This window comes from Bos indicus x Bos taurus, chromosome 18, assembly GCF_003369695.1.
Source record: "Bos indicus x Bos taurus breed Angus x Brahman F1 hybrid chromosome 18, Bos_hybrid_MaternalHap_v2.0, whole genome shotgun sequence".
Lineage (NCBI taxonomy): Eukaryota > Metazoa > Chordata > Mammalia > Artiodactyla > Bovidae > Bos > Bos indicus x Bos taurus.
In genome coordinates this window covers 6143871-6288049 of record NC_040093.1, presented here as the reverse complement: position 1 = coordinate 6288049, position 144179 = coordinate 6143871, and the positions used below count along the sequence as shown (strand labels likewise).

Below are 144179 nucleotides of genomic sequence, written 5' to 3'. Positions count from 1 at the left end.
AAAAACATACAGAAGATTTCTTCCAATCTTTATAAAATACCTGTATTTAAAAATATGTGAAAAAAAAATATGTGGCCCTCCCTATGGGTAAGTGGTAAAGGATCCACTGGGCAATGCAAGAGATGTGGGTTGTTGCCCTGTCTGAGTTCCCACATGCTGGGGGGCAACTAAGCCCGTGAGTCTCAATTCCTGAGCCAGAGATCTAGAGCCCAGGAAGTGAAACTACTGAAACCAGTGGGCTCTAGAGCCTGGGCTGCAAGACAAGAGAAGCCACCACAATGAGAAGTGTGTGCACTGTACCAGAGAGTGGCCACCACTCGTCAGAACTAGGGAAAAGACACTGAAGCAATAAAGATACAGTATACAAAATAAATATATTTTAAAAATCATAATGTGATTTTTATCATTAATTTTAGGTGTATACTTATTAACAAAATCCAAAATTTATCATTTTATTCCATTAGGAAAATACTGAATCAAGATTAATAAAGTTGGAGAATTCCCTCATGGTCCAGTGGTTAAGATCCCTCACTTCCACTGCAGGGTTTCAGGTTCGATCCCTACTCAGCAAACTAAGACCCTGGAGAATGCATCATGTGGTCAAAAGAGAAAGAAAAAAAACTTGGTAAGCCTGATTTCACAGTTTAAATTAGATGGTGTAATGGAACACTCCCTAGCCCTGACATCTCTTTCTGAACGTTCCATTCCATTCCCAAATACTTAAGTTTTTAGGAGGTGCTCATTTAGTTTTAAATGTACTATAAAAAGTGAGAACTGATTTGCACTCATTGGCCTCTTTTGCAGATTTAACGTGTACTGTACATATTAATACCTGAGGTCCACATACAGCTTCTTTACCCTGGTTGACAGAGCGCAGACAGCACATCAAGATGGGCCCTAAACAGTCCCTGCTGCCCAAAAGCACCGAGACCCCGTCTCGAACCCGTGCGTGAGAAGCCCTGTCCAGGGTGGTGCTCAGGGGAGCCTCCTCACAAGCTCCGCGTCACCGGGTCATGGGGAGACGGGATCTAAGTGGAGACGACAGGCCCTGAAGGAAGGCCCCGGGTGAGTGTGCGTGTACAGGAGTCAGACAGGACACTCGAGAGTCAGACATGATTAGCGATCCTGAGAAGGGCATTTCAGGAAGGCAGTGTGAGAATCCACTGAGACTATGATCCTACCTGAGAAAGAGCCATGCCTGACTCCTATTCTTTCTTCTTCTGGGCCTCTTCGTCCATGAGTCTCCACAGTTCTACCATGAAAGTTGAAAACATGCTGCTTAATGCTTAGAGTCAACACCACCCTTTCTGAGCCCCAACCACACACACAGGGAAGCCCTCACCCTGTGGAACAGACAGTCCTCTGTGGCCACTGTCTAAGGAGGGATTCAGGACAGTCAAGTACCGCAGAGTGACCAACAGGGGCCTTTCCCACACTTTCCTTGGCCACACTCCCCTCCTGCTGAGGCCTCATGCACACAGCAGCAGGGGGCACCTCTGCTGACCCCAGGATCCCATTCAGGTCACACAGCAGGCCCTGGTCCAGCCCCAGTCGCAGCAGAGCGCCCTCCCCTCCCCCAGGGCCTGATCTCAGTCTCAAAAGTAGAGGCTAAGAGCTGTCGTGCACAATGCAGGATCCAGATCAGAATCATCTGTGGCTCTGTGCACATTCCTGGGGCAAGGCCCCACACGAGATCCTCAGGAGCATGTCTGATGGGGGAGAACCGACTAACCAAAGGAGTATGTGTATACACACCATACACCCTGTGAGCATGTGACACATGTGTACACTGTGAAACATTTTTCACAATCCATGAACCAACACATACATCACCTCCAAATTCCCATGTTCTGTGTGTGGTGACAACACTGACGAGGTACTCTCCTGACAAATTCCCGGCAGGCAGTAACAGAACAGGATTAACTACGGTCAGCATGGTGCACATACCTCCCCAGGACACACTCATTTCACAACTCAAAGTCTGTACCTTTTGTCCAACATCTCCCCATCTTCCCCACCTCCCAGCCCCAGATGACCACCATCCTACCCTCTGGGACTAGTGAGTTTCATTTGTTTTTACATTCCATATAATGGAAGGATATATAATACCAGTCTTTCCCTGTCTGTCTTAATTCACTAACTATAATATTCTCTACATTTATCCAAGTTGTCCCAAGTGAGACAAATCTCCAGAATTGTTTACAAGAAAGTCACTATTGAATGAACAAATCTTTATCCCAAGCTACAAAAATAATTAAATGTAAAGAAAGCAGAAAGCCAGGAGTAAAACCATCACAAAGAACACGTTTGAAGTTCCTTGAAAGGGCATCAGGTAGTAAGAGTCAGTCAGTTCTTTCCCCATTTCTTCTCTCACATAACCTCTACTCCTCACCAGGAATAGGGAAGGGGGTGACCCACACCTGAGAGAATCTGCTGCAGCCCACACCTCAACAGGCTCTACACATGTATGCTCTTTTAATACAAATAATTACAAAATACACATGCGTCACAGACAGAAATTTTGCAATTGTCATTCTTATCTATACAATTTAAAGAAGCAAGATTTGCGTTAGATTTTAAAGCCAAAAATCAATGTATAATGACTTAATGATTTTTACCCAACTGATTCAGCACTCTTCTGGATCTAGCCCCCACCATCACCTGCACACTAGCTGTTTCCACTCCATTTGGCTGATCTGTTTCCCTACTTCTTTCTATGTCTCCCTTTCTCTGCTCTCCTGCTGTGCCCGTCCTCCTCACTACTTCTTCCCCGCCTCCCATTCCGCCTCTCCTTGCCAACTGTTTGCCTTTGAAAGGTTGTTGTTCAATCACGCGAATACACTAGGATTCTTGGCCCCCAGAGGAGAAGAATTCAATCCGGAGCCAGAGATGAGGCTTGATCGCTCAGAGCTTTTGTGTAATAAAGTTTTATTAAAGTATAAAGGAGATAGAGAAAGCTTCTGACATAGGCATCAGAAGGGGGCAGAAAGAGAAACCCCTTGCTAGTCTTTAGCTGGATGTTATATAGTCACTAGCAGTCTGTTAATGAAAGAAAGAAATGTCTTAAAATTCAGAATGGCACCAGGCCCCTCACCCATAAGATGCATTTTGGGATAATCTTGGCACCAAATGGTTTATCCTGGGCCATAAAATGATTAACTTGAATCTTGAAGAAGGGCAGACCACCATACAAATAGTTTCATTTACATAGATTAGGAGAACAATATCCATACTGGTTTGTCAAGTAGGTTCTGGGCCAAGAGGCGGAACCGACTTGGAGACAGAGTTTGGGGTAAAGGCATAGTACATTAGCATAGCTTAAGACAAACATTTCCATAAGAAAAAGGCATTGGTTATCTCTAGGCTCGAGAATAGCTAACTTCAGGTGAAACCGGGTGTCATTATGGCAACACAGTATTTTAAGAGAAACCTCCCTTTAAATTTGTATAGAGAAGGAAAAAATATTGCTAGTTTATTTCCTCCTGCCGCTTAAGAGAGATAAAAATGTCTGACACTTGCAGGCTATTTCCTCTATTTGGAGACCCCTGGCCTTCCTGCCTGTTACCCTCTCATTCCCCCCTTTTCTTTTAGGAGAATTATGTTGCCTAGGGAAAAGGGATGTCGTTCTCTTTCCATAACTACTTCCGAGCTGACAAGGGGCGTTGTCCCTAAATTGGTGAGGCAACATATTCTCCTAATCCTCATATTGAGGATATCTGATCCAGGGGCCCCAAATAGTAGCTGGAGGAAGCTACAGTAGTAGCGGGAGTTTGAGCAACCATTTGTAACTTAAAAGCTTTCATGCGGCTAGAAACAAATCCAGTTATACAATTACAGATGCAGGGAGCAAACAGCAAGAACAAAACAACCAGAATTATTGTAATTAAGATAGTTGTCCACCATGGGGAACTAGTTAACGTTTTCCAAAGTGAAGCAATTGAGGCTTCAGGAGTGTCCATGGCCCTAATCATCTTGTTCATGTGGTTAGTAAAATGAGTAACATTCGTGTTCATATCAGGTATATATGTACAGCATTGGGTATGAATAATGGCACACGTTCCTCCTTGTGCAGCTGTCAGAATATCTAGAGCCAATCTGTTTTGTAAAACCACCTTTCTAATTTGTGCTTGTTCAGCATTAAGAGCTGAAATAGCCTTTTGAGAATCTTGTAATGCCTGTTGAGTAAAATTAGTCAAAGCATCCACTCGTAACATAACATCTGTAGTTCCCAAAGAGGGAACAAACGCTGCAGCCAAATAATCATACCAATAAAATACAGACCTTGCCCACCGAGTTCTAAGGTGGGGTAAATTAGCAGGCTTTTCTGGAAGCTCTGAAAATATAAAGCCGTGAGTAAAGGCTAGACCCAGGGTGCATCTCCCTATCCAACCAGGGGGGAGCCATGCCCATAGGTAAGAGCCACATATCCAGTAAGTCCCGTTTGGAGCAAGCCAGCGCGACTGAGATATCCAGTCCCAATTCGTGCCTGGCCAGACAAAGGGAGAACCTGAACTGGGATTGGAAAACACGGGAATGATTACATTGCATGTTTCCTGAGACAAATATCCCATTTGTTTCCAATCATTGTAATTAAGTTGTTGGCTAACTTTTGGGGACGACTCTGTTTGTTCCCAGCATATAGAGGCAGTAGATATTAAACGTCCTTTTTCAGGAGTTAGCCATGTAACCTCATCCCATATTTGATAAACGTCAGGTAAAAAGCCATTAGATCTAGACCTATTTACCTTATATGTAGCAAAATAGTCATTGAACCGAGACAATGTATAATCAAAATTAAAAGTCACATTATGTCCATAGTTAGAGTACAAAGTGTTGCACCAGTCCATTTTAGGGTTGGTAGATGTCATCAGATGACAAAGAGGCATCGCATGTGATTGTTGTCGAAGGTATTCACAGACTTGGAGAAAGTCTTTTCCTTGAAGTGGGGATGTCCACCACGGGAAGCCTTCCACTGACGAAGAGGGGAGCGCTCCGCAGACCCAGCAGTTAGACCGATTGTAGAATGCAGCATAGGAGTGAGCCCAGGACAGGAAGACATTGTCTTGAGGATCCAACGGCAGACTCAGGATATTTGGAGTCAGCAGAAGTAAGCTCACATAGGTTATCAGGCCCATCTAAAAGGTACAAAGTCAGAGCATAGAAAGTAAAGACATAAAATGAAGTCACTTAATTTTGGTCAGGGTGCCACCTCTTAACTCGAGTATGATGTACCCACGAATCAATTCCTGGCACTTTGACAGCTGTGGGAGAAGAAAGAATAACCTGGTAAGGACCTTCCCAGAGAGGTTCGAGGGATGGCCCCCCAGATCCCACTGTTTTTATGAGGACCTCAGTTCCTGGCTCAAATAGAGGCCTGCTTGACTCGGAGGCTGGGTCAGGAGTCTTCTCCCGGAGTTCTGTTAATGTCTGTTGAAAAGCTCAGAGCTGAGTTACATAATTAGTTAATTCCAAGGCTTCAGGGTCTATAACAATGTCTGTGCGTAAGAAAGGCCTTCCATAAATACATTCAAAGGGGGACAGTCCCTCTTTTTGGGAGTAGTTCGAGCCCTCATTAAAGCTATGGGTAGGACTTTAATCCATTTGTCCTGCGTCTCTTGAGTTAATTTGCGCAGATGCCTTTTGATAATGTCATTAGCTTTTTCAACCTTTCCTGAGGATTGGGGTCTCCAGGAACAGTGTAAGCGATATTCTATTCCTAGAGCTTTAGATACCCCCTGAGTTACAGCAGCTTTAAAGGCGGAGCCATTGTCACTCTGAAGGCTCCGTGGCAGCCCAAACCTGGGGATAATTTCATGAATTAAAATCTTTATAACCTCCTTAGCCTGTTCACTACGACAGGGAAAAGCCTCAATCCATCCAGTAAAGGTATCTACCCAAACTTGTAAGCAAGAATATCCATTAGGCTTTTGGCATATGAGTAAAATCAATTTCCCAATCCTCTCCAGGATACTTCCCACTTCGTTGTAATCCAGATTTTGCTAGCTTTTCAGTCTTTGGGTTATTTTTTTGACAAATCTCACACCTTTTGATAATATTCTTTAAAGTTTTTATTACATTTTTACCTTCAAACAAACGAGAAACCATTTGGTAAGTACTCTCAGCACCCAAATGAAAACTCTGATGTAAACCCTTAAGAATTTTCCACTGAGCATTTTCAGGAATTATTAATCGTCCATCTTCGACTGTAACCATCCTTTATCAGTAATCTTTGCTCCTCGTTTCTCATATCTTTCTAATTCTTCTTCAGTATATTGTGGTCTTTCCTGTTCCACAGGACCTGTCCAGATCAAAGGCGTCTGTAGTGAAGGGGTTTCGTGAAGTGCCGCTTTTCTGGCTTGACAGTCAGCCAGATGATTACCTTCGGCTATTTTACTCCCATCCCTGCTGTGCCCTTTGCAGTGCATAACAGCTACTTCTTTAGGACAATATATAGCAGTTAAAAGTCTCTCGATCTCTCTGAAATGTTTAATAGGTTCTCCTGTTGCTGTTTTAAAGTGTCTCTCTTTCCATATTGCAGCATGAGCATGTAAAGTCAAATAAGCGTACTTAGAATCTGTATAGATATTTACCCGCTGCCCTTTGCTTAACTCTAGAGCTCGGGTCAGGGCCACAAGCTCCGCTAACTGAGCACTAGTTTCCTGGGGGAGAGATTTTGCTTCTAAAACCTGTTCAGCAGTCACCACAGCGTAACCTGCTTTACGCTTTCCATCCTGAACAAAAGAACTGCCGTCTGTAAATATTTCCATGTCAGGATTGTCTAATGGGATATCTTTAGATCCTCCCGAGCTGCATAGTTTAAAGTTAGGAATTGAGAACAATCGTGATCAGGTATTTCATTTTCCTTCTCAGGAAGGAAAGTGGCAGGATTTAAATTTCCACAAACTTTAAGCTTAGTTACTGGTCCTTCTAACAACAATGACTGATACTTAAGAAGCCTACTGTCTGTCATCCAAATATTAACCTTAGAATTTAAGATTCCACTCACATCATGAGAAGTCAGTACAGTAAGGTTTCGTCCATTAATTATTTTTAAAGCTTCAGGTGCTAATAAAGCCGCTGCCCCAATTACTCTTAGGCAGTGGGGCCACCCACGTGAAACTACATCTAATTCTCTGCTTAGATAAGCAATAGGTTGTTGGTGAGGCCCTCGGGGTTGTGTCAAAACTCCCAATGCCACACCTTTTCTTTCAGTGACAAACAAATTAAATTCTGACCCTGTGGGCAAGCTCAGAGCTGGAGCTTGCAGGAGAGCAGTCTGAAGAACCTTAAAAGCCTTTTGAGTTTCTGGAGACCAAACCAGTTTGTTGGTTTGGGCCTGCTGAGTTTCAGCTATAAGTTTATATAAAGGCCAGGCAAGTTCCCCATAACCCGGAATCCAAATGCAACAGTAACCTGTGATTCCCCAAAATCCTCTCAATTGTCTTAAAGTCATAGGTAGGGGGTGATTTAGTATAGGTTTAATTCTCTCAGGGCCTAGTCCCTTCTGATATGATTAGGCCCAGATATCTAACCGATTGTTGACAAAGCTGAGCCTTTTCTCTTGATGCCTTGTAACCACAGCCTGCCATAAAGTTTAAGAAATCTTCTGAGGCTCGCGAACAAGCTTCCTCTGTCTCAGCACAGAGCAAAATATCATCTACATATTGTAACACCACTGCTTCAGAGCTATTAAAGTTTTGTAAATCCCATGACAAACTTTGTCCGAATAAGTGAGGACTGTCACGAAATCCCTGGGGCAAAACTGTCCAAGTTAACTGAGAAGCTGGCTGCGTAGGGTCTTCAAAGGCAAATAGGAATTGACTTTCTTCCGCCAAAGGCACTGAATAGAAGGCATCCTTTAAATCAATTACTGAGAAATATTTGGCCCGTTCAGGAATTTCAGACAATAGAGTATAAGGATTAGGCACCACGGGGTGTAAAGGAACTACAGCTTCATTTATTATTCGTAAATCTTGAACTAGTCTCCATTTACCGTTTGATTTCTTTATACCCAAAATAGGAGTGTTGCAAGGACTGTTACAGGGAATTAATAGTCCCTGTTCTTTTAAATTTTAGATGATGGGTTTTAACCCTTCTTTAACTTCAGGTTTCAGTGGATACTGCTTCTTATGTGGAAATACGTGTGGGTCTTTGAGCTTAAAAACTACAGGAATAGCATTTTGTGCTTGACCCACAGATTTTCCATCAGCCCATACTCTAGGATTTACATTTTGTTCAACTAAAGGGAGAGAAAGGGAGGGCTCCATATTCATGAAAACAGAGGCATGGACCTTGCTCAGTATATCCCTCCCAAAAGGGGTGAGGGAGATTCTGGCACAATCAGAAACTCGTGTGAAAACAGCACAGAATCCCAGTTGCAAGATAAAGAATAACTGAAATAATACCTTTTGGCTCGTCCAGACAGTCCCATTATGGAAGCGGATCGGGAAGAAAGTGGGCCAGGGGCTTCAGTAAGCACAGAATAAGTTGCCCCAGTATCTAAAAGGAAATCGACGGATTGGCCCCCCACAACTATTAATACCCGGGGTTCCTCAGGTGTAATTAGGACGGGAGCTTGTGTGCGGACCCCCGGGCACCTTCAGTCCTGATTGTCTTGAGAGTCCGACCCTGGAGACCTAGGCTTCTGAGGGCAGTCTCTCTTCCAGTGTGGTCCTTTGCAGACCGGACATGGAGCCGGGGGCGGCTTACATGCCTGAGGGCAATCCCGCTTGAGGTGCCCCTCCTTTCCACAGCAGTAGCAAGCCCATCCCTTTTCACCTGGGCCCCTCTGGGCATTTTTCTCAGGCTGTTTAAGAACGTTTTTCATAGCCAGGGCGAAGGCTTCCGCCTTTTCCTTTGTCTTTTTTTGCCTTTCTTTTCCTCGTATTCCCTACCATAATAGACTGTCTGAGTCAGTTGTAACAGAGTATCTAAAGACTGATTTGGTCCATACGCCTGTTTTAATAGCTTACGGCGGATATCTGGAGCCGACTGAGTGAGAAATCTATCCTTTAAGATCACTTTCCCCTCTTCACTTTCGGGATCAATCTCAGTGAATCTGCGAAGGCCTTCTCTCAGTCTATCTAGGAATTTACCAGGAGCTTCTTTCTCCTCCTGTTCTATATCTGCCAATTTGTCATAGTTTAAAGGCTTAGAACGCGCCTGCCTAAGTCCTCAAGAATACATCTAACAAAATGACTGATCCCATCTTCCTTTAGCTGTGTTGTAGTCCCAGTCTGGTTCTATAGTTGGGACTGCCTGATTCCCAGTGGGGAGGGCCGCTGTCTCATTCTCCCTCTTCCCTACTGATTCATTACCAAGCCATTCATCTCCATAAGCAACCGCTTTTCCCAAAACTCGAGTCTTTGACTCAGGAGTCAGCGTTTGTCCCAAGATATACATCACATCCTTCCAAGTGAGGTCATAAAGCAGAGTAACACCTTTAAAAGCTCTAATATATTTTTCTGGGTCCTCTAAATAGTCTCCCAGATCCTCCTTGATTCTTTGTATTTCTTGATAAGAAAAAGGCTTATTAACTCTCATGGACTGATTATTTCTCCCGGTGGGTGTTTCATAAAGAGGCAACAGCTTGTGTGGCTGTTCCTCAGTCTCTCTGGCTGCTCTGTGCATATGATCCCAGGGATAGATTGGAGAAACCTGTTTTTTCCTCTTCTCTTTGTCTCCTGTCCTCCATCTCATCGCTTACTTCGATGGTCTGAGTTTCTACTGAAACCAGAGTAGTCTGAGGTCGTACTGAGACAGGAGTTGTTTGGACCTCCATGTGGGCAGTTTGAATCCCAGTTTGGAGTCCCAGGTACGGGGGCAAAGTAAGAGGATAGCGGGGAGCTGAAGGTTTCACACCCAAATCTATACCCTTAGGACATAAGTCTGGCATATTTCGCAGAGAGAAAAAGGGCAACACATATGCTACTTCTACCCATTTCCCTTGTTCCTTACAGAACCGGTCTAATTGTAGAACGGTATTATACTTAAGAGACCCTCCAACTGGCCACCGTTCGCCGTCCTCCAATGGATACCGTGGCCATGCAGTATCACATAGGAAGACCAGGTGTGTCTTCTTTAAGCCCTGGGGATCAAATCTATCCCAGTTTTTCAGGATACAGTTCAAAGGAGTGAGGCTGGAATTGTTAGCTCCCATCTGTAAGAGAGAAAAAAAAGCGACCAGCGCCATTTTTTCTACCGGAGGCGTCCCTCCCTGCTCTAGATGGGGGGTGTAGACAGACGTTACACCAAAAGCTTTTCCTTCCTGGTCGGACTTAGTCTGTCCCTTACCGACGCAGGGCGCTGTACTCATCCGTCCCGGTTCTACCACCGAGATGGGGTGGGGATGTACCAGGGGTAGACTTGATAGCATCCCTACTTGACGTCCAGCTCTTCACCCTTAACCTTGCTTGCCTCTGATGTCACCCGGGGTGAATCAGAGTAACCTTCCGGAATGCCTCCTAAGCTAAGACCGCTGTAGGAAACATTCGTCACCTGAGTGCCTGTGCACGACCCTGAGTATTTCCTGACCACAATAAGACCGATGCGAACATAAAACTGAGATGTTCTTTCCAAGCATCACCACACCAGTATAACAGCCTCCTCTGATCCACTAAAAGCCGGCATTACCAAAGGAAAAAAAAACCCATCGCAGTCCCAATCTGAGTAACCTTTAACCTCAGAGATGTTCTGGGAGCTAGAGCTCCATCTAGCTTCCGAACTTTCGATTCCTAGCGAGGCTAGACACTTTCTTGACTACCAATCCAAGTTTGGGACCTAAGCCACAGTACACAGTAACAGTATAGATCACAAGTCCCTTGAAAGTCTATGATCCGATAGATTAGGTTAGTACTTCTAATTCCCAAGGAGTTATGAAATGGTCAAAGAGACCGAAAAGTTTGACCGAGAAAGGAGAGTTTGGTCCACACGCTTTGCCCATTTCTGGTCGGTTCCCGAAGGAGACATTGGGTGCCTCTTGGCATTGGCAGGTCGGTATAACGCCCCGACAGGTTTCTGTCATAAGCCGTTATGAGATCACCGTGGAACCGCAGAGCAGGGCTCCTTACTTGTTTCACGCAGGGCATGCCATTCATTCACACAAGCACACGGTTGAGTTAGTAAAGCACAGCAGAAAACGTGTTCGCTAAGAGAACAAAGAACTAAAGCTCCAAGCTTCCTTACCTTGTCCTGAAGGATCCGGACAAGCCCCCAAGATGAAAGGTTGTTGTTGAATCACGCAAATACACCAGGATTCTTGGCCCCAGAGGAGAAGAATTCAATCCAGGGCCAGAGACGAGGCTTGATCGCTCAGAGCTTTTGTGTAATAAAGTTTTATTGAAGTATAAAGGAGATAGAGAAAGCTTCTGACATAGGCATCAGAAGGGGGCAGAAAGAGTACCCCCCTGCTAGTCTTTAGCTGGATGTTATATAGTCACTAGCAGTCTGTTAATGAAAGAAAGGAATGTCTTAAAATTCAGAATGGCACCAGGCCCCTCACCCATAAGATGTATTTGGGGATAATCTTGGCACCAAATGGTTTATCCTGGGCCATAAAATGATTAACTTGAATCTTGAAGAAGGGCAGACCACCATACAAATAGTTTCATTTACATAGATTAGGGGAACAATATCCATACTGGTTTGTCAAGTAGGTTCTGGGCCAAGAGGCGGAACCGACTTGGAGACAGAGTTTGGGGTAAAGGCATGGTACATTAGCATAGCTTAAGACAAACATTTTCATAAGAAAAAGGCATTGGTTATCTCTAGGCTCGACAATAGCTAACTTCAGGTGAAACCAGGTGTCATTATGGCAACACAGTATTTTAAGAGAAACCTCCCTTTAAATTTGTATAGAGAAGGAAAAAATATTGCTAGTTTGTTTCCTCCTGCCGCTTAAGAGAGATAAAAATGTCTGACATTTGCAGGCTATTTCCTCTATTTGGAGACCCCTGGCCTTCCTGCCTGTTACCCTCTCAGAATTTAAAGTAACTATTTTAAAGGTGCTGAATGAGCTAAAAGAAAATGTGTGTGTGTGTGTGTGTGTGTGTGTGTACGTGTGCGTGTGTTTTAGTCACTCAGTTGTGTCTGACTCTTTGTGACCCCATGGAGCTTGCCAGGCTCCTTTGTCCATGGAATTCTCCAGGTAAGAATACTGGAGTGGGTAGCCATTCACTTCTCTAGAGGACTGTCCTGACCCATGGATGAAACCCAGGTCTTCCACACTGCATGTGATCAGTGATTGTAATAAAGTTACTCTAGATATGGGAGTAACTTCCACTTTCAGATGTTCAAGCTGGATTTAGAAAAGGCAGAGGAACCAGAGATCAAATTGCCAACATCTGCTGGATCATCAAAAAAGCAAGCATTCCAGAAAACATCTACTGCTGCTTTATTGACTATGCCAAAGCCTTTGACTGTGTGGATCACAACAGACTGGAAAATTCTTAAAGAGATGGGAATACCAGACTACCTGACCTGCCACCTGAGAAATCTGTATGCAGGTCAAGAAGCAACTTAGAACCAGACATGGAACAACAGACTGGTTCCAAATAGGGAAAGGAGTACATCAAGGCTGTGTATTGTCACCCTGCTGGTTTAACTTATATGCAGAGTACATCATGCCAAATGCCAGGTTGGATAAAGCACCAGCTGGAATTAAGATTTCTGGGAGAAGTATCTATAACTTCAGATACACAGATGACACCAGCCTTATGGTAGAAAGTGAAGAGGAACTAAAAAGCCTCTTGATGAAAGTGAAAGAGGAGAGTGAAAAAGTTGGCTTAAGGCTCAACATTCAGAAAATGAAGATCATGGTATCTGGTCCCATCACTTCATGGGAAATAGATGGGGACACAGTGGAAATAGTATCAGACTTTATTTTTGGGGGGCTCCAAAATCACTGCAGATGGTGATTGCAGCCATGAAATTAAAAGACACTTACTCCTTGGAAGGAAAGTTATGACCAACCTAGATAGCATATTCAAAAGCAGAGACATTACTTTGCCAACAAAGGTTCGTCTAGTCAAGGCTATGGTTTTTCCTGTGGTCATGTATAGATGTGAGAGTTGGACTGTGAAGAAAGCTGAGTGCCGAAGAATTGATGCTTTTGAACTGTGGTGTTGGAGAAGACTCTTGAGAGTCCATTGGACTGCAAGGAGATCCAACCAGTCCATTTCTGAAGGAGATCAGCCCTGGGATTTCTTTGGAAGGAATGATGCTGAAGCTGAAACTCCAATACTTTGGCCACTTGATGTCAAGAACTAACTCATTGGGAAAGACCCTGATGCTGGGAACAACTGAAGGCAGGAGGAGAAGGGGACGACAGAGGATGAGATGGTTGGATCGCGTCACGGACACGATAGACATGAGTTTGAGTAAGCTCTGGGAGTTGGTGATGGACAGGGAGCCCTAGCATCCTGCAGTCCATGGGGTCGCAAAGAGTCGAACACGACTGAGTGACTGAATGGAACTGAGATATGGGAAGATGCAACAAGAAGGAATACTTTCCTGGACCATAACTAGAAGACAGGTCTGCAGAGATCTTTGACTATGGAGACCTAATCCACTAATAGCACATTGAGTGACCTGTCAGCAAAAGCCTTCTTCACAACTGAGAACAAGCCTTCCCAGCAACACGAGACAAAATGTTCATGAAATGCCCCCCAAAACATGATTGGATGTACGACCACAAGAGGGCCATGTCAACTACAAATTGTCACTTATTAAGGGCATTGCCAATGAGTGAACGGCAAAGGCATTTACCCTCTGCCTGCATGGAGATTGAACCCCATTCTGCTAAAGCTATTGACTTTCAACAGCCTCAGAGGGACTTCAGAGTGGAGCGAGGCACTCTGCTCCAGGGACTCTGGTAGGACTGGTCTGTAGAGAGTTGGATGTTTTTAGGAACAGATTTTATGATCTCAATCCTTGCACCTCCTCCTATCCAAAGAAGCACTAAATCCCTTCATGGTGACATTAGATCCTCATGACTAACCGAAAACCTTTTGTGAAATGAGTGCTACATGGTATTGAACTTCCCCTTCACCAAAACCTTATATATTGAACTTCCCCCACTGCTGCTTTGGAGCAGTCTCTCAGACTGCTCAGACTACTCTATTGATATGACCATTTAGCAAATATGACCATACTTTGCAGGGCATTTCATGACCATATGGTCCCACGTTGCTGGGAAGGCTCATTTCCAGTTCTGAGGAAGGTTTTTGCTGATACGCCGCTCAATGTGCTATTACTGGACTAGGTCTTAATAGTCAAAGATCTCTGGACACCTGTCAGAGCTATCTGAGATGCTGTCTTCCTGGCTGCTGTCCTCATTTTCCCCAAATAAATCTTAACTTGCAACTCTCAAGTTGTACATCTCTTTTAGTTGACACGCCCTCTTAAAACAACACGAGATGACTCTAACACAAGGACATCATCAGATGGTCAATACTGAAATAAGATTGATTATGTTCTTTGTAGCTGAAGATGGAGAACCTCTATACAGTCAGCAAAAACAACACCAGGAGTTGACTGTGGCTCAGATCATGAACTCCTTACTGCCAAATTCAGACTGAAATTGAAGAAAGTAGGGAAAACCACAAGACACCATTCAGGTATGACCTAAATAAAATCTCTTATGATTGCACAGTCAAAGTGACAAATAGATTCAAGGGAGTAGATATGATAGACAGAATGCCTGAGAACTATGGATGGAGGTTCATGACATTGTATGAAGGCAGTGATCAACACCATCACAAGGAAAAAGAAATGCAAAAAGGCAAAATGCTTGTCTGAGGAAGTCTTACAAATAGCTGAGAAAAGAAGAGAAGTGAAAGGCAAAAGAGAAAAGGAAAGATAAACCCATTTGAATGAAATGTTCCAAAGAATAGCCAGGAGAAATAAGAAAGCCTTCTTAAGTGGACAATGCAAAGAAATAGAGGAAAACAATTGAATGGGAAAGACTAGAGATCTCTTCAAGAAAATTAGAGATATCAAGGGAGCATTTCATGCAAAGATGGGCACAATAAAGGACAGAAATGGTATAGACCTAACAGAGGCAGAAGAGATTAAGAAAAGGTGGCAAGAATACACAGAAGAACTATACAAAAAGGATCTTAATGACCCAGGTAACCATGATGGTGTGTTCACGCACCTAGAGCCAGACATCCTGGAATGTGAAATCAAGTGGGCTTTAGGAAGCATTACTATGAACAAATCTAGTGGAGGTGATAGAATTCCAGCTGAGCTATTTCAAATCCTAAAAGATGATGCTGTGAAAGTGCTGCACTCAATATGCCAGCAAATCTGGACAACTTAGCAGTGACCACACGACTGGAAAAGGTGAGTTTTCATTCCAATCCCAAAGAAAGGCAATGCCAAAGATGTTCAAACTACCGCACAATTGCACTCATCTCACCTGCTAGCAAAGTTATGCTAAAACTTCTTGATTAGAAGTCAGCTTTCATTGTCAGCTCCTCCTCATTGGGTGGGGGAATTTTCTTGTCCTTAGAGGGTCAAGCTTGGACTCAAACAGCTCAATGGAAATACACAAAATTTGGTAACTCATCTCAGATTTCAGCATAATGTCACCTTTTCCTTATATTTTTGTGTTTAGTGCACACAAAGAAGCATGTCCTAGGGGGTCATTAACTTACTGAGCCCACCGGGCAGGATGTGGGGCTCATGCCACCGTTGTTTTATTCTTTGGGGGCCCATCCTGTGCTTTTGCCACATGGTTTTGTGGCTGAGAAAACCTGCTTTCTTGACTGATCCTTTAACGTACAGTCTCCTATACTCTTTTCTTTACTTACAATCCCCTAGTGGGAATAACTATTTAATGACCTACTCTGTCTCTTTTCTCTATCCTTATCAACTTGATTTACTTTAGTCTTCTTGGCAGTCTTGGGCGACCCAGGTTCTTGTGTTGGGCCCCCATCTGGGGAGGTCTGACAGCAGTCTTTATTTTTAGCATGAATCATGCAAGTCTGAGGGGCTCGCTGGATGGTCTTCCCCAGGTTAGGCTCCATTATGAACTTGTGAATCCGTTGTGGCTTCTCTCCTGGTGTGGGTGCTGTTATAGTCTGCTGTGGCACAGTGTGCAAGAGGGACTCAGGAGTCAGAACAGTTCCACATGCACACATCTTCCCCGGGTGTGGTGTGGTCCAGAGTGAATCCCCACTCCTTTTCCGGATACGCCACCTAGTATTTTGACAAGTTGATCTGTAGTGAACCTCTCATGGCTTGAGAATCGCCTGCCTTTGCGGCCTGCCTTTGCAGCTTGGTCAGCTACCTGGCTGCTTTGGATTATATGAATTTCAAACTTCTAGTGGCCTGGACAGTGCACTCCGGCCACCAGTGAGGGCTTGTGGATGGCTTCTCATAGTGACAGGATCTCAAAGCATGTTTTCTGTTTTTATTGTCCGAAGCGAGGAGCCCCCTTCTCTCTAGATGGTGCTGTGAGGAGGCACCACAGAGAACGCAGAGGAGGAGCCTCTGTATGTGTCACTCACGTGCCTTCAGTGAGCCGTAGGGCTCTTGTCAGAACAGTGACTTCTGTCTCCTGAGCTGAGCTCCCTAGGGGCAGGGCTTTTGCTTCTACCACCTTTTCAAGGGTCAGCACCACAGGACTTCCCTGGAAGTCCAGGGGTTAAGACTGCACTTCCTCTGCAGGGAGTCCGGGTTTGATCCCTGGTTGGGGAACGAAGATCTTGTAGGCTGTGTGGCAAAAACACAAAGGGTTTTCACTACATACTGAATACATCCCCTCCCTTGGTCCATGAAGCTGCTTCCATCCATGAACTGGTCCACATCCGGCTCAGCCAAGAGTTGTGTGTTGAGCCCGGTCTATTTGAGGCAGTTGTCCTCAGGGGGTTGTGCAGCAGCTGTCGGGAGCAGTGACACTGGATTTAGGGCCAAATTGACCTCAGGTTTTAGAGTGGAATTGCCTAAGAGAATGGCTTGGTACTTCCCCATTCTCCCAGAAGTTAGCCAATAGCCCCCTTTTTGTTCCAGTGAAGAAAGGACATGAAATGAAGTGAAAGTCGCTCAGTCATGTCTGACTCTTTGCAACCGCATGGATTATACAGTCCATGGAATTCTCCAGGCCAGAATACTGCAGTGGGTAACCTATCCCTTCTCCAGGGGATCTTCCCGACCCAGTAATCAGACCAACGTCTCTTGCATTGCAGGCAAATTCTTTACCAACTGAGCTACCAGGGAAACCCAAAGAAAGGACATGGTGAGAGATGTACACAGTGGTGGGTCACCCCAGGGTGAACTACTTGGTTTCCTGAAGTCTGGCAGGAGCTGCTACAGCTCGAAGGCTAGGGGCCACCTTGAACAGTCTGTTTTAGTTGAGAAGTAAGTAGTGAGCCGAGGGATGTTTCCCGGAGCTTGAATTAATATCTGAGACTCATGCCTTGTCTCTCATGGACCTACAGTGTGAAAGGTTTAAGTCTGCTAGTTCCAAAGCTGGAGCCGAGACTAACCTTGTTTTTCTCATTTCACAGGTTGTTTGGTGCTCTTTTGTCAAAGTAAAGAGCTCAAGATATGTCCTTTTAAAGCCTGAGTTCAAGATCCTAATTCGATAGAATCCTGCCTTTCCCAGAAGCCCCTCAGCTCTGTGTGTCTTGGGTGTTCCCAAGCCGGCAGTCGCGTATTTTCTGTCAGGCAGAGGATGAAACCCAGGTACATGACTTGTTGCTTGTTGCCTTCTTTCGGGAGCCGTTCCATCCACAATCAGCCAAGTTCAGGGTTCCTATGGTATTTTGTAGACATTTCGCTTGTTGTGACCAAGTCATCGACAAACATTGGAGTAAGAACCCTAGGCAACATTTCCCCAAACAAGGTAGGGGAAACCTTCAGTCCTTGAGGCAACACTGTCCAGCAGTACTGTTGGACTCCCTGTGTTTCTGAATCCTGCCACCAGAAAGCAGACAGCTGCAGTGGTTCTTCTGCAGTAGGAATGCAGGGGAAAGTGTCCGTCAAGCCCAGAACTGAGAACCCGCAGTATTGTCCCACAGTAGTTGTGAGCAGAACATATATGGATTACTGTTACAGGCTGAAAATCTTGGGCTGTCTCACTAATGGCCTCACGTCTTGGACAGTGTTTCGAACACTGCAGAGTTCAGCTCTTTGGGAGGATAGGGGTTTTATATAGGAATCTACAAGGTTTAATTCGTCCCAGTTAAGCCAACTTTTCAAGAATTGTTTGAATGATCTTTGGGTCTCTTGCCTCAGAAGGTACTGTTTTAAATTAGGTGTCCCAGTGTCCTTTATTTTTTTCTGGCTGTCCTGCATAGTTTGCAGGATCCTAAGTTCCCTCACCAGGAATTGAACCCGGACCACTGCAGTGAAAGTGCCAACTTGTAACCACTGAAGCACCAGGGAATCCCTCCAGTGTCCCTAATAACAGGATTTGTATTGGCCACGTGTTTGTTGGCCTTCCCTGGAGTGCTGTCAGTGCACACTTCCTGCCTTACCTTTTTGTATACTTGGGGAGGGGGAATCAGTCGCCTTCTCCAGAGTGTCCGCAAGTGTCACCTGCCTGCTTACCGGGTGCCCTGACAGGATGCTGATGTCAAGCTGTTCTGGTGAAAAAATTATTTGCGCATTTAATTTACAAAAGAGGGATTGGACACGTTGGCATATATAAGAAACTGTGTTTCAGATTGAGGTACCCTAATCGGCACTGCAGAGGTCGTAAGAAAGAACAGCTTTGCACTTCTCCAGAAACTCTTGTGACCGGGATGGACTGAGTCGTTCTCTGCGCCATCTTGGTATCTATCAAGTATTCTGCACTGTAGCTATCAGAATGTCAGTCAGCTAGTCCCCACTGTCACAGGTACCTGGGGCTCCTGGGGCATCATTAGAGTGTTCAACTCTTTCTAGTGCGACGACAGGCTCCTGTCTACTACTGTTTTCCTTCTCACTCCTTAGCCAAGGACAGTCTGTTTTCCAGTGCCCTCCTTACACTAAGCGTGTTGTTCCCTCCCCCCCGGTGGCTCACCTCTCCTTAGGTTACTCGTGCCCTGGGAGTCCACTGCTGCCACCAGGTACTGTGGCTTTCAGTCCTGCATCTTCTTGCTTCGTTTGCTGTTCCCTGTTGTTGAACACTTTTAAAGCAACATCTGCCAGTTGAGAAGGGATCATTCCAAATGGACCATCTAACTTTTGTGAGTTTTTGATGTCTGGGGAGCTTTGTCCAATAAAGGTTATGTTTACCATTCTCATTATTTTCAGAGGCCTCAGGGTTTGCATCAGAGTAGGGCCTATAAGTATGATAAACTCTTTCTAGAAACTGATGGTCCTCATTGTGTTTTTGGTGTATCTCTTGAATTTATCTAAGCTCTTTTGCTTCTGTACTCCTTTCCAAAGACCTGCTAAGATACACTTACTGTAATGCTGTCAGTTCAGTTCAGTCATTTAGTCATGTCCGACTGTCTGCAACTCCATGGACTGCAGCATACCAGGCTTCCCAGTCCATTACCAACTCCCAGAGCTTACTCAAACTCATGTCCATTGAGTAAGTGATGCCATCCACCTATCTCATCCTCTGTCGTCCCCTTTTCCTGCCGCCTTCAATCTTTCCCAACATCAGGGTCTTTTCCAATGAGTCAGTTCTTTGCATCACGTGGCCAAAGTACTGGAGTTTCAGCTTCAGCCTCAGTCCTTCCAGTGAATATTCAGCACTGATTTCCTTTAAGAATGACTGATTGGATCTCTTTGCACCCCAAGGTACTCTCAAGAGTCATCTCTGACATCACAGTTCAAAAGCATCAATTCTTTGGCACTCAGCTTTCTTTATAGTCCAACTCTCACATCCATACATGACTACTGCAACAACTACATCTTTGACTAGATGGACCTTTGTCGGCAAAGTAATGTCTCTGCTTTTTAGTATGTTGTATAGTTTGGTCATAGCTTTTCTTCCAAGAAGCAAGTCTTTTAATTTCATGGCTGCAGTCTCCATCTGCAGTGATTTTGGAGCCCCCAAAATAGTGTCTGTTTCCATTGTTTCCCCAACTATTTGCCATGAAGTGATTGGACAGATTGGTGTGATCTTAGTTTTCTGAATGTTGAGCTTTAAGCCAGCTTTTTCACTCTCCTGTTTTACTTTCATCCAGAGGCTCTTTAGTTCTTCACTTTATGCCATAAGGGTGGTGTCATCTGCATATCTGAAGTTATTGATATTTCTCCTAGCAACCTTGATTCCAGTTTGTGTTTCATCCAGCCCAGTATTTTGAATGATGTACTCTGCATATAAGTTAGATAAGCAGGGTGACAATATATAGCCTTGACGTACTCCTTTCCCTATTTGGAACCAGTCTGTTGTTCCATGTCCACTTCTAACTGTTGCTTCCTGACCTACAGATTTCTCAGGACGCATGGCAGGTGGTCTGGTATTCCCATCTCTTGAAGAATTTTCCATAGTTTGTGTGAGATACACACAGTCAAAGACTATTCAATGAAGGAAAAGTAGATGGGAAGAAGATTCTATTTAAGGAAGGGGCAGGGTTTCTGGGAATTGGGCCTCTGCCTGCTTTTTGGCCTTTTATGGTTATCCTGTGAACTATCATTGTGCCTGTGGGTGTGTCGTTTAGGTGATGTGTTAGAGTGAGCGTGTAATGAGGCTTAAGGTCAACTGGAAGTAGACTCTTCCGCCATCTTGGGCCTCGTTGGGGTTCTAACTACTTTTTGTCATATCCTTTTTTTCTCAATGACTGTGTCATCCCGTCCCCTCACTTCTTTTAATGGTTGTGCCCTGCCCCCTTCCTTCTGTCTCATTGTGATCCTTTAGAATATTGAGAATGTTGTCTTCTAAGGAGTGATGTGGCTTGGTGCCAGAGGAAGAAAAATTGATTTTTATGTTTGAGCAGGTTCTTCCATCGAGGTCTGGTTAACAGAGGGCTCACGGGAGAGGAGGGAGGGGGCCAAAATGGGCAGAGGGAAAGTCTGCGTTTAATTTTTATGTCTTGCCTTAAACTGTTGAGTTTTGGTTTCATCAGTGCTCTCTCATGAGGCAGACATCTTACTGCATCCCACCTACTCTGAATGTGTGGGCAAGAGGGATCAGAAGACAGAGTGACTGAGAGGAATAGAAACGTGAGGAGAACAGAAGAGTGGGTGAGATCAGAGGACAGTGTGGAGGATGGGTGTTTTGCAAAGAGATGGTAAGAATGAAAGAATAAACAGTGAAAGTAGCAGATGGTAAAAAACAAAGTAAAAGAAAGTTGGGATCTCTTGGGACATGAAGGAGTAAAGACAGAATAGGAGAGGAGCCCCTGATCAGTATGAAAAGGGAAGGTTAGTCAGTCGTGTCTGACTTTTTGTGATTCCCATGGTCTGTAGTCCACTAGGCTCTTCTGTCCATGGAATTCTCCAGGCGAGAATACTGGAGTGAGTTGCCATTTCCTGTTCCAGGGCTGATCAGTATAATGAGGGTATAAAAGGGTGGAAGACATGGCCTTGGGAGAGACTTGATGCTGGGAGAGGAGAAGGGCTGGAGCGAGCTCAAAGCAAGCAGAGGAAGAGAGGGTGAAAAGGTAGTTTGGCCACCAGAGGCGGGGCAGAGTGGGGATGAAGGGCGTGTCACGGATTCAATGGTGGTAACCTGGAGGACTGAAAGAGAGGGACACAAGGAAACAGGTCAGAAAGGTTGAGGGGGAACAATGTGCAAAGAGGTAGGACAGCAGAGAGGGACAGATAGACAAACAAAATGAAAGGGAAACATGAAGTGAGAGGGTGGAGATCTGGATGCAGATGAGTGCTGAGCTGTTTGCTTATGCATGATTAAGTAGTGATGTATTTGATTGGTGGCTTTGGACTCCAAAAAATACCTTTTAAAATTATTCTGATAAGGATGCTAATTGAAATTTTCCTGTCTGTATGTGTGCATTTTGTAATTATTTGTATCATAATAGAGCTTCCACTTGCCATCCTGTTCAGTCCAGGGGACAGTGACTTGACTCAGACAGCTGTGGGTCACCCCTTCCGTTGCCTGGTGTGGAGTAGAGTAATGGGAGGCTGTTGGAGCTAGAAATGACATCGGTCACCATGCCTCTCTCTCACTTTTAAGTATGATGCAATGAATAGAGAACATTTCAAGATGAGTTCTTTTATTACCCACATTGATACTAGAATCAGAATATCTGTATTAAATTAGAGAAATATTTTAGTGTGTTTAGATTCACAGAGAGCAGAAAGGAAACAAATTGGTCAATTAGAAAACACTAAGTGCTCTAATAATTTTCGCCTGTCACTGAACACACGTAGCAGAGTGGCCCTGTGTTTCATGGAACATTATACTCTCAGGTTAAAGAACAAAGTTCAATCCAGCCTTAACCCTGGACTCCAGAGAACCCCATCTACAAAGCCTAGTTAGTTAGTTAGTTCAGTCAATCAGTCGTGTCTGACTCTTTGCAACCCCATGAATCGCAGCACGCCAGGCCTCCCTGTCCATCACCAACTCCTGGAGTTCACTCAGACTCATGTCCATCAAGTCAGTGATGCCATCTAGCCATCTCATCCTGTGTCGTCCCCTTCTCCTCCTGCCCCCAATCCCTCCCAGCATCAGAGTCTTTTCCAATGAGTCAACTCGTCGAATGAGGTGGCCAAAGTACTGGAGTTTCAGCTTTAGCATCATTCCTTCCAAAGAAATCCCAGGGCTGGTCTCCTTCAGAATGGACTGGTTGGATCTCCTTGCAGTCCAAGGAACTCTCAACAGTCGTGTCCAACAGCACAGTTCAAAAGCATCAATTCTTCAGTGCTCAGCTTTCTTCACAGTCCTACACAGCCTAATGAATGTACAAGCCCCAGGCCGCCCCTGTCTGGCTCTCTGCACCTTGCCCTGATTTCCCACTTGAGTCCTTGACGTTTGCTTTGCAGCTCCTCCAGGATGAGTGAGTAAAACACACTTCCATTTCGTTTTCCCTTGCAGTCTTCTATTGAGTTGTGACCCAACGTCCAGCACTGAGGACCTTGACTTAACAAGTGTTAGTGTAACAAAGTCACAACAGTGGTATTAGACACATCTAATAAACATACAAAGAAGAACTAAAGAGCTTCTTGCTGAAAGTGAAAGAGTGACAAAACTGGCTTAAAACTCAACATTCAGAAAACTAAGATCATGGCATCTGGTCCCACCACTTCATGGCAAATAGATGGGGAAACAATGGAAATGGTGACAAACTTTACTTTTTGGGCTCCAAAATCACTGCAGATGGTGACTGCAGCCATGAAATTAAAAGACGCTTGCTCCTTGGAAGCAAAGTTATGACCAACCTAGACAGCATATTAAAAAGCAGAGACATTACTTTGCCAACAAAGGCCCGTCTAGTCAAAGCTTTGGCTTTTCAGTTGTTACGGATGTAAGAGCGAACTATAAAGAAAGCTGAAAGACAAGGAATCGAACTGTGGCATTGGAGGAGACTTTTGAGAGTCCTTTGGACTGCAAGAAGATCCAACCAGTCCATCCTAAAGGAAATCAGTCCTGACTATTCATTAGGAGGACTGATGCTAAAGCTGAAATTCCAATACCTCGGCCACCTGATGCAAAGCATTGCCTCATTGGAAAAGACCCTGATGCTAGGAATGACTGAAGGCGGGAGGAGAAGGGGATAACAGAGGATGAGATGGTTGAATGGCACCACCAACTCGATGGACATGAGTTTGAATAAGCTCCGGGAGTTTGTGATGGACAGGGAAGCCTGGACTACTGCAGTCCATGGGGTGGCAAAGAGTCGGACATGACTGAACGACTGAACTGACTAACTGAACAAACATACAAAGAAGATTTAGCAGCAACTTGACATGATTTCTTTTAGACCAAAGAAAAGGAGGGAACACGTCCCAGCTCAATGTATGAGGCCAGTATTACCGTGAGACAATACGAGACAAAGCTTTCAGAAGAAAAGAAAAGATAAAGATAACTACCAACTAAATCCCACATGAAGAAGCAAACATTGTTAACAAAATATTAGCAATAGAAATCAGCAAGAGACAAAAATAATTGTATGCCGTGATCCAATGTGGGTATAGAATGAGGGATAGAAGGCTATCTCGAATTTCAATCAATGTCATCCAGACTGTTGACAGACAAAAGAAGGAAAATCAAACTGTCTTGTCAATTGATTCAGAAACTGCATTTAACAAAAGTAAACAACCATTTATAATATAAACTTCAGAAAACAAAGAAGAGTGGGAACCTCCCTCAACTCAAGAAAGAACACCTGCAAAACCTTACAGCAAACACCATACTCAATGGTGAAAAATTGGATGCTTTTCCCCAGAGATTAGGAAGCAGACCAATATGTCCATTCTCAGCACTGCTACTGACATTGTTTTAGACATTCTAGCCAGTAAATTAAGGGAGTAAAGTAAATAAAAGCCATAAGGACTTCCCTGGTGGTCCGTCCAGTGGATAAGACTCTGTGCTCCCAATGCAGAGGGTCTGGTTTTGATCACTGGTCGCGGAACTAGATTCCGCATGCCACAACTAAGACTTCACATGCTGCAAGGAAAAGATGCTACAAGGAAGACTGAAGATCTCAGGTGCCACAACCGAAGCCCAACATCGCCAAATTAATAAATACAAATCAATGTTTTAACAAAAAGTGATAAAAGCTATATGGAGAGAAAAGGATGTTAAAATTGTACACCCATCAGGAGAAGACAGTCTGACTGTGGTAGGCTGAATAATGCACTCCCCCCTGCCCCAATACTGCCCACATCCTCTTATCTAGAACATGTTGAGTACTACTTTAAATGTCCAAGGGCAGTCTGCAAATGTGATCTAGTTAAAATCTGGACACAGGAGATTAGATTGGATGAACTGGTAAATGAATTATCATTCCAAAGGCCCTTCTAAAAAAAATACAGATGGAGATAGAATCATTTTGAAGCCGGTGATATCATGAAAGGTAAAGAGATTTTAAGATACCTTGGGACTCTCCTGGTGGTCCAGTGGCTAAGACACCACATTCCCAACGTAGGGGACCCTGGTTCAATCCCTGGTCAGGGAACTAGATATCATATGACACAACTAAGAGCTTGAATGCTACAACTAAAGATCCCACGTGCTTAAAACAAGAACTGGTCAAAAATATTAAAAAAAATTTTAATGCTACCTTGCTGCCTTCAAAGGTAGAGTAAGGAAACAATGAGTCAAAGGAAGAAAATAACATCTAGAAACAGGAAAGGCAAGGAAAAGTGTTCTGACCTGGAGAATTCAGACGCAGCACAAGGCTGTGGGTTCATTTTGCAATCCTGGCGTCCAGAACTGCAAGAGAACAAATTTGTTGTTTTAATCCACTCAGTTGGTGGTGATTTGTTACATCAATAGGAAATTTAATGAAATGGAATATGTGAAAGGCAAAAGGATTTACAGGAATTTCTAGTAAACATATTAGGTGTCAGGATACAAGAAAAACATACAAAACACTACTGCCATTTTACACATTAGCAATATATCTGTAATTTTTGAGTACCTCTTTGCTTTTTTATTTTTTAATATTTGTGTTGGGTATTAGCTGCAGCACAGACTCTCTAGTTACAGCACTCGAGCTTAGTTACTCTGCATGTGAGATCATAGTTTCCTGACCAGAGATAGAACTTGTGTCCACTGCATTGCAAGGTGGATTCTTAACCACTGGACCAAAGGAAGTCCTCTCTTTCCATTGTTAATTGACATAACCTCTCATATAGTTGTGATTATGGTAACTTTCTAATAGTTTCTCTTTTCAGTTCAGTTCAGTTACTCAGTCACAACCGATACTTTGAGACCCCGTGAACCGCAGCACAGGCCTCCGTGTCTATCACCAACTCCCAGAGTCCACCTAAACCCATGTCCATTGAGTCGGTGATGCCATCCAACCATCTCATCCTCTGTTGTCCCCTTGTCCTCCTGCCCTCAATCTTGCCCAGCATCAGGGTCTTTTGCAATGAGTCAGTTCTTCCCATCAGGTGACCAAAGTATCGCAGTTTCAGATTCAGCATCAGGCAGTCCAATGAACACCCAGGACTAATCTCCTTTAGGATGGACTGGTTGGATCTCCTTGCTGTCCAAGGGACTCTCAAGAGTCTTCTTCAACACCACAGTTCAAAAGCATCAATTCTTCAGCGCTCAGCTTTCTTTTGCTTTTTTCAGCTTTCTTTATAGTCCAACTCTTACATGCATACATGACCACTGGAAAAACCATAGGCTTGACTAGACATAGACCTTTGTTGACAAAGTAATGTCTGCTTTTTAATATGCTGTCTAGGTTGGTCATAACTTACCTGCCAAGAAGTAAGCATATTTTAATTTCTTGGCCTCAATCACAAGCTGCAGTGATTTTGGAGCCCAGAAAAAGAAAACCAGCCTCTATTTCCAGTTTCCCCATGAAATGATGGGACCGGATGCCATGATGTTTTTTTCTGAATGTTGAGCTCTAAGCCAACTTTTTCACTCTCCTCTTTCACTTTCATCAAGAGGCTCTTTAGTTCTTCTTCACTTTCTGCCATAAGGGTGGTGTCATCTGCATATCTGAGGTTATTGATATTTCTCCCAGCAATCTTGATTACAGCTTGTGCTTCCTCCAGCCCAGCATTTCTCATGATGTACTCTGCATATAAGGTAAATAAGCAGGGTGACAATATACAGCCTTGACATACTCCTTTTCCTATTTGGAACCAGTCTGTTGTTCCATGTCCAGATCTCACTGTTGCTTCTTGACCTGCATAGAGGTTTCTTAAGAGGTAGGCCAGGTGGTCTGGTATTTCCATCTCTTTTAGAATTTTCCACAGTTTATTGTGATCCACACAGTCAAAGGCTTTGGACATAGTCAATAAAGCAGAAATAGATGTTTTTCTACTTCTGCCTTCACAAGCTAAACACTTTTATCACTTACTGGATCTGAACATGCCACACACCAGTGTACCACTAACTGAGAATTCACCTTGTGTTTTGTGGCCTTTAACAAGCCCAACCGAGGGGAGCTACTTTTTGTCCAAGGTCAGGACGCCAGCTGAGAGGAGCTACCCTGTGTCCAAGGTCAGGAGCGGCAGCCGAGAGGAGCTACCCCACGTCCAAGGTCCAGGGTGGCCGGCGAGAGGAACTACCCCACGTCCAAAGTCAGGGGCAGCAGCTGAGCGGAGCTATCCCACGTCCAAGGTCAGGGGTGGCAGCTGAGAGGAGCTACCCCATGTCCAAGGTCAGGGGCCGTGGCCGAGACGAGCAACCCCACGTCCAAGGTAAGGAGCAGTGGCTGCGCCTTGCTGGAGCAGCCGTAAAGAGATACCCCACGTCCAAGGTAAGAGAAACCCAAGTAAGATGGTAGGCACTAAGGGAGGGCATCAGAGGGCAGACAGACTGAAACCACAATCGCAGACAACTAGCCAGTGTTATCACATGGACCACAGCCTTGTTTAACTCAATGAAACTAAGTCATGCTCTGTGGGGCCACCCAAGATGGATGGGTCATGGTGGAGAGGTCTGACAGAATGTGGTCCACTGGAGAAGGGTATGGCAAACCACTTCAGTATTCTTGCCTTGAGAACCCCATGAACCATATGAAAAGGCAAAAAGATAGGACACTGAAAGATGAATTCCCCAGGTTGGTAAGTGCCCAATATGCTACTGGAGATCAGTGGAGAAATAACTCAAGAAAGAACGAAGGGATGGAGCCAAAGAAAGAACACCCAGTTGTGGATGGGACTGGTGATAGAAGCAAGGTTCAATGCTCTAAAGAGCAATATTGCATAGGAACCTGGAATGTTAGGTTCATGAATCAAGGCAAATTGGAAGTGGTCAAACAGGAAATAACAAGAGTGAACGTCAACATTCAAGGAATCAGCAAACTAAGATGGACTGTAATGGGTTAATTTAACTCAGAGGACCATTATATCTACTACTGTGGGCAGGAATCCCTTAGAAGAAATGGAGTAGCCATCATAGTCAACAAGAGTCCAAAATGCAGTACTTGGATGCTATCTCAAAAAGGACAGAATGATCTCTGTTTGTTTCCAAGGCAAACCATTCAATATCATGGTAATCCAAGTCTATGCCCCAAGAGAAATGCTGAAGAAGCTGAAGTTGAACAGGTCTATGAAGACCTACAAGACCTTCTAGAACTAACACCCAAAAAAGATGTCCTTTTCATTATAGGGGACTAGAATGCAAAAGTAGAAAGTTAAGAAACACCTGGAGTAAGAGGCAAATTTGTCCTTGGAGTACAGAATGAAGCAGGACAAAGGCTAATAGAGTTCTGCCAAGAGTTTCTGTTTTAGTCCTCCATTAAAATGATATGATTTCTAATAGAAAATAAATTATTGTTACTCTAAAGTGTTTCATCTCTTACTCATGTTTATCTTCTAAACCTCAGCAACCACAATCTTGTCCAATTATGTCAGTTCAGTTCAGTAGGTCAGTTGAGTCCGACTCTTTGCGACTCCATGAATTGCAGCACGCCAGGCCTCCCTGTCCATCACCAACTCCCGGAGTTCACTCAAACTCACGTCCATGGAGTCGGTGATGCCATCCAGCCATCTCATCCTCTCACATCCCCTTCTCCTCCTGCCCCCAGTCCCCCCCAGCCTCAGAGTCTTTTCCAATGAGTCAACTCTTCTCATGAGGCGGCCAAAGTATTGGAGTTTCAGCTTCAGCATCAGTCCTTCCAATGAACACCCAGGACTGATCTCCTTTAGGATGGACTGGTTGGATCTCCTTGCAGTCCAAGGGACTCTCAAGAGTCTTCTCCAACACAATTCAAAAGCATCAATTCTTCAGCACTCAGTTTTCTTTATAATCCAACTCTCATATCCCTACACGACTACTGGAAAAACCATAGCACCTTAGCACACACACATGGTGCGTATAAAAGTTACATTTTCACTATTCTACAGACTAAACTATGCAACAAAATTATGTCTTTAAAAAAAACAGTCTAAATACATGAATGAAATGTTTATTTCTGTCTTTTTCTTCTGGGAGGCAGCCCAGTGGACACAGATATTTATTGGTTTGGCCAAGCAGTTTTGTTCAGGTTTTTCTGTTAAGTTCTTCCAACAGATCTTTGTAAGCACACTGAGGTCATCCTAACTGACCAGCAGCATTTGACTTTTGTGGGCACAGAGCTGGTGGATGGCCCCACTCTCTCAGAATTACTATATGCAGAGAGTCCACCTGCACTTGGTCTGCTGCCTGAGGTGCCACCGCAGGGAGCCTCCGACCTCAGCTGTTCCCCCAGAAATACAACTGGGACAAGGTGACTTGTCCCACGCTTTGTGCCTGCCTGCACCTCGGCAGGAATTATTGTCGCCATGCCAACAAGAATTATCATAGCCATGCGAACAAGAATTATTGTAGCCATGCCAACAACCTGGGCCTCATGTAGCAACATGGTGACAAGATCTTTGAGGTAAGACAACGTGAATTCAAGCTCCCATTCCGTCACTTCCTGGAATGAGGTGATTTTTGTTCCATTCAAGTTCCTTCATCTGGGAAACGAGAAAGAACATCAGTACTTATTTTGGAGCTCAAATTAAAAAAGATAGCATGCATAAAGCATTAAGACAAGGACTTGCAAACTGTGATATAAAAGTGAATTTGAGTCCAATTTAACATCAGTTATCAAGGAAAGTATTTTCAGTTGGGAACGAAGAACACATCTCAGTTTCTCTGCAAGATCTTCGGGCTCTGAATGTGAACACAAGACTGAGAAATGGCAGGATGTCTTGCAGGCATTTGGCACTGGAGACTAGTTTCCTGTCACAAAATACAATTGGAATCCATAGTCATTCCCTTCACTATATGCTTGTGCAACTCTACTCACTTGACTTTCAAGCACCTGATCACCGCCAACTCCCAAATTAAACACTTCATTTCACCATTTTGCCATTTCAGTTTTTTCATGGAAGTGAACCCCACCCCTAAAGAAACTCAGCTTCTTCATGTTTATGCTGTACCTACTTTGTACAGGTCATGGCATTTATGAGTATATTCAGGTCACAAAAATTTGAAAACAACCCACTGATTCATATATACCTTGGTGTGAAGATGACAGACAGCTTCTGGGAGCACCTGTTATTTACCAGGTGGGATGCTGACCAACCCATGAATCAATGAATAAAGCCATAGAGATCTTTAACATTTACTTCTGAAGCCCAGCGGGCCCTGACTGCAGGAGCTCCACAGGAACGGGGAAAACAGAGACTTCACTCTTAACAGGTGCAGACGAAGCCTCAAGCACATGGAGACGAAGCTGAGATGAAGGGCAAAACACAATGGTTTGCTAGGATCCTGGATGGTGAGACCTGCCTGCTGGTCTTGAAGGATCTCTGGAGGGTGGGGAGTGGGCTGTGGCTCACTGTGGGGACACAGATCCTGAGGGCAGAACTATGAGAGAGCACTCATCTGCATGAGGTCTCCATCTTGGCCCGACACTGGCTCCACTCAGAACATGTCGCTACAGCAATGGGGCCCCTAAGGCCAAAGGATGAAAGGGCCAGGATGCAGCCCTAACTATCAGCAGACAGGCTGTCCAAAGGCTTCCTGTACACTTGCCTTTCGATGTAACTCTACCCACAAAAGGGTCAAGACCCAGTTCTAACCATCACTGTGCAGGCACAAGCCTCCAGACCAGCCTCACCCAGGAGGGTTGTTGGTCAGCCACTCAGCCGTGTCTGACTCTTTGCGACCCCTTGGACTGCAGCAAGACAGGCTTCCCTGTCTTTTACCATCTCCTGGAGTTTGCTCAAACTCATATCCATTGAATCGGTGATGTCATCCAACCCTCTAGTCCTCTGTCGCCCCCTTTTCCTCCTGTCCTCAATCTTTCCCAGCATCAGGGTCTTTTCCAATGAATTGGCTCTTCACATCAGGGGCAGACACCAAAAGCAAGAAAAGTAGAGTCCCACAGCTTGCAAACCGAGTCTACAAATACCCGTGGGTAACCTCCCTGCGATCAGATGTCCTCTGGCCCTTGGATCAGAATAAGGGTGCCTGGGATATCTCCTGCAAAGGGCCACTTCTCCAAGGTAAAGAAACGTAACTACGCTACAAGATAGATAAAAATACAAATAGTGATTTACACAAAACGAGGTGACAGAGGAATATGTTTCAGAGGGAGGAACAAGACAAAACCCCAGAAGAACTAAGTAATGTGGAGATAGACAATCTACCTGAAAGGGTTCAGAGTATTGGTAGTAAACATGATTAAAGAACTTGGGAGAAGAATGCATGACCTGAGAACTGAGAAGTATTTAACGAAGACTTAGAAAATATAACAACCAACCAAACAGAATGGAAGAATATAGTAAGTGAAATTTATAAAAAAAAAAAAAAAAAAACAGAAACTAAAATGAATCAGAACAGGCTAAATGAGGCAGAAAACACATCAGTGAGCCAGAAGGAAGAGTACTGAAAATCACCACTACTGAACAGAGTAAAAAAGAACAAAAGGAGGAGATTTTAAGAGACCTCTTGGACGATAAGCCACTCATCTTTGCCCTGTAGGAGTCCCAGAAGAAGACAGGAACGATCTTCGGAGGAGAAAACAGCTGAAACCACTCTAATCTGGGAAAGGAAACAGTCACCCAAGTCTAAGAAACACCAAGAGCCCATATCTAAATAAAAACTTCATAGTAAGGAGAAGCCAAAAATCTGTAACAGATACATAATGAAAATACCCTCAACATCTTGAGATGTTAAGGTAAGCACCCACTTACCAGGTTGAATTCTGCCCAATGCATGAATCATTCAATAAACTAATGAGGGACTTCTCCAATGGTTCAGTGGTTAAGAATCCGCCTGTCAATGCAGAGCATCAGGTTTCATCCTGGGTCTGAGAAGATCCCACATGCCACAGGACAATTAACAGTGTGTGCTGCATCTACTGAGTCCATGCTTTAGAGTGTGTGAGCTGCAACTACTGAGCCCTCGCATCTAGAGGATACGCTCCCCAACAAGAAAAGCCAACACACATAGCAAACCTTGCATGCAGCAACGAAGACCCAGCACAGCCAAAAATAAAAATAAAGCAGATGAGACCTTTAAGTTTATTTGATGAAATTTTTGTACATTAATGGAATTCAGTCTAAAATGAACTGCTGTGCTATTTGGATTACAGTTATATGAATGTTCTGGCATAGAGTGTAGAGAGAGTAACTTTAGTTTCAAATTATGACTATGTAACCCCCAAATTTTATGTTGTTTGATTCCATGGTGACAAGAAATTGTTCTAGATTATTTAAACCTGAGAGCCGAATGGTGCCTTCTTAGCTTCTGTTATAAGTACTGAAGTGAGAGAAAACTGTGTTGATCGAATAAACACAATTCATCCAAGGTTGTGACATAAGGGTTTCTATTTTATTCATGGAAACAGGAAACCTTGATACACTCAGAATGTAGTTCTTTGAATACAATAGTAGCAAATGGTAATGATAGCTGTTAAATGTGATTCATTCACATACACATAATATCCTGGTTCAGATCAAACTGATGCTCAAAATAATTGCTCTGTGTCAGGGGACGTTCAACTTTAAGGGATCCAATATGTTGCATTTTTTTTCTTTAGTGTGCTGTTTCTCAAGGAGTCTATATTCCTTACCAGTTCCTGGAAAATAGGAATGAGCAGAGCTGCATGCAGTTCTCAGGACTGAGATAATGAGAAAGGGCACCTGCTTGGATTCCTTTCAGTGATTCCCTTCAGTGACCTTTTACTTAAAGGTAATTATTCAGTTATGCCCCTCTTCCTTAGTATGTGGGATGCTTTCTGGCCCTTTTAAGATTATTATTTGCTTGGCTTTGTTTTTGCTCAATTTTTTTTACTGACTAAAGCTGCCTTGTATGACGATACATAAACATGCATTTCTGCAAATAAAGCACCCTTGTTTTGAGACGTGGGTCCCCTGCTTCCTTCTTCTCGTCCACTCCAGTCCCCAGGTCCCGGGCTACAAAGACTGTGACAAGTGGCCTCCGAACAAGGACCTGGTGAATGCCCTTGGCAAGAACTGGAGCCAACTGTTAGGAACTACAGAGGTCGGTAAGTGCGGGGTTATATGACAAACGGCTAGAAAGCCCCACCACTTTTCTACTTTACTTCATCATTTATTTAAGGTTCAAGGACTTTCGGTTTTGCGTCAGTGGATAGAGGCTTGTCTCCGAACAGTGGTTAAATATAATCCCTGGCTCCCTGATGAAGGCAGTTTCGATGTAGAAATTTGGAGCTGGGTTAAAGAACATGTTGAACAAGCCGTAAGACGGGGAGAAAATATTCGAATAAATTTCTGGCCCTTCATTTAAGCCGTGATTTTGCTATTTCAAGGCCATTCTAGCCCCCCTGATATTCGTCAACAAGCAGAATGCTCATTATACGAATATAAATTAGATGATAAGACTCTACAGAAGGCCCAGTTACAGCAACATAAAATGTTTCAAAACTTTCCCACCATCCCTGCTCCGTCTGTCCCAAGTGCTCCTCCCCCTTCTCTTGTAATGGGCACAAAGCCAAAGGTCCCCTCAATTAGAGGACAAAATTAATCTGATGATGATTCTTCTGATGCTCTCTTTGACACTAAAGCCAACAATACTTTTTTTGCTGACAAGAAGCCCCTAACACACACTCATATTTATGAAAACAGACAATCCACTCATTGTCCTTCACGACAAAGCCTTTCTGATGTACTGGCTTTGCAATCGCAAGTCTCTGAGGCGGATGATCTTCTTGCCTTTCTTCTGTTAGGAAATGTTTATGCTAAAGGGCAACTAATACCGCAATAGGAACGCATTGAATTTTCTCACATGTAACAGGTGAAAAAGGCTGTACATCTGTACGGCCCTCATTCACCTTTTACTAAAGAACTTCATTGCATGCTTCAAAGTGAAAGTGAGGTTGCTCAGGCATGTCCGACTCTTTGTCACCCCATGGACTGTAGCCTTCCAGGCTCCTCTGTCCATGGGATTTTCCAGGCAATAGTATTGGAGTGGATTGCCATTTCCTTCTCCAGGGGACCTTCCTGACCCAGGGATCAAACCTGGTCTCCCTCATTGTAGACAGATGCTTTTATACCTTCAATAAAATCATTACTCAGCCATTAAAAATGAAATTCCATTAGTTGCAACAAAATGGATAGTCCTGTAAGTAAAAGGTCATTGAAGAGAGTCACTGAAGGGAATCCAAGCAGGTGCCCTTTCCCATGATCTAAGTCCTGAGAACTGTATGCAGCTCTGCTTGTTCCTGTTTTCCAGGAACTGATAAGGAACAGAGTCTCTGAGAAATGGCACACAAAGGAAGAAAATGCAACATATTGGATCCCTTAAAGTTGAATGTCCCCTGACAATTTCCTCTTTTTTATTTTTTCATAATTGGGGGTGACTGTAGATACTTTTGTGAAAAAGGCCCGGACCAATTGAGTTTGTTTAGTTTGAACAATATTAGTTGAAAGGCATCAGTATAATACAAATATAATCACAAGAATAATTATCAGTGTTATAGCTCCAGATCCATTACTATGTGTAATGCTTTGAAATCATCCTCGAGGGTCTAGCCCAGACAATTGATCAGCTAGCTGTTCAGCTAAGGTTTCCAAATTGTTGGAAGAGAGTAGACTCTTAAAGAAGGTTCCAAAGGTTTCCCTTTGTAATAATTGTACATTTACGGAAGCATTATCACATATGTTTTACAAGTGAAATTTTATTTGTTCCCAATAGTAGGCACCATAGTTGAACCGAACAGGGGTAATACAAAATTGAGTAGAATTCCAGTCACATTTTAGCATAACTTGTTTTTGTAAATCTATTAATTGATATCTGACCCATTGGATGGCTGTTTTTATTTCCTGTATTTCATCTTGAACTTCCTCATTTACCTGAGCCTGAGTGGTCCACATAGTATGAGCATCTTTGGTCCAATTTTGAATAAAGTTGTGTGTTTGAACTGAGGTTTGTAAAGCAATGCCTGCAACAGTGGCAGTAGTGCAAATGGCTATTAATCCCAAAATGCCAAGAATTAACCATCCAATGAATCATTTAGATCATTAAAGTAATTGAGTACGTAGCAGCGAGGCAAGTCCTGCCATGGAACCCTCTTCCCAGTGTCGTTAAAGATCTACTGGCAACCATAGATTACGTCGAGATTGAAGAATCAAAAGGGATTCGTTTTTCAAAGAAACAGAGGAAATAAGACAAGTATACAACTTAAAGTCTTATTAAACTGCAAGTTCCCTATAGATTTAAAAAAAGGAAGGGGAACACAAGCTTGTATGAAATATGAATGATTATAATACAAGGAATAGTTATGTTTTATGACTATTATTATAGTGTTTTCTATTATGTTTTATATTATCATTATATGTTTGATGTTTTATAATAGGCTGGACTATGTACGGAAGGGCTTCCTGATCCTACTGACCATGATAAGTCATGTCCTAGTTTTACATTATTTTCCGCCCTCCCTGTTGCTAATTCACACACACTGTTGAATTTCGTAATTCAGGCTGTGTATTTCTAGGAAACACGGATGTGAATGAATCATATCTAATAAGTTGGCCCCTTTATCACACTGATTCCTTCCCAGAGACCATCATGAAACGCATGTAGCAAATGCGTTTGATCAATGTATTACCAAAGTCAAGCTCTTAGAGCTCACCACACTACCGGGGTCCAGCCCCGGCAGGATCCAGAGATACCCTCAGGAGGAACGGCATCAGCGAAAGAGGAAAGGTAAAGGGGAGAAAAAGAGGCTTGATCTTCCTTGGTTTCCACAGAAAGCCAATAATGTCCGTGACACCGGACTTGCTCTGTTCACAGAGACCACAGGCGCCCTCTCGGTGGGGTGAAGACACAGGGCGTCCCCTCCCCTGAAGACGCTAGGCGCCTTCCCGATTGAGTCTTAGATGCCCGGCCAGATCAGTGAGCTCAGAGGGCCCCTGTACTGCAAAGAGTCATCCTTAAAAAGAGAGAGAGAAAGAGAGAGAGATAAAGAAAAAAAAGAATGACATGGGGATGCTGGGAGCCAGCAAGGGAGATCCCACCCATGAGAAGGTCATGTGGAAGAGACCTGACGAACAAGGTAGATCAGGACTCGAGGGACCCCCTGGACCTGCTCGAGCATCTACCCCAAAACCAGAATCTGTCTGTCTTACTATTTTGTGCCTTTCACCAACTCTTCTGACATCAACAGGGGGCTATCCCCAACCACCTTTCTCTGGAAAAAGTCAACATAGGGCTTTAGTTAATAAGTCTCCTAGGCATGATAGGAGTGTTTCAATTCAAACGCCTCTGATGGCTTTCTAGCTTGCCTGACAGGTTTATCCAGACTCTTGCAGCTACACATGTGATTGTTCACAGCCTCCCAACCGTGAGAGACACGGGAAACCAAAATATTCTAAAAGTCCTAATGGGCATAGAGCTCTTAAAGGGGTGAAAAATTATTAGAATAGTACTGTACTGGGGTAGTGGAGAGTGAAAAAGTTGGCTTAAAGCTCAACATTCAGAAAACAAAGATCATGGCATCCAGTCCCACCACTTCATGGGAAATAGATGGGGAAACAGTGGAAACAGTGTCAGACGTTATTTTTCTGGGCTCCAAAATCACTACAGATGGTGACTGCAGCCATGAAATTAAAAGACGCTTACTCCTTGGAAGGAAAGTTATGACCAACCTAGATAGCATATTCAAAAGCAGAGACATTACTTTGCCAACAAAGATTCATCTAGTCAAGGCTATGGTTTTTCCTGTGGTCATGTATGGATGTGAGAGTTGGACTGTGAAGAAGGCTGAGTGCCGAAGAATTGATGCTTTTGAACTGTGGTGTTGGAGAAGACTCTTGAGAGTCCCTTGGACTGCAAGGAGATCCAACCAGTCCATTCTGAAGGAGATCAGCCCTGGGATTTCTTTGGAAGGAATGATGCTAAGGCTGAAACTCCAGTACTTTGGCCACCTCATGCGAAGAGTTGACTCATTGGCAAAGACTCTGATGCTGGGAGGGATTGGGGGCAGGAGAAGAAGGGGACGACAGAGGATGAGATGGCTGGATGACATTACTGACTCTATTGACGTGAGTCTCAGTGAACTCCGGGAGTTGGTGATGGACAGGGAGGCCTGGCATGCTGCGATTCATGGGGTCGCAAAGAGTCAGACACGACTGAGTGACTGATCTGATCTGATCTGATCTGTACTGGGGCCAGCCCCAGTAGGATCCAGGGATTCCCTCAGGAGGACGGCGTCAGTGATAAGGACAGTAAAACAGGAGAAAAAGAGGCTTGATCTACCTTGGTTCACACAGAAAGCCAATAAAGTTCCTGACACCGAACTTTCTTTGTTCACGGAGGCCTTAGGTGCCCTCTTGGTGGGATGAGGATGCAGGACTCCATCTCCCCGGTGAAGATGCAGGGCACCTTCCCATTCCGGTCTTAGAAGCCCAGGCAAAAAAGTGAACTCAGAGAGTCCCTGTGCCCTAAGGATTCATCCTGGAAGAAGAACAGAGAGAGAAAAGGAGAGAAAAGGAAAAAAAGAATGGCATGGGGAGACCAAGCTCTGATGAAGCCGGGTCCCTACCTTTATTTTCAAAAGGAGCTTTAATACCCTAAGTTGTACATAGAGGATAATAGGGGGTGAAGAGTCATGCAAAGTCACCAGTCCTTGACCCTTATCGAGACCAGGCTTTCTTTCTGCAAACTTATCATATACAAAGGCTTTTGGTGATTTTCATCATCTTCTGGCCAGGAGGCCTGTTAACATTTTATGACCCTTTGTTCTGATAAAGGTTAGTTAGCCAGAAAACTTATTTTCTCTAAAAGTGATTTGTATAAAGTTTGGCGCCACTCTCCAAAAGCACTAGATAAAGTTGCATTCCCATAGGGCAAAGGTGCAGTGGGCTGTAGCAAGGAAAGAATTTATTACCTCAAGGGTCTACAGTTGTTAACACCAAGGCCACTACTTATTTTTTCTATATATCAACTATATTAATTAAGATACTCCCAGGGACATAGTGGGCAAGGGATATGGAAACTTGGCAGGAAGCATTGGCTCAACAATGAATATCCTTTACCAGCTCTATTCTAATATTCTTAACTCCTCAAAAGGCTCTATACTATTTGAATATATTAAGCTCCCTGTGCCTCTCGCGGTTGGCAGGCTGTAAACAATCATAGGCATAGCTGTAGGAGTCCGGTTAAACCTGTCAGGTAAGTTAGAAAGCCATCTGACGGTTTGGATTGAAACACTCCTATTGTGATCAGGAGGCTTATTAACTAGAGCTCTAAGTTGATTTCCTTCAGAGAAAGGTGGTCAGGGATAGCCTCCCATTAATGTCAGAGGAGTTGGTGAAAGTGTAAAATAGTAAAACAGACAGATTCTGGTTTTGGGGTAGATGCTCAAGGAGGTCCAGGGGGTCCTTCAAGTCCTGATTTGCCTTGCCCATCAGGCCTCTCCCACGTGACATTGTCATGGGTAGGCTCTCCCATGCTGGCTCCCGGCAGTACTGGTAAAGGGCTTCATTGCTGTGCCAATGCTTGCTGCCAGCTGCCCATATCCCTTATCCATTGTGCACCTGGGAGTGCAGTAGTTAACATAGATGGAATGTAAGAAAAACAAGTAGTAGCCTTGGAATTAACCACATCAGACCTTTGAGCGAATTGGTTCTTTCATTGTTGTAACTCACTGCACCTTTGCTCTGTGAGAATGTAACTCTGTTTAGCACTTTCTGAGGCTGACATAGATTAGAAATATAAAGAAAAAACACTTCAAGGGAAAATAAGTTTTCTGGTTGAGCAGCCTTTATCAAAAAAGGGTCATAAAATGTCCACAGGCCTCCAAGGCCAGAAGATAATGTACACAACATTGTTTATGGGAAAGGTATGCAGAAAAAAATCCTGGTTTCGATAAAGACAAAACAGATGTAATGTTTGGGCTGACTCTGCATGACTTTGCATCTTTCATTTCCCTCTAGGTACAAGTCAAGGTATAAAAGTTCCTTTTGAAAATTAAGTTATGGGCCTCACTCACCAAAGCTTGGTCTCCCCGTGTCATTCTTTCTTTCATTCCTTTTCTTTCTTTCTCTCTCTCTCTTCTGCTTTCAGGATGACTCCTTGGGGCACAGGGGCTCTCTGAGTTCACTTTTTTGCCTGGGCTTCTAAGACCCGATTGGGAAGGCACCCGGCGTCTTGACCGGAGAGAGGACATCGTGCATCCTCACCCCACCGAGAGGGTGCCTGCGGCCTCCATGAACAGAGCAAGTTCGGTGTGGGGAGCTTTATTGGCTTTCTGTGTAAACCAAGAAGATCAAGCCTCTTTCTCTCCCCTTTTACTTTCCTTATCACCAACGCTGTCATCCTGAGGGATTCCCTGGATCCTGCGGGGGCTGGACCCCAGCACGGGGAGACCAAGCTTTAGTGAGCAAGACCCGTATCTTTATTTTTAAAAGGAGCTTTTATACCCCCAATTGTACACAGAGGAGAATTGAAGACACAGAATCATGCAGGGTCAGCAGCCCTTGACCGTTATCGAGACCAGGCTTTCTTTCTGCAAACTTATCGTATACAAAGGCTTTAGGTGATTTACATCATCATCTGGCCAGGAGGCCTGTTAACATTTTTCTTCTGATAGAGGTTAGTCAACTAGAAAACTTATTTTCTCTAAAAAAAAGGTGATTTTTCTAAAGTTTGGCACTACTCCCCAAAAGCACTAGATAAAGTTGCATCTCTATAGGGCAAAGGTGCAGTGGGGTATAACAAGGAAATAATTTACTAACTCAAGGGTCTACAGTGGTTAACATCAAGGCTACTACTTATTTTTCTATATGCCAACTATATTAATTAACATACTCCCAGGGACACAGTGGGTAAGGGATATGGAAACTTGGCAGCAAGCAGTGGCTTAACAATGAACTCCTTCACCAGTTCTATTCTAATAATTTTTAACTCCCCGAAAAGCTCTATATTGTTACAATGTCTTAAGCTTTCCGTGCCTTTCGTGGTTGGGAGGCTGTAAACAATCACATACGTAGTTGCAAGAGTCCGGATAAACCTGTCAGGCAAGTTAGAAAGCCATCCAAGGGGTTTGGATAGAAACACTCCTATTGTGCCCAGGAGATTAATAACTCGAGCTCTAAGTTGATTTCTTTCAGAGAAAGGTGGTTGGGGATAGCCCCCCGTTAATATCAGAGGAGTTGGTGAGAGTCATAAAATAGCAGGTCCAGGGGGTCCCTCGAGTCTTGATCCGCCTTTGCCTGTCAGGTCTTCTCTGCATGACCTTTGTCATGGGTGGGATCTCCCGTGGTGGCTCCTGGCATCTCCCCCTTTTTTATTTCTTAAGACAGCCGGATGCGAATCAGTCGCGAGCTTCTGAGTGCTCTGTCAGAGAGTTCTAACAATACAAGCAAGAATAATTACAAGAAGCAGAATTAGAGCGGCCACAGCAGCATAGCTGAAAATAGTAGACAGAATGGTCTTTCCTGAAATAAAGTTAGAGAATGTACGGAAAAAGTCACTTGGTACTCCTGCGGCAGTAAAATCTAATCGGGACTGTTCCACGGTCTGTATCTGATTATGAAGTTTCCCTAAATCTAAACTAGTGCTGGAGCTATTCCAGACACCTGAAATATGATTTTTAATCTTTTCCCAGTTATAATCTGTCTCGTTTACTTTCAGGGGCATTACACATATCCACTGGTAGTTGGCATGACAGAACAGTACCAACTTCACTTTTAATGCCTGTAATTCAGTCCCAATATGTATTATTGCTTCTACTAGGGCGTCTACCCTCATTTCTAGTTTCCTGTCTATAACTTATTGTGTGCCAATGTTAAAGAAACATTTTTGGACATAGCATCAACATATTGAGCAGTATGTACTTGTTGAGTCAATGATATTGCTGCCACAGTAACAGAGGTAATTGCAGTTATCAAAGCTGATATCCCCAAGATAAGTAAGCCCACGAACCGTGGTGATCGCATTAAATCTTGTGGTTGTTGTAGCACAGCAAGACCTTAGTTATCATACCAATGGGTGGTTACAGTCACAGGCACCATAAGATAGGGTGGACGTTGCACACCATAAAGGAGCAAACATTATATTGAGGGTTGAAACAAGATGAGAGCATACATTGTTCACAAGACACCACATTAGGTCCATCTGAAAAATTCATTTATATATTAAGTCTTTTGGAGTCAATAGAGAAGAGAAAAACATAAGGAGAGGGTAGAGAAGCTAAAATAGAGTCAGATCAGATCAGTCACTCAGTCGTGTCCGACTCTTTGCAACCCCAAAAATCACAGCACGCCAGGCATCCCTGTCCATCGCCAACTCCGGAGTTCACTGAGACTCATGTCCATCGAGTCAGTGATGCCATCCAGCCATCTCATCCTCTGTCGTCCCCTTCTCCCCTTGCCCCCATCCCTGCCAGCATCAGAGTCTTTTCCAATGAGTCAACTCTTCGCATGAAGTGCCCAAAGTACTGGCATTTCAGCTTTAGCATCATTCCTTCCAAAGAAATCCCAGGGCTGATCTCTTTTAGAATGGACTGGTTGGACCTCCTTGCAGTCCAAGGGACTCTCAAGAGTCTTCTCCAACACCACAGTTCAAAAGCATCAATTCTTCGGCGCTCAGCATTCTTCACAGTCCAACTCTCACATCCATACATGACCACAGGAAAAACCATAGCCTTGACTAGACGAACCTTTGTTGGCAAAGTAGGGTCTCTGCTTTTGAATATGCTATCTAGGTTGGTCGTAACTTTCCTTCCAAGAAGTAAGCGTCTTTTAATTTCATGGCTGCAATCACCATTTGCAGTGATTTTGGAGCCCCCAAAAATAAAGTCTCACACTGTTTCCACTGTTTCCCCATCTATTTCCCAAGAAGTGATGGGACCAGATGCCATGATCTTCGTTTTCTGAATGTTGAGCTTTAAGTCAACTTTTGCACTCTCCACTTTCACTTTCCTCAAGAGGCTTTTTAGTTCCTCTTTACTTTCTGCCATAAGGGTGGTGTCATCTGCATATCTGAGGTTATTGATATTTCTCCCAGCAATCTTGATTCCAGTTTGTGCTTTTTCCAGCCCAGCGTTTCTCATGATGTACTCTGGATATAAGTTAAATAAGCAGAGTGACAATATACAGCCTTGACGTAATCCTTTTCCTATTTGGAACCAGTCGGTTGTTCCATGTCCACTTCTAACTGTTGCTTCCTGACCTGCATACAAATTTCTCAAGAGGCAGATCAGGTGGTCTGGTATTCCCATCTCTTTCAGAACTTTCCACAGTTTAATGTGATCCACACAGTCAAAGGCTTTGGCATAGTCAATAAAGCAGAAATAGATGTTTTTCTGGAACTCTCTTGCTTTTCCCATGATCCAGCGGATGTTGGCAATTTGATCTCTGGTTCCTCTGCCTTTTCTAAAATCAGCTTGAACATCAGGAAGTTCACGGTTCACATATTGCTGAAGCCTGGCTTGGAGAATTTTGAGCATTACTTTACTAGCGTGTGAGATGAGTGCAATTGTGCGGTAGTTTGAGCATTCTTTGGCATTGCCTTTCTTTGGGATTGGAATGAAAACTGACCTTTTCCAGTCCTGTGGCCACTGCTGAGTTTTCCAAATGTGATGGCATATTGAGTGCAGCACTTTCACAGCATCATATTTCAGGATTTGGAATAGCTCAACTGGAATTCTATCACCTCCACTAGCTTTGTTCGTAGTGATGCTTTCTAAGGCCCATTTGACTTCACATTCCAGGATGTCTGGCTCTAGGTCAGTGATCACACCATCGTGATTATCTGCGTCGTGAAGATCTTTTTTGTACAGTTCTTCGGTGTATTCTTGCCATCTCTTCTTAATATCTTTTGCTTCTGTTAGGTCCATACTATTTCTGTCCTTTATCGAGCCCATCTTTGCATGAAATATTCCTTTGGTATCTCTGATTTTCTTGAACAGATCTCTAGTCTTTCCCATTCTGTTGCTTTCCTCTTTCTTTGCATTGATCGCTGAAGAAGGCTTTCTTATCTCTTCTTGCTATTCTTTGGAACTCTGCATTCAGATGTTTATATCTTTCCTTTTCTCCTTTGCTTTTGACTTCTCTTCTTTTCACAGCTATTTGTAAGGCATCCTCAGACAGCCATTTTACTTTTTTGCATTACTTTTCCATGGAGATAGTCTTGATCCCTGTCTCCTGTACAATGTCAGGAACCTCATTCCATAGTTCATCAGGCACTCTATCTATCAGATCTAGGCCCTTAAATCTATTTCTCACTTCCACTGTATAATCACAAGGGATTTGATTTAGGTCACACCTGAATGGTCTAGTGGTTTTCCCTACTTTCTTCAATTTAAGTCTGAATTTGGCAATAAGGAGTTCATGGTCTGAGCCACAGTCAGCTCCTGGTCTTGTTTTTGCTGACTCTATAGAGCTTCTCCATCTTTGGCTGCAAAGAATATGATTAATCTGATTTCAGTGTTGACCATCTGAAATCATGTAGAGTCTTCTCTTGTGTTGTAGGAAGAGGGTGTTTGTTATGACCAGTGCATTTTCTTGGCAAAACTCTATTAGTCTTTGCCCTGCTTCATTCCATATTCCAAGGCCAATGTTGCCTGTTACTTCAGGTGTTTCTTGACTTTCTACTTTTGCATTCCAGTCCCCTATAATGAAAAGGACATCTTTTTTGGGTGTTAGTTCTAAAAGGTCTTGTAGGTCTTCATAGAACCATTCAACTTCAGTTTCTTCAGCATTACTGGTTGGGGCGTAGACTTGGATTACTGTGATATTGAATGGTTTGCCTTGGAAACAAACAGAGATCATTCTGTCGTTTTTGAGATTCCATCCAAGTAGTGCATTTCGGACTCTTTTGTTGACCATGATGGCTACTCCATTTCTTCTGAAGGATTCCTGCCCACAGTAGTAGATATAATGGTCATCTGAGTTAAATTCACCCATTCCAGTCCATTTCAGTTCGCTGATTCCTAGAATGTCGACATTCACTCTTGCCATCTCTTGTTTGACCACTTCCAATTTGCCTTGATTCATGGACCTGACATTGCAGGTTCCTATGCAATATTGCTCTTTACAGCATTGGACCTTGCTTCTATCACCAGTCACATCCACAGCTGGGTATTCTTTTTGCTTTGGCTCCATCCCTTCATTCTTTCTGGAGTTATTTCTCCACTGATCTCCAGTAGCATATTGGGCACTTACTGACCTGGCGAGTTTCTCTTTCAGTATCCTATCATTTTGCCTTTTCATACTGTTCATGGGGTTCTCAAGGCAAGAATACTGAACTGGTTTGCCATTCCCTTCTCCAGTGGACCACATTCTGTCAGATCTCTCCACCATGACCCGCCCATTTTGGGTTGCCCCATGGGCATGGCTTAGTTTCATTGAGTTAGACAAGGCTGTGATCCTAGTGTGATTAGATTGACTAGTTTTCTGTGAGTATGGTTTCAGTGTGTCTGCCCTCTGATGCCCTCTTGCAACACCTACCATCTTACTCGGGTTTCTCTTACCTTGGGGTTATCTCTTCATGGCTGCTCCAGCAAAGCGCAGCCAATGCTCGTGCATCCTCTACTCTTAAAAAAAAAGTAAGTAGAATTATTTTCTGGCCAGGTTAAATTAATAGGGGCAGTAGCGGCAAGAGCTCTCCAAATTTCTGGTTGCCAATAAGTTTTGCCCTTAGCCGTATAGGAAAACATAGGAGGAAGAAGTTGATTATGATGCCATCTACTGGTGGCTAATGGCCAAGGAACTGAATATTCTTTCCAATTGTCCAATCTGCCGGTAAACTCATCATTGGATATTGGGTCCTGACCTGGATTTGGGTTGCTCCAGTCCTGAATTGTATAATTTCCGCCTCCCAGGATTCTGTAATCAATTCTCGAATTATAAGTACAAGATTTCCAAATCGGATAACCTAAGGACCATCTATGGTGTTCCATATGACATTTGAGGGAACAACATTATCACAATTTGGATATTCTGGTGGAGCTTTGAGGAACAAGGTTTTATGGGGGTCAAGGACCCTGGGCATACGAGTTTGTAATATCCAACTGACCGATCCCTTTTAAATGCAAATTTTAAGTTTGGGGAATCTGTCAGAATTGCTTTTTTAGAGGCTCCAATACATCCTTCTTTGGTAGGAGTAATAAAGCTTCCTGTATGACCAAAGTGGAAGTTAAAGCTAACAGGAAGATCGTCTGTCAATGCCCTAAAGGTATAATTGAAATTAATAGGGTATTGATCCTTTGTATAGGAAGCATATGATCTTCCCAAAAGGTGAGGCTGGTTTGTGTAGACCCGTAGAGGGTCACTGTTTCAAGTAACTACCTGGAAGGTCGGAAGATCTGGGAAATATGCCCAACAATTTTCTGGCCTCCATTATATATTTGGATACCCCAATCCAGTACGTTGCTGTCGAGGAGTTGGGCAAATTGGTTCAATTATTCCTGTCTGTTGTTTGCCTAATCCTTTTGATGGATCATAGCCCATATGGAGCATTTGGGAGATCACTTTATCATCGGGGCTGTAAAGTAGCACTCCCATTTGAGACAAAACATCTCTTCCCCACAGGGTAAAAGGAAGTGAGGGAACTATATAAGGTTGAAAAGTTCCATGGGTGTCTTCAATCTGCCAATCTAACATTTTTGCACTCTTACTACTGTGGGGGCTCTCCCTAATCCCACCAACTCGTTTTCAGTAGTATGTGTTGGCCAGGAGCTGGGCCAGTCCTTCCCTGCAATACAAGAAACATCTGCTCCTGTGTCTCACAGTCCCACAATAGACCTGCCACTAACCAAGATAGTTTTCATAGGGCGTTTCTGAGTAATTTCTGTCACCCAGAAAAACATATCACTGGACCCAAATCCTTTCTCTTGCCTCTCACTTTGAGTAGCAGTGTGCCCTATGGCAGTGTGATAAGGCAAAAGTAAAAGTTGAGCTATTCTTTGTCCTTGATGAATCTGTGTAGTTTTAGTCGAGGGTGAAATCATTATCTGAATCTCTCCTGTATAATCTGAATCGATCACTCCAGGGATAATTGTTAAGTCCTTGCATGGCTGAGGAGCTTCTGCCTACTATAATTCCTACCAAGCTTGTCAGTAATGGGCCTTTAACCCTTGTAGGGATTTTTATAGTAGGACTATCTGGTGTTAATATTGTTGAGGTGGTAGAAGTGAGGTCTAGTCCTGCGCTGCCTGGGGTTGCTCTGATGAGCTCTGTGATGGGACGAAGGGTTTGAATGGGTGTAGTGTTGTTGCCCCAGTCGTTGTCGGGGCCTGAGGCTGGCCCCTCTACCGGTTTCCTGACTGCTGGTCAGGAACTAGCAAGGTTCTGTTTTTATGGAACTTTGATCTGCAGTCCTTTGCCCAGTGATATCCCTTCTGACAACAAGGGCAAGGAACCTTAGGGAGATTAGGAGTCACAGCCGTGGAGGCAGGATTTGACAGAGAAGAATCAGCTGTTTTTTGGGGGGCAAGCGTGCATAAAGTGCCCCTCCCGGCCACAAGAAAAGCAGGCTTTGGACAAGCCAGCATTCCAGCCTTGATTACTGGAATAATTCTTTGATGGGTTATTCTGGCCTGTAAAAAAGGATTGAACTGTCTGTTGATAAGAATCTCCTTTTATGGCTACAGCTATGGCAACACCCTGCATCATTGCTAGTCCTACATCTACACATTGCCTGATGTAATCTCCTATTTCCCCAGATTTTTTTATAGGACGTAGGATGGCCTGGCAGGTAGAATTAGCATTTTCAAATGCCAGTTGTTTTACCAATATATTAGCTGCCTCATTACTAGAAATTACTCTGTGAACTCCCTCCATAAGTCATGACATAAAGTCCTCATATGGCTCTTCTGGTTTTTGTTTAACGTTTGAAAAGGAAGAGGTTGATTCTTTTCCTTGAGGCAATAATCGCCAGGCCCCAATGGCGAAGGCTGTTACCTGTTCTAAAGCCCTTTTGTCTAAACCCATCTGATCTCCAAGTGTTCCAAATTCACCAATTCCTACCAACATTTCCTTTACAATATGTCTTGGGCCATATCTGCCATTAGCATCAGCCTGCTTTTGGGCAAGATCTTCGTATTCAGTTCTCCAGAGTATATATTGCTCTCCAGATAGACAAGCCTTAGCAATTGTTTTCCAGTCATGAGGTATCATCCATCTGGCCGTCAAGGCTTCTAACAATGTTAAAGTATTCGGGGCTGTAGCCCCATATAAGGCACAAGCCTGTTTAAGTTCTTTAATTAGTTTCATTGGAAGGGGTTCCCAGGAGGAGACCTCTCCCCCATCCCATTCCTCAAACATTACGGGAAAACAAGCCTCAAGGTGGGGATCAAATTCATCCTCGGGGCCAGAAAGAACCCTCCTCCAGGGAACTCCTAGTGGAGGCCCCTTACCCCCATAACGGGGGGGAGGCATGGGGGGATGGGAGCCCATGTTTCTCCTCTCCTGTTCCGGAGATCCTTTAACTGTCTGGTGTTTAAACCTTATAGATGGTCTGACTGGAGATGTTTCTCTTAAGCTCTTAGGAGCATCCTTAGCTAAAAGGGGCCAATCCTCATCAGAATGGTATTGAGCTGCTGTTTCCTCTAAATCTTCCTCATCTTAAGGGAAAGCTGATCTTTCTTTTCATCCCTATTTTCAGTATGATGATCGGTGTCCATGGCAGCTAACGTGGCCCTTAATTGTTGATAGCTAAGTATAGCCTCTTCATCTTTACTTTCCTCTTTAACATGTACCTTTTCAGATTCGTGAGCTGGATCTAAAGCATCTCTAATAATATTCCATAGAGAAAAGGTGTCAGTAGGGACCTTTTCTGGGCCATGCAAAGTGTAATAAGTTTTTAACTGTTTCCCTACTTTTTCCCAGGTGTCTAGGTTAACAGAGCCCTCTTCTGGAAACCAAGGACATTGCTCTTGTACAAATGTAAAAAAAGATTGAACACTAGCTTTCTTAACCTTAATTCCTCTTTTAACAGTTGCAAGATTACTCCTAAAAAAAGTTGTCATTCTTTTGACTCATTGTTACCCACGTCAGAAATTTCTGTCTTTTTCGCTTCTCTCTACATGAAAAGAACCCACTTCCCACTCCATCCACCCTACCTATCTTATGCAGGGATGTTCGCGACACCCTGTGTGGGGTCCTAGCCGTCCGAAAAACGGCACAATGGGGGAGACTTACCCTTCAGGTGCTTGTTCCGGGCACCACTTACCAGGGTCCAGCCCCAGCAGGATCCAGGGATACCTTCAGGAGGAATGGCGTCAGCAAAAGAGGAAAGATAAAGGGGAGAAAAAGAGGCGTAATCTTCCTTGGTTTACACAGAAAGCCAATAAAGTCCATGACACCGGACTTGCTCTGTTCACAGAGGCCACAGGCGCCCTCTCGGTGGGGTGAAGATGCAGGGCATCCCCTCCCCCGAAGACGCTAGGCGCCTTCCTAATAGAATCTTAGAAGCCCGGGCAGTTAAGTGAACTCAGAGGGTCCCTGTGCTCCAAAGAGTCATCCTGAAAGAGAGAGAAAAAGAAAAAAAGAATGACACGGGGAGACAAAGCTTCGGTGAACAAGGCCCGAAACTTTATTTTTAAAAGAAGCTTTCACACCCTTAGTTATACATAGAGGATAATGGAAGATACAGAGTCATGCAGGATCAGCAGTCCTTGACCCTTATTGAGACCAGGCTTTCTTTCTGCGAACTTATCATATACATAGGCTTTAGGTGATTTACATCATCTTCTGAGCAGGAGGCCTGTTAACATTTTTCCTCTGATAAAGGTTAGTCAACCAGAAAACTTATTTTCTCTAAAGGTGATTTTTCTGAAGTTTGGCACCACTCCCTGAAAGCACTAGATAAAGTTGCATTTCTATAGGGCAAAGGTGCAGTGGGCTATAACAAGGAAAGAATTTATTAACTCAAAGGCCTACAGTTAACATCAAGGCTACTACTTATTTTTTCTATATTAAAACTATATTCATTAATATACTCCCAGGGACACAGTGGGTAAGGGATATGGAAACTTGGCAGCAAGCATTGGCTCAACAATGATTTCCTTCATCAGTTCTATTCTAATAATTTTTAACTCCCCGAAATGCTCTATACTGTTAGAATGTCTTAAGCTTTCCATGCCTCTCATGGTTGGGAGGTTGTAAACAATTACATACGTAGTTGTAAGAGTCCGGAAAAACCTGCCAGGCAAGTTAGAAAGCCATCCAAGGGCTTGGACAGAAACACTCCTATTGTGCCCAGGAGACTTAGTAACTAGAGCTCTAAGTTGATTTCTTTCAGAGAAAGGTGGTGGGGATAGACCCCGTTAATGTCAGAGGGGTTGGTGAGAGTCATAAAATAGTAAGACAGACAGATTCTGGTTTTGGGGGGTAGATGCTCGAGCAGGTCCACGAGGTCCCTTGAGTCCTGACCCACCTTTCCTGTCAGGTCTTCTCATGACCTTTGTCATGGGTGGGATCTCCCGTGGTGGCTCCCAGCACTACACAACAGGCCAATCAACTGAGAGACTACTTGTTGGGCAAGGAATAGTGACTTTATTCAGAAAGTCAGGAGACCAAAAAGATGGTGGACTACTGTCCCAAAGAATAATCTCTGATGAGTTAGAATTCAGGTTTATTTTACATGAAAAGATTGCTATAGCTTCTTTTCAAATATGGACTTACCGCAGTTGCTCAGTACCTGAAATAAAGTCATCAGAGAATACATATAGTGAAAAAGGTAAAGGATTTGCCACAACCACTGAGTCTGGGAAGTATGGCTCCACTATGTTCCTATCTTGTGACTTTTGGGTAAGATCCTTGCCACACACATTACATTGCTGTGTGTTTTTTTCCAGGATAAATACTCTGATATTACTGGCAAGATGTTGAGCTGTGAGGATAGTATTTTTTTTTTTTTTCTTTTCTTACACTTGTGAAATTGGTGAGGAATCTTTCTAGAATGAATTCATGTTCTAAAGACCTAATAAATACATATATATCTGGCTTCTATCCAGTATGAATTTTCTCATGAAGCCTAAGATGTTGCCACATTCATGATATTTGTATGGTTGCTCAGGAGTATCAATTCTCTGACTAACAGTAGGGTATGAATTTTGAAGACTTCTACCATATACCACATTCACATACGTTTCCCTCATGTATGGATTTTCTGATGTTTAGTGAGTGCTGAGACCTGAGTAAAGGATTTTCCACACTTGAAACATTTGTAAGGTTTCACTATATGTATTCTGCGATGACTTGTAAGGTGTGAATTTCGACTGAAGAACTTGCCACACTCATCACATCTGAAAGGTCTCTCTCCAGTATGAACTCTCCAGTGAAGTCAAAGATGTGGTTTTTGACCAAAGACTTTTCCACACTCATCACATTTGTAAGCTTTCTTACCAGTATGAACTGTCTGATGAGTTAAAAGGGTTAACATTGCATGAAAGGCCTTGCCACACTCATCACATTTGTAAGTCTTCTCTCCAGTATGTAATCTCTTATGACTTATGAACTGTGAAGGTTGACTAAAATGCTTGTAATACTCATTACATTTGTAAGGTCTCTCTCCAAATGAACGCTCTGATGCCCAGCAAGGTGTTAACTTCGGCTGAAGACTTTGTCACATATATCACATTTAAATAATTTCTGTCCTGTATGAATTTTCTGATGTCTCCCGAGGTTTGGGCTGTCAGTAAAGGCCTTGCCACACTCATGACATTTGTAATGTTTCTCTCCACTATGAACTGTCCAATGACTTAAAAGGATTGACTTTACATGAAAGGCCTTGCCACATTCATCACATTGTAAGGTTTCTCTCCAGTATGTAATCTCTTATGACTTAAGAACTGTGAAGGTTGACTAAAATGCTTGCAATACTCATTACATTTGTAAGGTTTCTCTCCAGAATGAACACTCTGATGACCAGCAAGCTGTTCACTTTGCCTGAAGACTTAGTCACATATATCACATTTAAATAAATTCTGTCCTGTACGAATTTTCTGATGTCTCCTGAGTTGTGACCTGTCAGTAAAGGCCTTACCACACTCATCACATTTGTAAGGTTTCTCTCCAGTATGAACTGTCTGATGCCTTAAAAGGCTTGACTTTACACGAAAGGCCTTGCCACACTCATCACATTTGTAAGGTTTCTGTCCAGTATGAATTGTCTGATGACTTAAAAGGAATGACTTTACACGAAAGACCTTGCCACACTCATCACATTTGTAAGGTTTCTCTCCAGTATGAACTGTCTGATGCCTTAAAAGGATTGGCTTTACACGAAAGGCCTTGCCACACTCATCACATTTGTAAGGTTTCTCTCCAGTATGAACTGTCTGATGACTTAAAAGCATTGACTTTACACGAAAGGCCTTATCACACTCATCACATTTGTAAGGTTTCTCTCCAGTATGAACTGTCTGATGCCTTAAAAGGGTTGACTTTACACGAAAAGCCTTACCACACTCATCACATTTGTAAGGTTTCTCTCCAGAATGAACACTCTGATGACCAGCAAGCTGTTTACTTCGCCTGAACACTTTGTCACATATATCACATTTAAATAACTTCTGTCCTGTATGAATTTTCTGATGTCTCCTGAGGTGTGACCTGTCAGTAAAGGCCTTGCCACACTCATCACATTTGTAAGGTTTCTCTCCAGTATGAACGGTCTGATGAATTAAAAGGATTGACTTTACACGAAAGGCCTTGCCACACTCATCACATTTGTAAGGTTTCTCTCCAGAATGAACCCTCTGATGACCAGCAAGGTGTTCACTTCGGATGAAGACTTTGTCACATATATCACATTTAAATAATTTCTGTCCTGTATGAATTTTCTGATGTCTCCTGAGCTGTGACCTGTCAGTAAAGGCCTTGCCACACTCACCACATTTGTAAGGTTTCTCTCCAGTATGAACTCTCTGATGACTCAAAAGGATTGACTTTACAAGAAAGGCCTTGCCACACTCATCACATTTGTAAGGTTTCTCCCCAGAATGAACGCTCTGATGACCAGCAAGGTATGCTTTTCGGCTGAAGACTTTGTCACATATATGACATTTAAATAATTTCTGTCCTGTATGAATTTTCTGATGTTTCCTGAAATATGAGCTGTCAGCAAAGGCCTTGCCACACTCATCACATTTGTAAGGTTTCTCTCCAGTATGAACTGTCTGATGACTTAAAAGGAATGACTTTAAACGAAAAGCCTTGCCACACTCATCACATTTATAAGGTTTCTCTCCAGTATGAATTGTCTGATGAGTTAAAAGTTTTGACTTTGCATGAAAGGCCCTGCCACACTCATCACATTTGTAAGGTTTCTCTCTGGTATGAATTGTCTGATGAGTTAAAAGGGCTGACTTTGCATGAAAGGCCTTGCCACAGTCATCACATTTGTAAGGTTTCTGTCCAGTATGACTTGTCTGATGAGTTAAAAGTTTTGACTTTGCACGAAATAACTTGCCACACTCATCACATTTATAAGGTCTCTCTCCAGTATGAATTGTCTGATGCCTTAAAAGGCTTGACTTTACACGAAAGGCCTTGCCACACTCATCACATTTGTAAGGTTTTTGTCCAGTATGAATTGTCTGATGACTCAAAAGCATTGACTTTACACGAAAGGCCTTGCCACATTCATCGCATTTGTAAGGTTTCTCTCCGGTATGAATGGTCTGATGAGTCAAAAGGGCTGATTTTGTATGAAAGGCCTTGCCACACTCATCACATTTGTAAGGTTTCTGTCCAGTATGAATTGTCTGATGAGTTAAAAGTTTTGACTTTGCACGAAAGACCTTGCCACACTCATCACATTTGTAAGGTTTCTGTCCGGTATGAATTGTCTGATGCCTTAAAAGGCTTGACTTTGCATGAAAGGCCTTGCCACAGTCATCACATTTGTAAGGTTTCTCTCCAGTATGAACTGTCTGATGACTTAAAAGGATTGACTTTACAAGAAAGGCCTTGCCACACTCATCACATTTGTAAGGTTTTTCCCTGTGTGCTCTGAGGTCTTGCGTTACTACTGAAGGATTCATAAAGTCATTCCCATATATATTAGAAACACTGGTTTGGGCACAAGGAGGAATTCTTTGAAGTGGTGAAAATGAGAAACTGTTGTTGACAGACCTCTCAACTTCATTATATTCAGAAATTATCCCACCAGTTTGAAATATCTGCAGTTTATCCTGAAAGTTAAATCCAAGCCTACTTCCAAACAGCTTGATTCCTGCATCCTTTCCATCATGTGAATCTATTCCATCAGGCACATTTCCATTAAGGCTTACAGATGTTCCTTTGTAACTTCTTTTGTCATCTCTCCCCTGACACTCAAAGTCACACGTATTTTCCTGACTTTCCCAAAGATGAAAATGTTTGATATCACAGCTTTCAGGTCTTCCCAGCATCAATGTTTGGAATATTTCTCGTTTATCACTGTTCGCTTTGGGTTGTAAATGCTTGATCACATGTGTAGGAGAGATATCTACAAGATAAAAAGAACCAGAGGTATCCTGCTCAGAATAATTCAAAAACAAATCCTTCATGTTGAATATATATTACACCAGAAGTAATACTTACACCAAGTTGTGAAACACCACAATGATGACCTTAAGTTTTTAGAAACACTAAAGGAATAGAATTCTTAACTTAAGAAAGCATGATAACATAAATTCACCGTTAAGGTAGCCTAGTTTTAAAAATCATATGTGAAACACACTCACGTTGCACAATTTTAGGCCAACTATCAAAAGCACAGTATTTTTCTACCAGGACACCTAGGAACGTATAAAACAACAGTTGTCTCAAATTGAAAAGAAAAATATTACACTATCATTGTATTCTGCATACTTACTGTACATTAATAAATTCTAAACAATATATAATATATTGTAACAGTAAATAATCCAAAACCAAGCTTACCTAATTAATAATTAACTATTGATAATTGTTTGTTTACAATTGAAAACAAATGAGAAAATGAAGAATATGACTAAAACAATTTTTGGAAACAGCAGTTTTCTAAATCTGCTATAGAACTACGTACCCAAAAAGAAAAGGCATTTTACAATATTAACAAGTAGTATGTGTCAGCTGTATTGCAAAATACACGCTAAAAGACCATCATCTGTACATGACATATACATTAAGACATAAAATATTCACCAGTTTTCTAACAGTCAATAACCAAAGCAATCCCTACCTATGTTGTTGTTCAGTCACTCAGTTGTATTTGACTCTTTGCGACCCCGTGGACTGTAGCCCACCGGACTCCCATGTCCATGGGATTTCCCAGGCAGGAATAATGGAGTGGGTTGCCATTTCCTTCTCCATGGGATCTTCCTGATTCAGGGATCAAACCTGCATCTTCTGCATTGGTAGGTGAATTCTTTACCACTGAGCCACCAAGGAAGGCTTCTCTCTAGCCATGCACTATTCTTAATTACCTGGTTTAATGGCACCAAAATATAATAAATAAAAAGTGAATGCTTTGTGTATTTATTGACTAGGGTCAGACACAATATTGCTGAAAAATGTTGCAAGTGAAAAGCATACAAGATATAATGTAGTTGAGGTCTGATAGAAAACAAAATTTTGTAAAGCAATAGTCCCTCAATTTAAAAATTAATAAAAGTTTAAAAAGATATAATGTAGATAAAGTCATATCATAAAGAACATGACAGAATATAGATATTACCTTTTTGAAACAAAAGTAAATTTTGAGTATTTACTATAAAACATGCACTACTGTAAGCCAACTGACAGCACTAATTTGCTTTAAAAGGCTTGAGGTAAATTAACATGTTTTTCTCTAATCAGAGCAGGAGACACACCAAATGGCGCACAAAGTGGTAAGAGAAGCAGGATATGAATCTGAACCTACAGACTGAGAAAACTTATTTGTAAACATGACCACCCACTGAATGAATAGATTAGAAAATATAAAAAAAAAAAAATACAAGCAACGTAGAAAGAAAATATCAAGGAAGATACAAGACAGAATTAGTCTGTTTAACTATTATTGAACCATCGCATCTCGAAATGGGTTGTGAGTCATCATGGATGCACAGAGTGATTTAGGTTACGTCCTGAGAAACTTGTTCAATAAATGACCAGAGATCTTTACAGTGAGAGTATGTAAAAGGTGGAGGGATGTCGTAGGTGAGAACAGTGTTTCCATTTATATCAAGGTACTACGTGAGGAATGGTCAGGACTAAGAAAGGGCCTGTGTGGAGCATAGGGTACATAGGTTTATGTCAGATATCAGCTTGTGACCGCATGTCTTTGTGAAGGTAACTGAGAGCGCAAACTAATATACTGACCTTAAAAGAAAAGAATTGGTTCAGCAAGTTTATGGGCATTATACTATGGGTATGGGACAGAAACAAGAGAGATTTTAAAAAGTGACTGTGATATATGGAGAACGCAGGATAATATCTGTTATACTATTTATAATGTAATGTATCGAAAGTGAAATTTGTAAGTTACAATGGAATGCTAATATTCAAGAAAAACATACACAATATTCCAGGATATTGTGTAAAAATCTTATCAGAAGAAATCAGAAGGAAAATCCAAGAAAAGGCTATCTAAACCTGGGTTCCTCTGCCAAATATGATTAACCTCTCTTTTGGACATTTACTTCATTTCTTCTTCCACACATGTTCATCTCAAGATTGAGGAGTATCAAAGAAAAGGAGGGACTGAAACTGACTCTGGAGGACCTTCCCAGTTACAAAAGCCTTCCGGAGGCATCCAACGTCTTTTTGTAGAAAAAGGCTTCATTCTCCTAGACCTTCCCTGAGTTCAAAAGAGCAGATTCAAACAGTTACTAATACATAAAAGGATCATACCATGTTCAAGTGGGATTTATTGCAGGGATGCACGATTTCTCAATAGCCATAAGTTAATCAGTGTGATACACCACATTAACAGTTGAAGACTAAAAACCATATGATCATCAATAGATGCAGAAAAGGTTCTGACAAAATTCAAGTGCCATTTATGAAAAAAACCCTTCAGAAAGTCAGCACAGATGGACCCTACCTCAACAAAATTAAGACTGTATATGTCAAACACACAGCTATCATACTCAATAAGGAAAAACTGAAAGCATTCCCCTAAACAACATGAATAAGACAAGAATGTTTACCATTGCCACTTTTGCTGGACATATTTCTGGAAGTCCTAACCACAATAATCAGAAAAGAAAAAGAAATAAAAAGGAATTCAAGTTAAAAAAATAAGAAAGAAGTAAAACTGTCACTATGATGCTACACACAGAAAATCCCCAAGATGCCACCAGATGACTACTAGACCTCATCAATGAACAGAGTAAACTTGCTAGATACAAAATATATAGAAAACTGCTGCACTTCTATACACTAACAATGATATATCAGAAAGTGAAATTAATGAAATAATCCCATTCACCATCTAAGAGAAAAGAATAAAACTCTAAGGAATAAACCTACCTAAAAAGTCATAAGAACTGTACTCATAAACTATAAGATGCTGATGACTGATACCAAAGATGACACAAACAGATGGAAACATATACAATGTTCTTAGATCGAAAGAAGTAACACAGTCAAAATGACCATCTTATCCAAGACAATCGACATATTCAATGTAACCCTTATCAAATTAACAATGACATATTTCATAAAACAAAGAAAACCTTAATTTGTACCATAATACAAAAGACTCTGATATCTAAAACGATCTTGAGAAGGAAGAACAGAGCTGGAGGAATCATGTTCCCTGAGTTCAGACTATACGACAAACTGACAGTCATCAACGTGAAAGTGAAGTCGCTCAGTTGTGTCTGACTCTTTGCGACCCCATGGACTGTAGCCTACCAGGTTGTTCTGTCCATGGGATTTTCCAGGCAAGAATACTGAAGTGGGTTGCCATTTCCTTCTCCAGGAGATCTTCCTGACCCAGGGATTGAACCTGGGTCTCCTGCATTGTAGGCAGATGCTTTACCCTCTGAGCCAGCAGGGAAGTGGTATGATAATGGCACAAAACAGAAACTTAGATCTGTAGAACAGGATAGAAAACCCAGAAATAAACCAATTGACTTGGAGTCAATTATTCTATAACAAAGGAGGAAAGAATACAGAATGAAGAAGTCTCTTTAATAAGTGATGCTGGGATAAATGGATAGTTACATGAAAAAGAATGAAATTACAACATTCTCTAACACCACATACAAAAATAAACTCAAAATGCATTAAACATCTAAATACTAGACCAGATACTGTAAAATTCATAGTGGAAAACAAATGCAAAACACTGACATAAATGTCAGCAAAATTTTTTTGGATCTTAGAGTCATGGTAATAAAAGCAAAATCAAACAAATGAGACCTAATTAAATTCAAAACCTGTCTGCAAAGCAAAGGAAACCAAGCAAAGAACAAAAACACAACTTTTGGACTAGGAGACTATAGATGCAAATGATGCTATCTATAAGGGATTTATTTCCAAAATATACAAACACTTCATACAGCTTAATATCAAAACAAACAAACAACCCAATCAAAAACTGGGCAGAAGATCAAAACAGGTATTTCTCCAAAGGAGACAAACAGATGGCCAACAGTCACCTGAAAAGATGTTTGACGTCTCTACTTATGAGAGAACGCAAATCAAAACCGCAAAACTGTATCACCTCGCACTGGTCAGAATGACCACCATTAAACAGTATACAAACAATAAAGGCTTGAGAGGGTATGGAGAAAAGAGAACCCTCCTACACTGTTGGAAGGAACATATATTGGTACTGCCACTTTGGAGAACAGCATGGAGGTTCCATAAAGAACTAAAAATAGAGCTATCACATGAACCAGCAATTCCAATCCTGGGCATATATCCAGAAAGGATGAAAACTAATTCAAAATGACACATGCACCCCAATGTTGTTAGCAGCACTATTTATACCCGGCAAAACATGGCAGCAACCTAAATGTTCACTGACAGACAAAGGGATAAAGAATGTGTGGTACATATATACAAGGGAATATTGTGAAGTGAAAGTAGCTCAGCCGTGTCCAACTCTTTAAGACCCCATGGCCTGCAGCCTGCGAGACTCCCTGTCCATGAAATTCTTCAGGAAAGAACACTGGAGTGGGTTGCCACCTCCACTGCATAAAACACAATGACGTAATGCCTTTTGCAGAAATATAGACAGACTTAGGGATTATTCTAAGTGAAATCAGACAGAGAAAGACAAACATCATAGGATATTATATGTTGAACTGAAACAAATGATACAAATGAACTTATTCACAAAATAAACTCATCAGCATAAAAAACAAACTATACCAAAGGGGATAGGGCAGGATGCTGGTGGGGGCAGGAAAGGGAGAGATAAATTGGAGTCTGAATATATACAAACTAATATATATATATAAAATAGATAAACAACAAGAACCTACGATATAGCTCAGGGAACTATATTAAGTATCTTGTAAACTGCTGTATACCTGAAACACAACATTGTAAAGTAACTATACCTAAAAAGTGGAAAACGCAATGGCAACCCACTCCAGTATTCTCGCCTGGAGAAACCCAGGGACAGACGAGCCTGGTGGGCTGCCGTCTATGGGGTCACACAGAGTCGGACACAGCTGAAGCAACTGGGCATGCATGCATGCATTGGAGAAGGAAATGGAAACCCACTCCAGTGTTCTTGCCTGGAGAATCCCAGGGGCAGAGGAGCCTGGTGGGCTGCCATCTGAGGGGTCGCACAGAGTCAGAAACGACACGCGACTTAGCAGCAGCAGCAGCAGCAGCAGCATACCTAAAAAGAATGGTTAAAACAAAAACAAAAACACCTCTTGCGGAGATGTTCAAACGATGTTCCAAGGGTATAAAAACTACTAAATGGGGGAAGCAGTCTATGAAACAAGACATGTTGACAAAACTGAATACCCACCAGAAGAAGAATTTACTTGGACCATTATCTTACACTATAGAAAAAAAATGAACTCAAAATGGTTCAAAGACCTAAACCTAAGTCCCATATGTATAAAACTCCTAGAGGTAAACGTGCAGGAAATGTTTCTGGCAATTGGACCCACAAATGATTTACCAGATAGAACACCAAAAGCACAGGCCATAAAATAAAACCATTATTAATAAATTGAACTATATCCAAATTATAAACTACTGTGCATTAATGTGCAGTGAGTTTGAAAAGGCAATCAACAGTAAAAGAGAACATATGTGGAAATCATACATCTGATAGTAAATGACTACAAAGAATATATCAAGAATTGTAAGAGGGACTGATCACCAGTTCCACCATAGGGACCATCCCGCAATCAACCATCCAACCCATTGCAAATACAAAACAGAAACACTAAAAGTAACACAGAAATGTGAACTCAATGCTAAAATAAAAAAATACTTACAACACACAGAACAACAGTGTAGCCAATAGCCTCATAGATAGAGACTGTGAACTTGGACAAACTTGTCCTGGGATAAATTCCCATACCATTTACAGAGGGTAAAATATATGGACTTGATATACATGAACAACACTGTCATGGTGCCCTAAACAGAGTCTCCAAAGGCAGAAAATAACCTGGAAAGATGTATCAGGTTCTTGTGATACTTTCTCTCTCATAATCCTAGAACATGCTGACCACTCTACTGGATACCTTCAAGTGGTGACTTTGTGCAGAGCAAGAAAATAACATTAGGAATAGTGTCTCCATCACAGTTTTCTGTTACCTAGTAAATCCACCCCACAGAGACTCAGCAGAGGCTGCCAATTAAACATAGGTGGATTATCACAGCAAGGAAACCAGATAAAATTTCAGACCCTCAGGAATATATTTCAAAGAAATTTAAGAGGTAAAATGATACAAAGTAAGGAGAATGTAACATCAGGAATGGTTGACATTCCCAGACTGGGTAGAGCAGCACAAGAGTAAAAATAATACAGTGTGAAGGTCAGACATCACAGCATCTTGAGATGGGACCATGCGCTCGACCTACAGATGAAAAGCTAAGAGCCTGTGGGATTCACATATGCTCCCCTTATAGGATCTGGGATCAAAAAGACGATCTCTCTACCCACTCTCCTTACATTTTCCTAAGTAACAACCACAGAGGATCCAATCCACCAGCTTGTCTCAATCCTAAGCAGAAACAAAATGCCCTTTTGAGATACTCGTTTTTTCTTTACACGTTGTGTTTTTGACTATTTTTACGTCACTCCCCACTGTCCAAAGCTTTTTCCCATGCTCCAATGTGGAGATAATATTCAGATCTGAAAGAGAAATTCTGGGACTCCCTGGTGATCCAGTGGTTAAGACTCTGCATTTCCAATGCAGGGGGTGCAGGTTTGATCCTTAGCCAGTGACATGAAACAGACACAGCATTTGAAGAGGGTCAGTTTAACCTTATGAAGCTGTGTCAATGCCCCAGTCACAGAACTCTCAGATGAAAGACATCAGGGCCTCCCAAGGGGCACACAGGGAAAATGCAGATACCCAAGGGCAGCTCTGGAAGGAAGTCATCCTCACCCACAGACAGCAGGTTCCTGTAGGTCTCCAGCATCACGTCCCTGTACAAGGCCCTCTGAGCAGGGTCCAGGAATTCCCACTCCTCCTGAGTGAATTCGATGGCCACATCCTCAGAGGTCAGTCGTTTCTGAAATCAAACCACACGTCACCAAAACGGCCATGAAAAGTTCTCATTTTCATGCAAAAGAGAAAGCGTAGTAAGGGGTAAGGATTGACTTGGTTGAAGTATGTGTTCTAACAGATCCATGCAGGGGTATCTGGAGAAATTATGCATCTCTAATTTTAATTTCTTATGCTTTTTCATAAGACCTTATGAGATCCTCCAATTAATATGGATTTTTCATCACTGCTCAAAATCCATGAAATATATACAAAGAAAACTCAACACTGTATTGGCTATACAGAAGTGTCAGATACTATGTTCTACCCAGTGAGTGCAATTCATTATCTAGATGAGGTACAGCATGAGTGGTGTCTTCAGAGATGACGAAGTCCATTGCACTTTTAATGGAAAGGTCAAAAGTTTCAGTTATGACATCGATAACAGCAGCAAGGACCAAAAGTGTCTAAAGGCTTCCAGTTGCTCTAAATTACTGTAGTATTACTCTAAACATTAAACAAGTACTTTACAGGCAAGAACCTGTCATCCATATAATAGCTCATTAAAGAACGATCTGTTCCCACCTTACAGAAGAAAAACTGTGTCACAGACACTCTGAGAAACTCAACTCAGATCAAGAAGGTAAGAATCGTTACACGAAGCACCTGAACTCAGAGGCTTGGGCTCAGCAACTGAAGCTTAAGCATCTAACAGTTAAGTAATACATAGAACATTAAAAGTCCTTTGACAGAGGGCTCCTAAAGAAAACTTGAAAGAAGTCCAAGGTGAGCCTCCTCCCTGCCCCTCTTGTCTGCACGGGGAGCAGCTCTCTGGCCTCGGGCCTTCATCCCCTGAAAATGGACCTCTGCACCAAATTCGTCTCCACCCACTTCTTGATCAGGAGAACCTCCCTGCTGTTGATTGATCACTGTCGAGACTGGTGGTGAAGGACGGGAGACACTGATCGATGAGAGCCACAGCAGCTTGGGAGCCCCAGGTCCCCAGACCATCTCACTTATTCCTAGCCACAGCTTCCAAACCAGTGCCATTTCAAGGGACTCTGACACAGCAGCCAAGTTCCCTGGAGCTGGAGCTGCCATAGCAGGGGTGGCTGCCTCCGGGCCTGGAAGTGGGACTTGTTCGGGAGCTTCATCACTGTTATGCCAGGAACCCTTCTCTGAAACAGTAGCTCTTCTACGCCATGGGCTTGGCCCTCTCAAAGGCCATGGGGCTCTTTTGCTTGATGGTGGTCTAGCTCATCTTCATCACGATGTGAAGGGCTGTTTCCACCTCCCATAGTTCTTTCTCCTGTGTCTGCCCTGTATGTTCCCTTTCCTGTAACTCCCCAGGCAGCCTGGGGAAAGTGGTGGGCTCAGGGTTTGACAGAAGGAAAACAAATAAATATTGTATTACTATGAAAAAAACACAAAGTTCAAGGCGAACAATGTGGAATAGCATGAAAGGTCATTATAGATGTGGATACAGAAACACAACTGATAATAATTTACTACTTAAAACACTAATAGGATTGTTTAGAAAATTTCAAGGCCACAGATTATACTGATAACATAATTTCAACTCAAAGAAAAAAGGTATGTAGTTTTTAAATAATGATGTCTTCTATCTAAACCACAGACTTGCACATGAATGCATACATATCTATAAAAAATTAACTGAAATGAGAGGATGCGTCTCCTGACAGATGTTTTTGGACAATTTTATATCATCCATTTATTCACATGTATTTCAGCATCTTTCAGACAATAAAAATGTATCCTTTGTATTGAGCTGAGTTTGTCAACAGCATTCTATACTAGGCTACCAAAAGAAAACAGGTAAAAATTAAAAAAAAAAATACTTGATCTAAATTCATAATAAAATTAAAATATACAAAAATACTAATACAATTTTATCCACTTAAATTTACATAGCAAGGCATTAACAGAAGCCAAAGACTTTCTTTGTTTTTTTTCCCCATAATAAAACAGTGATTTGAAACTAGAAGAGTCATTAGATTATGACAAAAAAAAATTATAGCAATAGTAACGTAAAAAAAACTTCTTGGAGAATTAAAAATCATGGCAAAAAAGAATATGAAAAAAAAAATATAGTTATTAAGCACGACTATCTCAAGAAGCATCATGATGGGAAGGAAGCATTCAATACATTCCTTCTGAAATTACAGGGGCATGAAAGGAGCTGTCCAGGGTGTCTGTCTTTCACCACCATACGATGCGCATGCGCAGGGGCCACTAGAACAAGTAACAGGAGGAAAAACACAGGGCAAGAGACACAGAGTTTGTCAGAGAGTTGAAACAGGTAGTACTCACAAACCTAAGGACATGGAAAGGTGAACAGTCAAAGGATGGAAAAAGTCCATCCTAAAGAGAGCAGGGGAGACTGTTATATCAGACAAAATAAATTGAAGAAAAAAAAAGTGCAATGACATAAATATTGTATAATGATAAAATGGTCAATTTACCAAAAAGCTGTACCAAGTAAAATATATATATACATCTTATATTAGATATGTCAGAGAAATGAAGCAAACATTAAGGGAAAGGAAGACAAATAGTGGCACAGGAATAGTATGAGATTTCAACGTCCAGGTTGAACAGGCATGTACAGATCACACGGCCCAACAAAAGCATAAAACACATGCATCTCAAGGACACATAAAACATTCTCTATGAGACACCACAGGTTAGGTGCAAATCAACAATTTTAAGAGACTGATACCATGAAAGTATTGAGAGGGTAACAGGCAGGAAGGTCAGGGGTCTCCAAAGGGAGGAAATAGCCTGCAAGTGTCAGACATTTTTATCTCTCTTAAGCAGCAGGAGGAAACAAACTAGCGATATTTTTTCCTTCTCTACACAAATTTAAGAAGAGGTTTCTCTTAAAATACTGTGTTGCCATAATGACACTTGGTTTCACCTGAAGTTAACTATACTCAAACCTTGAGTTAACCAATGCCTTTCTCTTATGGAAGTGTTTATCTTAAGCTATGCTAATGTACTATATGCATTTACCCCAAACTCTGTCTTCAAGTTGGTTCCGCCTCTTGGCTCAGAATCTACTTGACAAACCAGTATGTTATATTCCGATATTGCTCCCCTAATCTATGTAAACGAAACTATTTGTATGGTGATCTGCTCTTCTTCAAGATTCAAGTTAATCATTTTATGGCCCAGGATGAACCATTTGGAGCCAAGATTATCCCGAAATGCATCTTATGGGTGAGGGGCCTGGTGCCATTTTGAGTTTTAAGACATTCCTTTCTTTCATTAACAGACTGCTAGTGACTATAGAACATCCAGCTGAAGACTAGCAGGCGGGTACTCTTTCTGCCCCCATCTGATGCCTATGTCAGAAGCTTTCTCTATCTCCTTTATACTTTAATAAAACTTTATTACACAAAAGCTCTGAGCCATCAAGCCTCGTCTCTGGCCCCCGACTGAATTCTTCTCCTCCAGGGGCCAAGAATCCCGGCATCTTTGCGTGATTCAACAACAACCTTTCAGGATCTTCCCTAACAATGAAATAAACACAAGAAGAAAAGAAAATTCCCCAAATGTGGACATTAAACAACTCACTCTTACACCACAAATGGGTCTAAGAAAAAAATCACATGGAATTTCTTAAATACGTGGATGAAAACGAAAAGACAACATTAGAAAATTTATAACACACAGAGAAGACTGTCCTAAAAGGAAAGTCTGAACTGTTACATGCTTACAGTAAAAAAGAGAAAAGATCTTAAATCTGCAATCTATTTTTAGACCTTTAGGAAGCAGAAAACAGAAAACAAACTAAACTCAAGTTTAGCAGAAGGAAACAGGTAAATAAGAAAGATTAAACCAGAGATACAGCAGAAAGAAGAAAACTATAAAAATCAACAATCCAAGAGTTGATGCTTTGAAAAAACTGTATAGGAAGACGCCCACCTAGACTAAGGAAAAGAGAAAAAAGATTCAAATAACTAAAAACAGATATGAAACAGAAGTGATTACAAGTGAGGTCAAAGAAAGTTTCTAAAGATAAGGAAGTACTATGACCAATAATGCCGATAAATGACAGAATATAGGAGATACTGGCAAATTCTCAGAAACACACAAACTCTTTTACTTATTAGGAAATAAAAAAATTGAGAAGTGTTGAAAGTAAAAGTGTTAGCCACTCAGTCGTGTCTGACTCTTTGTGACCTCATGGACTGTAGCCCACAAGGCTCCTCTGTCCATGGAATTTCTCCAGACAAGTATACTGGACTAGACAGCCATTCCTTTCTCCAGGGGGTCTTCCAATCCAGGGATAGAACCTGGGTCTCCCTCACTGCAGGCAGATTCTTTATGATTTGAGTCACCAGGGAAGCCCATTATACCTAGAGAGATTTAATAAATAGTCAGAAACCTCTAAGAAAAATACAGGACCAAATTTTACCAAACATTTACAAAAGAATTACCACTAATCCTGCTAATTCTATGGAGCAAGCATGATTCTAATAGTTTGCTAATTTCCCAAAGACACAAGAAAGGAAAACTAGAAACCAATACCCCTGACGAATACTGATGCAAAATTAAAATACTTGCAAACCCACTTCAACACATATTAAAAAGATCTGGAGAAACAGACAGAGAGAACAGACAGAGGCGGGAGGGGAGGAAGGAGAGGGTGAGATGTATGGAGAGAGTAACATGGAAACTTACATTACCATATGTAAAGTAGAGAGCCAATGTGAATTTGCTGAATGACTCAGGGAACTCAAACAGGGGCTCTCTAACAACCTACAGGGGTGGGATAGGGAGGAAGATGGGAGGGAAGGGACATAGGTATACCTATGGCTGATTCAGGTTGGTATTTGGCAGAAAACAACAACTTCTGTAAAGCAATTATCCTTCAATTAAAATAAATAAAAAGATCTGACACCATGACCAAGTGGAGTTTATTCATATAAGGCAAGGAGAAGTCAACATACAAAAATCAATTAATATGACACACTACATTACAGATTTAAGGGAAAAAAAAATACAGGATCATCTCGATGCAGAAAAAAACCATTCGACAAAAATTTGACAATCTTTCAAGATGGAACACTCAACAAGCTACAAACAATAAACTATACCAACATCAACATAATAAATGCCATTATGAAAAGAGCACAGCAATGGGGAAAGAATGAAAGACCTTTTCCTCTGAGGTCAAGAAGAAGGCAAGGATGCACGCCCTGCACTACAGTTCAACAAAGCACTGAAACCCTTACAGCAATTAGATGAGAAAAAGATATCAAAGGTCAGCAAATTGAAAAAGAAGTAAATTTATCTTCTTCCCCACATGACAAAGATTCATAGGTAAAAGTCAAAGATTACAAAAGAAACATGCTATATCAAAACAGATTCTTTAATAACCACACAAAGGATCAATCAACCAATTAACTCATTATCAAACCTGCCATGGCAATCTTTGTAGAAGCAGAATAAAACATGGTGAAAGTGATAGAACTATTCAAAGAGCAAACAGCAAAACTCCTGAAGAAGGAAGATGGAGGTCTCTCTATTCCAAAACCTATTACAAAGTAATCAAGGTGATGTGGTACTGGTATAAAAACAGACAAATAAACCAACTGAACAGAACACAGTACTCAGAAATAATTCTTTCTGTATATGTAAGGTATATCCACAAGGATGTATCCACAAGATACACAAAACAGCAAGGACAATCTCAATAATCATGATGGTGAGAAAATAGATATCCACCAGCAAAACAATGAAGCTGGAATCTTGCTTGCATTAAAAGTTAAAACATTTCTGTGTCAAAGGATTCAATCCACAGAGTGAAAGGACAACCTCTGAAGAATGGAGGTAGTGAAAATTTCCACTTGCCAGAGACTTAGATTCATTTCATAGATTAAATCTGATGATAAACTAAAAAACCCTGTATCACTGACGTCTATTTCTGAACTTTCCATTCTATTAACAATAAGGATTTAAGGAGACTGACCCACATCTTTAGCTTGAACTACCTTAACAAAGAACAAACTGCCCCTAATTGACCTGATTCCCAGATCTCACCAGCTATTGTGCATATTAATACCTCACTTCCAAGTGCAGTTTCCTTACCCTGGTGGACAGAGAGCAGACAGAGCGTCCAAGTGGGCCCTAAGCAATCCCTGCTGCCCAACAGCACTGAGACCCCATCTCCAACCCGTGGGTGAGAAGCCCTGCCCAGGATGGTGCCCAGGGGAGCCTCCTCACAAGGGCCAGGTCACCGGGTCATGGGGACAGGCATCTAAGTGGAGACGACAGGGAAGGCCCCGGATGAGTGTGTGTAGACAGGAATCAAGACAGGATACTCCAGAGTCAGACACAATTAGAAAGTCCAGAGCAGGGCATTTCAGGAAGGACAGACTGAATATGACCTTACCTGAGAAAGAGCCATGCCTGACTCCTTTTCTTTCCTCTTCCTCAACTTCAGGGCTTCCTCAGGCAACACAAGTCTTCAGAGGTCTATCATGAAAGTCGAAAACATGCCGCTTAATGCTTAGAGTCAGCACATCCCCTTTCTGAGCCCCAACAACACACACAGGGCAGAACTCACAGTGTGGAATAGACAGTCCTCTGTGGCCACTGTCTCAGGAGGGAATCAGGACCGTCAACTCCCGCAGAGAGACCAACATGGGACTTTCCCACACGTTCCCTCGGATCGCAATCCCCTCCTGGTGAGGCCTCATGTACACAGCAAGCACCTCCGCTGACCCCACGATCCCCTTCAGGTCACACAGCAGGCCCTGGTCCAGACCCACTCGGAGCAGAGTGCCCCCTCCTCAGCTCAGATCTCAGCCCTCAGGACTGGGAGGACTCAGAGTCCTGATGCTCAGTGAGGGAACCAGACTGGAATCCACTGGGGCACCTGAAACATTCTCGAGCCGTGGACCACCACAAGTTACCTGAAGGGGAATCTGTGGTCAGAGGGTACAAAACATGGGTACGCAAAATGCCTCATCAATGAAACGTGAAGCCTGGACTGAGCACCATTCAGAGGAGAAAAGCACCTCCCAACTCTCTTTTTCATCCCAGCCTAACTAAGGTGTAACTAACAAAAATGGTACAAACGTACTGTGTACAAAGTGATCCTGTGATAGATTCATACATTGAATAATTATTACAGTGGAGTAAGTTACACTTCCATCTATGAGTACACTGTATTTCTCCTCTCTGGGCGAATTTCAAGTATATAGAAACACTACCGGGAGCATGCAGTACCTCAGATTCCCAGAACTGAAAATCTCTACTCTTTGCCTAACCGTGTCCCATTTCCCCCTCCACCCAGCTCCTGGTAACAGCCTTATTACTCGATAGCTCTATGAGTTTGACAAGTCTAGTTTCCACATACAGTGTCTGTCCTCCTTTGTCAGCCTTCTTTAACTTGGCATAATGTTCTCTAGGTTCATTCAGTTCAGTTCAGATCCTTGATTTTTATATACAGAGAAAAAATAGTTCATGAATATACAGTATATAATAAATATTTCTATACCATACTTTTGTTACCTATTCTTTTGTCAAGAGACATCTGGGCTGTGTCTGTGCCTTGGCTACTGCAAATCCAGTCACACTCATGGGACTGCGGACATATCCCTGAAAAACTGACTGCTTTCCCTTTGGATATCTGTCAGAAATGGGTTTGACAGACTGTAGGCCTGTTCTATATTAATTTGTTAAGGAACTTCCATTTTAGTTTCCAACATAGCAGTACCATTTACATTACCACCAACAGTGCAGTTAAGATTCCGTGTTTTCTGTACTGTGCCTGTGTATGCGCTTATTTTGGGAGGACAGGAGTGGATAACAGAGAACCCAGCACTGGCCTGGCAGCAAGAGAGTTGCAGCTGCATCTTCTAGAGGACCAGCCTCCGGGCTGCAGATCACTGAGGTATCGCTGCCCTCTGATTCTCGGAGCCATCTTCCCCTACGTCACAGGACTTTATGACTCTTCGCAGACTGGGCCCAGAGATCCCGGCTGAGCAGGACCACCTTATAACAAGCATTCTGTGATCTTAAGCTTAGTACTCCTATTTTCCCAGAGGGACTCAAACAAACTTACAAACTTTTATTGTGTCCAACAGAGTGTCCACAGAGCCCATGATGAGCCTCTAACCCTCTTATGCAAACACAAAGCATTTCAAGCCCTGATAACTCACGCATGAGGCAAAGTACAAAAGAGGACAGCCAAGGATCCACAGACACAAGACACGGTATTTTCATTTACAGTGAGTGATCCGGGTCAAATATGAAATATCCAAAGACTACGAAAAAGAGGGATAATTCCAATGATGCACGTGGCCCACTGAGACCTCAGCATCTTCCAAGGACACACTCCAGATTCTCTTGGTATCTTCCCAAATGCACGTGAACCTTTCTTCACCAGCAACCCCAAGTACACAATGATACCAAAGTTGATGCAAAAAACGACCTGATACTTTCCCTGTTACTCTATGCTCCCTCCCTGTTAAAGAGCCAACAAAAGCCAGGGCTTGGAGTGGATGCTGGGGGCACCTGCTAGAACCAGCCCCTCAAGCCCAAGGCTCCCATCCTCCTGCACCCACAGGTTCCTGCGGGCTCAGCCCAGGCCACAGTTCTAACAGTGGAAATGGCTTCTCTTGGGTGAATTCCACGTCCTTCATTGCTGCTCACGTGTGGTCATGAGTTGTCAAATCAAACCTGTGCAGGCAAGTGTCAGCCTCAGCACTGCTGTCCCGGGAACACAAGCTAAGGCATTGGAACCTCAAACCATTCCATGCGGGCTCTCCAACAAACCCGCTCCCAGGTTCTTCAGCCTGAACTGAGACATTCTTTTCCAACAGATCCACACCCGCCTTGTCCCTGCAACTACACTTGGGATGGGTGAACGCTCCATTCACTGGGCTCACCTTGATGCCCCCAAGTACTGCCACAAGCCTCCTGCAGACCCCACCAGGCTCCCTCCGCTTTCCCCATTTGCCTACCTCTCCTCTCTGCATGACTGGACTAAGCAAGACTAAAGTGCACCAGGGTTTCTTGGCAAAGGGGATCACAAGAGGAGTGCCCACCAGCTACCACACAAAGGACACTGCACGTGCAGTATGGAAACCAAGAGACTGGCCCTCCTGGGAAAGTCTGCCACCACCTGGGGACACTATGGAGTCCAGGTACAAAGGCATTTGAGATGAGGAAGTCTCAAAGCAAGGGTCTCCAGGTCTCACTCTCTCCTGTTTTCCCCACCCACACCTACTTAGAAAATATTCTAGCCCTTGGGAGGGGGGAGGGCGGGCAGCGTTTCCTTCCTGCCCTGTTAGGTTTTGCATTTCTGCTCATCCTCAGCGCACTGAAATCACAATCACTGACACTCAGCACATGAACTCCTAGAAGGCAAAGCTGCTGTCCATGATGGTGACTGGTCACTGGATGGACAGAGCTTAGATCTGGGGGCTGCAGAGGACGAAACACAGCAGACTAAACATGGGGACATCTTAGCCTGCTGCTTGAGGACACCAATTCTATAGGGCTTTTCAGGTTTTCCTATATTTCTTGGCTCTTCTTTTGAGTAATTACATAGTCTACATGGGGTAAAGATCAATTACAGCTGAAATGTCCAGAACATGGGAAATATCTTCATCACCTGCCCTGTTCTCCTGGTTTTCCTTAGGGATTATTCAGCCCAACCCATAGTCCTGTCATCTAAAGACATTTCCAGTATCAGGTACTGCAGCCATGTTTGGAAGAAGAGGAACACTGCTGCTGCTTCTAAGTCACTTCAGTCTTGTCCGACTCTGTGTGATCCCTTAGACGGAAGCCCACAGACAGAAGCCCACCAGGCTACCGTCCTCGGGATTCTCCAGGCAAGAACACTGGAGTGGGTTGCCATTTCCCTCTCCAGTGCATGAAAGAGAAAAGTGAAAGTGAAGTCGCTCAGTCGTGTCCGACTCTAGAGACCCCATGGACTGCAGACTACCAGGCTCCTCCGTCCATGGGATTTTCCAGGCAAGAGTACTGGAGTGGGGTGCCATTGCCTTCTCCGAGAGGAACACTATGAGTCCTAAAAAGAGGGGAACCAGGAAGGACTCAAAATAACCCATGAAGAAGGGCATTAATTTCTGCTGATGGCAACTGATACAGAGGCAATAAACCTGGGTAACATGAGAGAGACTGTTAGGAGGGGACGGGGAGACCTCTCTGAGCCTAGACTTGAAGGGTGACCTAGGGCCTGAGCCAGGGTGACCTGAAGGTGAGAAAAGGAACTACAAAGTCAGACAGAAATGGTTTTGGTATTTGGAAACAGAGAAAAGGTAAATGAGACCAAGACAGGCTGAACCACGAGCAAACAGTCAGCTCCCAGGATGAGGCTGGAGACTCTTACAGGGCCCTGAGCTTGACAGAGGGCTGTGGAGCCACAGCGAGGAGTCAAGCTTTTGTCCCAAGAACAAATGAAAGCCAGTGGAGGTCTGAATGTCAGGACGTAAAAAAAAATCTCCCTTCAGATTTAGCCTTATTCATAGAAGTCATCTAATTCTGAGCCTGTGATCCTGCCTCCATCCTACAGTTTTCCTTTTTATTTTTCATTGAGGGAGGACTGGGATCTACTTAAAATTCTAATTACCGTCAGACACTCCCTCCAAACCAGAACTGCCACACACAGACACACAGCCAATTTGGCTAATCATTTCAGGGGTCAGTGTTGCCCACGCTCAGAGTTTCCGGTCTAGTCTCTCATCTCCATGTTACAAGTGGGCTCCCTCGGGCCCAGATTGAAGCCGGTTATGAGAAGGTCTGAGCTGAGTGAAGAGAACCAGGTATAACTGATTAATGAAATGGGAGGCTGAAGGGCAAGGGGGCCAAGTTTGTCCTTAATGTCCATCCCATTTAACACCAGGAACATCTGTCATGTATCTGAGCAAAAGAAACTTTTCTTTCAAGATTGGGTCAAACTGATACCAAGCAGGTAATTCTTTATTAGAAGATTGCAGTAAAATATTTTTAAAATACAGAATTGCAAATATATATCCACTAGTACAAAAAACATTAGAAATAGGATCTGAGCAATCTTTTTCATCATGAATAGAGAGGCTCTGTGGGAAAGTCCCACGTCAATCCAGCCCATCCTTCCTCATTCGCACAGAAAAGTCAAAAAGGGACCTGAGGGAAACATCTTCATATCACCTCACAGCTCACTTGTTTCACTGATCATAGAAAATGGAGAAAACAGACCATTACACTAACCAGTTAAAATAGGTGTTGTTTTTTTTTTTTTTTCTTTTTTTGAAAGGAAAGAATGAAGCATTTTATTTTGTTGGTTTTATCATGTTAAATGTTCTTTTATTTTCCCATTTCTCAAAGAAATGCCTTTAATTTCACAAGATCTAATGTCATACCTCCGTTATTCTCTGGTAAAGAGCTGAGACCAGAAATATCCATTTGTGTGTGCACACATAAACACATACACACAATTCAAGTCTTTGGTAAAACCACAGTTGAAAATATGTCTGTTTAATTACACAATGTCCCATACATAAAACCATCCAAGATGTATTTCTCTTTGAATTCAGAGAAAGGGAGGCGAGGTGATCGTTGCTTATTAACTTTAATTTTTTCAGTTTCCTCATTTTTAAGTATTATAATGGAAGGATAATTACTTTATAATATTGTGATGGTTTTTGCCATACATCAACATGAATTGGACACGTGTCCCCCCCCATCCTGAACCACCTTGCACCTCCCTCCTCACCCGATCTCTCTGGGTTGTTCCAGAGCACTGGCTTTGGGTGCCCTGCTTCGTGCATCGAACTTGCACTGATCATTCTATTTTACACATGGTAATATACATGTTTCTATGCTATTCTCTCAAATCATGCCACCCTCGCCTTCTCACACTGAGTCCAAAAGTCTGTTCTTTACATCTGTGTCTCCCTTTGTTGCCCTGCATGTAGGATCGTTGGTACCATCTTTCTAAATTCCATATATAAGCAGGAATATACAGTATTCGTCTTTCTCTTCCTGACTTATTTCACTCTGTATAATAGGCTCTAGGTTCATTTACCTCATAAGAACTCATAAACGAGGTGACATTTTTGCTAAGTATGGCACAAAATAGTCTAAGATGATTTACTACTTACCAAAGAAAATTTCAAATGTACAAGACGAAGGGAAGAAAGCACCCAGGCAAGGAATGAATCGGAAAAAAATTTTAAAGAAAAAATTGTGAATTAGTTTTAATCTAAAAATCTGGTGTAAAAGTTTAAAAAAATACTGAGAATAATCATAATCAGAAAAGGATGATAAGAGTAGAATACTGGAAACTAAAAAAGCCTATTTCTGAAGTTAAAAATGATTACAGAAACTGAATGAATTAAGACCTATTCCAAGCCACAAAAAGCACCATATATATAGAAAGGAGAAAATGTGAATCCATTAAAAAAAAAAAAGTGTTCGTTTAAAAATGCTACCCAATAATGATACAGTGGACAAGAATCTGCCTGACAATGCAGGGGACATGGGTTCTATCCCTGGTTCAGGAAGATCCCACAAGTACAAGCAACTAAGCCTGTGCACAACTACTGAGCCTGTGCTTTAGAACCTGGGAGCCACAACTCTTGAGCCCACGGCACAGAACCGAAGACAACACAGCCAAAAAAATTAAAAAAAAAAAAAAAAGCTATCACAGAGTGACAGAGTCAGTCATTTCTTGCTCCAGGTGTCTTCTTCCCTGACCTCTATCTTATGATAGGACAAGGGAAGGAGTTCACTCACAACTCAGTGAATCAAGCCACTGCCCCAGGCTCAACAGGGTTTGCAAATGAAAAGTCATCTTCTGCCACAGTAATAAAAAAAGACACAAGCCTTATAGACAAGAGTTTTGAAATTCTCAGCCTCCTCTCTATAACTAAAAAAATCATCTGTATCCAAACAACTGGCCACACCTGGATCGAGCTTACCCCTCTGTTCACCTATCTCCCTATTTCATCTAAGTCTTCGTGTCTCTTTCTCTCCTCCTCTGCTCTTCTGCTGCTCCTGTCCTATCTCCTGCCTCTCACGTGTCCTGTCTCAGGCAGCTGCAATTCGTTCCCCCTCGAAATGCTCTCTCTCCCCAACCTTCCTGAGTCTTTCAAAAATCCATACCTGTGTCTGCCTCTTTCTTCCCCCATTTGGGCTCCCTCTCTGCGCTCCAGATTACTCCCCTTCTCTCGCTGTGACTCTCCCTTCCTCCCCACTCTCTAGCAGGCCACGTGGTTACGCTTCCTTCCAGCACTTTCTTCCTCTGCTCCTTATCTCTTGCTCTGCCAGCACCATTATAAAACCGGCCACCTCACATTGAGACTTGAACCCTTGTGGCGGGACTCCAACCGGATGAAAACACAACCTCGGACTCTAACCCAAGAGGCCTGGACTCAAACCCGGCCAAAACTCAGTTAGGGACTCTCCACCTCTGACGTCCCTCATCGCCCTTCGCCTCCCCGCTCCCATCATTGATACAGGGCAGTTCTCCCTATGCTGCTTTCCAGTCCCTGGAGATCTGACTTTCTAATTTATTAATACTTCTCTATTTTACTCACTTGGCTATTTTCAAGGCTTAACCTCTTTGACTTGATTATCCCTTTGCAAGTCCCTCAGCCATTCTCAGTATTCCCATTGGTTCTCCCTGATGCTTTTCTCCTCAGTTTCAATTATTTCTCTCAGTCCTTCTGACTCTGCTTCTCTTGATCCTCCTGCCTCCTGAATTTACTGAGTGGGCGACAGAACGCGACGCCCCCGGACCGGAAGACCACCTTTTCCGACCGAGTTGAATTGGGCATGGAACAGCACTGGCGGTCACAAGGCTGGACCAGGTCACCTACCCTACGCGGGGTGAGGGGACGGGCTGACAGCAAAGGGGGGAGGCCTGAAGGGAAGAAGGACCGGCCTCAGGAGACGCGAGGACAGAGGGGCTGGGAGGGACGGGGCTCAGAGCGAGGCGGGCTCTCCGGAATCCCGGGACCAGGGAGGGGGCGCGGCCTCTCCGGGAGCGGGGGCGACGGGCTCTGCCTCCAGCGGTCGAGAAGGCGAAGCGGCGGGGCGCGACTCCAACTCCCGAGAGAGGGCTTTACTTGGCGAGGCCAGAGGTAAAAAAGGGTTTTAAGCAGGAAAATGTCGCCAGAGGCGGTGTCTACGCGGACAGAGCGCCGAAACCGACTCAGAAACACTTCAAACCCAAACGAAAAGATAACTGGGCCGCAACGGCAGCGTCTATTCGGGGCCGAGCACCGGGTGCCAGGGTTTTCAGGTCGCTGGCAATTCGCACACCATGAGGACGAGTGAGCGGAGACGGAGGTGGGGATTGGAGGGGTGGCGAGCTCTGCAAACTTACTCTAGAAGGAAGCTTAGGCGCCACTCGGGGGACCTCGGCTCCGCGCTCTTCAACTTCCGGGTCTGCGTGAAAGGGCTTTCGGTATTAGAGCCGCGGCTTCCGACCAGGGGCGGGGCGAGCACCCGCTGTGCACAGAGTTCGTGGGAGGGGCGGGCCGCGGAGGGGGGCGGGGCCTGTTACCTTGAGAGCACTAAGTTACCTTCTGTAACACTGCTAGGTAAAAGCTTCAACTTATGTCGGAACCCAAGATACTTCCTCTTAAGACTAAAAGGGTTTATTCTCAATAAAAAGCTGTTTTTCACAGCATGGTGTGCTCAGATCCTGCTAGTGAGGCTGAAGCAATTCAGGGATCTCAGAACTTGGGCAGTTTTAATAAACAAGAATGGGACTAGTCTCTATATTACAAATACAAAACTCTCCCTGGGTAGAAATGGGCTATTCCCTACTGACGCCCTACAAACCAGCAAACTCAGCATAGTGCTGAGTTCAACCAACTGAGGGTCAGCACTTGGGTGTCTGAGATGGAGGACTTAAGGGATGTGATCATTTGGGTCACTAACCACAGCCTTAAAATGAGCAAGACACTTTAAATGATTATAAACTGCGTTATTGTTTATTTTATCCAACGGGTTTTAATTATTTCCCTTTCTAAACCCAACTCTTTAAACAGTGACATAAAGGGGGTTGTATAAGCAACTCTTACAATGACAAATATCACTGTGTACGTTTAAGCTACAGAGAAAAATTAAGTGATACATATACTGTGAAACGATTATCACAGTAAGTTTACCAAGCATCCATAATTTTGTATAGATAACCTAAAAAGAGACAGCAAAATAGGAGGGAAAAAAAACATTTTTTTTTTTTCTTTTGATGAGAACTGCATTAAAATATTCTATTCTGTACTTTGGAGGAAGTGCTTAGTCACGCAGCTTTGTCGGATTCTTTGCGACCCATTGGACCATAGCCTGCCAGGCTCCTCTGTCCGTGGGACTCTCCAGGCAAGAATACTTGAGTGGGTTGCCATGCCTTCCTCCAGGGGATCTTCCCAACCCAGGGATCGAACCCATGTCTTGTGCATTGCAGGCGAATTCTTTACTGTCTGAGCCACCAGGGAAGCCTAACTGTTAAGTATCTTTCCCAAAAACTTGTTTAGGAAATTACACTAAATAATACCCATAATGTAATTTCAAGTTGGTTATATATTCAGCGTGAACATAATTAGAATCTTTCACTTGCTATTTGCAAGTTCTAATATATTTTAGGTCTTTATTTTCTAAAGCTATGACAAATTTCTACAGCATATTAAAAAGGAGAGACATTACTTTGCCCACAAAGGTCTGTATAGTAAAGCTATGGGCCAGTAGTCATGTATGGATATGAGAGCTGGACCATAAAGAAGGCTGAGTGGTAAAGAATTGATGTTTTTGAACCATGGTGTTGGAGAAGACTCTTGAGAGTCCCTTGGACTGCGAGGAGATCAAACCAATCAATGCTAAAGGAGATCAATCCTGAATATTCACTGGAAGGGTTGATGTTGAAGCTGAAGCTCCAATACACTGAGAAATCAGACAAGGTCTCTGTGAGGAAGAAACACTTAGGATTGGTAAGGCGGGAAATGGAAGAGTGTTGCAAGCAGAGAGAACAGCCTCAGTGGCAGCTCTGAGGCAGGAAGATATTTACTGCACAGGAAATCAGCCAGTGTGACTGGCACACAGCAAAAGTACATGGGGTAATGCCAGGCAGAGGCTAATTTATGGATTAAAATCTATGGATTTAGGACTTGATTCCAAAAGCTACAGAGAGTCACTGAAGAAACAGCAAGAGGACAGTTAGACGCTTAGATCTGTTTTTCAGAGCTCAATCTGCTGTGGGCAGAAGTTGTTGTTTACCTGCTTACTCATGCCAGACTCTTTGTAACCCCTCTGATGGCAGCCCCGCGAGCTCCTCTATCCATGGAATTCTCCAGGCAAGAATATTGGAGTGGGTTCCCATTCTCTTCTTTCATTTTACTTCTTCATTCAGTAACTATGTCAACATTCTATTTCTTTTTCAAAGCTTATTTATTTTGCTTATGTTGGGTCTTCGTTGCTGTGAGTGGGCTTTCTCTAGTAAAAGCTGCAGTGCAGGGGCTTCTCATTGCAGTGGCTTCTCTTGTTTTGGAGCACACACTCTAGAGTGTGCAGGCTCCTGGGCTCTAGAGCACAGGCTCAGTAGTTGTGGCCCATGGGCTTAGTTGCTCTGAGGCATCTTCCCGGACCTGGGATGGAACCCGTGCACCCTACACTGGCAGGCACATTGTTAGTCACTGTACTACCAGGAACGCCTCAACATTATCTTACTCTAGTTCAAAAAAAAATAAAAAGTAATACAAGCAGAAAATAACATACAGAAGATTTCTTCCAATCTTTATAAAATACCTGTATTTAAAAATATGTTAAAAAAAAAAAAAAATATGTGGCTCTCCCTACGGGTAAGTGGTAAAGAATCCACTGGGCAATGCAAGAGATCTGGGTTGTTGCCTGGTCTGAGTTCCCACATGCTGGGGGGCAACTAAGCCCGTGAGTCTCAATTCCTGAGCCAGAGATCTAGAGCCCAGGAAGTGAAACTACTGAAGCCAGCGGGCTCTAGACCCTAGGCTGCAAGACAAGAGAGGCCACCACAATGAGAAGTGTGTGCACTGTATCAGAGAGTGGCCACCACTCGCCAGAACTAGGGAAAAGACACTGAAGCAATAAAGATACAGTATACGAAATAAATATATTTTAAAAATCAAAATGTGATTTTAGGTATGTACTTATGAACAAAATCCAAAATTTATCATTTTATTCCATTAGGAAAATACTGAATCAAGATTAGTAAAGTTGGAGAATTCCATCATGGTCCAGTGGTTAAGATCCCTCACTTCCACTGCAGGGTTTCAGGTTCCATCCCTACTCAGCAAACTAAGACACTGGAGAATGCATCATGTGGTCAAAAAAGAAAGAAAAATATCTTAGTAAGCCTGATTTCAGTTTAAATTAGATGATGTAACGAAACACTCCCTAGCCCTGACAACTCTTTCTGAACGTTCCACTCCATTCCAAATACTTAGGTTTTCAAGGAGGTGCTCATTTCGTTTTAAATGTACTATAAAAAGTGAGAACTGATTTCCACTCATTGGCCTCTTTTGCAGATTTTACCATGTACTGTACATATTAATACCTGAGGTCCACATACAGCTTCTTTACCCTGGTTGACAGAGCGCAGACAGCACATCCAGATGGGCCCTAAACAGTCCCTGCTGCCCAACAGCACTGAGACCCCGTCTCGAACCCGTGCGTGAGAAGCCCTGTCCAGGGTGGTGCTCAGGGGAGCCTCCTCACAAGCTCCGCGTCACCGGGTCATGGGGAGACGGGATCTAAGTGGAGACGACAGGCCCTGAAGGAAGGCCCTGGGTGAGTGTGCGTGTATAGGAGTCAGACAGGACACTCGAGAGTCAGACACGATTAGCGATCCTGAGAGGAGCATTTCAGGAAGGCAATGTGAGAATCCACTGAGACTATGACCCTACCTGAGAAAGAGCCATGCCTGATTCCTATTCTTCCTCTTCTGCGCCTCTTCATCATGAGTCTTCACAGTTCTATCATGAAAGTTGAAAACATGCTGCTTAAGGCTTAGAGTCAACACCTCCCTTTCCTGAGCCCCAACCACACACACAGGGAAGCCCTCACCCTGTGGAACAGACAGTCCTCTGTGGCCACTGTCTCAGGAGGGATTCAGGACAGTCAAGTGCCACAGAGAGACCAACAGGGATCTTTCCCACACTTTCCTTGGCCAAACTCCCCTGTGGTGAGGCCTCATGCACACAGCAGCAGGGGGCACCTCTGCTGACCCCAGGATCCCATTCAGGTCACACAGCGGGCCCTGGTCCAGCACCACTCTGAGCAGGGCGCTCTCCCCTCCCCCAGGGCCCGATCTCAGTCTCAGAAGTGGAGGCTAAGAGCCCTAGTGTGCAATGCAGGATCCAGATCGGAATCATCTGTGGCTCTGTGCATATTCCTGGGGCAAGGCACCACACGAGATCCTCAGGAGCATGTCTGATGGGGGAGAACCGACTCACCAAAGGAATATGTGTATACACACCATACACCGTGTGAGCATGTGACACATGTGTACACTGTGAAACATTTATCACAATCCATGAACCAACACATACATCACCTCCAAATTCCCATGTTCTGTGTGTGGTGACAACACTGACAAGGTACTCTCCTGACAAATTCCCAGCAGGCAGTAACAGAACAGGATTAACTACGGTCAGCATGCTGTGCATACCTCCCCAGGACACACTCATTTCACAACTCAAAGTCCGTACCTTTTGTCCAACATCTCCCCATCTTCCCCACCTCCCAGCCCCAGATGACCACCATCCTACCCTCTGGTCCTAGTGAGTTTCATTTTTTTTACATTCCATATAATGGAAGGACATATAATACCAGTCTTTCCCTGGCTGTCTTAATTCACTTACTATAATATTCTCTACATTTATGCAAGTTGTCCCAAGTGAGACAAATCTCCAGAATTGTTTAAAAGAAAGTTGCTATTGAACGAACAAGTCTTTATCCCAAGCTACAAAAATAATTAAATGTAAAGAAAGCAGAAAGTCAAAAGTAAAACCATCACAAAGAACATGTTTAAAGTTCCTTGAAAAGGCATCATGTAGTAAGAGTCAGTCAGTTCTTGCCCCATTTCTTCTCTCACATAACCTCTACTCCTCACCAGGAATAGGGAAGGGGGTGACCCACACCTGAGAGAATCAAGTTACTGCCGCAGCCCACACCTCAATAGGCTCTACACATGCATGCTCTTTAATACAAATACTTACAAAATACACATGCGTCACAGACAGAAATTTTGCAATTCTCATTCTTATCTATACAATTTAAAGAAGCAAGATTTGCATTAGATTTTAAAGCCAAAAATCAATGTATAATGACTTAATAATTCTTACCCAACTGATTCAGCACTCTTCTGGATCTAGCCCCCACCATCACCTGCACACTAGCTGTTTCCACTCCATTTGGCTGATCTGTTTCCCTACTTCTTTCTATGTCTCCCTTTCTCTGCTCTCCTGCTGTGCCCGTCCCCCTCTCTGCTTCTTCCCTGCCTCCCATCCCGCCTCTCTCTGTCGTCTGTTCGCCTTCAAGTTGCTTTCTCTCCAACCTCCCTGGTGATCCTCAATCTCCCTGTATTTCTGCTTTTCTTCTTCCATCTCTGCCCTCCCTCCCTCCCAACTCTCTGGCACTCCTAAGTGGCTATGCTTCCTTACAGCTCGCTCTTTTTCTCAGCTCCTTCAATCACTGCTGCTGCTGCCACTAAGTCGCTTCAGTCGTGTCCGACTCTGTGCGACCCCATAGACGGCAGCCCACTAGGCTCCTCTGTCCCTGGGATTGTCCAGGCAACAATACTGGAGTGGGTTACCATTGTCATCTCCAAAACAAGTGTATGAGCCTCCAACAAAAATAATGATGACTGGACTTGAAGCAGTTGATCAAGTGTATAACTCAATATGTGATCAGTGATTGTAATAATGTTACTCTAGATATGGGAGTAACTTCCACTTCCAGATGTTCAAGCTGGATTTAGAAAAGGCAGAGGAACCAGAGATCAAATGGCCAACATCTGCTGGATCATCAAAAAAGCAAGCATTCCAGAAAACATCTACTGCTGCTTTATTGACTATGCCAAAGCCTTTGACTGTGTGGATCACAACAGACTGGAAAATTCTTAAAGAGATGGGAATACCAGACTACCTGATCTGCCACCTGAGAAATCTGTATGCAGGTCAAGAAACAACTTAAAACCAGACATGGAATAACAGACTACTTCCAAATAGGGAAAGGAGTACGTGAAGGCTGTGTATTGTCACCCTGCTTGTTTAACTTACATGCAGAGTACCTCATGCCAAATGCCAGGTTGGATGAAGCACCAGCTGGAATTAAGATTTCTGGGAGAAATATCAATAACTTCAGATATGCAGATGACACCAGCCTTATGGTAGAAAGTGAAGAAGAACTAAAGAGCCTCTTGATGAAAGTGAAAGAGGAGAGTGAAAAGGCTGGCTTAAAGCTCAACGTTCAGAAAATGAAGATCATGTCATCCGGTCCCATCACTTCATGGCAAATAGTTGGGGAAACAATGGAAACAGTGAGAGACGTTTTTTTGAGGGTGGGGGCCTCCAAAATCACTGCAGATGGTAATTGCAGCCATTAAATTAAAAGACACTTGCTCCTTGGAAGAAATGCTGTGACCAACCTATACAGCATATTAGAAAGCAGAGACTTTATCAAAAAAGGTCCATGTAGTCAAAGCTATGGTTTTTCCAGTAGTCACGTATGGATGTGAGAGTTGGACTATAAAGAAAGCTGAGTGCCGAAGAATTGATGCTTTTGAACTGTCATGTTGGACAAGACTCTTGAGAGTCCCTTGGGCTGCAAGGGAATCAAATTAGTCAATCCTAAAAGAAATCAGTCCTGAATATTCTTTGGAAGGACTGATGCTAAAGCTGAAACTCCAATACTTTGGCCACTTGATGTCAAGAACTAACTCATTGGGAAAGACCCTGATGCTGGGAACAACTGAAGGCAGGAGGAGAAGGGGACGACAGAGGATGAGATGGTTGGATTGCATCACCGACACGATAGACATGAGTTTGAGTAAGCTCTGGGAGTCGGTGATGGACAGGGAGCCCTAGCGTCCTGCAGTCCATGGGGTCGCAGAGTCGGACACGACTGAGTGACTGAATTGAACTGAGATATGGGAAGATGCAACAAGAAGGAATACTTTCCTGGACCATAACTAGAAGACAGGTCTGCAGAGATCTTTGACTATGGAGACCTAATCCACTAATAGCACATTGAGTGACCTGTCAGCAAAAGCCTTCTTCACAACTGAGAACAAGCCTTCCCAGCAACACGAGACAAAATGTTCATGAAATGCCCCCCAAAACATGATTGGATGTACGACCACAAGAGGGCCATGTCAACTACAAATTGTCACTTATTAAGGGCATTGCCAATGAGTGAACGGCAAAGGCATTTACCCTCTGCCTGCATGGAGATTGAACCCCATTCTGCTAAAGCTATGGACTTTCAACAGCCTCAGAGGGACTTCAGAGTGGAGCGAGGCACTCTGCTCCAGGGACTCTGGTAGGACTGGTCTGTAGAGAGTTGGATGTTTTTAGGAACAGATTTTATGATCTCAATCCTTGCACCTCCTCCTATCCAAAGAAGCACTAAATTCCTTCATGGTGACATCAGATCCTCATGACTAACCGAAAACCTTTTGTGAAATGAGTGCTTCATGGTATTGAACTTCCCCTTCACCAAAACCTTATATATTGAACTTCCCCCACTGCTGCTTTGGAGCAGTCTCTCAGACTGCTCAGACTACTCTATTGATATGACCATTTAGCAAATATGACCATACTTTGCAGGGCATTTCATGACCATATGGTCCCACGTTGCTGGGAAGGCTCATTCCCCGTTCTGAAGAAGGTTTTTGCTGATACGCCGCTCAATGTGCTATTACTGGACTAGGTCTTAATAGTCAAAGATCTCTGGACACCTGTCAGAGCTATCTGAGATGCTGTCTTCCTGGCTGCTGTCCTCATTTTCCCCAAATAAAACTTAACTTGCAACTCTCAAGTTGTACATCTCTTTTAGTTGACACGCCCTCTTACAACAACACGAGATGACTCTAACACAAGGACATCACCAGATGGTCAATACTGAAATCAGATTGATTATGTTCTTTGCAGCTGAAGATGGGGAACCTCTATACAGTCAGCAAAAAAAACACTAGGAGCTGACTGTGGCTCAGATCATGAACTCCTTCTGCCAAATTCAGATTTAAATGGAAGAAAGTAGGGAAAACCATGAGACACCATTCAGGTATGACCTAAATCAAATCTCTTATGACACAGTGGAAGTCACAAATAGATTCAAGGGAGTAGATATGATAGACAGAATGCCTGAGAACTATGGATGGAGGTTCATGACATTGTACAGGAGGCAGTGATCAACACCATCACAAGAAAATAGAAATGCAAAAAGGCAAAACGCTTGTCTGAGGAAGCCTTACAAATAGCTGAGAAAAGAAGAGAAGTGAAAGGCAAAAGAAAAAACGAAAGATAAACCCATTTGAATAAAATGTTCCAAAGAATAGCCAGGAGAAATAAGAAAGCCTTCTTAAGTGGACAATGCAAAGAAATAGAGGAAAACAATTGAATGGGAAAGACTAGAGACCTCTTCAAGAAAATTAGAGATACCAAGGGAGCATTTCATGCAAAGATGGGCACAATAAAGGACAGAAATGGTATGGACCTAACAGAGGCAGAAGAGATTAAGAAAAGGTGGCAAGAATACACAGAAGAACTATACAAAAAGGATCTTAATGACCCAGGTAACCATGATGGTGTGATCACGCACCTAGAGCCAGACATCCTGGAATGTGAAGTCAAGTGGGCTTTAGGAAGCATTACTATGAACAAAGCTAGTGGAGGTGATAGAATTCCAGCTGAGCTATTTCAAATCCTAAAAGATGATGCTGTGAAAGTGCTGCACTCAATATGCCAGCAAATCTGGAAAACTTAGCAGTGGCCACAAGACTGAAAAAGGTGAGTTTTCATTCCAATCCCAAAGAAAGGCAATGCCAAAGAATGTTCAAACTACCGCACAATTGTACTCATCTCACCCGCTAGCAAAGTTATGCTCAACCTTCTTGATTAGAAGTCAGCTTTCATCATCAGCTCCTCCTCCTCATTGGGTGGGGGAATTTTCTTGTACTTAGAAGGTCAAGCTTGGACTCGAACGGCTCAATGGAAATGCACAAAATTTGGTAAATCATCTCAGGTTTCAGCATAATGTCACCTTTTCCTTATATTTTGTTTTTAGTGCGCACAAAGAAGCATGTCCTAGGGGGTCATTAACTTACTGAGCCCACCGGGCAGGATGTGTGGCTCATGCCACCGTTGTTTTATTCTTTGGGGGCAGGTCCTGCGCCTTTGCCACATGGTTTTGTGGCTGAGAAAACCTGCTTTCTTGACTGATCCTTTAACGTACAGAGTCTCCCATACTTTTTTCTTTACGTACAATCCCCTAGTGGGAATAACTATTTAATGACCTACTCTGTCCCTTTTCTCTATCCTTATCAACTTGATTTACTTTAGTCTGCTTGCCAGTCCTGGGCGACCCAGGTTCTTGTGTTGGGCCCCCATCTGTGGAGGTCTGACAGCAGTCTTTATTTTTAGCATGAATCATGCAAGTCTGAGGGGCTCGCTGGATGGTCTTCCCCAGGTTAGGCTCCATTATGAACTTGTGAATCCGTTGTGGCTTCTCTCCTGGTGTGGGTGCTGTTACAGTATGCTGTGGCACAGTGTGCAAGAGGGCCTCAGGAGACAGGACAGTTCCACATGCACACATCTCCCCCAGGTGTGGTGTGATCCAGAGTGAATGCCCACTCCTTTTCTGGATACACCACCTGGTATTTTGACAAGTTGATCTGTAGTGAACCTCTCATGACTTGAGAATCGCCTGCCTTTGCGGCCTGCCTTTGCAGCTTGGTCAGCTACCTGGCTGCTTTGGATTATATGAATTTCACCCTTCTGGTGGCCTGGACAGTGCACTCCGGCCACCAGTGAGGGCTTGTGGATGGCTTCTCATAGTGACAGGATCTCAAAGCATGTTTTCTGCCTTTATTGTCCGAAGCGAGGAGCCCCCTTCTCTCCAGTTGGTGCTGGGAGCAGGCACCACAGAGAACGCAGAGGAGGAGCCTCTGTATGTATCACTCACGTGCCTTCAGTGAGCCGTAGGGCTGTTGTCAGAACAGTGACTTCTGTCTCCTGAGCTGAGCTCCCTAGGGGCAGGGCTTTTGCTTCTACCACCTTTTCAAGGGTCAGCACCACAGGACTTCCCTGGAAGTCCAGGGGTTAAGACTGCACTTCCTCTGCAGGGAGTCCGGGTTTGATCCCTGGTTGGGGAACGAAGATCTTGTAGGCTGTGTGGCAAAAACACAAAGGGTTTTCACTACATACTGAATACATCCCCTCCCTTGGTCCATGAAGCTGCTTCCATCCATGAACTGGTCCACATCCGGCTCAGCCAAGAGTTGTGTGTTGAGCCCGGTCTATTTGAGGCAGTTGTCCTCAGGGGGTTGTGCAGCAGCTGTCGGGAGCAGTGACACTGGATTTAGGGCCAAATTGACCTCAGGTTTTAGAGTGGAATTGCCTAAGAGAATGGCTTGGTACTTGCCCATTCTCCCAGAAGTCAGCCAATAGCCCCCTTTTTGTTCCAGTGAAGAAAGGACATGAAATGAAGTGAAAGTCGCTCAGTCATGTCTGACTCTTTGCAACCGCATGGATTATACAGTCCATGGAATTCTCCAGACCAGAATACTGCAGTGGGTAGCCTATCCCTTCTCCAGGGGATCTTCCCGACCCACGAATAGAACCGAGGTCTCTTGCATTGCAGGCAAATTCTTTACCAACTGAGCTACCAGGGAAACCCAAAGAAAGGACATGGTGAGAGATGTACACAGTGGTGTGTCACCCCAGGGTGAACTGCTCGGTTTCCTGAAGTGTGGCAGGAGCTGCTACAGGTCGAAGGCTAGGGGGCCACCCTGAACAGTCTGTTTTAGTTGAGAAGTAAGTAGTGGGCCGAGGGATGTTTCCCGGAGCTTGAATTAATATCTGAGACTCATGCCTTGTCTCTCATGGACCTACAGTGTGAAAGGTTTAAGTCTGCTACTTCCAAACCTGGAGCCGAGACTAACCTTGTTTTTCTCATTTCACAGGCTGTTTGGTGCTCTTTTGTCAAAATAAAGAGCTCAAGATATATCCTTTTAAAGCCTGAGTTCAAGATCCTAATTCGATAGAATCCTGCCTTTCCCAGAAGCCCCTCAGCTATGTGTATCTTGGGTGTTCCCAAGCTGGTAGTTGCCTATTTTTTGTCAGGCAGAGGATGAAACCCAGGTACATGACTTGTTGCTTGTTGCCTTCTTTCGGGAGCCGACCATCCACAATCAGCTGAGTTCAGGGTTCCTATGGTATTTTGTAGACATTTCGCTTGTAGGCAAGTACACATGTTGATGAAGTCATAGACAAACATTGGAGTAAGAAGCCTAGCCTACATTTCCCCAAACAAGGTAGGGGAAATCTTCAGTCCTTGAGGCAACACTGTCCAGCAGTACGGTTGGACTCCCTGTGCTTCTGGGTCCTGCCGCCAGAAAGCAGACAGCTGCAGTGGTTCTTCTGCAGTAGGAATGCAGGGGAAAGTGTCCTTCAAGCCCAGAACTGAGAACCCGCAGTATTGTCCCACAGTAGTTGTGAGCAGAACATATACGGATTACTGTTACAGGCTGAAAATCTTGGGCTGTCTCACTAATGGCCTCACGTCTTGGACAGTGTTTCGTACACTGCAGAGTTCAGCTCTTCGGGAGGATAGGGGTTTTATATAGGAATCTACAAGGTTTAATTCGTCCCAGTTAAGCCAACTTTTCAAGAATTGTCTGAATGATCTTTGGGTCTCTTGCCTCAGAAGGTACTGTTTTAAATTAGGTGTCCCAGTGTCCTTTACTTTTTTCTGGCTGTCCTGCATAGTTTGCAGGATCCTAAGTTCCCTCACCAGGAATTGAACCCGGACCACTGCAGCGAAGTGCCAACTTGTAACCACTGAACCACCAGGGAATCCCTCCAGTGTCCCTAATAACAGGATTTGTATTGGCCACGTGTTTGTCGGCCTTCCCTGGAGTGCTGTCAGTGCACACTTCCTGCCTTACCTTTTTGCATACTTGGGGAGGGGGAATCAGTCGCCTTCTCCAGAGTGTCCACAAGTGTCATCTGCCTGCTTACTGGGTGCCCTGACAGGATGCTGATGTCAAGCTGTTGTGGTGAAAAAATTATTTGCACATTTAATTTACAAAAGAAGGATTGGACACATTGGCATATATAAGAAACTGTGTTTCAGATTGAGGTCCCCTAATCGGCATTGCAGAGGTTGTAAGAAAGAACAGCTTTGCACTTCTCCAGAAACTCTTGTGACCGGGATGGACTGAGTCGTTCTCTGCGCCATCTTGGTATCTACCAAGTATGCGGCACTCTAGCTATCAGAAGGTCAGTCAGCTTGTCCCCCCTGTCACAGGTACCCAGGGCTCCTGGGCATCATCAGAGTGTTCATCTCTTTCTACTGCAACGACAGGCTCCTGTCTGTTACTGTTTTCCTTCTCACTCCTTAGCCAAGGACAGTCTGTTTTCCAGTGCCCTCCTTACACTAAGCGTGTTGTTCCCTCCCCCGCAGTGGCTCACCTCTCCTCAGGTTACTCATGCTCTGGGAGTCCACTGCTGCCACCAGGTAATGTGGCTTTCAGTCCTGCATCTTCTTGCTTCGTTTGCTGTTCCCTGTTGTTGAACACTTTTAAAGCAACATCTGCCAGTTGAGAAGGGGTCATTCCAAATGGACCATCTAACTTTTGTGAGTTTCTGATGTCTGGGGAGCTTTGTCCAATAAAGGTTATGTTTACCATTCTCATTATTTTCAGAGGCCTCAGGGTTTGCATCAGAGTAGGGCCTATAAAGTATGATAAACTCTTTCTAGAAACTCTGATGGATACTCATTGGGCTTTTGGTGTATCTCTTGAATCTCTCTAAGCTCCTTTGCATGGGTACTCCTTTTCAAAGACCTGCTAAGATACACTTACTGTAACGCTCTGAGTTGAGTTCAGTCACTCAGTCATGTCCGACTGTCTGCGACTCCATGGACTTCAGTGAACCAGGCTTCCCAGTCCATTGCCAACTCCCAGAGCTTACTCAAACTCATGTCCATTGAGTCAGTGATGCCATCTAACCATCTCATCCTCTGTCATCCCCTTTTCCTGCCGCCTTCAATCTTTCCCAGCATCAGGGTCTTTCCCAGTGAATCAGTTTTTTGCATCTGGTGGCCAAAGTACTGGAGTTTCAGCTTCAGCCTCAGTCCTTCCAATGAATATTCAGCACTTATTTCCTTTAAGATTGACTGGTTGGATCTCCTTGCAGCCCAAGGTACTCTCAAGAGTCATCTCTGACATCACAGTTCAAAAGCATCAATTCTTCGGCACTCAGCTTTCTTTATAGTCCAACTCTCACATCCATACATGACTACTGCAACAACTATATCTTTGACTAGATGGACCTTTGTCGGCAAAGTAATGTCTCTGCTTTTTAATATGTTGTGTAGGTTGCTCATAGCTTTTCTTCCAGGAAGCAAGTGTCTTTTAATTTCATGGCTGCAGTCACCATCTGCAGTGATTTTGGAGCTCCCAAAATAGTGTCTGTTTCCACTGTTTCCCCAACTATTTGCCATGAAGTGATGGGACAGAATGCTGTGATCTTAGTTTTCTGAATGTTGAGCTTTAAGCCAGCTTTTTCACTCTCCTGTTTAACTTTCATCTAGAGGCTCTTTAGTTCTTCACTTTATGCCATAAGGGTGGTGTCATCTGCATATCTGAAGTTATTGATATTTCTCCTAGCATTGATTCCAGTTTGTGTTTCATCCAGCCCAGCATTTTGAATGATATACTCTGCATATTAGTTAGTTAAGCAGGGTGACAATATATACTCTTGACGTACTCCTTTCCCTATTTGGAACCAGTCTGTTGTTCCATGTCCACTTCTAACTGTTGCTTCCTGACCTACAGATTTCTCAGGACGCATGGCAGGTGGTCTGGTATTCCCATCTCTTGAAGAATTTTCCATAGTTTATGTGAGATACACACAGTCAAAGAGTATTCAATGAAGGAAAAGTAGATGGGAAGAAGATTCTATTTGAGGAAGGGGCAGGGTTTCTGGGAATTGGGCCTCTGCCTGCTTTTTGGCCTTTTATGGTTATCCTGTGAACTATCATTGTGCCTGTGGGTGTGTCGTTTAGGTGATGTGTTAGAGTGAGAGTGTAATGAGGCTTAAGGTCAACTGGAAGTAGACTCTTCCGCCATCTTGGGCCTCGTTGGGGTTCTAACTACTTTTTGTCATATCCTTTTTTTCTCAATGACTGTGTCATCCCGTCCCCTCACTTCTTTTAATGGTTGTGCCCTGCCACCTTCCGTCTCATTGTGATCCTTTAGAATATTGAGAATGTTGTCTTCTAAGGAGTGATGTGGCTTGGTGCCAGAGGAAGAAAAATTGATCTTTACATTTGAGCAGGTTCTTCCATCGAGGTCTGGTTAACAGAGGGCTCACGGGAGAGGAGGGAGGGGGCCAAAATGGGCAGAGGGAAAGTTTGCGTTTAATTTTCCTGTCTTGCCTTAAATTGTTGACTTTTTATTTCATCAGTGCTCTCACGAGGCAGACATCTTACTGCATTCCACCTACTCTGAAAGTGTGGGCAAGAGGGGTCAGGAGCCTGAGTGACTGAGAGAAATAGAAACATGAGGAGAAAAGAAGAGTGGGTGAGATCAGAAGACAGTGTGGAGGATGGGTGTTTTGCAAAGAGATGGTAAGAATGAAAGAATAAACACTGAAAGAAGCAGGTGGTAAAAAACAAAGTGAAAGAAATTTGGGATCTCTTGGGACATGAAGGAGTAAAGACAGAATAGGAGAGGAGCCCCTGATCAGTATGAAAAGAGAAGGTTAGTCAGTCGTGTCTGACTTTTTGTGATTCCCATGGACTGTAGTACACTAGGCTCTTCTGTCCATGGAATTCTCCAGGCGAGAATACTGGAGTGAGTTGCCATTTCCTGCTCCAAGGCTGATCAGTATAGTGAGGGTATAAAAGGGTGGAAGACATGGCCTAGGGAGAGACTTGATGCTGGGAGAGGAGAAGGGCTAGAGCGGGAACAAAGTAAGCAGAGGAAGAGAGGGTGGAAAGGTAGTTTTGCCACCAGAGGCTGGGCAGAGTGGGGATGAAGGGCATGTCACGGATTCAATGGTGGTAACCTGCAGGACTGAAAGTGAGGGACACAAGGAAACAGTTCAGAAAGGTTGAGGGGGAACAATGTGCAAAGAGGTAGGACAGCAGAGAGGGACAGATAGACAAACAAAATGAAAGGGAAACACGAAGTGAGAGGGTGGAGATCTGGATGCAGATGAGTGCTGAGCTGTTTGCTTATGCATGATTAAGTAGTGATGTATTTGATTGGTGGCTTTGGACTCCAAAAAATACCTTTTAAAATTATTCTGATAAGGATGCTAATTGAAATTTTCCTGTCTGTATGTGTGCATTTTCTAATTATTTGTATCATAATAGAGCTTCCACTTGCCATCCTGTTCAGCCCAGGGGACAGTGACTTGACTTAGACAGCTGTGGGTCACCCCTTCCGTTGCCTGGTGTGGAGTAGAGAACGGGGAGACTGTTGTAGCCAGAAATGACATCTGTCACCATGCCTCTCTCTCACTTTTAAGTAGGATGCAATGAATAGAGAACATTTCAAGACGAGTTCTTTTATTACCTACCTTGATCCAAGAATCAGAATATCTGTATTAAATTAGAGAAATATTTTAGCGTGTTTAGATTCACACAGAGCAGAAAGGAAACAAATTGGTTAATTAGAAAACACTAAGTGCTCTAATAATGTTTGCCTGTCACTGAACACACGTAGCAGAGTGGCCCTGTGTTTCATGGAACATTACACTCTCAGGATAAAGAATAAAGTTCGATCCAGCCTTAACCCTGGACCCCAGAGAACTCCATCTACAGAGCCTAGTTAGTTAGTTAGTTCAGTCACTCAGTCGTGTCCGACTATTTGCGACTCCATGAATCGCAGCACTCCAGGACTCCCTGTCCATCACCAACTCCCAGAGTTCACTCAGACTCACGTCCATCGAGTCAGAGACGCCATCCAGCCATCTCATCCTCTGTCATCCCCTTCTCCTCCTGCCCCCAATCCCTCGCAGCATCAGAGTCTTTTCCAATAAGTCAACTCTTCGCATGAGATGGCCAAAGTACTGGAGTTTCAGCTTTAGCATCATTCCTTCCAAAGAAATCCCAGGGCTGATCTCCTTCAGAATGGACTGGTTGGATCTCCTTGCAGTCCAAGGAACTCTCAACAGTATTCTCCAACAGCACAGTTCAAAAGCATCAATTCTTCAGCACTGAGCTTTCTTCACAGTCCTACAGAGCCTAATGAAGGTACAAGCCCCAGGCCGTCCCTGCCCCGCTCTCTACACCTTGCACTGACTTCCCACTTGAGCCCTTGACGTTTGCCTTGCAGCTCCTCCAGGATGTGTGAGTAAAACACACTTCCATTTTGCTTTCCCTTGCAGTCTTCTATTGAGTTGTGACATAACGTCCATCACTGACGACCTTGACTTAACAAACGTTAGTGTAACAAAGTCACAACAGTGGTATTAGACATACCTAATAAACATACGAAGAAGAACTAAAGAGCTTTTTGCTAAAAGTGAAAGAGTGACAAAGCTGGCTTAAAACTCAACATTCAGAAAACTAAGATCATGGCATCTGGTCCCACCACTTCATGGCAAATAGATGGGGAAACAATGGAAATGGTGACAAACTTTACTTTTTTGGGCGCCAAAATCACTGCACTGATGGCTGCAGCCATGAAATTAAAAGACGCTTGCTCCTTGGAAGCAAAGTCATGACCAACCTAGACAGCATATTAAAAAGCAGAGACATTACTTTGCCAACAAAGGCCCGTCTAGTCAAAGCTTTGGCTTTTCAAAAGCCATACGGATGTGAGAGTTGAACTATAAAGAAAGCTGAGGGACAAAGAATTGAACTGTGGCATTGGAGGAGACTCTTGAGAGTCCTTTGGACTGCAAAAAGATCCAACCAGTCCATCCTAAAGGAAATCAGTCCTGAATATTCATTGGGAGGACTGATGCTAAAGCTGAAACTCCCAATACTTTGGCCACCTGATGCAAAGCATTGCCTCATTGGAAAATACCCTGAGGCTGGGAATGACTGAAGGCGGGAGGAGAAGGGGACAACAGAGGATGAGATGGTTGGATGGCACCACCAACTCAATGGACATGAGTTTGAATAAGCTCTGGGAGTTTGTGATGGACAGGGAAGCCTGGAGTACTGCAGTCCATGGGGTGGCAAAGAGTCGGACATGACTGAGCGACTGAACTGACTAAATGAACAAACATACAAAGAAGATTTAGCAGCAACTTGACATGATTTCTTTTAGACCAAAGAAAAGGAGGGAACACTTCCCAACTCAATGTATGAGGCCAGTATTACCGTGAGACAATAGGAGACAAAGCTTTCAGAAGAAAAGAAAAGATAAAGATAACTACCAACTAAATCCCACATGAAGAAGCAAACATTGTTAACAAAATATTAGCAATAGAAATCAGCAAGGAAAAAAAAAAATTCAGCAAGAGACAAAAATAATTGTATGCCGTGATCCAATGGGGGTATAGAATGAGGGATAGAAGGCTATCTCAAATTTCAATCAATGTCATCCAGACTGTTGACAGACAAAAGAAGGAAAAGCAAACTGTCTTATTAAATTGATTCAAAAACTGCATTTAACAAAAGTAAACAACCACTTATAATATAAACTTCAGAAAACAAAGAAGAGTGGGAACCTCCCTCAACTCAAGAAAGAACACCTGCAAAAACTTACAGCAAACACCATACTCAATGGTGAAAGACTGGATGCTTTTCCCCAGAGATTAGGAAGCAGACCAATATGTCCATTCTCAGCACTGCTATTGACATTGTTTTAGACATTCTAGCCAGTAAATTAAGTGAGTAAAATAAATAAAAACACTAAGGACTTCGCTGGTGGTCCATCCAGTGGATAATGCAGAGGGTCTGGTTTTGATCACTGGTCAGGGAACTAGATTCCGCATGCCACAACTAAGACTTCACATGCTGCAAGGAAAAGATGCTACAAGGAAGACTGAAGATCTCAGGTGCCACACCCAAAGCCCGACATAGCCAAATTAATAAATACAAATCAATGTTTTAACAAAAAGTGATAAAAACTATATGGAGAGAAAAGGATGTTAAAATTGTACACCCATCAGGAGAAGACAGTCTGGCTGTGGTAGGCTGAATAATGCACTCCCCCCTGCCCCAATACTGCCCACATCCTCTTATCTAGAACATGTTGAGTACTACTTTAAATGTCTTAGGGGCGTCTGCAAATGAGATCTAGTTAAAATCTGACACAGGAGATTAGATTGGATGAACTGGTAAATGAAATATCATTCCAAACGTCCTTCTAAGAAAAATACAGATGGAGATAGAATCATCTTGAAGCTGGTGATGTCATGAAAGGTAAAGAGATTTTAAGATACCTTGGGACTGCCCTGGTGGTCCAGTGGCTAAGACTCAACATTCCCAATGTAGGGCACCCTGGTTCAATCCCTGTCAGGGAACTAGATATCATATGACACAATTAAGAGCTTGAATGCTACAACTAAAGATCCCATGTGCTTAAAACAAGAACTGGTCAAAAAAATAAATATTAAAAAAATTTTTTAATGCTACCTTGCTGCCTTCAAAGGTAGAGTAAGGAAACAATGAGTCAAAGGAAGAAAATAACATCTAGAAACAGGAAAGGCAAGGAAAAGTATTCAGACCTGGAGAATCCAGATGCAGCACAAGGCTGTGGGTTCATTTTACAATTCTGGCGTCCAGAACTGCAAGAGAACAAATTTGTTGTTTTAACCCACTCAGTTGCTGGTGATTTGTTACATCAATAGGAAATTTAATGAAATGGAATATGTGAAAGGCAAAAGGATTTACAGGAATTTCTAGTAAACATATTAGGTGTCAGGATACAAGAAAAATATACAAAACACTACTGCAATTTTACACATTAGTGATATATATGTAATTTTTGAGTACCTCTTTCCTTTTTTTAAAAAAATATTTATTTGGGGTATTAGCTGCAGCACAGACTCTCTAGTTGCAGCACTCGGGCTTGGTTACTCTGCATGTGAGATCATAGTTTCCTGACTAGAGATAGAACTTGTGTCCCCTGCATTGCAAGGTGGATTCTCAACCACTGGACCAAAGGAAGTCCTCTCTTTCCATTGTTAATTGACATAACCTCTCATATAGTTGTGATTATGGTAACTTTCTAATAGTTTCTCTTTTCAGTTCAGTCGCTCAGTCATGTCCGACTCTTTGAGACACCATGAACCGCTTCACACGCCTTCGTGTCTATCACCAACTCCCAGAGTCCACCTAAACCCAAGTCCATTGAGTCGGTGATGCCATCCAAACATCTCATCCTCTGTTGTCCCCTTGTCCTCCTGCCCTCAATCTTGCCCAGCATCAGGGTCTTTTGCAATGAGTCAGTTCTTCCCATCAGGTGGCCAAAGTATCGCAGTTTCAGATTCAGCATCAGGCAGTCCAATGAACACTCAGGACGAATCTCCTTTAGGATGGACTGGTTGGATCTCCTTGCTGTCCAAGGGACTCTCAAGAGTCTTCTTCAACACCACAGTTCAAAAGCATCAATTCCTCAGCGCTCAACTTTCTTTTTTTTTCAGCTTTCTTTATAGTCCAACTCTCACATGCATACATGACCACTGGAAAAACCATAGCCTAGACTAGACAGACTTTTGTTGACAAAGTAATGTCTGCTTTTTAATATGCTGTCTAGGTTGGTCATAACTTTCCTGCCAAGGAGTAAGCATTTTTTAATTTCATGGCTGCAATCACAAGCTGCAGTGATTTTGGAGCCCCCCAAAATAAAGCCAGCCAATATTTCCAGTACCCCACGAAGTGACGGGACTGGATGCTATGATCTTCATTTTCTGAATGTTGAGCTTTAGGCCAACTTTTTCACTCTCCTATTTCACTTTTATCAAGAGTCTCTTTAGTTCTTCTTCACTTTCTGCCATAAGGGTGGTGTCATCTGCATATCTGAGGTTATTGATATTTCTCCCAGCAATCTTGACTACAGCTTGTGCTTCCTCCAGCCCAGCATTTCCCATGATGTACTCTGCATGTAAGTTAAATAAGCAGGGTGACAATATACAGCCTTGACGTACTCCTTTTCCTATTTGGAACCAGTCTGTTGTTCCATGTCCAGATCTCACTGTTGCTTCTTGACCTGCATACAGGTTTCTCAAGAGGCAGGCCAGGCAGTCTGGTATTCCCATCTATTTTAGAATTTTCCACAGTTTATTGTGATCCACACAGTCAAAGGCTTTGGCATAGTCAATAAAGCAGAAATAGATGTTTTTCTACTTCTGCCTTCACAAGCTAAACAGTTTTATCACTTACTGGATCTGAAAATGCCACACACCATTGTACGACTAACTGAGAATTCGGCTTGTTTTTTGTGGCCTTTAACAAGCCCGACCAAGAGGAGCTACTCTATATCCAATGTCGGGGTGGTAGGTGAGAGGAGCTACCCTACGTCCAAGGTTAGGGGTGGCAGCTGAGAGGAGCTACCCCATATCCAAGGTCAGGGGCAATGGCTGAGATGAGCTACCCCACGTCCAAGATAAGGAGCAGTGGCTGCGCCTTGCTGGAGGAGCCATGAAGAGATACCCCACGTCCAAGGTAAGAGAAACCCAAGTAAGACAGTAGGCACTGAGAGAGGGCATCAGAGGGCAGACAGACTGAAACCACAATCACAGACAACTAGCCAATGTTATCACATAGACCACAGCCTTGTTTAACTCAATGAATCTAAGTCATGCTCTGTGGGGCCACCCAAGACGGATGGGTCATGGTGGAGAGGTCTGACAGAATGTGGTCCACTGGAGAAGGGAATGGCAAACCACTTCAGTATTCTTGCCTTGAGAACCCCATGAACCATATGAAAAGGCAAAAAGATAGGACACTGAAAGATGAACTCCCTAGGTTGGTAGGTGCCTAATATGCTACTGGAGATCAGTGGAGAAATAACTCCAGAAAGAACGAAGGGATGGAGCCAAAGAAGAAAAAACACCCAGTTGTGGATGGGAATGGTGATAGAAGCAAGGTTGAATACTGTAAAAAGCAATATTGCATAGGAACCTGGAATGTTAGGTTCATGAATCAAGGCAAATTGGAAGTGGTCAAACAGGAGATGGCAAGAGTGAACGTCGACATTCAAGGAATCAGCAAACTAAGATGGACTGTAATGGGTTAATTTAACTCAGATGACCATTATATCTACTACTGTGGGCAGGAATCCCTTAGAAGAAATGGAGTAGCCATCATAGTCAACAAGAGTTGCATTCCAAAGTGCAGTACTTGGATGCTATCTCAAAAACGACAGAATGATCTCTGTTTGTTTCCAAGGCAAACCATTCAATATCATGGTAATCCAAGTCCATGCCCCAAGAGTAACGCTGAAGAAGCTGAAGTTGAACGGGTCTATGAAGACCTACAAGACCTTCTAGAACTAACACCCAAAAAAGATGTCCTTTTCATTTTAGGGGACTGGAATGCAAAAGTAGGAAGTCAAGAAACACCTGGAGTAAGAGGCAAACTTGGCCTTGGAGTACAGAATGAAGCAGGGCAAAGGCTAATAGAGTTCTGCCAAGAGTTTCTGTTTTAGTCTTCCATTAAAATGATATGATTTCTAATAGAAAATAAATTATTGTTACTCCGAAGTGTTTCAACTCTTACTTATGTTTATCTTCTAAACCTCAGAAACCACAATCTTGTCCAATTATGTCAGTTCAGTTCAGTAGGTCAGTCGAGTCCAACTCTTTGCAACCCCATGAATTGCAGCACACCAGGCCTCCCTGTCCATCACCAACTCCCAGAGTTCACACAAACTCACATCCATCTAGTCGGTGATGCCATCCAGCCATCTCATCCTCTGTCGTCCCCTTCTCCTCCTGCCCCTAGTCCCTCCCAGCATCAGAGTCTTTTCCAATGAGTTAAATCTTCACATGAGGTGCCAAAGTACTGGAGTTTCAGCTTCAGCATCAGTCCTTCCAATGAACACCCAGGACTGATCTCCTTTAGGATGGACTGGTTGGATGGATCTCCTTGCAGTCCAAGGGACTCTCAAGAGTCTTCTCCAACACAATTCAAAAGCATCAATTTTTCGGCGCTCAGCTTTCTTTATAACCCAACTCTCATATCCATACAAGACTACTGGAAAAACCATAGCACCTTAGCATACACACATGGTGCGTATAAAAGTTACATTTTTACTATTCTACAGACTAAACTGTGCAACAGAATTATGTCTTAAAAAAACAGTCTAAATACATGATTGAGATGTTTATTCCTGTCTTTTTCTTCTGGGAGGTGGCCCAATGGACACAGATATTTATTGGATTGGCCAGTTTTGTTCAGGTTTTTCTGTTAAGTTCTTCCAACAGATGTTTGTAAACACACTGAGGTCATCCTAACTGACCAGCAGCATTTGATTTTTGTGGGCACAGCGCTGGTGGATGGCCCTACTCTCTCAGAATTACTATATGCAGAGTCCACCTGCACTTATCTGCTGCCTGAGGTGCCACCGCAGGGAGCCTCCCCTCAGCTGTTCCCCCAGAAATACAACTGGGACAAGGTGACTTGTCCCAAGCTTTGTGCCTGCCTGCACCTCGGCCCTGTCAATTGCAACAAGAATTACTGTAGCATTGCCAACAACCTGGGCCTCAGTGTAGCAACATGGTGACGAGTTTTTTGAGGTGAGACAACGTGGATTCAAGCTCCCATTCAGTCACTTCCTGGGATGGGGTGATTTTTGTTCCATTCAAGTTCCTTCATCTGGGAAACGAGAAAGAACATCAGTACTTATTTTGGAGCTCAAATTCAAAAAGATAGCATGCGTAAAGCATTAAAACAAGGACTCGCACACTGTGATATAAAAGTGAATTTGAGTCCAATTTAACATGAGTTATTAACGAAAGTATTTTCGGTTGGGAGCCAAGAACACATCTCAGTTTCTCTGCAAGATCTTCGGGCTCTGAATGTGAACACAACACTGAGAAACGGCAGGACAAAATACAGTTGGAATCCATAGTCATTCCCTTCACTGTGTGCTTGTGGAACTCTACTCACTTGACTTTCAAGCACCTGATCACAGCCAACTCCCAAATTAAACATTTCATTTCACCATTTTGCGATTTCAGTTTTTTCATGGAAGTGAACCCCACCCCTAAAGAAACTCAGCTTCTTCATGTTTATGCTTCACCTACCTTGTACACGTCATGGCATTTATGAGTATATTCAGGTCACAAAAGTTTGAAAACCACCCACTGATTCATATATCCCTTGGTGTAAAGATGACAGACAGTTTCTGGGAGCACCTGTTATTTACCAGGTGGGATGCTGACCAACCCATGAATCAACGAGTAGCAATCTTTAACATTTACTTCTGAAGACCAGTGGGCCCTGACTGCAAGAGCTCCACAGGAACGGGGAAAACAGAGACTTCACTCTTAACAGGTGCAGACGAAGCCTCAAGCACATGGAGACGAAGCTGAGATGAAGGGCAAAACAGAATCATTTGCTAGGATCCTGGATGGTGAGACCTGCCTGCTGGTCTTGAAGGATCTCTGGAGGGTGGGGAGTGGGCTCTGGCTCACTGTGGGGACACAGATCCTGAGGGCAGAACTATCAGAGAGCACTCATCTGCGTAAAGTCTCCATCGTGGCCTGACACTGGATCCACTCAGAACCTGTAGGCTACAGCAATGGGGCCCCTAAGGTCAAAGGATGAAAGGGCCAGGATGCAGCCCTAACCATCAGCAGACAGGCTGTCCAAAGGCTTCCTGTACACATGCCTTTTGATGTAACTGTACCCACAAACGGTCAAGACCCAGTTCTAACCATCACTGTGCAGGCACAAGCCTCCAGACCAGCCTCACCCAGCAGGGTTGTTGGTCAGCCGCTCAGCCGTGTCCAACTCTTTGCTACCCCCTTGGACTGTAGTAAAGCAGGCTTCCCTGTCTTTCACCATCTCCTGGAGTTTGCTCAAACTCATATCCATTGAATCGGTGATGTCATCCATCCCTCTAGTCCTCTGTGGCCCCCTTTTCCTCCTGTCCTCAACCTTTCCCAGCATCACGGTCTTTTCCAATGAGTTGGCTCTTCACATCAGGGGGCAGACACCAAAAGCAAGAAAAGTAGAGTCCCACAGCTTGCAAACAGAGTCCACAAATACCCGTGGGACACCACCGTGTGATCAGATGTCCTCTGGCCCTTGGATCAGAATAAGGGTGCCTGGGATATCTCCTTCAGAGGGCCACTTCTCCAAGGTCAAGAAACCTAACTATGCTACCAGATAAAAATACAAATAGTAATTTACACAAAACGAGGGTGACAGAGGAATATGTTTCAGAGGGAGGAACAAGACAAAACCCAGAAGAACTAAGTAACGTGGAGATAGACAATCTACCTGAAAGAGTTCAGAGTAATGGTAGTAAACATGATCAAAGAACTTGGGAGAAGAATGCACGACCTGAGAACTGAGAAGTATTTAACGAAGACTTAGAAAATATAACAACCAACCAAACAGAACAGAGGAATATAGTAAATGAAATTAAAAAAAAAGAAGAAGAAACTAAAGTGAATCAGAACAGGCTAAATGAGGCAGAAAACACATCAGTGAGCCAGAAGAAAGAGTACTGAAAATCACCACTACTGAACAGAATAAAAAAGAACAAAAGGAGGAGATTTTAAAAGACCTCTAGGACAATAAGCCACAAATATTTGTCCTGTAGGAGTCCCAGAAGAAGACAGGAAAGATCTTCCAAGGAGAAAACAGCTGAAACCACACTAATCTGGGAAAGGAAACAGTCACCCAAGTCTAAGAAACACCAAGAGCCCATATCTAAATAAAAACTTCATAGTAAGGAGAAGACAAAAATCTGTAACAGATACATAATCACAATACACATGAAAATACCCTCAACATCCTGAGACTGTCCACTGTGTCAGGCTCCTTGAAGCACCCACTTACCAGGCTGAATTCTGGCCAATGCATGAATCATTCAATAAAGCTAATGAGGGACTTCTCCAATGGTTCAGTGGTTAAGAATCCGCCTGTCAATGCAGAGCATCAGGTTTCATCCTTGGTCTGAGAAGATCCCACATGCCACAGGACAATTAACAGTGTGTGCTGAAGCCACTGAGTCCATGCTTTAGAGCCTGTGAGATGCAACTACTGAGCCCTCGCATCTAGAGGCTGTGCTCCCCAACAAGAAAAGCCAACACACACAGCAACTAGACAAACCTTGCATGTAGCAACAAAGACCCCGCACAGCCAAAAATAAAAATAAAGCAGATGAGACCTTTAAGTTCATTTGATGCAATTTTTGTATAGTAATGGAAGTCGGTCTAAAATGCACTGCTGTGCTATTTGGATTACAATCATATGAATGTCCTGGCATACAGTGTAGAGAGAGTAACTTTAGTTACAAGTTATGACTATGTAACCCCCAAATTTTATGTTGTTTGATTCCATGGTGACAAGAAATTGTTCTAGACTATTTAAACCTGAGAGCCGAATGGTGCCTTCTTAGCTTCTGTTATAAGTACTGAAGTGAGAGAAAACTGTGTTGATCGAATAAACACCATTCATCCAGGGTTGTGACATAAGGGTTTCTATTTTATTCATGGAAACAGGAAACCTTGATACATTCAGAATGTAGTTCTTTGAATACAATAGTAGCAAATGGTAATGATAGCTGTTAAATGTGATTCATTCACATACACATAATATCCTGGTTCAGATCAAACTGATGCTCAAAATAATTGCTCTGTGTCAGGGGACGTTCAACTTTAAGGGATCCAATATGTTGCATTTTCTTCTTTAGTGTGCTGTTTCTCAAGGAGTCTCTATTCCTTACCAGTTCCTGGAAAATAGGAACGAGCAGAGCTGCGTGCAGTTCTCAGGACTGAGATCATGAGAAAGGGCACCTGCTTGGATTCCTTTCAGTGACTCCCTTCAGTGACATTTTACTTAAAGGTAATTACTCAGTTATGCCCCTATTCCTCAGTATATGGAATGCTTTCTGGCCCTTTGAAGATTGTTATTTGCTTGGCTTTGTTTTTGCTCAATTTTTTTACTGACTAAAGCTGCCTTGTATGAAGATACATAAACATGTGTTTCTGCAAAAAAAGCACCCTTGTTTTGAGATGTGGGTCACCCTGCTTCCTTCTTCTCATCCACTCCAGTTCCCGGGTTCCAGTCTACAAAGACTGTGACAAGTGGCGCCTGAACAGGGACCTGGTGAATGCCCTTGGCAAGCGGCTGGAGTCGACTGTTAGGACCTACGGAGGTCGGTAAGTGCGGGGTTATACGACAAACGGCTGGAAAGCCCTACCACTTTTCTACTTTACTTCATCATTTATTTAAGGTTCAAGGACTGTTGGTTTTGCGTCAATGGATAGAGGCTTGTCTCCAAAGGATGATTAAATATAATCCCTGGTTCCCTGATGAAGGCAGTTTCGATTTAGAAATTTGAAGCTGGGTTAAAGAAAATGTTGAACAAGCCGCAAGACGGGGAGAAAATACTCGAATAAATTTCTGGCCCTTGTGGGCCTTCATTTAAGCCGTGATCTTGCTATTTCAAGGCCATTCTAGCTCCCCCGATATTCGTCAACAAGCAGAATGCTCATTATATGAATATAAATTAGATGATAAGACTCTACAGAAGGCCCAATTACAGCAACATAAAATGTTTCAAAACTTTCCCACCATCCCTGCTCCGTCTGTCCCAAGTGCTCCTCCCCTTCCTCTTGTAACGGGCACAAAACCAAAGGTCCCCTCAATTAGAGGACAAAATTAATCTGATGATGATTCTTTTGATGCTCTGACACTAAATCAACAATACATTTTTGCTGACAATAAGCTTCTAACACACATTCATATTTATGAATACAGACGATCCACTCATTGTCCTTCACGACAAAGCCTTTCTGATGTACTGGCTTTGCAATCGCGAGTCTCTGAGGTCAATGATCTTCTTGCCTTTTTTGTGTTAGGAAATGTTTATGCTGAAGGGCAACTAATACCGCAATAGGAACGCATTGATTTTTCTCACATGCAACAGGTGAAAATGGGTGTAACTCTATACGGCCCTCATTCACCTTATACTAAAGAACTTCTACACGCATGCTTGAAAGTCAAAGTGAAGTTGCTCAGGCATGTCCAACCCTTTGCCACCCCATGGACTGTAGCCTTCCAGGCTCCTCTGTCCATGGGATTTTCCAGGCAATAGTATTGGAGTGGATTGCCATTTCTTTTTCCAGGGGATCTTCCCGACCCAGGGATCAAACCTGGATCTCCCGCATTGTAGACAGACGCTTTTATACCTTCAATAAAATCATTACTCAGCCATTAAAAATGAAATTCCATCAGTTGCAACAAAATGGATAGTCCTGTAAGTAAAAGGTCACTGAAGGGAGTCACTGAAGGGAATCCAAGCAGGTACCCTTTCCCATGATCTAAGTCCTAAGAACTGCGTGCAACTCTGCTCATTCCTGTTTTCAAGGAACTGATAAGGAACAGAGTCTCTGAGAAATGGCACACAAAGGAAGAAAATGCAACATATTGGGTCCCTTAAAGTTGAACGTCCCCTGACAATTCCCCCTTTTTTATTTATTCATAATTGGGGGTGACTGTAGATACTTTTTGTGAAAAAGGCCCGGGCCAATTGAGTTTGTTTAGTTTGAACAATTTTAGTTGAAAGGCATCAGTATACTACAAATATAATCACCAGGATAATTATCAGTGTTATAGTCCCAGATCCATTACTATGTGTAATGCTTTGAAACCATCCTCGAGGGTCTAACCCAGATAATTGATCAGCTAGCTGGTCAGCTAAGGTTTCCAAATTGTTGGAAGAGGATAGACTCTTAGAGAAGGTTTCAAAGATTTCCTTTTGTAATAATTGTACATTTAAGGAAGCGTTACCACATATGTTTTACAAGTGAAATTTTATTTGTTCCCAAGAGTAGGCACTATAGTTGAACCGAACAGGGGTAATACAAAATTGAGTAGAATTCCAGTCACATCTTAGCATAACTTGTTTTTGTAAATCTATTAATTGATCTCTGACCCATTGGATGGCTGTTTTTATTTCCTGTATTTCATCTTGAACTTCTTCATTTACCTGAGCCTGAGTGGTCCACATAGTATGAGCATCTTTGGTCCAATTTTGAATAAAGTTGTGTATCTGAACTGAGGTTTGTAAAGCAATGCCTGCAACAGTGGCAGTAGTGCAAATGGCTATTAATCCCAAAATGCCCAGAATTAACCACCCAATGAATCATTTAGATCATCAAAGTAATTGAGTGCATAGCCAGGAGGCAACTCCTGCCATGGGACCCTCTTCCCAGTGTCATTAAAGATCTACTGGCAACCATAGATTACATCCAGATTCAAGAATCAAAAGGGATTCGTTTTTCAAAGAAACAGATTAAGACAAGTATACAATTTAAAATCTTATTAAACTGCAAGTTCCCTATAGCTATAAAAAAAGGGGAACACAAGCTTGTGTGAAACAGATTATAACAAAAGGAATAGTTATGTTTTATAACTATTATTATAGTGTTTTCTATTATAATGTTTTATACTATTATTATATGTTTTATGTTTTATGATAGGCTTGACTATGTATGGAAGGGCTTCCTGATCCTACTGACCATGATGAGTCATGTCCTAGTTTTACATTATTTTCCGCCCTCCCTGTTGCTAATTCACACACACGGCTGAATCTCGTAATTCAGGCTGTGTGTGTTTCCAGGAAATACAGGTGTGACCAAATCATATCTAATAAAGTTGGCCCCTTCATCTCACTGATTCCTTCCCAGAGACCATTAGGAAATGCATGTAGAAAATGTGTTTAATCAATGTATTACCAAAGCCAAGCTCTTAGAGCTCACCACACAACAGGCCAATAAACTGAGAGACTACTTGTTGGGCAAGGAATAGTGACTTTATTCAGAAAGCCAGGAGACCAAAAAGATGGTGGACTACTGTCCCAAAGAATCATCTCTGCTGAGTTAGAATTCAGGTTTATTTTACACGAAAATATTTCTACAGCTTCTTTTCAAATATGGACTTACTGTAGTTGCTGAGTACATGGATTAAAGTCATCAGAGAATACATATAGTGAAAAAGGTAAAGGATTTGCCACAACCACTGAGTCTGGGAAGTATGGCTCCACTATGTTCCTATCTTGTGACTTTTGGGTAAGATCCTTGCCACACACATTACATTGCTGTGTGTTTTTTCCAGGATAAATACTCTAATGCTACTGGCGAGATGTTGAGCTGTGAGGATAGGTTTTTTTTTTTTAACAACTGTGAAATTGGTGAGGAATCTTTCTAGAATGAATTCATGTTCTAAAGACCTAATAAATACATATATATCTAGCTTCTATCCAGTATGAATTTTCTGATGAAGCCTAAGATGTTGCCACACTCATGATATTTGTATGGTTTCTCAGGAGAATGAATTTTCTGACCAACAGTAGGGTGTGAATTTTGAAGACTTCTACCATATACCACATTCACATACATTTCTCTCATATATGGATTTTCTCATGTTTAATGAGTGCTGAGACCTGAGTAAAGGATTTTCCACACTTGAAACATTTGAAAGGTTGCTCTATATGTATTCTGCGATGACTTGTAAGGTGTGAATTTCGACTGAAGAACTTGCCACACTCATCACATCTGAAAGGTCTTTCCCCAGTATGAATTCTCCAGTGAAGTTGAAGATGTGGTTTTTGACTGAAGACTTTTCCACACTCATCACATTTGTAAGGTTTCTCACCAGTATGAACTGTCTGATGCCTTAAAAGGGTTGACTTTACACGAAAGGCCTTGCTACACTCATCACATTTGTAAGGTTTCTCTCCAGTATGAACTCTCTGATGACTTAAAAGAATTGACTTTATACAAAAGGCCTTGCCACACTCATCACATTTGTAAGGTTTCTGTCCAGTATGAACTGTCTGATGTCTAAAAAGTGTTGACTTTACACAAAAGGCCTTGTCACACTCATCACATTTGTAAGGTTTCTCTCCAGTATGAACTGTCTGATGCCTGAAAAGGATTGACTTTTCATGAAAGGCCTTGCCACACTCATCACATTTGTAAGGTTTCTCTCCAGTATGAACTGTCTGATGATTTAAAAGCATTGACTTTACACGAAAGGCCGTGCCACACTCATCACATTTGTAAGGTTTCTCTTCAGTATGAACTGTCTGATGAGTTAAAAGGATTGCCTTTACACGAAAGGCCTTGCCACACTCAACACATTTGTAAAGTTTCTCTCCAGTATGAACTGTCTGATGACTTAAAAGGACTGACTTTTCACTAAAGGCCTTGCCACACACATCACATTTGTAAGGTTTCTCTCCAGTATGAACTCTCTGATTCCTTAAAAGCGTTGACTTTACATGAAAGGCCTTGCCAGACTCATCACATTTGTAAGGTTTCTCTCCAGTATGAACTGTCTGATGCCTTAAAAGGATTGACTTTACATGAAAGGCGATGCCACACTCATCACATTTGTAAGGTTTCTCTCCAGAATGAACGCTCTGATGACCAGCAAGCTGTTCCCTTTCGCTGAAGACTTTGTAACATATATCACATTTAAATAATTTCTGTCCTGTATGAATTTTCTGATGTCTCCTGAGGTTTGAGCTGTCAGTAAAGGCCTTGCCACACTCATCACATTTGTAAGGTTTCTCTCCAGTATGAACTGTCTGATGACTTAAAAGGATTGACTTTACACGAAAGGCCTTGCCACACTCATCACATTTGTAAGGTTTCTCTCCAGTATGAACTGTCTGATGCCTTAAAAGGATTGACTTTACATGAAAGTCCTTGCCACACTCATCACATTTGTAGGGTTTCTCTCCAGTATGTAATCTCTTATGACTTATGAACTGTGAAGGTTGACTAAAGTCCTTGCCACACTCATCACATTTGTAAGGTTTCTCTCCAGTATGTAATCTCTTATGACTTATGAACTTTGAAGGCTGATTAAAGTGCTTGCCACACTCATTACATTTGTAAGGTTTCTCTCCAGAATGAACGCTCTGATGACCAGCAAGGTGTTCACTTCGGCTGAAGACTTTGTCACATATATGACATTTAAATAATTTCTGTCCTGTATGAATTTTCTGATGTCTCCTGAGATTTGAGCTGTGAGTAAAGACCTTGCCACACTCATTACATTTGTAAGGTTTCTCTCCAGTATGTATTGTCTGATGAGATAAAAGGGTTGACTTTGCACGAAAGGCCTTGCCACACTCATCACATTTGTAAGGTTTCTCTCCAGTATGAACTGTCTGATGAGTTAAAAGGAATGACTTTAAACGAAAGGCCTTGCCACACTCATCACATTTGTAAGGTTTCTCTCCAGTATGAACTGTCTGATGACTTAAAAGGATTGACTTTAAACGAAAGGCCTTGCCACACTCATCACATTTGTAAGGTTTCTCTCCAGTATGAACTGTCTGATGACTTAAAAGGGTTGACTTTACACGAAAGGCCTTGCCACACTCATCACATTTGTAAGATTTTTCCCTGTGTGCTTTGAGGTCTTGCGTTACTACTGAAGGATTTATAAAGTCATTCCCATATATATTAGAAACACTGATTTGGGCACAAGGAGGAATTGTTTGAAGTGGTGAAAATGATAAACTGTTGTTGACAGACCTCTCAACTTCATTATATTCAGAAATTATCCTGCCAGTTTGAAATATCTGCAGTTTATCCTGAAAGTTAAATCCAAGCCTACTTCCAAAGGGCTTGATTCCTGCATCCTTTCCATCATGTGAATCTATTCCATCAGGCATATTTCCATTAAGGCTTACAGGTGTTCCTTTGTAATTTTGTTTGTCATCTCTCCCCTGACATTCAAAGTCACACGTATTTTCCTGACTTTCCCAAAGATGAAAATGTTTGATATCACAGCTTTCAGGTCTTCCCAGCATCAATGTTTGGAATGTTTCTCGTTTATAACTGTTCCCTTTGGGTTGTAAATGCTTGATCACATGTGTAGGAGAGATATCTACAAGATAAAAAGAACCACAGGTATCCTGCTCATAATAATTCAAAAATAAATCTTTCATGTTGAATATATATTACACCAAAAGTAATACTTACACCAAGTTGTGAAACACCACAATGATGACATTAAGTTTTTAGAAAAACTAAATGAATAGAATTCTTAATTTAAGAAAGCATGAAAAAAAAAAAAAGAAAGCATGATAACATAAATTCACCGTTAAGATAGCCTAGTTTTAAAAACCATACGTGAAACACACTCACGTTGGGCAATCTTAGGCCAACTCTCAAAAATAGAGTATTCTTCTACCAGGACCCCTAGGAATGTATCAAACAACAGTTGTCTCAAATTGAAAAGCAAAATATTACACTATTATTGTGTTCTGCATACTTACTGTACATAAATAAATTCTAAACAATATATAATATATTGTAACAGTAAATAATCTAAAACCAAGCATACCCAATTAATAATTAACTATTCATAATTGGTTGTTTACAATTGAAAACAAATGAGAAAATGAAGAATATGACTAAAACAATTCTTTGGAAACAATAGTTTTCTAAATCTGCTACAGAACTACGTACAAAAAAAGAAAAAGCATTTCACAATGTTAACAAATAGTATGTGTCAGCTGTATTGCAGAATACACACTAAAAGACCATCATCTGTAAATGACATATACATTAAGACATAAAATATTCACCAGTTTTCTAACACTCAATAACCAAAGCAATCCCTACCTATGTTGTTGTTCAGTTGTTCAGTCACTCAGTCGTATTTGACTCTGCGACCCCGTGGACTGTAGCCCACAGGACTCCTCTGTCCATGGGAATTCCCAGGCAAGAATAATGGAGTGGGTTGCCATTTCATTCTCCACGGGATCTTCCTAACTCAGGGATCAAACCTGCATCTTCTGCATTGGTAGGTGAATTCTTTACCACTGAGCCACCAAGGAAGGCTTCTCTCTAGCCATGCACTATTCTTAATTACCTAGTTTAATGGCACCAAAATATAATAAATAAAAAGCAGGTGCTTTGTGTATTTATTGACTAGGGTCAGACACAATATTGCTGAAAAATGTTGCAAGTAAATAGCATACAAGATATAATGTAGTTGAGGTCTGACAGAAAACAAAATTCTGTAAAGCAATAATCCTTCAATTAAAAAATTAATAAAATTTTAAAAAGATATGTAGATAAAGTCATATGACAAAGAACATGAAGAAAATTTTGAGTATTTACTATAAAACATGCACTACTGCAAGCCAACTGACAGCACTAATCTGCTTTAAAAGGCTTGAGGTAAATTAACATGTTTTTCTCTAATCAGCGGAGGAGACACACCAAATGGCGCACAAAGTGGTAAGAGATGCAGGTTATGAATCTGAACCTACAGACTGAGAAAACTTATTTGTAAACATGACCACCCACCGAATGAATAGATTAGAAAACATTTAAAAAAAAATACAAGGAACTTAGAAAGAAAATATCAAGGAAGATACAAGACAGAAGTAGTCCATTTAACTATTATTCAACCATCCAATCTCGAAATGGGTTGTGAGTCATCATGGATGCAAAGAGTGATTTAGGTCATGTCCTGAGAAACTTGTTCAATAAATGACCAGAGATCTTTACAGTGAGAGTATGTAAAAGGTGGAGGGATGTGGTAGTTGAGAACAGTGTTTCCATCCATATCAAGGTACTATGTGAGGAATGGTCAGGACTAAGAAAGGGCCTGTGTGGAGCATAGGGTACATAGCTTTATGTCAGATATCAGCTTGTGACCGCATGTCTTTGTGAAGATAACTGAGAGTGCAAACAAATATACTGACCTTAAAAGAAAAGAACTGGTTCAGCAAGTTTATGGGCATTATACTATGGGTATGGGACAGAAACAAGAGAGATTTTAAAAAGTGACTGTGATATATGGAGAAAGCAGAATGATATCTGTTATACTATTTACAATGCAATGTATCCAACCATGAATTTTGTAAGTTATAATGGAATGCTAATATTCAAGAAAAACATACACAATATTCCCAGATATTGTGTAAGAATCTTATCAGCAGAAATCAGAAGGAAAATCCAGGAAAAGGCTATATAAACCTGGGTATCTCTGCCAAATATGATTAACCTCTCTTTTGGACATTTATTTCATTTCTTCTTCCACACATGTTCATCTCAAGATCAAGGAGCATCAAAGAAAATGAGGGATTGAAATTGACTCTGGACGACCTTCCCAGTTACAAAAGCCTTCCTTAGGCATCCAACTCCTTTTTGTAGAAAAAGGCATTATTCTCCTAGACCTTCCCTGAGTTCAAAAGAGCAGATTCAAACAGTTACTAATACATAAAAGGATCATACCATGTTCAAATGGGATTTATTGCAGGGATGAAAGATTTCTCAATATCCACAAGTTAATCACTATGATACACCACATTAACAGTTGAAGACTAAAAACCATATGATCATCAATAGATTCAGAAAAGGTTTTGACAAAATTCAAGTGCCATTTATAATAAAAACCCTTCAGAAAGTCAGCACGGATGGACCCTGCTGCTGTGGCTGCTAAGTCGCTTCAGTCATGTCTGATTCTGTTCAACCCCATAGACGGCAGCCTACCAGGCTCCCCTGTCCTTGGGATTCTCCAGGCAAGAATGCTGGAGTGGGTTGCCATTTCCTTCTCCAATGCATGAAAGTGAAAAGTGAAAGTGAATTGCTCAGTCGTGTCTGACTCTTCGCAACCCCATGGACTGCAGCCTACCAGCCTCCTCCGTCCATGGGATTTTCCGGGCAAAAGTACTGGAGTGGGGTACCATTGCCTTGTCAGAGATGGACCCTACCTCAACATAATTAAGACTGTATATGTCAAACACACATCTAACATCATACTCAACAAGGAAAAACTGAAAGCATTCCCCTTAACAAAATGTATAAGACAAAAATGATCACTATTGCCACTTTTATTGGAAATATTTCTGGAAGTCCTAACCACAATAATCAAAAGAGAAAAAGAAATAAAAAGGAATTCAAGTTAAAAAAATAAGAAAGAAGTAAAACTGTCACTATGATGCTACACACAGAAAATCCCCAAGATGCCACAGATGACTACTAGACCTTATCAATGAACAGAGTAAAATTGCTGGATACAAAATATATAGAAAACTGCTGCAATTCTATACACTAACAATGATATATCAGAAAGTGAAATTAATGAAACAATCTCATTCACCATCTCAGAGAAAAGAATAAAACTCTAAGGAATAAACCTACCTAAAAAGTCATAAGAACTGTACTCATAAAACTATAAGATGCTGATGACTGATAGAAAGATGACACAAACAGATGGAAATATATACCATGTTCTTAGATTGAAAGAAGTAACACTGTCAAAATGACCATACTATCCAAGGCAATCTACATATTCAATGCAACCCTTACGAAATTAACAATGACGTATTTCATAAAACAAAGAAAAACTTAATTTGTACCATAATACAAAAGACTTTGATATCTAAAACGATCTTGAGAAGGAAGAACAGAGCTGGAGGAGTCATGTTCCCTGAGTTTAGACTATACTACAAACTGACAGTCATCAAAGTGAAAGTGAAGTCGCTCAGTTGTGTCCGACTCTTTGCGACCCCATGGACTGTAGCCTATCAGGTTCTTCTGTCCGTGGGATTTTCCAGGCAAGAATACTGAAGTGGGTTGCCATTTCCTTCTCCAGGAGATCTTCCTGACCCAGGGATTGAACCTGGGTCTCCTGCATTGTAGGCAGACCCTTTACCGTCTGAGCCAGGAGGGAAGTGGTATGATAATGGCACAAAACAGAAACTTAGATCGGTAGAACAGGATAGAAAACCCAGAAATAAACCAATTTACTTAGAGTCAATTATTCTCTAACAAAGGAGGAAAGAATACAGAATGAAGAAGTCTCTTTAATAAGTGATGCTGGGATAAATGGATAGTTACATGAAAAAGAATGAAACTACAACATTCTCTAACACCACATACAAAAATAAACTCAAAATGCATTAAACATCTAAATGCAAGACCAGATACTATAAAATTCATAGTGGAAAACAAATGCAAAACACTGACATAAATGTCAGCAAAATTTTTTTGGATCTTAGAGTCATGGTAATAAAAGCAAAATCAAACAAATGAGACCTAATTAAATTCAAAACCTGTCTGCAAAGCAAAGGAAACCAAGCAAAGAACAAAACCACAACTTTTGGACTAGAAGACTATAGATGCAAATGATGCTACCTATAAGGGATTTATTTCCAAAATATACAAACACTTCATACAGCTTAATATCAAAACAAACAACAACGCAATCAAAAACTGGGCAGAAGATCAAAACAGGTATTTCTCCAAAGGAGACAAACAGATGGCCAACAGTCACCTGAAAAGATGTTTGACGTCTCTACTTATGAGAGAACGCAAATCAAAACCGCAAAACTGTATCACCTCACACTGGTGAGAATGACCACCATCAAACAGTCTACAAACAATAAAGGCTTGAGAGGGTATGGAGAAAAGAGAACCCTCATACACTGTTGGAAGGAACATAAATTGGTACTGCCACTTTGGAGAATAGCATGGAGGTTCCATAAAGAACTAAAAATAGAGCTATCACATGAACCAGCAATTCCAATCCTGGGCATATATCCAGAAAGGATGAAAACTAATTCAAAATGACACATGCACCCCAATGTTGTTAGCAGCGCTATTTATACCAGGCAAAACATGGCAGCAACCTAAATGTCCACTGATAGACAAAGGGATAAAGAATATGTGGTACATATATACAAGGGAATATTGTGAAGTGAAAGCAGCTCAGCCGTGTCCAACTCTTTAAGACCCCATGGCCTGCAGCCTGCCAGACTCCCCTGTCCATGAAATGCTCCAGGAAACAACAATGGAGTGGGTTGCCACCTCTACCACATAAAACACAATGACGTAATGCCTTTTGCAGAAATATAGACAGACTTAGGGATTATTCTAAGTGAAATCATACAGAGAAAGACTAATATCATAGTATATTAAGTGTTGAACTGAAACAAATGATACAAATGAATTTATTCACAAAATAAACTCACCAGCATAAAAAACAAACTATACCAAAGGGGATAGGGCAGGATGCTGGTGTGGGCAGGAAAGGGAAACATAAATTGGAGTTTGAATATATACAAACTAATATATATATATAAAATAGAGAAACAACAAGAACCTACGATATAGCTCAGGGAACTGTATTAAGTATCTTGTAAACTGCTATATACCTGAAACACAACATTGTAAATTAAGTATACCTAAAAAGTGGAGAAGGCAATGGCAACCCATTCCAGTATTCTCGCCTGGAGAAACCCAGGGACAGAGGAGCCAGGTGGGCTGCCATCTATGGGGTCGCACAGAGTCGGACACAGCTGAAGCGACTTGGCATGCATGCATGCATTGGAACCACAGAGGATCCAATCCACCAGCTTGTCCCAACCCGAAACAGAAAGAAAAAGCCCTTTTGAGATACTCGTTTTTCTTCATACGTTGTATTTTTGACTATTTTTACGTCACTCCCCACTGTCCAGAGCTTTTTCTCATGCTCCAATGTGGAGATAATATTCAGATCCGAAAGAGAAATTCTGGGACTCCCCTGGTGATCCAGTGGTTAAGACTCTGCATTTCCAATGCAGGGGGTGCAGGTTTGATCCTTAGCCAGTGACATGAAACAGACATAGCATCTGAAGAGCGTCAATTTAACCTTGTGAAGCTGTGTCACGCCCGAGTCACCAGAACTCTCAGATGAAAGACATCAGGGCCTCCCAAGGGGCACACAGGGAAAATGTAGATACCCAAGGGCAGCTCTGGAAGGAAGTCATCCTCACCCACAGACAGCAGGTTCCTGTAGGTCTCCAGCATCACATCCCTGTACAAGGCCCTCTGAGCAGGGTCCAGGAATTCCCACTCCTCCTGAGTGAATTCGATGGCCACATCCTCAGAGGTCAGTCGTTTCTGAAATCAAACCACACGTCACCAAAACGGCCATGAAAAGTTCTCATTTTCATGCAAAAGAGAAAGCGTAGTAAGGGGTAAGGATTGACTTGGTTGAAGTATGTATTCTAACAGATCCATGCAGGGGTATCTGGAGAAATTATGCATCTCTAATTTTAATTTCTTATGCTTTTTCGTAAGACCTTATGAGATCCTCCAATTAATATGGATTTTTCATCACTGCTCAAAATCCATGAAATATATACAAATAAAACTCAACACTGTATTGGCTATACAGAAGTGTCAGATATTATGTTCTACCCAGTGAGTGCAATTCATTATCTAGATGAGGTACAGCATGAGTGGTATCTTCAGAGATGACGAAGTCCATGGCATTTTTAATGGAAAGGTCAAAAGTTTCAGTTATGACATTGATAACAGCAGCAAGGACCAAAAGTGTCTGAAGGCTTCCAGTTGCTCTAAATTACTGTAGTATTACTCTAAACATTAAACAAGTACTTTACAGGCAAGAACCTGTCATCAATATAATAGCTCATTAAAGAACGACCTGTTCCCACCTTACAGATGAAAAACTATGTCACAGACAGACACTCTGAGCAAGTCGACTCAGATCAAGAAGGTAAGAAACGTTACACGAAGCACCTGAACTCAGAGGCTTGGGCTCAGCAACTGAAGCTTAAGCATCTAACAGTTAAGTAATACAGAGAACATTGAAAGTCCTTTGACAGAGGGCTCCTAAAGAAAACTTGAAAGAAGTCCAAGGTGAGCCTCCTCCTTGCCCCTCTTGTCTGCACGGGGAGCAGCTCTCGGGCCTCGGGCCTTCATCCCCTGAAAATGGACCTCTGCGCCAAATTCGTCTCCACCCACTTCTTGATCAGGAGAACCTCCCTGCTGTTGATTGATCACTGTCCAGAGTGGTGGTGAAGGATGGGAGACACTGACTGATGAGAGCCACAGCAGCTTGGGAGCCCCAGGTCCCTGGACCATCTCACTTATTCCTAGCCACAGCTTCCAAACCAGTGCCATTTCAAGGGACTCTGACACAGCAGCCAAGTTCCCTGGAGCTGGAGCTGCCATAGCAGGGGTGGCTGGCTCCGGGGCCGGAAGTGGGACTGTGTTCGGGAGCTTCATCACTGTTATGCCAGGAACCCTTCTCTGAAACAGAAGCTCTTCTACGCCATGGGCTTGGCCCTCTCAAAGGCCATGGGGCTCTTTTGCCTGATGGTGGTCTAGCTCATCTTCTTCACGATGTGAAGTAGCTGTTTCCACCTCCCATAGTTCTTTCTCCTGTGTCTTCCCTGTATGTTCCCTTTCCTGTAACTCCCCAGGCAGCCTGGGGAAAGTGGTGGGCTCAGGGTTTGACAGAAGGAAAACAAATAAATATTGTATTACTATGAAAAAAACACAAAGTTCAAGGTGAACAATGTGGAATGGCATGAAAGGTCATTATAGATGTGGATACAGAAACACAACTGTTAGTAATTTACTACTTAAAACACTAATAGGATTGTTTAGAAAATTTCAAGGCCACAGATTATACTGATAACAGAATTTCAACTCAAAGAAAAAAGGTGATATGTAGTTTCTAAATAATGATGTCTTCTATCTAAACCACAGACTTGCACATGAATGCATACATATCTATAAAAAAATTAACTAAAATAAGAGGATGCATCTCTTGACAGATTTTTTTGGACAATTTTATATCATCCATTTATTCACATGTATTTCAGCATCTTTCAGACAATAAAAATGTCTCCTTTGTACTCAGCTGAGTTTGTCAACAGCATTCTATACTAGGCTACCAAAAGAAAAGTGGTCAAAACATGAAAAAAAACACAATATTTGAACTAAATTCATAATAGAATTACCATATACTAAAATACAAATACAATTTTATCCACTTAAATTTACATAGCAAGGCATTAACAGAAGTCAAAGACTTTCTCTGCTTTTTTTTTTACCATTACTAAAACAGTGATTTGAAATTAGAAGAGTCATTAGATTATGACAAAAAAAAAATTATAGCAATAGTGAAGTAAAACAACTTCTTGGAGAATTAAAAATCATGGCAAAAAAGAATATGAAAAAAATATATAGTTATTAAGCATGACTATCTCAAGAAACATCATGATGGGAAGGAAACATTCAATACATTCCTTCTGAAATTACAGTGGCATGAAAGGAGCTGTCCAGGGTGCCTGTCTTTCACCACCATACGATGCGCATGCGCAGGGGCCACTAGAAGAAGTAACAGGAGGAAAAACACAGGGCAAGAGATACAGAGTTTGTCAGAGAGTTGAAACAGGTAGTACTCACAAACCTAAGGACATGGAAAGGTGAACAGTCAAAGGATGGAAAAAGTCCTCCTAAAGAGAGCAGGGGAGACTGTTATATCAGACAAAATAAACTGAAGAAAAAAAAAAGTGCAATGAGATAAATATTGTATAATGATAAAATGGTCAATTTACCAAAAAGCTGTACCAAGTAAAATATATATATACACATCTTATATTAGATATGTCAGAAAAATGAAGCAAACATTAAGGGAAAGGAGACAGAAATAGTGGCACAGGAATAGTATGAGATTTCAACATCCAAGTTGAACAGGCATGTACAGATCACATAGCCCAACAAAAGCATAAAACACATGCATCTCAAGGACACATAAAACATTCTCTATGAGACACCACAGGTTAGGCCCAAATCAACAATTTTAAGAGACTGATACCATGAAAGTATTGAGAGGGTTACAGGCAGGAAGGCCAGGGGTCTCCAAACGGAGGAAGTAGCCTGCAAGTGTCAGACATTTTTATCTCTCTTAAGCGGCAGGAGGAAACAAACTAGCGATATTTTTTCCTTCTCCATACAAATTTAAAAAGAGGTTTCTCTTAAAATACTGTGTTGCCATAATAACACTTGGTTTCACCTGAAGTTAACTATTCTCAAACCTTGAGTTAACCAATGCCTTTTTCTTATGGAAATGTTTATCTTAAGCTATGCTAATGTACTAGACGCATTTACCCCAAACTCTGTCTTCAAGTTGGTTCAGCCTCTTGGCTCAGAACCTACTTGACAAATCAGTATGTTATATTCTGATATTGCTCCCCTAATCTATGTAAATGAAACTATTTGTATGGTGATCTGCCCTTCTTCAAGATTTAAGTTAATCATTTTATGGCCCAGGATCAACCATTTGGTGCCAAGATTATCCCCAAATGCATCTTATGGGTGAGGGGCCTGGTGCCATTCTGAGTTTTAAGACATTCCTTTCTTTCATTAACAGACTGCTAGTGACTATAGAACATCCAGCTGAAGACTAGCAGGCGGGTACTCTTTCTGCCCCCTTCTGATGCCTATGTCAGAAGCTTTCTCTATCTCCTTTATACTTTAATAAAACTTTATTACACAAAAGCTTTGAGCCATCAAGCCTCGTCTCTGGCCCCTGACTGAATTCTTCTCCTCCAGGGGCCAAGAATCCCGGCATCTTTGCGTGATTCAACAACAACCTTTCAGGATCTTCCCTAACAATGAAATAAACACAAGAAAAAAAGAAAATTCCCCAAATGTGGACATTAAACAACTCACTCTTACACCACAAATGGGTCTAAGAAAAAAATCACATGGAATTTCTTAAATACGTGGATGAAAACGAAAAGACAACATTAGAAAATTTATAACACACAGAGAAGACTGTCCTAAAAGGAAAGTCTGAACTGTTAAATGCTTACAGTAAAAAAGAGAAAAGATCTTAAATCTGCAATCTATTTTTAGACCTTTAGGAAGCAGAAAACAGAAAACAAACTAAACTCAAGTTTAGCAGAAGGAAACAGGTAAATAAGAAAGATTAAACCAGAAATACAGCAGAAAGAAGAAAACTATAAAAATCAACAATCCAAGAGTTGATGTTTTGAAAAAACTGTATAGGAAAACCCCCACCTAGACTAAGGAAAAGAGAAAAAAGATTCAAATAACTAAAAACAGATATGAAACAGGAGTGATTACAACTGAGGTCAAAGAAAGTTTCTAAAGATAAGGAAGTACTATGACCAATAATGCCGATAAATGACAGAATATAGGAGATACTGGCAAATTCTCAGAAACACACAAACTCTTTTACTTATTAGGAAATAAAAAAATTGAGAAGTGTTGAAAATGAAAGTGTTAGCCACTCAGTCGTGTCTGACTCTTTGTTACCTCATGGACTGTAGCCCACAAGGCTCCTCTGTCCATGGAATTTCTCCAGACAAGTATACTGGACTAGACAGCCATTCCTTTCTCCAGGGGGCCTTCCAACCCAGGGATAGAACCTGGGTCTCCCTCACTGCAGGCAGATTCTTTATGATTTGAGTCACCAGGGAAGCCCATTATACCTAGAGAGATTTAATAAATAGTCAGAAACCTCTAAGAAAAATACAGGACCAAATTCTACCAAACATTTACAAAAGAATTACCACTATTCCTGCTAATTCTATGGAGCAAGCATGATTCTAATAGTTTGCTGATTTCCCAAAGACACAAGAAAGGAAAACTAGAAACCAATACCCTTGACGAATACTGATGCAAAATTAAAATACTTGCAAACCCACTTCAACACATATTAAAAAGATCTGGAGAAACAGACAGAGAGAACAGACAGAGGCGGAGGGGAGGAAGGAGAGGGTGAGATGTATGGAGAGAGTACCACGGAAACTTACATTACCATATGTAAAGTAGAGAGCCAATGTGAATTTGCTGAATGACTCAGGGAACTCAAACAGGGGCTCTCTAACAACCTACAGGGGTGGGATAGGGAGGAAGATGGGAGAGAGGGGACATAGGTATACCTATGGCTGATTCAGGTTGGTATTTGGCAGAAAACAACAACTTCTGTAAAGCAATTATCCTTCAATTAAAATAAATAAAAAGATCTGACACCATGACCAAGTGGAGTTTATTCATATAAGGCAAGGAGAAGTCAACATACAAAAATCAATTAATATGACACACTACATTAACAGATTTAAGGGAAAAAAAATACAGGATCATCTCGATGCAGAAAAAAAACCATTCGACAAAAATTTGACAAGATGGAACACTCAACAAACTACAAACAATAAACTATACCAACATCAACATAATAAATGCCAGTATGAAAAGAGCACAGCAATGGGGAAAGAATGAAAGACCTTTTCCTCTGAGGCCAAGAAGGCAAGGATGCACACCCTGCACTAGAGTTCAACAAAGCACTGAAACCCTTAGAGCAATTAGATGAGAAAAAGAAATCAAAGGTCAGCAAATTGAAAAGGAAGTAAATTTATCTTCTTTCCCACGTGACAAAGATGCATAGGTAAAAGTCATAAAGATTACAAAAGAAACATGCTATATCAAAACAGATTCTTTAATAACCACACAAAGGATCAATCAACCAATTAACTCATTATCAAAACTGCCATGGCAATCTTTGTAGAAGCTTAATAAAACATGGTGAAAGTTATAGAACTATTCAAAGAGCAAACAGCAAAACTCCTGAAGAAGGAAGATGGAGGTCTCTCTATTCCAAAACCTATTACAAGGTAATCAAGGTGACGTGGTACTGGTATAAAAACAGACAAATAAACCAACTGAACAGAACACAGTACTCAGAAATAATTCTTTCTGTATATGTAAGGTATATCCACAAGGATGTATCCACAAGATACACAAAACAGCAAGGACAATCTCAATAATCATGATGGTGAGAAAATAGATATCCACCAGCAAAACAATGAACCTGGAATCTTGCTTGCATTAAAAGTTAAAACATTTCTGTGTCAAAGGAGTCAATCCACAGAGTGAAAGGACAACCTCTGAAGAATGGAGGTAGTGAAAATTTCCACTTGCCAGAGACTTAGATTCATTTCATAGATTAAATCTGATGATAAACTAAAAAACCCTGTATCACTGACGTCTATTTCTGAACTTTCCATTCTATTAACAGTAAGGATTTAAGGAGACTGACCCACATCTTTAGCTTGAACTGCCTTAACAAAGAACAAACTGCCCCTAATTGACCTGATTCCCAGATTTCACCAGCTATTGTGCATATTAATACCTCACTTCCAAGTGCAGTTTCCTTACCCTGGTGGACAGAGAGCAGACAGAGCGTCCAAGTGGGCCCTAAGCAATCCCTGCTGCCCAACAGCACTGAGACCCCATCTCCAACCCGTGGGTGAGAAGCCCTGCCCAGGACGGTGCCCAGGGGAGCCTCCTCACAAGGGCCAGGTCACCGGGACATGGGGACACGGCATCTAAGTGGAGACGACAGGCCCTGAGGGAAGGCCCCGGATGAGTGTGTGTATACAGGAGTCAGACAGGATACTCCAGAGTCAGACACTATTAGCAAGTCCAGAGCAGGGCATTTCAGGAAGGACAGACTGAATATGACCTTACCTGAGAAAGAGCCATGCCTGACTCCTTTTCTTTCCTCTTCCTCAACTTCAGGGCTTCCTCAGGCCAACACAAGTCTTCAGAGGTCTATCATGAAAGTCGAAAACATGCCGCTTAATGCTTAGAGTCAGCACATCCCCTTTCTGAGCCCCAACGACACACACAGGGCAGAACTCACTGTGTGGAACAGACAGTCCTCTGTGGCCACTGTCTCAGGAGGGAATCAGGACCGTCAACTCCCGCAGAGAGACCAACATGGGACTTTCCCACACGTTCCCTCGGATCGCAATCCCCTCCTGGTGAGGCCTCATGTACACAGCAAGCAGGGGCCACCTCCACTGACCCCACGCCCCCTTCAGGTCACACAGCAGGCCCTGGTCCAGACCCACTCGGAGCAGAGTGCCCCCTCCTCAGCTCAGATCTCAGCCCTCAGGACTGGGAGGACTCAGAGTCCTGACGCTCAGTGAGGGAACCAGACTGGAATCCACTGGGGCACCTGAAAAATTCTCGAGCCGTGGATCACCACAAGTTACCTAAAGGGGAATCTGTGGTCAGAGGGTACAAAACATGGGTACGCAAAATGCCTCATCAACGAAACGTGAAGCCTGGACTGAGCACCATTCAGAGGAGAAAAGCACCTCCCAACTCTCTTTTTCATCCCAGCCTAACTAAGGTGTAACTAACAAAAATGGTATAAACGTACTGTGTACAAAGTGATCCTGTGATAGATTCATACATTGAATAATTATTACAGTGGAGTAAGTTACACTTCCATCTATGAGTACACTGTATTTCTCCTCACTGGGCGAATTTCAAGTATATAGAAACACTACCGGCAGCATGCAGTACCTCAGATTCCCAGAACTGAAAATCTCTACTCTTTGCCTAACAGTGCCCCATTTCCCCCTCCACCCAGCTCCTGGTAACAGCCTTATTACTCGATGGCTCTATGAGTTTGACAAGTCTAGTTTTCACATACAGTGTCTGTCCTCCTTTGTCAGCCTTCTTTAACTTGGCATAATGTTCTCTAGGTTCATTCAGTTCAGTTCAGATCCTTGATTTTTATATACAAAGAAAAAATAGTTCATGAATATACAGTATATAATAAATATTTCTATACCATACTTTTGTTACCTATTCTTTTGTCAAGAGACATCTGGGCTGTGTCTATGCCTTGGCTACTGCAAATCCAGTCACACTCATGGGACTGCGGACATATCCCTGAAAAACTGACTGCTTTCCCTTTGGATATCTGTCAGAAATGGGTTTGACAGACTGTAGGCCTGTTCTATATTAATTTGTTAAGGAACTTCCATTTTAGTTTCCAACATAGCAGTACCATTTACATTACCACCAACAGTGCAGTTAAGATTCCGTGTTTTCTGTACTGTGCCTGTGTATGCGCTTATTTTGGGAGGGACAGGAGTGGGTAACAGAGAACCCAGCACTGGCCTGGCAGCAAGAGAGTTGCAGCTGCATCTTCTAGAGGACCAGCCTCCGGGCTGCAGATCACTGAGGTATCGCTGCCCTGTGATTCTCGGAGCCATCTTCCCCTACGTCACAGGATTTTATGACTCTTCGCAGGTTGGGCCCAGAGATCCCGGACTGAGCAGGACCACCTTATAACAAGCATTCTGTGATCTTAACCTTAGTACTCCTATTTTCCCAGAGGGACTCAAACAAACTTACAAACTTTCATGGTGTCCAACAGAGTGTCCACAGAGCCCACGATGCGCCTCTAACCCTCTTATGCAAACACAAAGCACTCCAAGCCCTGACAACTCATGGATGAGGCAAAATACAAAAGAGGACACCCAAGATCCACAGACACTAGACACCATATTTTCACTTACAGTGAGTGATCCAGGTCAAACACCAAAATCTCCAAAGACTATGAAAAAGAGGGATAATTCCAATGATACACATGGCCCACTGAGACCTCAGCATCTTCCAAGGACACACTCCAGATTCTCTTGGTATCTTCCCAAATGCACATGAACCTTTCTTCACAGGCAACCCCAAGTACACAATGATAACAAAGTTGATGCAAAAAATGACCTGAGATTTTCCCTGTTACTCTATGGTGCCTGCCTGCTAAGAGAGCCAACAAAAGCCAGGGCGTGGAGTGGATGCTGGGGGCAACTCCTAGAACCAGCCCCTCAAGCCCAAGGCTCCCATCCTCCTGCACCCACAGGTTCCTGCGGCTCAGCCCAGGCCACAGTTCTAACAGTGGAAAAGACTTCTCCTGGCTGAATTCCACGTCCTTCATTGCTGCTCACGTGTGGTCATGAGTTGTCAAATCAAACCTGTGCAGGGAAGTGTCAGCCTCAGCACTGCTGTCCCGGGAACACAAGCTAAGCATTGGAACCTCAAACCATTCCATGCGGGCTCTCCAACAAACCCGCTCCCAGGTTCTTCAGCCTGAACTGAGACATTCTTTTCCAACAGATCCACACCCGCCTTGTCCCTGCAACTACACTTGGGATGGGCGAACGCTCCATTCACTGGGCTCACCTTGATGCCCCCAAGTACTGCCACAAGCCTCCTGCAGACCCCACCAGGCTCCCTCCGCTTTCCCCATTTGCCTACCTCTCCTCCCTGCATGACTGGACTAAGCAAGACTAAAGCGCATAGGGTTTCTTGGCAAAGGGGATCACAAGAGGAGTTCCCACCAGCTACCACACAAAGGACACTGCACGTGCAGTATGAAAATCAAGACACTGGCCCCCCTAGGAAAGTCTGCCACCACCTGGGGACACTATGCAGTCCTGGTACAAAGGTATTTGAGATGAGGAAGTCTCAAAGCAAGGGTCTCCAGGTCTCACTCTCTCCTGTTTTCCCCACCCACACCTACTTGGAAAATATTCTAGCCCTTGGGAGGGCGGAGGGCGGGCAGCGTCTCCTTCCTGCCCTGTTAGGTTTTGCATTTCTGCTCATCCTCAGCGCACTGAAATCACAATCGCTGACACTGAGCACATGAACTCCTAGATGGCAAAGCTGCTGTCCATGATGGTGACTGGTCCCTGGATGGACAGAGCTTAGACTGGGGGCTGCAGAGGACGAAACACAGCAGACTAAACATGGGGACATCTTAGCCCACTGCTTGAGGACACCAGCTCTGTAGGGCTTTTCAGGACTTCCTGTATTTCTTGGCCCATCTTTTGACTAATTAAGTAGTCACATGGGGTAAAGATCAATTACAGCTGAAATGTCCAGAATGTGGGAAACATCTTCATCACCTGTCCTGTGCTCTTGGTCTTCCCTGAGGATTATTCAACCCAACCCATAGTCCTGTCATCTAAAGACATTTCCAGTATCAGGTACTGCAGCCACGTTGGGAAGAAGAGGAACACTATGAGCCCTAAAAAGAGGGGAACCAGGAAGGACTCAAAATAACCCATGAAGAAGGGCATTAATTTCTGCTGATGGCAACTGATACAGAGGCAATAAACCTGGGTAACGTGAGAGAGACTATTAGGAGGGGACGGGGAGACCTCTCTGAGCCTAGACTTGAAGGGTGACCTAGGGCCTGAGCCAGGGTGACCTGAAGGTGACAAAAGGAACTACAAAGTCAGACAGAAATGGTTTTGGTATTTGGAAACAGAGAAAAGGTAAATGAGACCAGGACAGGCTGAACCACGAGCTAACAGTCAGCTCCCAGGATGAGGCTGGAGACTCTTACAGGGCCCTGAGCTTGACAGAGGGCTGTGGAGCCACAGCGAGGAGTCAGCTTTTGTCCCAAGAACAAATGAAAGCCAGTGGAGGTCTGAACGTCAGGACATAAAAAAAAATCTCCCTTCAGATTTAGCCTTATTCATAGAAGTCATCTAATTCTGAGCCTGTGATCCTGCCTCCATCCTACAGTTTTCCTTTTTGTTTTTCATTGAGAGAGGACTGGGATCTATTTAAAATTCTAATTACCGCCAGACACTCCCTCCAAACCAGAACTGCCACACACAGACACACAGCCAATTCGGCTAATCATTTCAGGGGTCAGTGTTGCCCACGCTCAGAGTTTCCGGTCTAGTCTCTCATCTCCATGTTACAAGTGGGCTCCCTCGGGCCCAGAGAGAAGCCGTTTATAAGAAGGTCTGAGCCGAGTGAAGAGAACCAGATATAACTGATTAATGAAATGGGAGGCTGAAGGGCAAGGGGGCCAAGTTTGTCCTTAATGCCCATCCCATTTAACACCAGGAACATCTGTCATGTATCTGAGCAAAAGAAACTTTTCTTTCAAGATTGGGTCAAACTGATACCAAGCAGGTAATTCTTTATTAGAAGATTGCAGTAAAATATTTTAACAATACAGAATTGCAGATATATATCCACTAGTACAAAAAACATTAGAAATAGGGTCTGAGCAATCTTTTTCATCATGAATAGAGAGGCTCTGTTGGAAGGTCCCACGTCAATCCAGCCCATCCTTCCTCATTCGCACAGAAAAGTCAAAAAGGGACCTGAGGGAAACATCTTCATATCACCTCACAGCCCACTTGTTTCACTGAACATAGAAAATGGACCATTACACTAACCAGTTAAAATAGGTGTTGTTTTTCTTTTTTTGAAAGGAAAGAATGAAGCATTTTATTTTGTTGGTTTTATCATGTTAAATGTTCTTTTATTTTCCCATTTCTCAAAGAAATGCCTTTAATTTCACAAGATCTAATGTCATACCTTCGTTATTCTCTGGTAAAGAGCTGAGACCAGAAACATCCTTTTGTGTGTGCAGACATAAACACATACACAATTCAAGTCTTTGGTAAAACCACAGTTGAAAATATGTCTGTTTAATTACACAATGTCCCATACATAAAACCATCCAAGATGTATTTCTCTTTGAATTCAGAGAAAGGGAGGCGAGGTGATCGTTGCTTATTAACTTTAATTTTTTCAGTTTCCTCATTTTTAAGTATTATAATGGGAGGATAATTACTTTATAATATTGTGATGGTTTTTGCCATACATCAACATGAATTGGACATGTGTCCCCCCCCCCATCCTGAACCACCTTGCACCTCCCTCCTCACCCGATCTCTCTGGGTTGTTCCAGAGCACTGGCTTTGGGTGCCCTGCTTCGTGCATCGAACTTGCACTGATCATTCTATTTTACACATGGTAATATACATGTTTCTATGCTATTCTCTCAAATCATGCCACCCTCGCCTTCTCACACTGAGTCCAAAAGTCTGTTCTTTACATCTGTGTCTCCCTTTGTTGCCCTGCATGTAGGATCGTTGGTACCATCTTTCTAAATTCCATATATAAGCAGGAATATACAGTATTCGTCTTTCTCTTCCTGACTTATTTCACTCTGTATAATAGGCTCTAGGTTCATTTACCTCATAAGAACTCATAAACGAGGTGACATTTTTGCTAAGTATGGCACAAAATAGTCTAAGATGATTTACTACTTACCAAAGAAAATTTCAAATGTACAAGACGAAGGGAAGAAAGCACCCAGGCAAGGAATGAATCGGAAAAAAATTTTAAAGAAAAAATTGTGAATTAGTTTTAATCTAAAAATCTGGTGTAAAAGTTTAAAAAAATACTGAGAATAATCATAATCAGAAAAGGATGATAAGAGTAGAATACTGGAAACTAAAAAAGCTTATTTCTGAAGTTAAAAATGATTACAGAAACTGAATGAATTAAGACCTATTCCAAGCCACAAAAAGCACCATATATATAGAAAGGAGAAAATGTGAATCCATTAAAAAAAAAAAAAAGTGTTCCTTTAAAAATGCTACCCAACAGTGATACAATGGACAAGAATCTGCCTGACAATGCAGGGGACATGGGTTCTATCCCTGGTTCAGGAAGATCCCACAAGTACAAGCAACTAAGCCTGTGCACAACTACTGAGCCTGTGCTTTAAAACCTGGGAGCCACAACTCTTGAGCCCACGGAACAGAACTGAAGACAACACAGCCAAAAAAATTAAAAAAAAAAAAAAAAAGCTATCACAGAGTGACAGAGTCAGTCATTTCTTGCTCCAGGTGTCTTCTTCCCTGACCTCTATCTTATGATAGGACAAGGGAAGGAGTTCACTCACAACTCAGTGAATCAAGCCACTGCCCCAGGCTCAACAGGGTTTGCAAATGAAAAGTCATCTTCTGCCACAAGTAATAAAAAAAAGACACAAGCCTTATAGACAGGAGTTTTGAAATTCTCAGCCTCCTCTGTATAACTAAAAAAATCATCTGTATCCAAACAACTGGCCACACCTGGATCGAGCTTACCCCTCTGTTCACCTATCTCCCTACTCCATCTGAGTCTCCGTGTCTCTTTTTCTCCCCCTCTGCTCTCCTGCTCTTCCTGTCCTATTTCCTCCCTCACACGTGTCCTGTCTCAGGCAGCTGCAATTCGTTCCCCCTCGAAATGCTCTCTTTCCAAACCTTCCTGAGTCTTTCAAAAATCCATACCTATGTCTGCCTCTTTCTTCCCCCATTTCGGCTCCCTCTCTGCGCTCCAGATTACTCCCCTTCTCTCGCTGTGACTCTCCCTTCCTCACCACTCTCTAGCAGGCCATGTGGCTACGCTTCCTTCCAGCCCTTTCTTCCTCTGCTCCTTATCTCTTGCTCTGCCAGCACCATTATAAAACCGGCCACCTCACATTGCGACTTGAACCCTTGTGGCGGGACCCCAACCGGATGAAAACACAACTCCGGACTCTAACCCAAGAGGCCTGGACTCAAACCCGGCCAAAACTCAGTTAGGTACTCTCCACCTCTGACGTCCCTCATCGCCCTTCGCCTCCCCGCTCCCATCATTGATACAGGGCAGTTCTCCCTATGCTGTTTTCCAGTCCCTGGAGATCTGGCTTTTTAATTTATTAATACTTCTCTATTTTACTCACTTGGCTATTTTCAAGGCTTAATCTCTTTGACTTGACTATCCCTTTGCAAGTCCCTCAGCCATTCTCAGTATTCCCACTGGTTCTCCCTGATGCTTTTCTCCTCAGTTTCAGTTATTTCTCTCAGTCCTTCTGACTCTGCTTCTCCTGATCCTCCTGCCTCCTGAATTTACTGAGTGGGCCACAGAACGCGACGCCCCCGGACCGGAAGACCACCTTTTCCGTCCGAGTTGAACTGGGCATGGAACAGCACTGGCGGTCACAAGGCTGGACCAGGTCACCTACCCTACGCGGGGTGAGGGGACGGGCTGACAGGAATGGGGGGGGGGGGGGGGGAGGCCTGCGGGGCAGAAGGACCGGCCTCAGGAGACACGAGAACAGAGGAGCTGGGAGGGAGGGGGCTCAGAGCGGGGCGGGCTCTCCGGAATCCCGGGACCAGGGAGGGGGCGCGGCCTCTCCGGGAGCGGGGGCGACGGGCTCTGCCTCCAGCGGTCGAGAAGGCGACGCGGCGGGCGCTACTCCAACTCGCGAGAGAGGGCTTTACTTGGCGACGCCAGAGGTAAAAAAGCGTTTTAAACAGGAAAATCTCGCCAGAGGCCTTGTCTGCGCGGACCGAGGGCCGAAACCGCCTCAGAAACACTTCAAACCCAAACGAAAAGATAACTGGGCCGCAGCGGCAGCGGCAGCGTCTATTCGGGGCCGAGCACCGGGTGCCAGGGTTTTCAGGTCGCTGGCAATTCCCACACCATGAGGACGAGTGAGCGGGGACGGAGGTGGGGATTGGAGGGGTGGCGAACTCTGCAAACTTACTCTAGAAGGAAGCTTAGGCGCCGCTCGGGGATCTCGGCTCCGCGCTCTCCAACTTCCGGCTCTGTGTGAAAGGGCTTTTGGAATTAGAGCCGCGGCTTCCGACCGGGGGCGGGGCGAGCACCCGCTGTGCGCAGAGTTCGTGGGAGGGGCGGGCCGCGGAGGGGGGCGGGGCCTGTTTCCTTGAGAGCACTAAATTACCTTCTGTAACACTGCTCAGGTAAAAGCTTCAAGTTATGTCGGAAGCCAAGATACTCCCTCTTAAGACTAAAAGCGTTTATTCTCAATAAAAAGCTGTTTTTCACAGCATGGTGTGCTCAGATTCTTCTAGTGAGGCTGAAGCAATTCAGGGATCTCGGAACTTCGGCAGTTTTAATAAACAAGAATGGGACTAGTCTCTATATTACAAATACAAAACTCTCTCTGGGTAGAAATGGGCTATTCCCTACTGACGCCCTACAAACCAGCAAACTCAGCATAGTGCTGAGTTCAACCAACTGAGGGTCAGCACTTGGGTGTCTGAGATGGAGGACTTAAGGGATGTGATCATTTGGGTCACTAACCACAGCCTTAAAATGAGCAAGACACTTTATTTTTTTTTTTTTGAGCAAGATACTTTAAATGATTATAAACTGCGTTTTTGTTTATTTTATCCAACGGGTTTTAATTATTTCCCTTTCTAAACCCAACTCTTTAAACAGTGACATAAAGGGGGTTGTATAAGCAACTCTTACAATGACAAATATCATTGTGTAAGGTTAAGCTACAGAGAAAAATTAACTGATATATATACTGTGAAACGATTATCACAATGTTTACCTAGCATCCATAGTTTCGTATAGATAACCTAAAAAGAGACAGCAAAATAGGAGAAAAAAACATTTTTTTTCTTTTGATGAGAACTGCATTATTCTTTCAGAGAAGGCGATGGCACCCCACTCCAGTACTCTTGCCTGGAAAATCCCATGGACGGAGGGGCCTGGTGGGCTGCAGTCCATGGGGTCGCTAGGAGTCAGACACGACTGAGCGACTTCACTTTTTTCACTTTTATGCATTGGAGAAGGAAATGGCAACCCATTCCAGTGTTCTTGCCTGGAGAATCCCAGGGATGGGGGAGCCTGGTGGGCTGCGTCTATGGGGTCGAACAGAGTCGGATAGGACTGAAGCGACTTAGCAGCAGCAGCAGCATTAATCTTTAAAATACTCTATTCTGTACTTTGGAGGAAGTGCTTAGTCACGCAGCTGTGTCGGATTCTTTGCGACCCCATGGACTATAGCCTGCCAGGCTCCTCTGTCCGTGGGACTCTCCAGGCAAGAATACTTGAGTGGGTTGCCAGGCCGATCTTCCCAAACCAGGGATCAAACCCATGTCTTGTGCATTGCAGGCGAATTCTTTACTGTCTGAGCCACCAGGGAAGCCTAACTGTTAAGTATCTTTCCCAAAAACTTGTTTAGGAAATTACACTAAATAATATTCATAATGTAATTTCAAGTTGATTATATGTTCAGTGTGAACATAATTAGAATCTTTGACTTGCTATTTGCAAGTTCTAATATATTTTAGGTCTTTATTTTCTAAAGCTATGACAAATCTCTACAGCATATTAAAAAGGAGAGACATTACTTTGCCCACAAAGGTCTGTATAGTAAAGGTATGGGCCAGTAGTCATGTATGGATATGAGAGCTGGACCATAAAGAAGGCTGAGTGGTAAAGAATTGATGCTTTTGAATCGTGGTGTTGGAGAAGACTCTTGAGAGTCCCTTGGACTGCAAGGAGATCAAACCAGTCAATCCTAAAGGAGATCAATCCTGAATATTCACTGGAAGGGTTGATGTCGAAGCTGAAGCTCCAATACTTTGGTCACCTGATGTGAAGAGTCAACTTTTAGAAAAGACCCCAATGCTGGGAAAGATTGAAAGCTGGAGAAGAAGGGGACGACAGAGAATGAGATGCTTGAATGGCGTCATCAACTCAACGGACATAAGTGAGCAAGCTTTTCGAGATGGTGAAGGACAGGGAAGCCTGTCATGCTGCAGTCCATGGGGCTGCAAAGAGTCGGACACGACTGTGCAACTGAACAACAACGTTCTATCAAATGTGGATAACAAAGTCTGAAAAATACACTCTTCTGAAGATTTGGGATTTATGGATAAACTCCATACGCCCATCATCATGGGATCTAATCAACATTTTCAGAACTTTCAAAAATGGCAGATTACACGTTATTTTCAAAAACACATATCAAAATATATCAGTCTTAGCAATATCTTCTTAGATGCACTTCTAGTAGCCAACTTCCACACTTAAAGTTTGTTTCAGAGCAGGCTGTTTGATTCAAAATATTATAGGCATTCTTTTCATTATTCACTTCAGTTCAGTTGCTCAGTTGTGTCCGACTCTTTGTGATCCCATGAACTGCAGCACACCAGGCCTCCCTGTCCATCACCAACTCCCGGAGTTCACTCAAACTCATATCCATCAAGTCAGTGATGCCATCCAGCCATCTCATCCTCTGTCGTCCCCTTCTCCTCCTGCCCCCAATCCCTCCCAGCATCAGAGTCTTTTCCAATGAGTCAACTCTTTGCATGAGGTTGCCAAAGTATTGGAGTTTCAGCTTTAGCATCAGTCCTTCCAAAGAACACCAAGGACTGATCTCCTTTAGAATGGACGGTTGGATCTCCTTGCAGTCCAAGGGACTCTCAAGAGTCTTCTCCAACACCACAGTTCAAAAGCATCAATTCTTTGGTGCTCAGCTTTCTTCACAGTCCAACTCTCACATCCATACATGACCACTGGAAAAACCATAGCCTTTCCTAGATAGACCTTTGTTGGCAAAGTAATGTCTCTGCCTTTTAATATGCTATCTAGGTTGGTCATAACTTTCCTTCCAAGGGGTAAGGGTCTTTTAATTTCTTGGCTGCAATCACCATCTGCAGTGATTTTGGAGCCCCCCAAAATGAAGTCTGACACTGTTTCCCCATCTATTTCCCATGAAGTGATCGGACCGGATGCTATGATCTTCATTTTCTGAATGTTGAGCTTTAAGCCAACTTTTTCACTCTCCTCTTTCACTTTCATCAAGAGGCTCTTTAGCTCCTCTTCACTTTATGCCATAAGGGTGGTGTCATCTGCATATCTGAGGTTATTGATATTTCTTCCAGCAATCTTGATTCCAGCTTGTGCTTCTTCCAGCCCAGCATTTCTCATGATGTACTCTGCATATAAGTTAAATAAGCAGGGTGACAATATACACCCTTGATGTACTCCTTTTCCTATTTGGAACCAGTGTGTTGTTCCACGTCCAGTTCTAACTGTTGCTTCTTGACCTGCATACAGGTTTCTCAAGAGGCAGGTCAGGTGGTCTGGTATGCCCTTCTCTTTCAGAATTTTCCACAGTTTTTTGTGATCCACACAGTCAAAGGCTTTGGCATAGTCAATAAAGCAGAAATAGATGTTTTTCTGGAACTCTCTTGCTTTTTCGATTGCCAGCGGATGTTGGCAATTTGATCTCTGGTTCCTCTGCCTTTTCTAAAACTAGCTTGAACATCTGGAAATTCACGGTTCACATAATGCTGAAGCCTGGCTTGGAGAATTTTGAGCATTACTTTACTAGCATGTGAGATGAATGCAATTGTGCAGTAGTTTAAGCATTCTTTGGCATTGCCTTTCTTTGGGCTTCCCTGGTGGCTCAGACGGTAAAGCGTCTGTCTGCAATGCAGGAGACCCGGGTTTGATTCCTGGATTGGGAAGGTCCCCTGGAGAAGGAAATGGTAATCCACTCCAGCATTCTTGCCTGGAAAATCCCATGGATGGAGGAGCATGATAGGCTACAGTCCATGGGGTCGCAAAGAGTCAGACACAACTGAGCTACTAGCTACTACTTCTTTGGAATTGGAATGAAAACTGAGCTTTTCCAGTCCTGTGGCCACTGCTGAGTTTTCCAAATTTGCTGGCATAGCATGATTAGAAGCTCCCATCACTATGACTTGGCACCTGGGATCCATATCCAGTCCATCCCAAAGAGTCATAAACTGAGCTTTCATCATGGCTAGGCTTCATGGTCAGAAACTGAACATTCTCATGCTCAGGTGCCTCAAGTCCTAATGCATAAGTCCTCAACATAAAGGTTTTCCCACACTCATTCCATTTGGGAGGTGTTGCTCCAGTATGTTCCCCAACTTGTGATCTTTGGGTGAAAGCCTTGCCACACACTTTATATCTGTGTGCTTTCTCTTCAAGATAAATATTCTGCCATCTAGTGATAAGTGAACAATAACATGAAGCTTTGCCATATTCACTGCAATTTAAATCATGAAGTATTTGGTAAGTCTAAGGCACAACCTAAAAGCTATTCAAAATTCAGTTCATTCGTACTGTTTGGTGCAGTACAAACAACTTGATTACTGGTGCAAGAGGGACCAGTGAGGAAAGGTTGCTCGCATTCCTGAACTGGTGATGAACTTTTTGAGAATGAGTAGATATTCAACGGCCTGACCACATTAAATATCATCTGCGCTTGATCCAGTGTGAATATTCTCATGAAGCATAAGATATGAACCACTGCCAAAAGCACTGCAACCTCTATATTTTCAAGGGCTCTCACCTCTGTACATCATCTGATGGCAAGTTAGGCTTGAAAGTACACTGAAAAATTTACCACACTCATTACATTTCTAATGTTTCTTTCCAATATGGATCATAAGGTATGCATTCAGACTAAGTACTCTGAGACACTCAATACATTTGTAATGTTCCACTCTTCTATGAATTATCTGATTGTGAGGCTTCCACACACAAAAGCTTTGCCACACTCATGACATTTGTATAGTTTCTTTTGAACTCTGACAGTTAAAGATCAACATATATCACACTTGGATGATGTCTCTTATTTGTGGATTTTCTGATGTTTAGTGAGGTTTGAGACCTGAGTAAAGGCTCTTTTAACACTCAAGACATCTGAAAGGTCTCTCTACAAAATGTACTCTCCGATGACTTGTAAGGTGTGATTTTCGACTGAAACACATGCCACACATTACATTTGTAAGGTTCCTCTCCTGTATGTATTCTCCAATGAAGCTGAAGATGTGCTTTTTGACTAAAGGCTTTTCCACACTTCTTACATTTGTAAGGTTTCTCTCCAGTATGAATTCATTGATGCTTTGCAAGGGTTGCCTTTTCCGTAAAGTCCTTCCCACATTGATTACATTTGTAGGGTTTCTCTCCCATAGGGATTTGAAAGGTTGTTGCTGACTGAAAAAACGCCAGGATTCTTGGCCTCCGGAGGAGAAGAATTCAATCTGGGGCCAGACACGAGGCTTGATCGCTCAGAGATTTGTGTAATAAGGTTTTATTAAAGTATAAAGGAGATAGAGAAAGCCTCTGACATAGGCATCAGAAGGGGACAGAAAGAGTACCCCCCTGCTAGTCTTCAGGTGGATGTTATATACCCACTAGCAGTCTGTTCGGAGAAGGTGATGGCACCCCACTCTAGTACTCTTGCCTGGAAAATCCCATGGACGGCATAGCCTGGTGGGCTGCAGTCCATGGGGTCTCGAAGAGTCAGACACGACTGAGTGACTTCACTTTCACTTTTCACTTTCATGCATTGGAGAAGGAAATGGCAACCCACTCCAGTGTTCTTGCCTGGAGAATCCCAGGGACGGGGGAGCCTGATGGGCTGCCGTCTATGGGGTCGCACAGAGTCCGACACGACTGAAGCGACTTAGCAGCAGCAGCAGCAGCAGCAGTCTGTTAATGAAAGAAAGGAATGTCTTAAAACTCAAAATGGCACCAAGCCCCTCATCCATAAGATGCATTTTGGGATAATCTTGGCACCAGACAATTCATCCTGGGCCATAAAATGATTGACTTGAATCTTGTAGAAGGGCAGATTACCATACATTAGTTTTGTTTACATAGATTAGGGGAACAATATCTGAGTATAACATACTGGTTTGTCAAGTAGATTCTGAGCCATTACATGGAACCAACTTGAAGACGGAGTTTGGGGTAAATGCATGGTACATTATCATAGCTTAAGACAAACATTTCTATAAGAAAAATGCATTGGTTAACTCAAGGTTTGAGAATAGTTAACTTCAGGTGAAACCAGGTGTCATTATGGCAACACAGTATTTTAAGAGAAACCTCCTTTTAAATTTATAAAGAGAAAGAAAAAAATATCACTAGTTTGTTTCCTCCTGCCGCTTAAGAGAGATAAAAACGCCTGACACTTGCAACCTATTTCCTCAGTTTGGAGACCCAGTTTGTTTCCTCCTGCCGCTTAAAAGAGATAAAAATGTCTGACACTTGCAGCCTAATTCCTCCATTTGGAGACCCCTGGCCTTCCTGCCTGTTATCCTCTCAGATTCTCTGATGAATTAAAAGGTATGAACTCTAACTAAACAGCTTACCACAAAAATACATTTATAACCTCCCACTTTTCTTCGATTCTATCTACCATGAACTCTCTGTTGATCTGTGATGTTTGGTTTTTGACTAAAGACACTGCCACATATATCACATTTATATAATTTATATTCTATATGAATTATCTGGTGCCTAGAGAGATTTGCTACAGTACGCTTGCCTGGAAAATCCCATGGATGGAGGAGCCTGGTGGGCTGCAGTCCATGGGGTCGCTAAGAGTTGGACACAACTGAGCAACTTCACTTTCACTTTTCACTTTCATGCACTGGAGAAGGACATGGCAACCCACTCCAGTGTTCTTGCCTGGAGAATCCCAGGGACAGGAGAGCCTGGTGGGCTGCCGTCTATGAGGTCACACAGAGTCAAACACGACTGAAGTGACTTAGCAGCAGCAGCAGCAGAGAGATTTGAGGAGCAATTAAAGCTTCTGCCACACTCATTACGTTTGAAAGGTTTCTCTCCAGTATGAATTCTTTGATTATTTGCAAGGGTTGTTCTATGACTGAAGACCCTGCCACACTCATCACATTTGTAAAGTTTCTCTTCCTTATGAATTCTCTGATGAACTGCAAGGTGTGAATTTGTACTGAAGACCTTGACACATATGTCACACTTATGTAATATCTCATCTGAATAAATTATCTGATGATTCCTGAGAGCTGAGACATGACTAAAGGTTTTCCTACACTCAATATACTTGGAAGCTCTTTCCCGGTATGCTGTTGGATCTTGTGTCAGTAATAAAGGATGCAAAAAATCATTCCCAAATATATTAGAAAGGTTAGTTTGGACACCAGGAGGTATTCCTTGAAGTGGTGAAGGTAACAAAGTACTGTTGACAGACCTCGTAACTTCATTACATTCAGAAATTATCCCATCAGTTTGAAATATCTGCAATTTATCCTGCAGGTTTAATCCAAGCCTATTTACAAAGGGCTTGATTTCCAAATCCTTTCTTCACTGTTGACCTCTGCCATCAGTGAGAATTCCATCATGAGTTATAGGCGTTCCTTTGTTATTTCTTCCACCACTTCTCCAACGACACTCAAAGTCATACATGTCTTCCTGGAGTTCCCTGAGGTAAAAATGTTTGATTTCATGACTTTTAGGTCTTCCCAAGATTGCTGTTTGGAATACTTCTCCTATATCACTGTCTGCTTTGGGTTGTAATTGGTTGACCACATGTATCAGATAGATAGATCTATAAGACATAAAGACTCTATATTCACTAAAATTCGTCAATAAGTGTCTCAGTGTCTATTACACCAAAAGTAATACATCTATAACAGTTATAAAACTTTTCCCAACTATGTAATATTTTTCATTTTCGAAAAATTTTGAAACTTTCCAAATATGATATTAAAATTCTGAGAAACACTAGAGCAATAAACTTGTTTATTAAAAATAAGAGTTGTAAAAGATAATTCAAATTGATTTTAGGGAAGAATACTTGCAAACAGCCTATGACAAAAACACGTATACTAGAAAAACATGTCAGCTCACACAAAAACACTATTTTTGCACCATGACTTCCATGCATGTACCAATTAACAGTAAACACACTGCAGTCTCATAATTGAGGAGAAAAAAGTACTCTACTATAGATATATTCTCCACACTTACTGTACACAAATAAATGCTAATGAACACACAATATATTGTAATGCTAAAGAATCCAAAACGAGTTTATCTAATAATATGTTGCTATTTAGATCTGTAATATATATACCATAGAGAAAAAAATTCAATACTACAGTTTTTATGAAACAAAATATCTTTCTAAATATGTCCTACAAGATAACATATGCATAATAGGCATTTTGCAACATTAACAAGTAAAAATATATATATAGAAATAATGAAAGACTTCAAAGCAATTACAAGATACAATATCAACATGCAAACCCAATTGGGTTTCTAAACTTTAAAAATGAACAATCAAAGTAATTCAACTGACAAGAAAATTAAAAAAGAATACTTCATCATAACATTATACAAGAAGGGAAGAATTTTTATACTGCAAACTAATGACTTCTGCAAAATATTAGAGAAGACACAAATAAATGTAACACCCCATGCTTCACAGATATTGTGAAGCTGATATTGTCAAGATGTCAGGACTAGTCAAAGTTAACAAAAGATTCAAAACAATCCTTAGTGAAATCCAAACTCTGCTTTTCTTAAGAAACAGATGAATCAATCCTACAATTCCTATGGAATCACAGAAGACAATGAACAGCAAAAACAAACTAGAAAGCAAAGTCAGACATCTCATATTTCTTTATTTCAAAACTGAATCCAACACTACACTAATCAAAGCAGTATGGTACCAATATAAAGACAGACACCTGAGGAACACAACAGATTCAGAAAAATACTTTTATGTGTAAGGTCACATGATGTTCCACAATAGTGTCCAGACCAAGTAATGGGGCAAGGGCAATCTATGGAACAAAGGTGTTGTGAAAACTGGATATTCACATATAGAATTTAGTGGGAGCATTATTATACACTATACACAAAAATTAACTCAAAATGCTTCAAAGACCTAGACCTCAGTCGCTAGTGTATAAAGCTCCTATAAGTAAATGAACAAAGAATGATTCTTGACAGTGGACTCACCAAAGATTTATCAGATACAACAACAAAAGCTCATGCCAAGAAAATAAAAAGATAAACTGGACACATCCTAATTATCAAGTATTGTGCACTAATCCATCCTCAGCAGAGTGAAAAAACAATGTACACTATAATACAAAATATTTGCCAAGCATATATTCAATAATAGCTTAACATCAAGAATACATAAAGAACTCTAAAAAGTACTGATCACCAATTCCACCATAGGGGTGGGGGAGCTTTCTTAACCAACCATCCCACATATTGCAAATAAAACACAAAGAGTAACATAAAATAGAAACTTAATGATAAAAATAAAAGACATTCATTTATAATGCATAAAAATATAAAAAAAGGAAAGTAGCAATGCCTTGAAAAAAACAAATGATGGTTCATCACTAAAGTTATCGCTCCACTACATAAGCTCTGTCATTAAGTTACTACAAAATTAAGTGTGGAGGCAGAATGATCAATAGCACCCAGGTGACAAGCATGCAGCATCAGCAACAGTTTAGTCAACAGCCTCACAAAAATGAGGGTGTGAACCTGGACAATACCCTTGTCAGGAGAAGTCCAGCAATGGCTTTAAAGAAAAATCAAAATCATCAATTATGATAATAAGAGAAATAGCACTGACTGAAAGTGTTTGAATACTTTAAGTCAAGAAGCTAAGCAAGGACACTTATGGCTCAAAGAAATCAAGAAAATTTTTGAACATCTACATGAAACTGAAAGTACAACACTCCAAAATTTATAACATGCAGTGAAGGCTATAATAAGAGAAGTCTACATGGCTAAGAAACTTCTCAGGTGGTTCAGTGGTAAACAACATGCTTGCCAATGCAGGAGACCCAGGAGATTCAGGTTTGATCCCTAGGTTGGGAAGATCCCTGGAGAAGGAAATGACGACTCACTTAAGTATTCTTTCTTGGGAAATCTCATGAAGAGAAGAGCCAGATGGGCTACAGCCCATGGGATGCAAAAAGTCAGACATGACAGAGCACACACACATGCACGTGGCTAAATGGTTACCACAAAAAGGAAAAAGAAGTCCAATCAGGAAACTATTTTTACATCTCAAGGAAGGAGAAAGAGAACAAACTAAATTCAGCTTTGACAGAACAAAAGAGTTAAATAAGAAAGATTCAGATCCTGCAAACCCACTCCTGGGCATTTATCTGAAGAAAACCATAATTCAAAACAACAGTGCACCCTAATGTTCACTGTAGCACTATTTACAATAGGCAAGGCATGGAAACAATCTAAATGCCCAGCAACAGAGGAATGGATAAAGAAGACATGGTACATATATACAAGAATATCAGTCGTGTCCGACTCTTTGCGATCCCATGGACTATACAGTCCATGACATTCTCCAGGCCAGAATACTGGAGTGGGTAGCCTTTCCCTTCTCCAGGGGATCTTCCCAACCCAGGGATCAAACCCAAGTCTCCTGCATTGCAGGTAAATTCTTTACCAACTGAGCTATCAGGGAAGCCCAAATGAAATATTAACTCCTGCATGAAACAAAAAAGAAAGAAAGAATGCCATTTGCAACTACATGCATGGAACTAGAGATTATCACGTTATGACCAACCTAGACAGCATATTGAAAAGCAGAGACATTACTTTGCCAACAAAGGTCCGTCTAATCAAGGCTATGGTTTTTCCAGTGGTCATGTATGGAAGTGAGAGTTGGACTATAAAGAAAGCTGAGCGCTGAAGAATTGATGCTTTTGAACGGTGGTGTTGGAGAAGACTCTTGAGAGTCCCTTGGACTGCATGGAGATCCAACCAGTCCATTCTAAAGGAGATCAGACGTGGGTGTTCATTGAAAGGACTGATGTTGAAGCTGAAACTCCAATACTTTGGCCACCTGATGCAAAGAGCTGACTCACTGGAAAAGACCTTGATATTGGGAAAGATTGAGGGCAGGGGAAGGGGACAACAGAGGATGGATGGTTGGATGGCATCATCGACTCAATGGACATGGCTTTGGGTGGAGTCCAGGAGTTGGTGATGGACAGGGAGGACTAGCAATGCTGCAGTTCATGGGGTCACAAAGAGTTGGACACGACTGAGCAACTGAACTGACTGAGAGATTATCATACTAAGTGAATAAGCCAGACAGAGAAACACAAATTATCACTTGTGTGTGAAATTAAAATAAAAAAAGATCCAATTGAATTTATGAAACACAAACAGACCGAGAGACACGGAAAACAAACACAGAGGTGACCAAAGCAGAAGGTGGGAGGGATAAATCAGGATTGGGGATTAATACAGACACACTCCTAGGTATAAAACAGATATCCAACAAGGACCTACTACACAGCACAGGGAACTATACTTCATAGTTTGTAATAGCTTATAAGGGAAAAGGATGTGTCAAAGAATATATATAAATAAAACTGAATCACTTTGCTCTATACCCAAAATTAACTGAACATTGTAAATCAACATACTTCAATAAAAAATTTCTAAGTAATAATACCTACAAATTACAAATACATATCATAAAATAAACAGGTAAATTTGTAGAAACATACTGCTACTGCTACTGCTAAGTCATTTCAGTCGTGTCCGACTCTGTGTGATCCCATAGACGGCAGCCCACTAGGCTCCCCCGTCCCTGGGATTCTCCAGGCAAGAACACTGGAGTGGGTTGCCATTTCCTTCTCCAATGCATGAAAGTGAAAAGTGAAAGTGAAGTCGCTCAGTCGTGTCCGACCCTCAGCAACCCCCTTGGACTGCAGCCTACCAGGCTCCTCTGTCCATGGGATTTTCCAGGCAAGAGTACTGGAGTGGGCTGCCATTGCCTTCTCCATGAAACATACTATCTAATCCTTAATCATGAAGCAAATAAAAATGTGAACCAAATTATAACTAGAAAGATTCAAGCAGTAATTAAAATCCTCAAACTAAGAAAAACCTAGGATCAGATGCCATCTGTGAAATTATACTAAACCTTTACAAAAGAAGTACCTCTAATCCTGCCAAAAATATTACAAAGAGTTGAAGATGCAACACTGACAAACTCACTGAATAGAGCCAACATGATTCTGAAATCGTCCCAAAAAAGATCAAAGAACAAAAAAAAAAAAATCCAATACTCCCTGATGAATATTGATGCAAAATCCTTAACAAAACACCAGCAAACCAACTTCAACCCCACATTAAAAAGATCTGAATTCATGACCAAGTGAATTTTATTCATATAAGGCAAAGAGGACTCAACAAACAAAAATCAACTTATACGTTACATTAACAGAATAAAGGGAAAAAACAACAGATGACCACCTCAACTGATACAGAAAAAAAGTATCTTACAAAATTCAACAACCTTTAAATATATATATACAAACTAGAAAAGATAAAGTATCTCAAAGTAAAATATACCCTGTATGAAAAGAGCACACCTAACATTGTTCTCAATGGTGAAAGACTGAAAACTTCCTCTGAGATCAGGAAGCAGGCAAGGACGTGCACTCTGCACCACTGTTCAACAAAGGACTGAAACCCCTAACCAGAGCAATTAGACAAGAAAAAGAAATCAAAGCTTTCCAAAGTGAAAAATTAGAAAGTTGCCTTCTTTCCTAGAGGACAAGGTCTTTTATGCATAAACTGTAAAGACTCCACACAGACACAAAAAAACCCTGCCACATCAAATAACAATTTTAGCAAACTATCAGGATACAAAAGTCAACATGCAAATCAGTTGCATTTCTCTACAAAATGAACAATGTCAAAAGAAAATCACATAACAATTTTATTTACTATTGTATTAAAAATGGATGAAATATTTAGGAATAATTCACCAAGGAGATGAAACATATACACTGAAAACTACTTAACCACTTCTAAAAGAAATCCAAAATAAACAAATAAATCTAGTAGTCATGGACTGGAAATCTCAGTACTCTTTAAATTTGCAAGTTACCCAAAGTGTTCCACAGATTTAATGAATTCATTATGAAACTTAAAATAGAAATGCTTGCAGAAATAGAAAAAACTTGCCAGAAGTCATAAAGAATCTCAAGGGGACCACAAACGGCAAAAATACTCTTCAATAAGTAGAAAGAAGAAAGATGAAGGCCACCCTTTTTAAAATTTCAAGCCATATCAAAATATAATCCAGATGGTGTAGTACTGGCATAAAAACAGATTTATACACCAAGGAAACAGAAGAGAATGCTCAGAAATAACCATTTGCATATATTTAAAATTTAATGATAAGGATGCTAAGAAAACCCAGTGGAAAAAAGACAGTTGCCATAACAAATGATGAAATTACGGGTTAAACAATGAAGAGGAAACCTCACGTGCATCAAAAGTAAAAAATCTCTGTGCCAAACCACAAAATGAACACCGTGAAAAGACAAAATCTGAAGAATGAAGGCAATGAAAGTGAATTTCCAGCTGTGAGATTTAGATTCATGTCACAGTTTCAAACAGATGATGGAATAGCACACCCTCTATCACTGATACCTGATTCTGAACTTTCCATCCCATTTCCAATCAAGATTTTGAAGTCAGTGCCTCACTCACTTAGCTTCAATTACCTTAGAACAAATTTTCCTTTTTAGGTCTACTTCCAGATTTTACCAGGTACTGTGCATGTTAATACCTGACTTCTACCCACAGCTTCTTAATCCTGATTGACAGAGCAGACTGCACATCCAGAAGAGCCCTAGGCAATCCCTGCTGCCCAACAGCACTGAGCTGCTGCTGCTGCTGCTGCTGCTAAGTCGCTTCAGTCATGTCCGACTCTGTGCGACCCCATAGATGGCAGCCTACCAGGCTTCCCATCCCTGGGAGTCTCCAGGCAAGAACACTGGAGTGGGTTGCCATTTCCTTCTTCAATGCATGAAAGTGAAAAGTTAAAGTGAAGTCGCTCAGTTGTGCCCGACTCTAGCGACCCCATGGACTGCAGCCTACCAGGCTCCTCCGTCCATGGGATTTTCCAGGCAAAAGTACTGGAGTGGGGTGCCACTGCCTTCTCCAACAGCACTGAGACCCCTTCTCAAACCTGTGGGTGTGAAGCCCTGCCCAGGATGGTGCCCTCCACACAAGGTCCAGGCCACTGGGTCATGGGGTAATGGGATCTAAGTGGAGACGACAGGCCCTGAAGGAAGTTCCCTGGTGAGTGTGCATGTACAGGCGTCAGGAAGGATACTTCAGAGTCACAGATGATTAGTAAGTCCAAAGAAGGGCATTTCAGGAAGGACAGACTGAGAATCAACTGAGAATATGATTTTACCTGAGAAAGAGGCATTCCTGTTGCCTTTCCTTTCTTCCTCTTTCCAGCTTCTTCCTCAGACAATGTAAGTTTTTAGAAGTTGATCTGGCAAGTGGAAAAACGGCTGCTTAAGGCTTAGAATCAACATCCCCCACTTCGTTTGCCACAACCACAAAAAAAGGAAGACCTCACTATGTGGAACAGTCCTTTGGTGTCCACTGCCTCGGGTGGGATGCTGTTTCTGCCCTCCTATTTCTTCCCTCACACCTGTCCTGCCCCCCTCTGCAACTTGTTCTCCTCTTGCTGCTCTTCTCCCCACCCCCACCCTTCTAATTGTCCTAAATATCTATACATCTGTCTCTTTCTTTCTCCAACTCTGTTCCCTCTCTGCCTCCTAGTCACACCCCTTCTCTCCCTGTTACACTCCCACTCTGGGGCACTCCAGGTTTCTAGGCTTATTTCCTCCTCTTCTCTTCTCCTACTGCTGCTAAGTCACTTCAGTCGTGTCCGACTCTGTGTGACCCCATAGATGGCAGCCCACCAGGATCCCCCGTCCCTGGGATTCTCCAGGCCAGAACACTGGAGTGGGTTGCCATTTCCTTCTCCAATGCATGAAAGTGAAAAGTGAAAGTGAAGTCGCTCAGTCGTGTCTGACTCTTAGCGACCCCATGGACTGCAGCCTACCGGGCTCCTCTGTCCATGGGATTTTCCAGCCAAGAGTACTGGAGTGGGGTGCCATTGTCAACACCTATCCCTGTTTCTCTCCTAGGATCACCCCTTGTCAGCCCTCCTATCGCAGACGCAGAGCCCCTGTCTCGTTGTCTCCAACTCCTGGAGATCCCACGCAGTGGTCCATTTCTCTTTCACCCACCCGCTACTTTAAGGGAGAAATCTATTTCATGTTACCATCCCTTTGCAAGTGCCTCAGCCATCCTGGGCGACCCCGTCGGTTCTCCCATCGTTTTCCACTTCTGACTTTGCCTTTCACTCTCAGTCACTGCTTCTTCTGATCCCCCTAGCCCACGTATCTACAGAAATGATGAGTAAATGAAACGCCCGCCTATCAAAAGAGCACATTTTCCAACGAGACGGACTCGTGACGGAAAAACGCTGGGTGTCACACGTCCAGCCCAGGGGTGAGGAAAAGGGACTGACCAGGAAGGGAGGCCTGCGGGGCAGAACGATCGGCCTGAGGAGACGCGAGGGCAGAGAGGCTGGAAGCGAGGGGGTCTCAGGGGTCGGGCGGGCTCTCCGGAATCCCAGGACCGGGGAGAGGAATCGGCTTCTCCGGGAGTGGAACTGTCGACGCGACCTCCAGGGGTCGACAGGGTGAGGCGGTGGAGGTGGGCGTGCCCGAATCCCCCTCGCGCCCGGGGACTTGACAAGGCACAGGCGCAGGTACTAACGGTTAAGTTTTAAGCATGAAAATATCCCGGAAGGCGGCGTCTCCGGGGCCAAAGGCGAAAACCAAACGGCAAGGACAAGCCTCACAGCGATTTCGAATACTTGACCTAAACGGCGGCCTCTGGGTTTATTTAGGGCGGAGTTCGGGGTATTGGGATATTACTGCCGCAGAACCAGCCGGACCCTGAAGATGGGCGTGGCGAAGGCAGGCGCTTAGGGTTACTCTAGGAAAAAAAACAAGCAAAGGCCGTGCGGCGACCTTCTCTGTCCGCTTTCCGCTTCCGCAGGAAACTGCGCACGCGCGGATAACGAGGCGGAACTTCCGGGTCGGGGGCTGGGCGGATCGCTGCAGGCGAGGGGCGGGGCGAGGAGCGTCCCGGTAGGCAGGCCGAGAGTAAGGCGGGGCAACGGGCAGGGAGGTGCTTAACAGTTCTGTCATGCCTCATAAATTACATCTGTTTTTTTTTTTAATCTGTTGCATTTAACATCTATATAGATAGCATATTCTTCTATAATTACAATATGGAAATGTCTATGACCAAATAAACTTTTTGTCATATGTTGAGGAAAGAACGGTGGTAGTAGTGAAAGTCGCTGGGTCGCATCCGACTCTGCGACCCCATGGTCTATACAGTCCATGGAATTCTCCAGGCCAGAATACTGGAGTGGGTAGTATTTCCTTTCTGCGTGGCATCTTCCCAAACCAGGGATCTAACCCAGGTCTCCCGCCTTGCAGGCGGATTCTTTACCACCTGAGCCACAAGGGAAGCCCTGTTAGTAAGATTCATCCAGTGTTTTAGCAACAACATCTAAGCAGCCACGGTATGGTCAGTGTTGGGGACAGACTTAAAAATCTGCAATCGGTGCATACCTTTGATTTCTTCTTTTAGAGCCTGTTGGCTGCTGGACAGTTCTCTTCTCCTTAAATTCTTCCCATTTAATTTGAATTTTATACATTCCCCCACAGCCTCCTGGAAATTTTGAGGATTTGGGTCACTTTGCTCTCCCCCTCCGGATGCGAGGAAAACATGCACTGGGCACAGTGGAGAGGAGGAAGCTGGCGGGTTCCGCGGACCAGAGGCGCTGCTGCGGCGGGGCTCCACGCCGCCATGCCCGCAGAGGCGGCCGGCCTTCCCAGGTCGCTGTGTCACCCCGTTACACTTTTAAGGCAAAAGCTTATAACTTTGTAGACCAGTTATGTTGGAAACTAGGATCTTTCCTCCTAACAAGTAGAAAAATTTCAATAAAGATTTTATTTTCCTTTTTAAAATTTTTTGCAATTACGAAAGTATGACAACACATTTACATGAGGCTTTGAAAATAGTTACAGACAGTTCCACTATATATTACAATTTTTTTAAGAGTAGACAAATTAAGATTTTTAGTTGGAATTTCAATATTAAACCCTCAAAAATTAATATAATGGACAGGAAAGTAGGATATACTAGACCTGAAAAGAACTGTGAACCAATTGAACATAATTAAGACTTATACAATTTTCACACAACAGCAGGA

At 42.7% G+C, this 144179-nt stretch overlaps 2 protein-coding genes, 2 long non-coding RNA genes and 3 pseudogenes across 11 annotated transcripts; 2 read left to right on the top strand and 5 right to left on the bottom strand.

Annotated features, from left to right (window-relative positions):
• Positions 1-34650: 34650 nt before the first annotated feature.
• LOC113876103 lies at positions 34651-38259 on the bottom strand. The gene is made up of 2 exons (XR_003506421.1): positions 37250-38259; positions 34651-35924 (listed from the first exon to the last, which is right to left on the bottom strand). It is a non-coding gene; the product is annotated as an uncharacterized LOC113876103 (long non-coding RNA).
• A 10250-nt stretch (positions 38260-48509) lies between these two features.
• On the bottom strand, positions 48510-127048 carry LOC113876092 (zinc finger protein 665-like). Of its 6 annotated transcripts, none has more exons than XM_027514921.1 (5): positions 112777-112859; positions 67012-67094; positions 60492-60618; positions 58636-58756; positions 48510-53434 (listed from the first exon to the last, which is right to left on the bottom strand). In XM_027514921.1, the coding sequence occupies exons 4-5, from the start codon at positions 58688-58690 to the stop codon at positions 50898-50900; spliced, it is 2592 nt and encodes an 863-aa protein (XP_027370722.1). In that variant the 5' UTR covers positions 58691-58756; positions 60492-60618; positions 67012-67094; positions 112777-112859; the 3' UTR covers positions 48510-50897. The 6 variants fall into 6 exon arrangements, with proteins under 6 accessions (XP_027370722.1, XP_027370723.1, XP_027370721.1 ...); XM_027514922.1 differs by lacking the exon at positions 112777-112859 and adding an exon at positions 74962-75026; XM_027514920.1 differs by lacking the exons at positions 58636-58756; positions 112777-112859 and adding an exon at positions 126975-127048.
• On the top strand, positions 60625-62861 carry LOC113876099 (annotated as a pseudogene).
• LOC113876095 (zinc finger protein 665-like) lies at positions 101841-112860 on the bottom strand. Of its 3 annotated transcripts, none has more exons than XM_027514933.1 (2): positions 107630-107651; positions 101841-106889 (listed from the first exon to the last, which is right to left on the bottom strand). In XM_027514933.1, the coding sequence occupies exon 2, from the start codon at positions 106810-106812 to the stop codon at positions 104389-104391; it is 2424 nt and encodes an 807-aa protein (XP_027370734.1). In that variant the 5' UTR covers positions 106813-106889; positions 107630-107651; the 3' UTR covers positions 101841-104388. The 3 variants fall into 3 exon arrangements, with proteins under 3 accessions (XP_027370734.1, XP_027370736.1, XP_027370733.1); XM_027514935.1 differs by lacking the exon at positions 107630-107651 and adding an exon at positions 112777-112860 and having other exon boundaries at positions 102780-106889; XM_027514932.1 differs by lacking the exon at positions 107630-107651 and adding an exon at positions 112653-112779 and having other exon boundaries at positions 102780-106889.
• LOC113876101 lies at positions 113738-115126 on the top strand (annotated as a pseudogene).
• Positions 127049-132665: 5617 nt separating the features above from the next.
• LOC113876090 lies at positions 132666-142952 on the bottom strand. Its single transcript, XR_003506419.1, has 3 exons — positions 142416-142952; positions 141282-141365; positions 132666-132721 (listed from the first exon to the last, which is right to left on the bottom strand). It is a non-coding gene; the product is annotated as an uncharacterized LOC113876090 (long non-coding RNA).
• A 521-nt stretch (positions 142953-143473) lies between these two features.
• Positions 143474-143783, bottom strand: LOC113875835 (annotated as a pseudogene).
• Between the last annotated feature and the right edge of the window lie 396 nt (positions 143784-144179).

Excerpts from the sequence above, each read along its gene's own strand:
- LOC113876092 (XM_027514920.1), bottom strand. Across the intron at positions 53,435-60,491 it reads CAGGAACCTGCTGTCTGTGG|ATATCTCTCCTACACATGTG; the intron begins GTGAGGATGACT and ends TTTATCTTGTAG.
- LOC113876095 (XM_027514935.1), bottom strand. The coding sequence starts at position 112,810 with ATGCTGGAGACCTACAGGAACCTGCTGTCTGTGG. Across the intron at positions 106,890-112,776 it reads CAGGAACCTGCTGTCTGTGG|ATATCTCTCCTACACATGTG; the intron begins GTGAGGATGACT and ends TTTATCTTGTAG.